General features: G+C 40.3%; 4 protein-coding genes across 4 annotated transcripts in view; 2 read left to right on the forward strand and 2 right to left on the reverse strand.

Annotated features, from left to right (window-relative positions):
* Positions 1-1,756: 1,756 nt before the first annotated feature.
* On the reverse strand, positions 1,757-32,071 carry hoga1 (4-hydroxy-2-oxoglutarate aldolase 1). The gene is made up of 8 exons (XM_080880712.1): positions 32,000-32,071; positions 31,500-31,777; positions 29,056-29,184; positions 27,559-27,686; positions 26,440-26,574; positions 19,497-19,593; positions 10,236-10,369; positions 1,757-2,042 (listed from the first exon to the last, which is right to left on the reverse strand). Exons 2-8 carry the CDS (start codon positions 31,711-31,713, stop codon positions 1,893-1,895), a joined length of 987 nt encoding a protein of 328 aa, XP_080736838.1. The 5' UTR covers positions 31,714-31,777; positions 32,000-32,071; the 3' UTR covers positions 1,757-1,892.
* A 4,186-nt stretch (positions 32,072-36,257) lies between these two features.
* On the forward strand, positions 36,258-58,850 carry LOC308394915 (metal transporter CNNM1-like). The gene is made up of 10 exons (XM_080879527.1): positions 36,258-37,776; positions 46,542-46,685; positions 46,784-46,924; positions 47,075-47,244; positions 47,354-47,444; positions 50,426-50,571; positions 52,329-52,611; positions 54,868-54,960; positions 55,365-55,469; positions 56,961-58,850. Exons 1-10 carry the CDS (start codon positions 36,348-36,350, stop codon positions 57,038-57,040), a joined length of 2,682 nt encoding a protein of 893 aa, XP_080735653.1. The 5' UTR covers positions 36,258-36,347; the 3' UTR covers positions 57,041-58,850.
* Positions 58,851-59,789: 939 nt separating this feature from the next.
* On the reverse strand, positions 59,790-66,829 carry LOC308395100 (aspartate aminotransferase, cytoplasmic-like). Its single transcript, XM_080879772.1, has 9 exons — positions 66,587-66,829; positions 64,070-64,251; positions 63,087-63,210; positions 62,839-62,951; positions 62,598-62,702; positions 62,294-62,444; positions 61,990-62,155; positions 61,544-61,686; positions 59,790-61,229 (listed from the first exon to the last, which is right to left on the reverse strand). The coding sequence occupies exons 1-9, from the start codon at positions 66,693-66,695 to the stop codon at positions 61,090-61,092; spliced, it is 1,233 nt and encodes a 410-aa protein (XP_080735898.1). The 5' UTR covers positions 66,696-66,829; the 3' UTR covers positions 59,790-61,089.
* A 31,757-nt stretch (positions 66,830-98,586) lies between these two features.
* LOC308394843 (homeobox protein Nkx-2.3-like) overlaps positions 98,587-103,919 on the forward strand; it is a 6,873-nt gene continuing 1,540 nt past the window's right edge. Inside the window, exons 1-2 of the mRNA XM_080879415.1 lie at positions 98,587-99,310; positions 100,464-103,919. The exon at positions 100,464-103,919 is cut by the window's right edge and continues 1,540 nt beyond it. Of these exons, the coding sequence (XP_080735541.1) occupies positions 98,881-99,310; positions 100,464-101,110 (1,077 nt within the window). The 5' untranslated portion in view covers positions 98,587-98,880 and the 3' untranslated portion in view covers positions 101,111-103,919. The remainder of the gene's footprint in view (positions 99,311-100,463) is intronic.

Genomic DNA, 103,919 nt, shown 5'->3' on the forward strand with positions numbered 1-103,919 from the left:
ATACATGACTGATTTAAATAAGAGCAAATGATGTGATAGTTTTTCTGTTCCAAATTTTTTATTTTTCAAAGACCTTGGGAGGCTTCAGTGTTATTCAGCCTGAGGTTACAAGTGGCCTGGCTGTACTTTTAGTTTCCATACAATAGCTCTACAGAGGTATTCTGAATAATAAGACATCTCCTGAGGTCAAAGCATGCCAAAGCTGTGCTGTAATTACATGACAATTACCTTTAGGTTACAGGGCATCTTAAACTAATGAGGCTGATGCATACAAATGACTTTCTGCCATTGCAGTAGGTGCAAATGTCCAAAGTATAAAATGCATGCCCTGTGAGACCACCGTATTTCTAATGACAAAACAGACAATACTGTGATTAAATAACTCATATTTACTCCACTGTCAGGTGATTTCCATTTACTGTCTACTGCTGTGAGACTACAAATTCTGTATTTTTACGCATCCACTAACGATTAGACAAAGTAATTGTTTCCTAAGTTACACATGAGTCTTGACTAAAGAGTTCCAGGTCCAAGTCCCACATTTCAAAGCTTAAGTCAAACAGGTCATGATCTGCCAAATGCATTACACGCCAATTATACACAATTATACATCTACTTTTTACACTAGGCTGAAAAGCCACTCCTCGCTATGAACCAATCCAGGTTAGTTATTGGTATCTTGGGAACATTAAGACAATGGCTGACATATTTCCTATTTCAATTTAATACGTAAAGATTTGAAGGGATCCATAAGTTGCATCGAGCGACCCCTGGCAGGATTTTCATGGAAATAATTTTTGTGCAACAACTCTAACAAATGGACAAAAAAACAAATCAGACAGAGTAATCACAAAACCTCCTTGAAAGAAGAAAAATAACAGTTACAGGCTAAAATATGAGGGTATTATTTTTCCCTGTGTAAGGCTGAGGTTTAGTTTGGAATCTCTTATTACGTCCACTTGTCCTCTTGCTTTAGTGGAGCAAAATATGAAAATAAATAACTGATCACATGATAAAAACAACAGGAAAGATCAGCAGCTAATTGCCTGTCACTGGCTTCTTATTCTGGTTTGTGTACATTGTCATACTTGTAGTGTTTTAATGTATAAACACCTTAAAGTGGTGGCTTGCACTGCCAGAGGCACTTTTCTTCCTGAGTCTGCTTGGCTTCTGCTGGCTTGATCCATTACCTGTAATGTCAGCTGCTACATGTTTTATGGTGTAGATTTTATAGACTATATAACATTGTGTACATATATATGTACACAAAGTCTGGTAAAGTAAACCACGGGGGGACCACCACGACAATGTTTGTTACAACAAACCTAAGCAGACACTTAAATCAACCTCAGCCAGTTGAACTTTTTACAGAAGCTAACAAAGCTCAGTATCAGCCAGAAGCTAGCAGCCTCGGTATTAGTAATGGCTCAAAATAGTCAAAATAATTGAAAAATTGTTTTGTTATACAATATATTCTGCACCTGCTATTACGTGGAAAGTTAAAATATATCAGGGACACGCGGGTGTACAGCAACTCGTTTTCAGTTAATCAGTCGCAGTACTGGTCGCAGAGCACTTGGAGAAAAATTGGAATTGGCCAAGAAAATTTCTGTCAGTCCAGGTCAAAGAAAAAGAAGAACAAAAACCAAATAGAACTTTGAAGTTGGATTAATTGATTTATACATTTATTTTAATGTAAGGGAGTTTTTTGCAGGTTTTTGGATTTGGCTCAATAAATATCAACAGTGGACAGAACTGAATATTTATTTATTTATTTATTTATTTTCATGGGCAGCTGTGTTTTCCCTTTATGATATAATTACACCAACAGCTAATAGGTCCACACATAGTGACCTCGCTCACACATGCACTCTCGCTCCGCCTAGGTCCCTTTACAGCCACCCATTGGAGGAGAAGTCCCGCCTCAGTTGCTGACTCTCGGCCTCTGTGAGCGGCTGAAGAGGTGATCGACAGGAGCCACCGTGGAAACCAAACCACTCCATCGCCTGCTTCAGAGCGGGAACTCCCAGCTTCCTAGTCACCTAGCAACACAGAGCTTTAATCAGTCTTCATATACAGTCAGGTCCCTAAATATTGGGACATTGACACAATTCTAACATTTTTGGCTCTATACACCACCACAATGGATTCCAAATGAAACGAACGAGATTTGCTTTAACTGTAGACTGTCAGCTTTTATTTGAGGGTATTTACATCCAAATCAGGTGAACGGTGGACAGTGACAATTACAACAGTTTGCAAATGCGCCTCCCACTTCTTAAGGGACCAAAAGTAATGGGACAATTGGCTTCTCAGCTGTTCCATGGCCAGGTGTGTGTTATTCCCTCATTACCCCAATTACAATGAGCAGAAAAAAGGTCCAGAGTTAATTTCAAGTGTGCTGTTTGCATTTGGAACCTGTTGCCGTCTACTGCTAAGATGAAATCCAAAGAGCTGTCAGTATCAGTGAAGCAAGCCATCATTAGGCTGAGAAAACAAAACAAACCCATCAGAGAGATAGCAAAAACATTAGGCGTGGCCAAAACAACTGTTTGGAACATTTTCAAAAAGAAGGAACGTACCGGTGAGCTCAGCAACACCAAAAGACCCAGAAGACCATGGAAAACAACTGTGGTGGATGAACGAAGAATCCTTTCCCTGGTGAAGAAAACACCCTTCACAATAGTTGGCCAGATCAAGAACACTCTCCAGGAGGTTGGTGTATGTGTGTCAAAGTCAACAATCAAGAGAAGACTCCACCAGTGTGAATACAGAGGGTTCACCACAAGGAAGGCCAGATTAGAGTTTGCCAAACGACATCTAAAAAAGCCGTCACAGTTCTGGAACAACATCCTATGGACAGACGAGACCAAGATCAACGTACCAGAGTGATGGGAAGAGAAGAGTATGGAGAAGGAAAGGAAGTGCTCATGATCCTAAGCATACCACCTCATCAGTGAACCGCCATGACACTTCCAGCGCCATGCTGGAAGTGTCATGGCGTGGGCACGTATGGCTGCCAGTGGAACTGGTTCTCTTGTATTTACTGATGATGTGACTGCTGACAAAAGCAGTACGACGAATTCTGAAGTGTTTCGGGCAATATTATCTGCTCATATTCAGCCAAATGCTTCAAAACTCATTGGACGCCGCTTCACAGTGCAGATGGACAACTACCCAAAGCATACTGCAAAAGCAACCAAAGAGTTTTTGAAGGGAAAGAAGTGGACTGTTTTGCAATGGCCAAGTCAATCACCTGATCTGAATCCGATTGAGCAAGCATTTCACTTGCTGAAGACAAAACTGAAGGGAAAATGCCCCAAGAATAAGAAGGAACCGGAGACAGTTGCAGTAGAGGTCTGGCAGAGTATCACCAGGGATGAAACCCAGCATCTGGTGATGTCTATGTGTTCCAGACTTCAGGCTGTGATTGACTGCAAAGGATTTGCAACCAAGTATTAAAAAATGAAAGTTTGATTTATGGTTCTTATTCTGTCCCATTACTTTTGGTCCCTTAAGAAATGGGAGGCACATATGCAAACTGTTGTAACTCCTACACCGTTCACCTGATTTGGATGTAAATACCCTCAAATAAAAGATGACAGTCTGCAGTTAAAGCACATCTCGTTCGTTTCATTTGGAATCCATTGTGGTGGTGTATGGAGCCAAAAATGTTAGAATTGTGTTGATGTCCCAATATGTATGGACCTGACTGCATATCCCATATGGATGATGTTGTGCTTTGCAAAGCTTTAAACTTAGACATTTTCCCTATTCGTGATTTATATTTGACGGCTGAAATCCACCTGTACCACATGCCACTTCATACTGTAGTGAAGATGATTTTATGATTTAGACTGTAGAGCAGTGACATTTACCACCACATTTACCTTAATGCACACTTACAGAGCCTGAGACATGCTCAACAGCACCTGCCTTCAATTCAGAACAAATCAGAGTGACATACAGTGCAAAACTGACATTTAACCTGATGCTACAAAGATATACAGTGGGGCAAAAAAGTATTTAGTCAGCCACCGATTGTGCAAGTTCCCCCACTTAAAATGATGACAGAGGTCAGTAACTTGCACCAGAGGTACACTTCAACTGTGAGAGACAGAATGTGAAAAAAAAATCCATGAATTCACATGGTAGGATTTGTAAAGAATTTATTCGTAAATTAGGGTGGAAAATAAGTATTTGGTCACCTCAAACAAGGAAAATCTCTGGCTCTCACAGACCTGTAACGTCTTCTGTAAGAAGCTTTTCTGTCCCCCACTCGTTACCTGTATGAATGGCACCTGTTTGAACTCATCATCTGTATAAAAGACCAGAGGTGGGACCAAGTCATTGTTTTGCAAGTCTCAAGTAAGTCTCAAGTCTTTATCCTCAAGTCTCAAGTCAAGTCTCAAGTAATGTCAGGCAAGTCAGAGTCGAGTCTCAAGTCACTGGTGTAAAAGTCCGAGTCAAGTCACAAGTCTGAAACTTTGAATTTCAAGTCCTTTCGAGTCTTTAAAAAAAAAACAACGAAAAAATAATGTTGCAGTTATATGCTAAATGTAAATATTAGACCATGTAATTTTAAAATCTGTGTTTTTCTCAACACATGACAAAATAGTGAACTTGGAAAATATACACAAATTGTGAAATTGCACCTCTTTAAAATGCAGCTCAATTAAACCTAGCTCCAAGAATAATTTTCACCAACGGTTCTGAGATAAGCTGCATGTTATTCTTGGATGCGGTTGTAGGACCAGCTTTAAAATCGCATGACAAAAATATCATACACATTAAAAAAAACTGTATCACCAACGTAGCCTGGACAACATTTGCTAGTTAGATGAAGTCAGCTATCTCATCTTAGCATATTTATATGCATATTTATAATCATACGGTTCTTGGAGTGAGTGCATACACTCATGAAGTTTAGTAACTTCAGGTCACTGCAACAAGCCCAGGTACAGTTTACCGACGGATGGGTACAGGACCTTGAAATGCACCGTGTAGAACGAAAGACCATCGTACGTATCATAAGTTTACCAGTCTCACAAATCGTCATCATAAATACACATTCCTTAACCGTTTATTAATAGGACCTTTGAGCTCAACGGTAATTAATTAGTAGTGGAAATAATTTCTGGTAGCATCACAGAAATGTAGCAGTGACAACAATATTGTATGCTGTAATCGTACTGGGCAATTAGTGATACAAAAAACCTGTTTTATCCTGTGAATAAAAGTATATGTTTTTGTCAATGTACCATAATAACAGAAGCGAAACGCAATATTGTGTCAGGACAATTCACTATTTATGCACAATAAATAAAGGAGCATAGCGCGACAATTTCTGTTCAGCGCCAGACTTGCTTGTAACCTATGTCACTAATTATGTTATGAAAATGACGTATTAACTACTAAAAAACACTGACCTTCGTGTAAATGCTTGGAGCAGACTAACCTGTGAGCTGGAGGGTTCTGGGACGTTATATTTGATCTTTGAATGGCTGCAATCCAGGCCATCCGTCGCATCTTTGTTACTTCGGAAACATGGCTCGAACAATTTCTCTTCAACGACGTAATCCGATAACAACCGATCTCTTTACCCGTCGGCTTCCCGTGGCTGTCATGCGACCGGCTATTGCAGTTAATAATACAACAGCTTCTTGACATTTTTGTGTTTCTTTTTATCGCTGTATAACTGATTTTAATTGAAAGCCTGCGTGCGCTAGTACCGCTTGCCACGAGTTCCCAGAATCCTTTGCGGTTCTACCCGTGAATGACGTCACATTTTCAATCTCTATATAATATGCATGTTAAATTTTATATTTGGGGTAAAATATCAAGTCTTTTCAAGTAAACCGGTTCAAGTCCAATTCAAGTCCCAAGTCATTGGTGTAAAAGTCCAAGTCAAGTCACAAGTCTTAGAACATTTTTTCAAGTCAAGTCTAAAGTCATAAAATTAATGACTCGAGTCTGACTCGAGTCCAAGTCATGTGACTCGAGTCCACACCTCTGTAAAAGACACCTGTCCACAGCCTCAAACAGTCAGACTCCAAACTCCGCCATGGCCAAGACCAAAGAGCTTTCGAAGGACACCAGGAAAAGTATTGTAGACCTGCACCAGACTGGGAAGAGAGCCTCATGCTATGGGGCTGTTTTTCTGCCAAGGGGACAGGACGACTGATCCGTGTTAAGGACAGAATGAATGGGGCCATGTATCGTGAGATTTTGAGCCAAAACCTCCTTCCATCAGTGAGAACTTTGAAGATGAGACGAGGCTGGGTCTTCCAACATGACAATGATCCAAAACACACCACCCGGGCAACAAAGGAGTGGCTCCGTAAGAAGCATTTGAAAGTCCTGGAGAGGCCTAGCCAGTCTCCAGACCTCAACCCCACAGAAAATCTGTGGCGGGAGTTGAAAGTCCGTGTTGCTCGGCGACAGCCCCAAAACATCACTGCTCTCGAGAAGATCTGCATGGAGGAATGGGCCAAAATACCAGCTACTGTGTGTGCAAACCTGGTAAAGACCTATAGTAAACGTTTGACCTCTGTTATTGCCAACAAAGGTTATGTTACAAAGTATTGAGTTGTATTTTTGTTATTGACCAAATACTTATTTTCCACCCTGATTTACGAATAAATTCTTTACAAATCCTACCATGTGGATTCATGGATTTTTTTTTCACATTCTGTCTCTCACAGTTGAAGTGTACCTCTGGTGCAAATTACTGACCTCTGTCATCATTTTAGGTGGGGGAACTTGCACAATCGGTGGCTGACTAAATACTTTTTTGCCCCACTGTATATGTATATAAATATACATGGCGCAAAGCCAAGTTAAAGCTAAACGTACCTGCCTGGAGTCACAGCTAGCAGATTATTACAAAACACGATGGTTAATCATTCCTGTGTTTTGTGGCAATTACATCACTTATTCTTGCACAAAATCATTTGCTACTTTACTGACTGAGATACTTTCATGACTTATGTAAGCCAGCCAGTGTTTCTGTTCAGATATCATTTTTCTGGCAAGAAGAGTAGCAAGCTAAGGTTAGCCAGCTAGTTAAGTTAGCTGTACCATTTGTGTCCCTGGAAAAATCCTCAGCATTTTTTTACTCCATCATGTCCAGTTATAACAGCGATTACAAGAGGTACAAGCTGGCTTTCGCAGAAGCAGTTAATGCACTAAACAGATCTTTACCCTGCGAATGATCATCAAATAAAACCTTGAATTACAAGAGCACAAGGCTGTCTTTACCATTGCTCTTGCTGCTGCATCTGCACGGAAAATGCCACAACAGATTTCCACAAGATTGAAACTGGAATACCACAGGGTTGTGTTTCTCACCTTTTCTATTCCTCTTCACTACTGATTTTGTTATAAGGAGGTGAGTCAACTGTTGGATTGCTTTGTAGAGAAGCTAAACATGTTGTAGACCTCAACCAGATCAGAGGACTACAGACTGGGTAGTGCATATACAGATTCTCATTCATATCAACCAAAGGCAGGTAGAAGAGGTGAACAAGTTCTAGTACTCTGGAATCTATTCACTGCTGATAGTATGGTTGACTGGACTGTCATCGGCTAAGTGGACAAAGCCTTAAGTATACTATAATGACTGGAACTGATCTGTGCATCTGCCTCTCTAAACTCAGCTACAAAAATATGTCTTATCAATTCAGTAGCTGTGCCCACTGTCCTGTATGCATGAGAAACATGGAGAGCAATGGAAAACATTTCCCAAAACCTCAACAAACTGCAACAACACAGCCTGCAAAGGATTTTTAAGATCTCTTACTTGGACTGAGTTACCACACTGACACCATTACTTAGTGATTTCAATTAGAAGGACACATCCTTCACCTACAGTGGCTTGCAAAAGTATTCGCCCCCCTTGAATCTTCCCATATTTTGTCACATTACAGCCACAAACATGAATCAATTTTATTGGAATTCCACGTGAAAGACCAACACAAAGTGGTGTACACGTGAGAAGTGGAACAAAAATCCTACATGATTCCAAACATTTTTTACAACTAAATAACTGCAAAGTGGGGTGTGCATAATTATTCAGCCCCCTTTGGTCTGAGTGCAGTCAGTTGCCCATAGACATTGCCTGATGAGTGCTAATGACTAAATAGAGTGCACTTGTGTGTAATCTAATGTCAGTACAAATACAGCTACTCTGTGACGGCCTCAGAGGTTGTCTAAGAGAATATTGGGAGCAACAACACCATGAAGTCCAAAGAACAAACCAGACAGGTCAGGGAAATTTAAAGTAGGCTTAGGCTACACAAAGATTTCCCAAGCCTTGAACATCCCACGGAGCACTGTTCAAGCGATCATTCAGAAATGGAAGGAGTATGGCACAACTATAAACCTACCAAGACAAGGCCGTCCACCTAAACTCACAGGCCGAACAAGGACAGCGCTGATCGGAAATGCAGCCAAGAGGCCCATGGTGACTCTGGACGAGCTGCAGAGATCTACAGCTCAGGTGGGGGAATCTGTCCATAGGACAACTATTAGTCGTGCACTGCACAACGTTGGCCTTTATGGAAGAGTGGCAAGAAGAAAGCCATTGTTAACAGAAAACCATAAGAAGTGCCGTTTGCAGTTTGCCACAAGCCATGTGGGGGACACAGCAAACATGTGGAAAAAGGTGCTCTGGTCAGATGAGACCAAAATGGAACTTTTTGGCCAAAATGCAAAACGCTATGTGTGGCGGAAAACTAACACTGCACATCACTCTGAACACACCATCCCCACTGTCAAATATGGTGGTGGCAGCATCATGCTCTGGGGGTGCTCCTCTTCAGCAGGGACAGGGAAGCTGGTCAGAGTTGATGGGAAGATGGATGGAGCCAAATACAGGACAATCTTGGAAGAAAACTTCTTGGAGTCTGCAAAAGACTTTAGACTGGAGCAGAGGTTCACCTTCCAGCAGGACAACGACCCTGAACATAAAGCCAGGGCAACAATGGAGTGGTTTAAAACAAAACATATCCATGTGTTAGAATGGCCCAAAGTCCAGATCTAAATCCAATGGAGAATCTGTGGCAAGATCTGAAAACTGCTGTTCACAAACACTCTCCATCTAATCTGACTGAGCTGGAGCTGTTTTGCAAAGAAGAATGGGCAAAGATTTTAGTCTCTAGATGTGCAAAGCTGGTAGAGACAAACCCTAAAAGACTGGCAGCTGTAATTGCAGCAAAAGGTGGTTCTACAAAGTATTGACTCAGGGGGCTGAATAATTACGCACACCCCACTTTGCAGTTATTTATTTGTAAAAAATGTTTGGAATCATGTATGATTTTCGTTCCACTTCTCACGTGTACACCACGTTGTGTTGGTCTTTCACGTGGAATTCCAATAACATTGATTCATGTTTGTAATGGTAAAATGGTAAATGGCCTGTATTTGTATAGCGCTTTACACATCCAGTCTTCCACCCATTCACACACACACATTCACACACTGGTGATGGCAAGCTACACTGTAGCCACACCTGCCCTGGGGCGCACTGACAGAGGCGAGGCTGCCGAACACTGGCGCCACCAGGCCCTCTGACCACCACCAGTAGGCAACGGGTGAAGTGTCTGTAATGTGACAAAATGTGGGAAAGTTCAAGGGGGCCGAATACTTTTCCAAGCCACTGCATCTCCTGAACAATTTGCAAAGACCACCATGACCTGGACTCCATAAATGGGTAGACATAAGAAAGGCCAACCAAAAGCTCATTTGAGGTGGATGTTCACTGACGATCTGAACATTGTTGGCATCAGCTGGCTTTGAATGACCGTATTTGTTGGCGATCATAAGCTGCCCTGTGTGCTAACAGGCGTAAGACGAACCAAAGGTAAGGCTAAGGTTAACTTTAAGCAGCTTATGCCGTCAGTGTCTGTTGTTTATAAAAAAAAACCTAAAAAAACCAAAAGAATCATTTGTGTCTGAGAATGAGCGGGCTTTTTTCTGAGTGCACTGGACTTTGCATGAATAGTTCATAGAGGAAGTAACATTTGTTTTGAGTTTAACATCAGATTATCTATAAATACAGCAGAGAAAAAAAAATCAGGTTTGTCTTCTTGGCCCAGAGTGCAATCAGTAAGAGTATTTCAGGCAGAACAGTTTTACCTTTAAGAAATGTGACTAAACCTCCAGTCTGGCACCATTTGTGGGAGTTCATGTCTGCGGTGGATAAAAGCGTGCAATGAGCAGCAGATGGTACTCACAGCGGCATTGGGCTCGATAAGGCGCTGCTGCAGGACTCTGGCTTCCTCCCAACGCCCGGACACACACAGACGCTCCAACTCACATAGCTCCTGGCCCAGCACATTAGCCAGCGCACACACTCCACCGATAGCACCTAGAGACACAAATCAAAGACCGATGAGAGTTCAAGTTTCACTGGTAAAGGCATAATATATATATATATATATATATATATATATATATATATATATATATATATTAGGGGTGCAACGATATTCGTATCGATATTGAACAGTTCGATACAGTGCTTTCGGTTCGGTACGCATATGTATCGAACAATACAATTTTTTTCAATTTTTTTTTTTTTTTTTTTTGTGTCCCGTTTGGATCTATAGCCATCAGAATTGTTGTCTTGAGGCCAAGAAAGATGCCAAGAGGATTTATTTTAAGTGGATCATCATATTGGTCCATTTGATTGACCTTTATTATAATTATGAATTTATTTTATTTTCAGTTGCAAACGGGACAGACATGACTGTGGGATAGGACAGGGGGAAAGAATGAAAGAAAGAGGGGGAGAGAAAGAAAGAAAACCAAAGGGGAGAAAAAAAAAGAACAATACAAAATTTGTAATTTATTTTATCAACTTTCCTTCTGACGATGCTGTCTGTGTTGAGCGCTCAGTGAATCTGCATTTGACTACTCCGCCTAGGGTCGACAGTGCAGCCTAGGCGGAGTAGTCGAACGCAGATTCACTGAGCGCTCAACACAGACAGCATCGTCAGAAGGAAGAGCGCAGGGCAAGCTAGCGAGACAGAAGTTAAGCTCTCCTTACAACATGGACCTCCCCCACCCTCATTCAGATCTGGCGTTTGGAATTGTTTTGGTTTTCATGTGACGTATGACCCTGAAGGTAAGCGAGTCATGGACTAAAGTAAAACAGTATGTTGGATGTGCCATGCAATGCTCAATTACATGGGTGGGAGCTAGTGTGTTAGCGCAGTTAGCTCGTTAACGTGTTGGCCGTCTAGCCCCTCTGTATAGGGTAGCTCGTTAACGGAGATTTGCCGTGTTGTGGCGTTAAGGTTATTTCAACGAGATTAACCTGAAAGCACTAGTGGGAACACAACGAATATGACTGCACATTTACACCGACATCATCCTAGTGCAAAGACAAAAACAACAAGCATGCTACTAACTTTAGCCGAGTCATTTAGACAGCTGTTAGCACAGGATTCTCCTTATGGAGACCTGATATGTTTAATATGCTGCTGAGAATATAGCCCAGAAGAAGCGGATAGTATAGCTTTTATTTTGGAAAGAGACATTTCTCTGTAATAAACTCTCTTTTCCAAAGATGAGTGATTCCTCAATCAGATACAGGGCTCGCAATATCGCTAGCCCGATGTCCCGGGGCTATCTCTGCCCTGCCTGTCGGGCTATTGTAGGAAGGAAAAATATATGTCAATGCTTTTGCATTCTTTCAGAAATGTAGCTGGGTAATTATGTCATTGGGTGAGCCACTGTCAATGTGTGACATATTGAAATCGCGTTTGAATTTGCGCTTGTTTTTTTGCTTTCACTTTGCAATCATGCGAACTGTGTATAGAGAGCGACAGCACTGATCTGTGAGTGATGATAATTTGTGCACCAATTCCTCTGACATCGTCTTATTAATCGTTAGCTTACTATGCAAACATGACAAGTGAAATCTCCCGCAGCTTAAACATGTGAGAGGTTGATCGCGCAGAGAATCGCTGAGCTTATGTGAGTGCGTGTGTAAAAGCATTTCAGTTCTGCTGAGCCAAATAAGACAGGTCAGGGTGAAGAAGTGACAGCCAAAGAAAAGCTTACCACAAAACGGAGAAGTTATGACAAATCAGACTATAAGGCAAAAAGAAAGTGCAGCTTTATGGTTTCATGGACAAAAGAATTTCTGTGGCTGCGATATGACGAGCTAAATAACCAGGGCTGCACATAAGTGGTCCGCAGGTGCGCATTCGCTGTCAAAATAAAAAACACGCACAAGGGTTAGGGTTAAATTTAAAAACTGTACTTTTGAGTTAAAATATATATATTTATAATTTTAATAAATGACAAATTAAAAATGCATGAACATTTTTTTTGTATCGAAAAAATATCGAACCGTGACACCAAAGTATCAAACCGAACCGTGAATTTTGTGTATCGTTTCACCCCTAATAAATAAATATATATATATATATATATATATATATATATATATATATATATATATATTAGTTTTTCTTCTTCCCTTTTCCATTCATCTCTTTTTTTAGGAACTGTTATGCAAGGAGATATCTTTTTAACCCTCTGAGTTTAAATACTCTTAGTTTGTAAAATCCTCATCTATAAAGAGGGAAGAAACCAGAATAGTTTTTGCCAGATATAACTTCCTGTTTGCAATTATGACAAAAATCAAAGAAAAGCAGATCTGCCAACTTCCACAAGTTTTATCATATCAGACCTTTTTTTTTTTTGCAGTAGTTACAGAGTAAAGTCTGAAGTGTGACAGGATTATTAGAAGGGAGAAAAAATAATCTCCAACACGAAATTGATATTTTTTAGATATTTCTCTCTTTTTCTCTTTGACTACTTGATACTTTCACTGCAACCATTTTTCATTAATAGTCTAGAAGCAACCTTCTTTTTGGGGGGCGCTAGTTCAGACCTCAGAAAACACTAAGGCCATAATGATGTCTTTAGCTGCAAGCATAATCCTTAAAGGTTGTCAACAATAGGCACTTCAGATTTCTGCAAACTAACCTGATGTAGGAGTGAGATGGTATGCTGACAGCTTGTTGTTAAACTATGTTTGACACGTTTTGTGTGTGGAGTCACTCGGTGCAGCGTTTAGTCCGCATATAAAGCAATTTGCTCGTCTCCGTGTTGCTGACGGTTGAAGATTGATGGCTAGTGGACAGTCTGGGCTCTGACTGTGAAGGTAAAGCTCTAATAAATATTTAGCACCCAATCAGTTGTGAGCCAGTGTTCTCCATCACCACATCGCCGCGTGTCTCTTTCTGTTTCCCCTTCAGAGGGTTTTAAATATTAAATATAGCATCTGTGGGTAGAATTTAGTGTTCAAAGAAATGGAAATGAACAAACCCAACATTCAGTATATCAACTTTAATATATCACTGTCCTGATTGTATAGCTGTCCTGATTTTCCATTCCAATTGTATGTCAGTACAAGGCAATGATCACTTTAGAGATGGTTGTCTGACTTTTCTGTTTTCATTAGTTGTTTTTTTTTTTCCACATAGATAACCCAGGCAACAACTGTGTGTCTAGTGTTGCTGTTGGCTGCTGACAGACAGACAAGCAGGCCTGCGAGGGGAAGCTTCTCCACCGAAGGACTGAAGGCTAAACTGATGCAGACTAAGTCACAGTGAAAACGATCCACAATGAAATGTGCGTTTCACACTAATTAAAATTTACTATAATAAAGTCACCATTTCAATTAATGGTGACTTTATTAATGTTCAATTAAAAATTGTAAGTAGTGTTTTTCTTATTCATGCAGATTATCCTTTAATGATTTTTGACCTGTAAATCTAAACTCTTCCACCTTAGTGCTCTCCATTCTTTAGCGCGGCGCTCTATCAAGCTAGAGAGGGTTCAGCAATCAAGGCTAGATGGTGGGAAAAGTGTTTGCTGAAGCTAAAAAAGAAGGTTAAATCTTCACAATTGGAGCTGGATCCTTTCTTTTTATTACTTGTGCTAAGGTAATATTTTTAATGAGGATTCAAACTCAGTTGAACAATGTAATGGTTTCACTTTATGTCTCTATAGCTAAAAGTCAGCAGAATTAGAAACTATGGCCAGCAGAGCATATAATATGTTTGCATGCAACCCATGCATGGAGGATTTAGATGTGAGCAGTCCTGTCTCTTTAAAGTTTAAAACGGACCGACATGCTTCTTTGTTAGGGTTACTGACAGAATTCATTTGGACAAAAAAAATAAATTGTGCGGAGACTTTCTCATATAACTCGTTCTGTGTTGCCTTCATCACTTTCACGCACACGTTTACTCACAAGACAAATTCTGTATATATGACAACATGTCAAGGACCAAAGATCAGAGAACCGTCGGAGAGAGGGAGTGTGTGTGTCTGTGTATTAGTGTGTTTGACGGGGCTGGTGGTGGGAGAACATGACTCATTAGGTTCTTGAGCATCTTGAGCATCATACTGATGTCCATTCCCAGGTGTGTCATCTAATCCGAGTTTACAGTACACTGTACGTGGCCAGCATATGAAAAAGGTAGAAGGTACTTTACTTGATATTGCTGCTGCTTTACAATTTAGTGAAGCTTATGTGCCTCTCCACTGGGTGAGAAAACACCAAATTGATTTATTTTAAATAGTTGTGTCAAAAAACTGATGGGGCAGAGAGTAACTAGTAACGTTGTTGTTGTTTGTAGGTGTTTTGCACACAGCTAAGATATAAATAAGAAGATACCACAGGGCTGGTGTCTTGAATGTTGGATGCAGATAACCCTTTTGTGCTTCCAGGCTCTTTGATCCTGAAGAAATATGGATTTAGGCTCAACAACTTGTGAAAAATATAGACATGATTGCATGGTTCCTTGAGTTTCCTGTGTTTGCTTGCTGTGCTGTCCAGGGTTATTTTTCAGAAACTGGCTTTGAGCAACCTTACACGGAGGGAAAGGTGAGAGTCATGAAAGTCAGATATAAAGTTTAACGTGAAAGCTGAAGCATAAAATAAAAACTCATCTCAATGTGGCTTTACATAGAAACACTGTGTCCCCTACTGGACAGTGTAACAATAGGACATTTTCAATTTCAATTATTTCAGTTTTTAAATATCTGAAATCTTTTCTGCCTTCTGCCTCTGATGATCCAATCAGATTCCAGCTGATTTGTTCCTACTCTTGCTAACAATGGCACAGTTACTCGAGTCCTGATTGGTTGGTTCATGTGAAACGCAGCTTACGAGTCAAATACACAAGCCTGTGCCTTTTACTGTTTTCTAGGGGCAATTTGTCATTTTGTGTTATTAGTGAAACAACTGTAATTTTCACAGCTCTAAAGCATACTGTGGGCTATTAAGCAGAAGGTAGCAAATGCCTCTGGGGCACATTGTCGAATGTTTGTGAAAGTAGATTTGGAACACTTAGAATCTGGACACACAATAAAATGGTGGGCATTTTACTGTGTACGTACTACACACAAAGCAGCTGTTACATCCATCATTTGGTGAGATCGGTTAGAAAAGCAACACTGACAAGCAACATTTCTCACAGTTGTTTTGTGTTTCTGTATGAATTCAGTGTTTTAGTTCATTGCTACCATCTGCTTTAAGCCAAAGTGTTACAATACAATATTATTGATTATATTAACTATCTGTAATTTGCAGCTGGGTTAACTGTTACATATACAGTGGCTTGCAAAAGTATTCAGCCCCCTTGAACTTTCCCACATTTTGTCACATTACAGCCACAAACATTAATCAATTTTATTGGAATTCCACGTTAAAGACCAATAATGTGCAATAATAACAGTGTGCAATACACATACACTTCTTCTTTTTTTATTACTAAGTTAATATACTGTGTTGTGTTGTTTGTGTTGCGTTGTGATGTGTCATATCGTGTCGTGTTGTGTTATATGTAGTGCCGACGTAGGGCAGTTTTTCAATCTCATTGTACTATTGTACTATGTATGACTGTGCAATGACAATAAAGAGTTATCTTATCTTATCTTAATACAAAGTGGTGTACACGTGAGAAGTGGAACAAAAATCCTACATGATTCCAAATATTTTTTTACAAATAAATAACTGCAAAGTGGGGTGTGCATAATTATTCAGCCCCCTTTGGTCTGAGTGCAGTCAGTTGCCCATAGACATTGCCTGATGAGTGCTAATGACTAAATAGAGTGCACTTGTGTGTAATCTAATGTCAGTACAAATACAGCTGCTCTGTGACAGCCTCAAAGGTTGTCTAAGAGAATATTAGGAGCAACAACACCATGAAGGGATAAAGTTATTGAGACATTTAAAGTAGGCTTAGGCTACACAAAGATTTCCCAAGCCTTGAACATCCCACGGAGCACTGTTCAAGCGATCATTCAGAAATGGAAGGAGTATGGCACAACTGTAAACCTACCAAGACAAGGCCGTCCACCTAAACTCACAGGCCGAACAAGGAGAGTGCAGATCAGAAATGCAGCCAAGAGGCCCATGGTGACTCTGGACGAGCTGCAGAGATCTACAGCTCAGGTGGGGGAATCTGTCCATAGGACAACTATTAGTCGTGCACTGCACAAAGTTGGCCTTTATGGAAGAATGGCAAGAAGAAAGCCATTGTTAACAGAAAACCATAAGAAGTCCCGTTTGCAGTTTGCCACAAGCCATGTGGGGGACACAGCAAACATGTGGAAGAAGGTGCTCTGGTCAGATGAGACCAACATGGAACTTTTTGGCTAAAATACAAAACGCTATGTGTGGCGGAAAACTAACACTGCACATCACTCTGAACACACCATCCCCACTGTCAAATATGGTGTATTCTGTATATCTGTATATTTTATATATTTTATTATTATTATTATTATTATTATATATATATATATATATATATATATATATATATATATATATATATATATATATATATATATATATATATATATATATATATATATATATATTTTTTTTTTTTTTTTTTTTTTTTTTTTTTTTACTATTTAATTTGTAAAAATGTGTATACACACACACACACACACACACACACGTAGGAAAATATTTAGTATACACATCCAGAAATGCATACACTATTTTAAATTGTACATATATTTATTAGTTTCAGGTTGGCCATTCTTGTATTTTGCTCGTTTGTGTTGTTGTGTTTGCACATCTCTGTTGCTTGTGGGGCTCGCACACAAGAATTTCACTCGCATGTGCTGTGCCAGTGTGCCTGCACATGTGATGTGACAATAAAAAAAAAAAAAAGTGATTTGAAAGTGATTTGAAAAAGTGGTGGTGGCAGCATCGTGCTCTGGGGGTGCTTCTCTCCAGCAGGACAACGACCCTGAACATAAAGCCAGGGCAACAATGGAGTGGTTTAAAACAAAACATATCCATGTGTTAGAATGGCCCAGTCAAAGTCCAGATCTAAATCCAATCGAGAATCTGTGGCAAGATCTGAAAACTGCTGTTCACAAACGCTGTCCATCTAATCTGACTGAGCTGGAGCTGTTTTGCAAAGAAGAATGGGCAAAGCTGGTAGAGACAGACCCTAAAAGACTGGCAGCTGTAATTGCAGCAAAAGGTGGTTCTACAAAGTATTGACTCAGGGGGCTGAATAATTACGCACACCCCACTTTGCAGTTATTTATTTGTAAAAAATGTTTGGAATCATGTTTGATGTTCGTTCCACTTCTCACATGTGCACCACTTTGTGTTGGTCTTTCACGTGGAATTCCAATAAAATTGATTCATGTTTGTGGCTGTAATGTGACAAAATGTGGGAAAATTCAAGGGGGGCGAATACTTTTGCAAGCCACGTATAATGAATCATGCAGCCTTTCTCCCCTGCCTGTCAGATGTGTTGCATCCAGATGCTCTAAGAGACCTAGCTTCGCCTCTCATTCCTCTCCCTTTCCTTTGTGCGATAGCCTCCTTTTCTCTGTGGGCTTGAATGGTTGTGTATTTGTGTTTGCCCGTCCTCTTTCCAGGTCTGTGGTAGTAAGGAGCTTGTGTGCCTCAGACCTGCTTATCAGGAAGTTGCTCCACATATGGCATCTCATCTTATTTTTGTGATTTTCCGTAATCATTATTGACCACTTATTTATGGTCCTTTACAACAGTTTTAAACGTCTTCCTGTGTTGTAATCGACACAAACTATTCAAATTCTATGTGGCTGTGCAGCTGTATGCTGAGGGAGGGCAGAAAAGTGCAGCTGTACTAGCTGGAAAGTAGAATAAATCAATTAGAAATCAATAACAAGTGTTAAATAAGGACAAATAACAAGGACATCCCATTTTAAGCCATTACTGTGTGATTTAGGAATTTATTGTATGAGCATGTTTAGGACGTATGGCGTCAGCACTGTAATTCCAGGACAATCAGGGAGACAGGGCGAGCTCCCTTTGATCTGTCTTGAATTTGAGCAGCATATTTCTAAAAAGCAGGAATGAGTGGAAGGACCTCTGAGGATCCACACATCAGTCATTAATCTGATGATGCAGTAGACTTCATGCTCTCATCTGTAGCGGGTGAGTGTGCACCTCAAAGACACTTGTACAGCATGCTGCTGATAGCCCTCTCTCCCGCTCACTCTGCAAGGCATCCAGTACTTACCTGCCTCTCTGCACAATATGTTAGACAAGTCCCTGGAGTAATGCACGGTCAAAGGGAAGATGGATGCGAGAGACAAAAGGAAACAGAGCTACTGCTAAATACTGAAGTACTAGCTAAAATATGCACAAGTGATTTTGTATTGTTGCAGCTTCTGTGTATTTTCAGTGTCTGTTTGTGTTGGCTCATTCTTATTAAAAAGGATAGGTTAACTGTTTTGTATTTGTCTCCTGTTGTATTAGCGTGTGGTCTAATTGCTGCACAGTTTCCCTTGTGGGATTAATAAAGTTCTATCTATCGGTGTTTTTGAGGTTACGCCTCTACAAACCTAGAAAACTCTGACTGAGACAGGTTTATATGTCTCTCACAAATATAAATTACTTTCTTCCCTGAAAAACACAATGGGCAAATTTCATCCACAGAAGAGTCACGATGTCGTAGAGAAGATAATTCTGGTTTAAAAAAAAACATGAAATGTGTTAAAAACACAGAAAACGATGAGAAATGTTCTTTTTCGCACATCTCTTCAATCATTTTTAATTCATTTTCTAAAAATCTTTCCTATCACTTTCTTAACACATGCTACCATCCTATGTAACACAATATTATTTCATATGCTGTAACAAAATCTCAGAAATGGATACTTTTACCGACATACCAATAATCTGATATAGCAACAGTCCTAAAAAGAAAAAAACACATATAGAGTAAGTCTAAGTGGCCTGAGATGTAGTCAAATCCTGCCAGAAAGCAGAGATGATCTTTTATCAGAAACAAATATTCATAAATGATTATTATTATTAGTGTTTTTACACTTGTTCTTGTGGAAAAAGGAACCTAAAATCCACTTTTTTCCTATATTTTCACTTTAACAAGTAAATGGTGCCAGTGCATCTCTGTGAGGAACAGCAGTCCTTGTATTAGATTTCTTACCCACACAATAGGCTGCCATTAAAAACCCAGCCGAGCCCGCTAAAACCTGGAAATCCTGCGCCTTGGTTTTATGGACAATCAGGCCGATCCGTGTGATCTGCAGAACAAGTTAAAAAAAAATAAACAGAAGGGGAAGAGGAAGTAAAAATCAGAATGGTTTCATTGTTATCACTCCTCTTTTTGCAGCAGGACTAATATCGGTTATAGTTTCTTAATCCCAGGGGAGGCTGTCACAAGAGACGACAAACCCAACATCTCACAGGGGTAAACAAATCGCTTGAATTGAGAGAAGCACAGTCTCTACACATGGTCGAGGTTTTTAGAGGAGGGGATCGCTGAAGATCCAAAACAGAAGGGGGAGGAGAAGGAGAGAGAGGGAAACAGACAAGTCCCAAGTGAGAATTAAAAAAGAGGAATGAACTTCAAAAGATGGGAAGCAGAAGGAGGCGGAGGATGGGAGAAGCTCATGAATAACTGATGAGCTCCCCATTTTGTTTCGCCTCTTTTAATTCTCTTTTGTCAATCCAGATATGAAGTGCAGAATCCAAATAACCTGAAGTGTTCAAAGGGAGCATTAGACAACTCTGTGGTTGCTCTGTGCATGAAGCTGAACGCTCCACAGGGAAAACCCACACCCTCCATCCGTGTTACCAAGAAGCTTCTATTTTTAACCAGAGACTGCCAATCAGTTTCTCCATATTATTAATTTCAAACAAGAGGACTGCAGTTGATCAGTCAGTCAGGCAGGCTGCAGGAGCCCCTGCTGGCCTCCTGAAGGCTCGGGCACTCTGGCTATTTAGAGGCAGGTCCTCAATGGAAAAGCAAAATTGCTGCAAGGCTGCAGTCTGCCCTAAAACACAGTCATTTTCTTTTCTTTTCTTTTAACCCTTCTTATTATTGTCATTAGCCTATGATCTAACACGAGGGCATGGGGAGATTTAACCCTCTGCAGTATGAGCTGTACAGGTGGCTGATCTGCTGGAGCTTTTGTTAAAGGTTCAGGTCTTACCTTATTAATGTCAGAAATCTCTATGCCTGTCACTTTGTTTGTTTTCCCCTAGCTTAACAACTGCTCATTGTTTATTCAGCTCATTTTGCTGGGGAACTTATTAAATGTGGTGCAGAGCTCAATGTTGTTTGGGTTCATATCCATGAATCTGATTGAAAATAACAGAAAAAAGTCTCTTTAATATAGTCAAAATAGTCATGCTTTTTCTATATTTTATTTGATAGAAATATCAACATGTAGAGATTTTCAGACGTTCTTCTGAGGAAAAAGAAAAAAAAAACTGTGTTCACAAGCTATTAGTCATGCCGACAGCATAGATGGCTTCTTTTAGCTGTTCAAAAGGGCAAATACTTTCACTTGCAAAATGTTTGAGAGTTTTCATGCACACACTGCTTTCTTCAATGTTTCAATCTGCTTTGAATCTGGGCTTCGAATCAGCCATTCCATAACCCTCAATTTACTTGCTTTGAGCCATTCCTTGGTGGTGTTTCTATTGTGCTCAGGATCGTTATGTGGTTGAAAGAGTGACTTCTGGTTCGACTTCAACTTTCACACAGATAACTTCACATTTTAGTAAGCGTCTTTGACAGAATGCATAATATATGCTTAAATCAGTGGCTACAAGCTGGCATGAGTTTCTTCTCATCCTCATAAAATCTGTTCCTGTCGATTAAACAGTTCTATCTTTAACAGTCCATTCAAAGCATATTGCTTGAAAAAGCCTCAGACTAGCAGAGCTTTGCTCTGATGTTCTTTTTGGATAGCAAAGACTTTTTCTGGTATGCTTCACACGCAGGTCAAACTTGTGCAGTCTCTTTCTGATTGCAGATATATGAACTTTGACATCTCTTCCAGTCGTTGCCTGCAGACGCCTTAACACAATTTGAAGGTTTCTGGAGATTTTTTTTTTTTTTTGCATCAAACACTCTACTCTTGGGCTGACTTTGCCGCTAATTTCATCTGAAAATTATGTCAATTGTAGATAATTTTATGCTTTATTTCAGATCATTCAGAAATCTTTTAAACCTGGGTCAGACTAAAAAATATCCATAGCCTTTTATTCTGAAGGCCTTCGAGCTCTCATAAGATCTGAACATGATGACAGAACAGCTTTCAATAACAAAGTCAAGATCATACATGTCAGATCTTTGAATGAAGCAGCTCACCCCATACCCTGTGCCGATTAACACTTGGCTCTTAATCTCGTACCTGTGATTCTCACTGAATGGATTTACAGGTGTTATAAAAGCGCCCTTTTTCTGTTTTTTTATCAACATGGAAATGACTATGAAATATGAGGTCATATATTGTATATCAGCTTTATATGAAGACATTTTTTTAAACACAATCAAATATGTTCTTGGTCAGTTATGTAAAAAAATCAAATAAACTAATGTACTAGGATGTACTTATGTACTTTATGTATAAAAATGTTTTCAATTTATTTTGATATATATATATTGCAAACATTGGACTACTTTACAGCTCATTTTATAGCATTTTTTGATTTAACCTTTTATTATGAAATTAATTATGTTTCTTCTTTATAATGGGTGTAAAAAAAACTATGTATAGATATAGCCTATATATATGTGTAGTTTTAATGTCAGAGACCCTGATTGATATCTTTGATTACCTGGCATGGCAGATGCAAAAAGCCGCTTTATCAGAGGAAAGAGAAAAAGAAAGAAAAGAGAGTAATAGGAGTTAGGACAGATCAAGGGTTAATCTGGTACAAGTACATACTCCAGGGGTGTCAAACTCAAATACACAGTGGGCCAAAATTCAAAACTGGAACAAAGTCGCGGGCTAACGTTAATATTTATTGAAATATATTTATTTCTCTAGATATCAGAATGAATCTTTTCTTATGGACTTAAACATGTTTTGCTGAAAAACTGAATATGGAACAAGCAAAGCTTAATACTAAAAATATATATATATTAGCTGTATAATACCAGTAGGCCAGCTCTAATAGTAATTTGGTATGGCTTCGCGGACCAAATGTAATTAGGCTGCGGGCCAGAGTTTGACACCTATGAAATACTCAGTGAAGAGATCTTTAGGCTTAAAGGGGCTTCATAACAGAAAGCTAGCTTTATGTTTACTCCATCAGTAAGACTTATCTGCTTGTTAACCAACTTAGCATCATCATACAGCCACAGCATACCACAGGAATACATCTCTGAGGTTCTTTCAATTTTGCATTGGCTTATAAAATAGAAATTCAATTCAATTCTATCTTCTTTTTTTTTTTTATACAGCACCAAATCACAACAACAGTCACCTCAAGGCACTTTATATCGTAAGGTAGACCCTACAATAATACATACAGGGAGAAACCCAACAATCAAATGACCCCCTATGAGCAAGCACTTTGGCGACAGTGGGAAGGAAAAACTCCCTTTTAACATGAAGAAACCTCAGGCAGAACCAGGCTCAGGGAGGGGCGGGGCCATCTGCTGGGACCAGTTGGGGTGAGAGAAAATACTGCTAGCATTAGCCATGTTGCTAACTATTGATAGGTACTTGTCAAAGCCTGAAAATAATTTGTGGTCTAACAAACTAAAGAAGAAACAGCCACAATCAAATACTGATGTCTAAATTTTGTTTCCAAAAGAAAAAGAAGAGTATAAAAGTTAAGCACACCAAGTGATGCGCCCATGTGCAGCAAGAAGGATGTAGAACGAATAGAAAATACTGAAAATACTCATGTAAACGGAGAACACAATCATGGATACAGTAGAACCCCGACTTACGAAATTAATTCGTAAGTTGAAAATTTTCGTAAGCTGAAGCACCCATCGTGCCTTTTGAGTGAACGATAGGCTATAGGCTAATTTCTAACTGCAACAACAATACGTCGTTCAAGTGGAACAGCGAAGCGCAAGTACGAAAGCCAAGGGGGTTGTCACATGATTCGGAAGGCATTCTGGGCATTGTAGGCATTCTGGGCTCAGCCAATCAGAGCCAGAGGATTTTGTTACACGGGCATTTTGCCGTAACACGGGCAGAAATATTGCCGTTAAGTCCCTTCGTAACTTGAATTTTTCGTTAAATGGGGTTCCACTGTACTTCTTTCAAACCCCATCTTTGTAAAATAAGGACTGTAAGAACGTAATATGTACAGAAAGATTAAGGCATCGAAAGATTGAATTTTAATAATACCTATAGGTGGTAAACATAGCTGTGTGTTCTGTGTCCATCGTTACAACGTAGATTTGCCACTAAAGCACAATTCATGTCAAGTTGAAGTTATCGCTTATCTGCGTCAGTTATATACATTTAAACAAAGAAGAGCTTTTTTTAAAATTTAAATTTTTACTCTTTTTTTCTTTCTTTAACGGTATCAGATTCATCTCAAGCTAAGAAGCTACTTCCTATCCCGAAGTGCACCCCCTTTGATTTATCAGCAATCACATGGTCACAAGGACTCAAGCAACTTTGATTGAATTTTAATGTAGAAACTTTGTGACTATCATCAGCTTTAAAGTTAAAGCTGTTGACGGTTCTATCTTAAATGTATTAAAAAAAACCATTAAACCCTCATCACATCCAGTTGTTACTTTTCTGACAGTACATAGTTTGAATTTCAGTGACAGCATGGCAAGATTCCATTTCAATCCATTAAACGTTTTTATAACTACAGATGAAAAGATTTGTTACGTCTCATTATGTCTTATTTGAGTGTCCATGGCTTCTTAAGACGTGACTTTAATTGCCTCCAACTCTCTCTTACTGGGATAAATAATAATATTGTTGTTTTAATTACTCCACTTAGAGGAGATAATTGTTTGGACTGCGCAGACAGGTTTGTCGTGCCAAGATAGCAATGACATCATACTGCTCAGTAGATTCACACATTTTGCGTACACAGGAGACACACAGACTCTTAGTAAAACACCCACTGTGTAGGCAGAAGGAATCAGATTAAAGAAGATGAAGTAAGATGAAATGAAACCTTAATAATGCCAGTGAGGGGATATGTGAAAGCAGTCAATAACTTAAGTACATGACAAGAATAACAGAAACTCTTCGAAAGAGTCGAGTGCCTTTTCAAACATTTAAATCAGATTTCAGATTGGCAATCAGGAAAGACTGTGAAATGTCTTAAGCAGGATTGAATTGGGCATCTGTGACTGAACAAACAAGCTACTAAACTACTAGATGTACTGAAACCTCGGGTTTTACCTTCAACATATTGTATTTATTTTCTTCCATCCTTCTCAGATCTGCTGTCAGTCATCAGCATCACTACATCTGCTTGAAAATGCAATTGCTGCAATCAAGCTGCTTCTAAAATAGAACTGAAAGAAAGTAATTAAAGAGCAATGATTTTATTCACTAATGACATCTCCAGGCCAAGTCTAAGAGCGCCTTTGAAGTAATACTTCACTCTAAAGGTTTGTTTGTGTTACGAAACACTTACTGCCAGTATGTTTATGTAGAAATCTTGGATACTTGTGCTTTATTTATTAGTTTACATAGTTTCGAGTTTCTGCTACTTACACTAGCATACACTATTGTTATAACAAATATACAGGACTGCTTTCTTCCATTTGTGCAATATCTCTGAAATTCTGTCTATCCTGTCTCAGAGTGACACTGAAAAACTAGTTCATGCATTTATTACTTCTCAATCCTCATGTGAATGCAGTGTTAAAATCCTGCTTTTTCCAACTGAGGCAACTGTCAAAGGTCAAGTCTCTTCTAGCCAAACTCAACCTTGAAACATTAATACATGAGTTTATAGCTTCTCGTCTCGATTACAATTTTAGACCCATCAGAGATGATTGTGCAGTGACTCAAATTTCCATTATAAATCCCTCCACATCAGTCAAGTGGACACACCTTTTGGGGGGGGGGGGGGGGGGGGGTTGGGAGAAACTGTCCCCTCCCTGTAAACCCTGGTCAAATTCTCTTTGAACACAAAATACAGAGGTTTAATGAGCTGAAACAATCTGTGCCAAATAACAAGAGCTGGCTCATGCATGCTCAGCAAATGTGTTTGTCTCTCAAGTTCTAAAAAATCTTTCTCCAACTTGTCTGCTTCCCTGAATCTGACCCATCACCCCTTGTTTTCTGTGTTTGTCCTCATCACGCCTACAACTGAGCAGGGCTGCTCTGTACTTGAACTACACCCACACTCCAGTCTCCCAGCGAGTGGACAAACATGTTATTTCCCAAATCAGAAATCCATTTGCAACTTCTTGCAAACACTTCCCACACAGACAAAACGGTATTAAGAGCTCGACAAGAGCAAACTGTCCTTTTTTTTCCCAGACGCGTAACCCTGCAATCAACCCTGCGGGATAAAACTACACACGCTTTAGTTTTAGGTTCTTCAGGAGTCTCCACTCTTTTCTCTTCTCTTTGCAGCAGTTAGATTACTGAAAAACAACAGGAACACCGTGCGCTGTCTGATTGCATAGTTGCACAAAATGCAAACTTTTTTCCACTTTGTTTGATTTTTCTGTCCAGATAAAATGCAGAGGATGGAAAAGAAAAACAAAAGTCAGATTAGTGCTGGTGAGGTCACTGGGGTTTAGGTGGTGTGGCTTACATCCTTTTCGACTGGAAATCACGACACTAGTTCTTTTGAAAGAAGCTTTTCTCCTCGCCAGTTTCACTCACTTTCCTGGCCAGGTAAAACGTGGCCTGGCTAAATCAATTTTATTCCCGACTTTTCAGAGTCTCATCTCATGAGATGTTGTCTGGTTCCGTCAGTTTATTATCAAGTATAATCTTGTAAAAGGAATTCAAATCAAATTACATGGAGATCTGTGGCTCTGCTAGATCAAGCAGCGTTGGAGTGGCTGCTTGACATACGCAGAGATACTGTTTCACTTGCATTGCGCTGATCGATTTCTTCATGACTCACAGACTACATTGAGAGAAAAAAAGAAGAAAAGCTTAAGTTTAAGTGTTTCTTACATCTCCCCCACTGTCTTTAACACCTAGGATGTTTGGGTGCTGAGAAAGCTCCACCACAGCGTCCAGTGGCAGCTCCAGCCCCGTGTTTGCCGGCACGCTGTAGAGAACCACCGGCACCGGGCTGCTGTCCGCCAGCTGCAATAGAGAAAAAACAGAGGTGAGACCTCAAATAAAACACCTGTTGAAGGTTCCCAAACTTTCCCTGTCTTTTCTTCATTTACAGTGACTCGGATCAGGCTCAGACTATAAGAAGACAAATCCTGGTGGCCTGGCTGGCTGACATTCAACTATGTGCAACTATTAAAACTGCGATGGGCAAATAATGATCGCGAATCGTGGAAGCAACAGTGAGCAGGTACTGCAGTCAGAACTGCAGACCACCACACATAATCAATTAAACATTGTCTAGAGTGCAGTGTTGATACAGCTTCTGCCATGTTTGCATGCATGGAAAGATTCCTGAAAATGAAAACAGCTGGCTCTAATTATTCTGTGATAATCAGCACAGGTCCGATCACAAGTCTGAGGGTGAAAAACAAAGACACTTTATTCCTTGTTATCAAACTCCGGTTGGACTAGCAGCAAAATGAAAGAACACTCACACTAAAACTTCCTCCCACGTGGTGCTCATTTAATCTTCTTCTTTCATTATCTTCTAAAAACACTTTTTGTACTCGTAAATCTAACTGACGTCGAGCTCAGCAAAGCGTAGATAATATATATATATAATGCAATATTTAAACCCAAAGGGCCGTACTGCTTTGTTGTAATAAACAGACATGCTTTACTTGAGAAGTGGAGAAATATTATTCTAATAGATTTTTTTAAACACAGAAGCTCCTCATAGAGAATTCTTAGAGTAACTCTGAAATCTGCATAATTTTCAGAATTAATAAGCACACACATTTATATAGTTGTTTTGACACACATGATCACATGGAAATATAATGAATTTTTGTTTTTGTATTCATCTCTGTTGCATCTTTTACCCTCCTCTGAGAGTGCTGCGGCACCTCGCTTTGGGAAGCACTGATTGTTCATCCTTTTTTTTTTAAAACACCAAATCAAGGCCTAACCCCAAATTTGCGTGGCACTCTGTTTTCGTGTGTTTGCGCTGACCTTTGTGAAGTGATGGATCAGTGCCCGGCTGTCCATCTTCCCCTTGTAGAAGCAGGGTGTTACCACAAGCACAGCGTCGGCTCCGGCTGCTGCCATCTTCTGCGTGAGCTGGATCGTGGCTCTGGTGGCTGAACAGGAAAAGGAGGAAAGGAAACAACTTCAACACAGACTTTCACTTTTGACTAATTTAATCAAGCAGAATCGCTAGATTCATGAACCTCCTCTGTGCTCTGCAATAGTTACATTTACATTATATTACCCCACCCCTCAGTCCACAGAATAATTGTCTGGCACGAAACTGGTCCATGACACAAAAAGCTCGGGGAGCACTGGAATAACCTGTTTTGTCTTTGCTTGCAGTATTTTATAGAAGCTTGACTGGGACAGTTCACGTAGTAAATGTGCCTGCAGAGTGTAACTGTAACATCTGATGTAAACACTGATTAGCCACAGCTGACAAACCACCTGCCAAATATCGTTTAGTTTACCCCTCTTGGCACCAAACCAGTGAAGGTATGAACGTGAGATCTCTGAGGATGTCCTGAGGCACTTGGATCCTGCGCATGCTTTGGGTCCTGTGGGTTGCAGGGTTCCTTGAGTCACTCCTGAGCAAACTGTCCCAGCCCATCGTACAGTAACCCCAGCTTTAATGTTGTTATGTTTGTATGTTACATTGTTTAATGTTGTGGCTGATCATATGTGAAGTAAGTGATGGAAAAAAGAAACCAGGAAGTTTTTACACAAGGAACGTAGGAAGGCTATGGAAGTAGAAGTTAATGCAGACTCTCGTCTCTCTGAGTGTTTATTATACGTTACAGAATGAACAGCCTATCAAACTCTTACAGACTCCATTTGACTCCAATTATCAGTCCATCAAGACCGGTGACACTGCTGCCTCTATAATAAGCTTCGAATCGCAGTCATTAAAATCCAGAATGGAAAACATAATGAGTCAATTTAAACTTTTAGCACTCGTCGTACAAAACTCTGTATTATTCACAAAATATTTCACTTGTACCGTTTCTTCTCCCTGAACGTGCGCAGATCAGAATGAAATTACACTCGATTAACAAAAAAAAATTTCTACATGTTTTTTTTATCATTTTGTGCCTTTCACAAAGAGCGTTTTCTGCAAAAATAATTAACTCTATTCTCTTAGAAGAGGTCAGAGTTTAACTAGTTTAACAATTTTTTTAATGTTTTCCATTATAAATGCTACAATTTTCCATTTCAGTGGTCGCGATGCATTTGAGGGGCTTTGTTCACTGTATAAGCAAAGTTTGGAGAAGATAACCACACAGTGCGATCATTCTCTGTAATGAGCTTCAGTTCAGTGTCACTAATTGTTTTCTAAAAATGAAACTTCTTTTAACTGAATTGTGAATTATTTTAACAAAACATGAAGCTGGCTAATTATTGTGTTTACTTAATATTGTTTATCACTGAACCCTCCACTGTAAAGTTAAAGCCTGAGCTCAAAGAAGCTGAGAGACTTACATTCACAGCCTGATCCAGCTATCAGCAGCCTTCCCGCCGGCAGTGATTGTTTGACCGTCCTCACCACCTCCACCCGCTCCTCCACCGTCAGATAAGGATACTCACCATTGGAGCCCTGAACCACCAGGCCTGTAACAAGAAAACACATGATTTTTTATACTTGAGGTGTTTTTTGGGGGAAGGGGTTAGCTCTGTAAAGAAGCTTATATGATCTCAAAATGTATCAGCCATTTCTAGATGACCCACAGCTCCCTAAAAAACCCTAAAAATGTCAGACTTTTAACTGTGTTTGTCAGACTTTACACCCTTCTCATTTACAAAGACATTTGAAATCCTGCATACTTCAACAAAGTAAAAAAATAAACTGTTGTTAATATTCCTTTAAATAACAGAAAAGTTCCTCTTTTCTCCTAAGTTCACTAATCCACACAGAACTGTGTCTATAAAACAGTTTCAGAATTATGTTCCCTGATGTAAAACTGGGACAATTTTGAGTACCTCGTCATCTCCAAACATATTATTATAAAAACACTTCGGGAATGTTGAGAAATGTCTGGGACAACACTGAAAATGAATACTCGACCCCGTGATCTCTGGGGCCTCATTAAAAACATTCTGTCATGGAAGTCACTGCACGGGCCCAGGAACACTTCCAGAAATCACGCGTGCACAGTTTGCTGTTCCATCCACAAATGGAGATTAAAGCTCAATCATGCAAAGAAGAACCCACATGTGAGCATGATCCAGAAACACAGCCGTATTCTCTCTGAGTCAGAGCTAATTTAAAAAGGACTGAGGCAAGGTTAAAACAACAAAGTATTCGGTGGTCACACGAATCAAAATTCTTTTTGGAAAACACGGATGCCACATCCTCTGCACTAAAGAAGAGCGGGACCATGAGGCTTATTATCTGTGCTCAGTTCAAAAGCCTGAATCTCTGAAGGTTTGGGAATGCATCAGCGCTTATGGAATTCACAGCTTGCACTTCTGAAAAGACGCCATCCCTGCTGAAAGGCATGTCAGAATCAGAAACTTTATTGTCATTGTCATGAGAACAACGAAATTAAGAATGGTCCCCGATCATTGCATCATCATGTACAGGTTTTAGAGCAACACATGCTCCCATCCACATGAAGAAGGCCTTGCATATTTCAGCAATACAATGCTAAACAGCATACTGCAGCACCACAGCACGGCTGGGTGCTGACGTGCCCTGCCTGCAGTCCACACTTTCCACCGATTGAAAACATTTGGCATGAAATGAAAAATATGACAAAGAAGACCCCAGATTGTGGTTCTGCCAGAATCTTCTATCAGCCAAGAATGTGACAACATTCGCCTGCAAAATTTGAGCAGCTGCTCTCCTCAGCTGGCCGACATCTACAGACGGTAGTTAAAAGCAGAGTGGATGCTACGCAGCGGTAAACAGGGCCACGTGCCCACTTTTTTTTAGATGTTCAAATTCATCAAATTCAAGATGAGTTCATATTTTTCTTAAACTGGTATATTTTCTCAGTTTAAACACTTTGTTTTCTGTGTTGTATGTGAATAAAATATACGTTTATTTATTTTATTAAGAAAATCATCCAGCTATTATTTACATTTTACAAACTAATCCAACTTTTTTCTGGAATTGGGGTTGTATCCTCTCTTTCCTCTGTGCCAACATTAGAGCGAGCAGCCTCTTGTCTTATTGCCCAAGTAATAACTGACATGTAGGGCAGATAGAGAAGCTCTCGGCTTCTGTCTGTCAGACATAATATCAGTATTATATTATATATTATATTATATAAAAAACATAATATCAGTATTATATTATATATTATATATTATAATATATAATATTATATAAAAAACATAATATCAGTATTATATTATATATTATATAATATTATATAAAAAACATAATATCAGTATTATATATATAATATTATATAAAAAACATAATATCAGTATTATGTGTAGGTTTGCTATTTGCCAATTTCATTATAATTAATTATCATTTAATTATTGATAAAATAAATGTTCTGGTCAATGAAGAATAATCATGTAGAACGATCATTTAGTGAACAACAGTAACATGTTGTGGAAGCAGAAGTGCAAATATTTCCTGCTGTGGACGGAAAGTAAAACTCAGGAGCAGGTAACGAGCACCAGGGGGCGACAAATCCAAATCAGGCCCTTTACGTTTTTGCCTCAGTGCTGAACTTTGTCCTGTGTGTCTCGTCCCTAAGCAAATACAGACATTATCCATGGATGTCAGACTGCGGCGCATGCAGCAGTGCAAACAGTATGCAGCTGGTGTTTTACGCTCCAAGCTCAACTATGGCTTCATAATGTTCTGAGCTGTGTAAATAAAATCGACCTTATGCGCATCAATGACCTCTTTGTTATTCACACAACTGTTTTTGATAACTTTGACTTTTGCGTGCCTCGGGCCTGACCTTTAAATGGGATCTTGGCGTATTTCTGCAGGTTTTCCTCCAGTTTCTGATAGTCTACATCCTCCTTGGCGGTGAACGGGGTGGCAATAGGCGGATAAATCCCGCTGAGGTCCAGCCTGGCAGCTGTTGTGTGGCTCTGGGTTCGTTTCCATGCTCTGTGGTGAGCTACCCTGCACAGGTAGTTCAGACTTCTCCAAGCCCGGACGCACTGCATTTGTAATTCGGACACAGAGTGACTGGGGTGCTCGCTGGCGGTGTGCTGGGACTCTGTGCAGCTGCTGCAACCGAGAACAGTTAATCACTAACCTGCTTCTTCAAATATTGACCACAAATAAGTAATTTCTAAATCCCCAATCTCAACCCTAAACACCTCTATCTCACAACAGTGGGACACCTAAATTGCGTAAAACGGTTTTGTGATAATTTTACAACAACGTCCACATGACTGAAACCATTAACTACTTTAGAATCAGTTTTAAAAGAACGGTAACACGATTTACATGGACTCTCGCGGAAGTTCAATACACAGCCACTGATCCACAGCTCAGCCCAGGATCAATAAGGGATCATCAACCACAAGCAAGTTTTGAAATAAACGCAAAAGGGTAATTACGACCGATCATGTTGTGGCCAAGAAAATAAATAAACAAATAAATTAAAGTAAATTTTAAAAAAAAGAAAAAAAATAATAGTCTTTTAAACTTTTATTTCAATATTTCTTGTGGAAGGCTGACAGTTGTGGCCTGTGTAATCCCTTTAGTATGATGCATAAGAGGGGAAACATAAACATGCTTACAGAAAGATGCTTATTTGATACTTTTACCGAAACTGGGATTTAGATGTTTTTGTCAAACATTAACTGGTTAAAACTGACAATCGTTTAATAACCATAAATGAACAAAAAAAAGCACAATAGACTCAAATCCAGTTTCTCCTCTCTCCAAAATCACTGCTTGATGTATTAATTAAGCAATCATAAAAAATAAGCACATCTCAACAGAGGTCATTATAGTTCACTAAAACTAAATTCAAAACTAAAACTGGAAGTGGAAAAAAACACGTTAGTTAATTACAATAAAAAAAATCATTTAAAAAAACTCCTAAAAACAATTGAAAGGAAAACTAACTAAAATAAAATCAAAATACAGTTATATTTGGTTTATTTTAATTAGAACTTGCCTCAATACGCTTTGGTGGACGTGCTTATTGAGTTTCTACGAGACTCTGTGAGTCAGCTGCCTTCAGAAAGTTATTTGTTTTTATTGTAATACCTGTACTGATTTTCACAATTATTGCCACCGATGTATGTAATAAAAAAAACGAACTAAAATGAAAATGAAACACGTGAAAACATAAAGGAAAATCCACTCTGGAAACCAACTGAAACTAAACAGAATTAAAAACAAAAAGTCGAAATGAAATAATAAAGAGAAGCGGAAAATACAAAACTGTAATAAGACTGATCCTGACATTCGCTCTTCTATTGTTGAACATTTCCAGTCAGCAAACGTCACACAACAGACAAATAAAAAGTAACAAGAGGAACCATTGGGGCATTTTTATGGACTGTATATTAATCGCTATAGCAAAGCTTATATGAGATGCCACTCAAAGTGATCTGATTCAGCTTTGAGCGACGCAGATCCGACACGTTACTGTCTGTGCTGGTGGATGTGACGAATACCCCCAGATTCTGATAGCCTTTACACTTCTGCCACCTTGTGGAAAAAACAACTTATTACGTTCAATTTACAAAATTGACCAAATCATAACATTCTCTGCGGTTCTTTCCATTAATTACCTTTGATTTATACCAGATGGTATAAACATGCTGTCTAGATGCTCCCAGTTAACTGAAACTACAGAGTGAATCTTGGAGTGGACAAAAAAGACCCCCTTTAAAATGAAAAAGAAAAAAAAATGAAGCCAAAATGCAGACACAGTGTGAGAAAATCTGTGTCTGCCCTTACTGCTTCCATGGAAAGAAGGACAATAAGTATCAGCCAGGTGCAGAAGGTTCATTCAGCTATGTGTTAACATGATGTCTGGGAGGAAAGACATTAGCAATGATTAGACAACCAGTTGTTGCCGCCATTCAATCTCAGAAGGTCATCCAACCAATTTGAAGTCCATCATTCTAGTGAGAGAGGTTATTCAAACACTAAAAACAGGATGGGATGTGCCTGCAAACTGGCCCCAGTGTCAGACCATGCAGTGGTCAGAGAAATTACAACAACAACAAAATAGCTGCATTATTTACTCTGTATTTCTCAGTTATCATGTTTAATATTAAAGTTCATGACATTACAGGTAAAGAGACTGAATTAGTTTGGCTTGTTTGAAAGAGAGGTCTCGTCTCTCTAAATAGAAAATCACTCAGTTTAGGTTTGAACAAACCACTAGACTAGTGAAAAATCTCTATTTTAGTCTCAGTGGTCCTTTTGGACCACTGAGACTAAAATAGAGATTTTTCATTGTAAGGCACAAACACACAACACATCTACAGTCAAGCACAATGGAGGAAGGTTGATGATTTGGCTTGTTTTGAAGCCACAGGACGTGGGGACCTTGCAGTCACTGAGTTGACTATGAACTTGTGTCAAAGTATTCTAGAGTCATATGTGAGGCCATCTGTCCAACTGACTCAGGGTTTATGTTATGGACTGTTTTTATCAGGTGGGATTATATTCTAAGTTGGGTTATACTCTCTGAGTGGTTTATGTTTGATTTTCTTGTACTTTTGTGTTCTCGTTTGATCATTTAGTTTTCTGTTAGCTTCTTAGTCATTCTTTCATCATGTTTAGTGTGTTTCTGTTTGCCTTCAACCTCACGTGTCCTTTCATCTGTTTCCCTGTCATGTCTCTTGTTTCCTGTTTTATTTTGATAGTCATTTGTCCTGTATTCAGGGTATTCAGTTTTGCATCCTCACTGTCTTGTTATGTCTAATTAGTCCCCGCCTGTTTCCCATCCCCTGCTTGTCCTGCTTGTGTATTTAAGTCTTCAGTCTTCGTCTGTTTGTTCTTTTGTTTGTTTCTTCTTATGTTTGTGTACTTCGTTGTTAGTTTGTTTTTCCAAAAAAAGCTGCTGCTTTCAGTCAAGTTTTTGTCTTGGAGTCCTGTGTTTGGATCCAACCCCTGCCTGCCACACAGCTCAACATGACACCAAAAGCTAAGGCCCAGTCTACAACAGGACAATGATCTCAAGCACAGCAGCAAATCAACAGAACAGGCAAAAAAAGGAACGAATAAAGCTGTTGCAATGGACGAGTCAAAGTCCAAACCTCGAGGGGCCTTAATTCCCCCACAGTAATGTGACAGACTGATAAAGTCTGATTACTTTTGGTATTTTTTGTCATCCATTGTTGTTTTTATTTCCATGTAGAAACTACAATTAATAAAATAATAAGCAATAATAGCAGTGTTTCAAAATCGGCCCACGCTGAAAGCTGTTGAACCAACTTTTGTTAGCACCTTTTAGCCCGTGAGGTCTGTCATCATCACTGCTGATCATTACTCTAACGCTCACCCAAAACAAACAAACTAAAAAGGTTGTTTGTTTTGTAATAGACTAAACACTGAAACTTGGGTGTGTTGTTGTTCTTTTGCTGTGATGTTCTGTTTTGCTGTTTGATCCCATTATTTTCACTGAAAAGCACATAGTGATAGTGCAGACAATGGGCTTGTTTTAAGGCAGCAGTTTAGGGAGTAATCGTTATTATTTCAGGAATCAGGGAACTAGCTAACACAGAGTCAAGGTGCATGATATGGGCTTCTGCTTGCTCAACAGTCCTGAGTATTCTTTATATTTTTCATTTCATTACAGAAGGTTCAATATTGTCTTGCTGAAATATGTAAGGCCTCACCTGCAAATGACATCATCCGGATTGGAGAAAATCTTGCTCTACAACTTGTTTAAGTCTTTTAGCATTCATCTCCAGGTGTGTATGCTGTGAATTCCAGTCATTTCCAGACATGAATGCATTCCCATAGTATCAGAGATGGTCCCTCTCTGCTTGCAGAGTATCCATGTTTTCCAAACAAAAGGAATTTTAAATTTCAATGTGTCAGACCACAGAACAGTTTTACAATTTAGCTCAGTCTTTTTGGAATCACTGGGTTTCTGGCTTCTTGGAGCTTTGGGTGGCATTTGTGAATAGCACAACGAACTGTGTCCACAGAGAGTCATTTCTGGATATTTTCCTGACTTCCATGACAGAACCATGTCCATTTTTAAAGCAGTGCTGTCTTATGACCTGGAGATCACAGCCAATTAATACTGATTTTCAGTCTTTTCCTTTGCACAGAGATCTCTTGAGATTTCTCTGAATCTTCTGGTAATATGAGATATTCAAAGTGTTTGCAGTTTTACACATTTTTACATGAATATTGTTTTTGAATTGTTCCTCGATTTGTTAATGTGTTTTTTCCTTCTTCTTTTTTGTTGTTCTTTTACTTATTGGTGAATCTCGACCCATTTTGACTTCTGAGAAACTCTTCCTGTCTGAGATGCTCGTTTTATACCCAGTGATGTTGCTGAGGATAAAGTCATTATTTAAACCTCGATGAAGGTTGAAAAGGATGCTTGGACTTGCTGAGCGCAACATATGTAATGTAAACTCCACAGTGAAATCAACGAGGCTATTATTAGAAAGTTGCGTCAGGGCAAGGTGGCGAGCCCCCCCCCCCCCCCCCCCCCCCGCCCCTCTGTATGTGTGTGTGTGCTGGCGAACATCATTGTCAGCACCGCAGTCAGCGGAGCGCTGGTGGTCCCTCCTTCTTCCACATGGACCGGAACCGCGCGGCACGTGACCCGGAGACCGTGGACTGAGAGAGCTTCTCACACCGCATCATGGCTGCATCCAATGCGGCCGCGCGATACCGAGCCGTCTCCCTGCTCTGCTACGGGGCTCCGCTCTCCCTGAGCCGGCTGCTTCTGCTCCTCTGCGCCTGCTCGCTGCTGCCAGCCCCGGCGCTCGGGTTGCTCGGCTTTCGACCAGAGGAGACCGGGGCGGAGCTGTCCGTGGAGGACGGGGTGCTGAAAGCCACCGAGGGGACTCGCTTCATACTTCGGGTCTACTATTCCACCTCCTCGCAGAAGCTCAATCGTGCTCGTGCCAACAATGCCGCGCCCTGGATCGCCTTCATCGAAGAGCCAACTCCCGGTAGAGAGGGGCAAGTTCACCCGAAGCGAAACATGTGCATGGACAAGAACGCCAGCACCTCCGACATCGAGGTTTTGGGCTCTTTCAAGTCTGCTTCCAGTCAGAACTCGGTGCTGGTGGAGCTGCTGGCCAAAGACCTGCGGAGAGGGGAGAAGATTAAATATTATTCCATGTGCGCCTTTGACGGATCCAAATGGGAACACTACCGGACTAAAGATTTTTGGGTGGCCGTGAAGGAGCGCTCAGCAGTGCCGGAGCTCTGGCTGCAAGTGCTGGTCTCCGTCCTCCTGCTCGGGCTGTCAGCTCTGTTCAGCGGGCTGAACTTGAGCCTCCTGGCGCTCGATCCAGTGGAGCTACAGGTCCTCCAGAACAGCGGCACCGACACGGAACAGAACTACGCGCGGAAAATCGAGTCTGTGCGTCGGCATGGTAACTACGTCCTGTGCACTCTACTGCTGGGGAACGCGATCATCAACGCCTCGCTCGCCGTGTGGATGTGCCAGATCCTGGGCATGACCTGGCTCTCCACGGTCATTTGCGCCTTCGGGATCTTCTTCATCGGGGAGATTCTTCCACACTCGGTCGCATCGCGCCACGGCCTGGCCATCGCATCCAAAACCATCTGGGTGACACGGCTGCTCATGGTTCTCTCCTTCCCCATCTCATACCCCATCAGCAAGCTGCTGGACCTCATCTTAAACCAGGAGATCTCCAACTTCTACACCAGAGAGAAACTCTTGGAAATGTTGCGAGTCACCGACCCGTACCACGACTTGGTAAAAGAAGAGCTCAACATCATACAGGGAGCACTAGAACTGCGCACCAAAACTGTTGAGGACGTCCTGACTCCGCTGACCGACTGCTACATGCTGGCCTCGGACGCGGTGCTGGACTTCAATACCATGTCCGAGATCATGCAGAGCGGATACACGAGGATTCCGGTATTTGAGAACGAGAGATCCAATATCGTGGACATTCTGTTTGTGAAGGACCTGGCGTTTGTGGACCCGGACGACTGCACCCCCCTGAAGACCATCACCCAGTTCTACAAACACCCGTTGCACTGCGTCTTTAACGACACTAAACTGGACGCCATGCTGGAGGAGTTCAAGAAAGGTGAGAAGGGTGTTAGAAGGGAGTGGGTGTGGCATGTTAGCAGGTTGCTGGTGCTTCAAGTTTATAACTTAAGCTGTAACAGACTCTGTAAGTAACCTGGGTGAGAAAAGCAGGTGAGAGGTGGCAAAAACAAACAAACAAACAAACAAACAAACAAACAAACAAACAAACAAACAAACAAACAAACAAACAAACAAACAAACAAACAAACAAACAACAAAAAAAACCCAACAACCCCGAAACATTCCTGTTGTGTACTTGAACTTGATTTATCTTTGCACTCATGAGTCCTGTTTTTAACAAGAAAGTTTTTTCTGCAGTTCATCATACTTGTGATGCTTTGCAGATGTTTTCCGGCGCTTTGAAGTGCTACAGTTGAGAAAGGGAGCAGGAAGGACTCAATGTCTCACTGCGGCACTTGTGGCATTCACACAGGGAAATCAAACCCTCTAATAAACTGGTATTTAATGTATGAACTTGAGACGGGAACTTGTGTACTGACACATAATTTGTTTTCTGCCACCTTTAAATTCGAGAATGATATGGGCCCTGGAAGTTGCAGCTGAGACAGCTGACCTATCTTTTAGCAGCAGTGCTTAACCCTCTTTCATCTCCAGATGGAATGCAAATATGCACTGTTGCAATCTGAAGCTGAAAAGGAGCTGTTCTTTTCCCCCTTTTTGTGTTTTTGCAGTGTGCACAGCTTCCCCTGCAGATTCGAAGCAGTCTTCCACCCTGCATGCAGGCAGCAGGCTGTTCCATCTTACTCTAGTTTTAAATGGGTGGGGTTCGAATTGGCCAATCACAGACCTTGCTGCTTATCACCGCCTTCCTGCATTCTCAGGGACCCTGCAAAGTCAGCACTTTTTTCTGCTGTGTTTGTGGTGAGGAGAGGAAGATAAATAGAGGACACCTTGGCCCAGGCAGACTCTGTTTGCGGGAGACGTTTGTATTTCTGTCTGTTTTGGCACAAAACAGCGAAAAGCTTTCACTGCCAAATGTCACAGAGGGGTTTCTATTTATTCTGAACATCTTTTTAAGCGTGTTGTAGTGAAATGCTTTTGGAAACATTTTATAAGCTTGGTAATGGTAGAATTTTCCAGAAATGTAAGCTGTTTGACTCTTTAGCTTTAAGCACAAAAAGTTTGTCTTGTCTTACACATCCTGTAACAGACAAGCAAGACCTGTGTGTGGATTTAAAATGAGCTGCATATATTTGGATTATGTAGTAGCTTGTACTGTATGAAGCCAGATGCCATCAGAGCTGCAGGATGAACACAAATATAGTTCTTGTGTCGCTCTGCAACAAAGGGATCTGGATGAGATAATCTACACAGTCAGAGGATTATAAACAAGGTCTGTCCTTGGTGTGTGTGTGTGTGTGTGTGTCTCCCTGTGCCTCCTTGTCTCTGTGTAGGCACTGCAGCAGAAAAACTCAGGCCCTTTTATTCATTTCAGTGAGACTCCTGCAGTAGCTGGTGCTCACAAAGAGAGCTGCAGGAAACACACAGCTGCAGGGTGATCTATGGCACCGTGTAAAAGTCTTAAGGCACCCTTCATTTCTTTAAAACTTTCTAGGAAATGGGAACAAATAATAGTAATAAAAGCAATAGTCAATGATCACCTTTATTCTTTAACACAGCCTGAACTCTCTTAGGCAGATGTTCTTCTCATTTCTTTAAGTAGTCTTCAGGGTCTGCCTTTTGCTCTGTCCTCTGTTAAAATGATCCCAAACTGCTTCAATAATATTGAGGTTTTACTATCCAGGCATGCTTATACTGCATTGGCGGTGTGTTTGGGATCATTTTTGTGCTGAAATACGAAGCTGTTGGGATTCAGACACTTTCCAGATGGTATTTCACAGCGGGTCAAAATCATCATGTGCTTTGTCTTTATTCATAATTCCATCAGTTGTGAATTGCAAACACCACTGGCTGAAAAGCAACTGCAAAACATGTTTTACCGATGGCTGTAGACACGCATTGTTGCACCTCTCTCCTGTCTTCCTTCTTGCATATTGATGATGGTTCACATTTGGATTCATCACTCCAGAAGACCAGATTTCTGCTCATTTTCAGTTCTCGTGTGATTTGTTAGATCTCTCCTGTTAAATCTTTCCAAAAAAAAATTCTTATAGACATGACTCTCATATACTGTTCATCAACTGTCGATAGATTTCTAGGCCTTCTTCTTCTTTTGTAGGTTTCCTCGGATTCTTTAAGGACACACTGCACAATATGTGAGGAGATGAGATATGACGTGTTTGGCTAATAACTCTTTGGGAATCAACTTGTTGATTTAAATATACTATTTTATGCCTGTTAAACTGTGCTATTTTTGGCATTTTTATTGATCCCATTAAAACATGAAAATGATGTGTTTTTGTGGCAGGTTGGTAGTAACAAAGTGTCTAAAGGTACAACTCAAAACTGGTTCTTTATTAATTGATTTGTTCTGTGTAGACACCACCCTGGTTCATCCTTGGAAAAAACAAAAACATCCCTCTGAAAACGGTTAGGTACAAAGACTGAACTGGAAATGAGTGGAAAAAATCCCAAATAAAAACTTTAAAAGATCTTTTAGAAAGCCTGAAGAATTATCGCTTTAAAAATGACAAGAAAGTCTGACTGCTTGGAAGCAAAATACTAAGAAATAAGCAGTGCCTCAAGTCTTTTTGCACAGTACTGTATAATGCATCAGTGGTTGCTCGACATATGCCTGCTGGCTTTGTGGGCTGATTTGAGCCAGAGCTCTTTCAATCATCAAGAAAAAGGAACATAAAACTAAAGAAATGAAATTCTGAGGAATAACTACAAATAAAGGGCTGATTATCTTTTATGCAAACACAGTTTTGCACTTTAGCCTTAAAGCATGATCATACCATATTTATTTGCATAGCATTTAGATGATTAAACAGAGCAGTCTGCAGGCCACAGGCATATTTGTTCAGCAATAAGCACAAAGCAATAAGGACAGTGTTGAAATCTGGTGTAGAAAACCTTTTGTACAATTTTCTTGCTTATGTGCCGCCTTGTCGTCATGCAGATGGTATCATATGTAGAGCAGGATTTCATAAGAGCCAGATTTATGTTGGCTTTTTTGAGTATTATGTATTCTTTTAAAAAAGAAGTAAAAGGCACAGTTTTAGTAGTTTTAGTACCAAAATATACTTAAAGTATCTAATATGCTTGCAGTGACCATTTTCAGAGGTATATACATTATATCATTGGGTAATTCTAATGTTTTAGCAGGAGATGCCATCCCTCGTAAAGCTCTAGATACACACTCACGGTTACTTTTGTGTTTTCAGTTGTGAGGAGTAGTAGAAGTACTGAAGTTACCAAAGATGAATATGAGCGGAGCTAGAGCCTGGTCGCAAAAGATGTTGACATTAAACCTCAGCTCTGGCTGAAAGGTCAGTTTACATCCAACCTTTTCTTTCGAGTGCATTTAAAACATTGTAATTATTGCTAAAATTACACTTCAGACCTAAATTCTGACTATAACAGGGAAAATAGTTAACCAGTGTTTAATGAGAGAGAGCGCATTAGCTGCAGTGCAGAACTGCAGCACATTAGCTGCAGTGCAGAACAGAGTAACAGGAGGGCTGGTTAGCAGAGGTGATAATTGATTGAAAGTAAGTAAAACATTGATGTGACTGCATCTGAAGGCAGGTCAGAGCTGCAGCAGAGAGTCTGCTGGTCTGGTGAGACTGCACAGGGATTCTTTGGCCGGAATGCTAAGCAGTGTGTCTGGCACAAATGAAAGCAGCCAAGTAACACATTTCCTGTTGTGTACAACGGCAGCACCAGTACAGGGGACCTTTAGTTTGCCAGGCATAGGGTTCTTTAAACAGGTGGGAAGCTGAATAAGAGCCCTGCACAGAAAGCTTGATCAAAGTGGGTTTAACAGAGAACTGAAACTAGGAAAGGAGTTTTGTCAGTGAAAGTCAGATTTCATTACTACCACCAAAAACACTACAGTATGAGTTTTCACTGATGGACATGCAGTGAAAAAAAAGAAGAAGTGAATGTTAGTTTAGGTCAGCTTTATCTAATGACAGGCATCAAGTTATGCTGTCCTTCTAGTGTAAATTCTTCATCCCTTTACACTATTTTTTCTTTTTCTGAATCCTCTCCCTTCTCTCAGTTCCCCTCAGTATGCAGTCTCCAAGGAGGGAGAGTATAAAATATTCAGTGTGCTGTATTTCTAGTTTGTCTCTCCGCCATCTGTTCTTTCTCATGTCCACTTCTTACATTTCAGTCCATAATCTGTTTAAGAGACATTTTAGAATGACGCATTTTCAAATAGGAACTATTTTCTTTATATGATTTCTTAGTTTTGCATATTTGTCATACTTGCCTGTTTTCAGATCATCAAACAAATTGTAATATTTTAGTAAATACAAAATGTCATTTTTAAATTATCATTTCATATATCAAGGGAAGAAGTTATTCAAAGCTACCTGGCCCTATGTGAAAAGTAATTGCCAACTGTATCTGGAAAGGGTTACAGAGAAGTTTCTAAAGCTGTGGGACTACAGTGAACTATGCATAAATGGAGAAAATCTGGAACAGTGGCTGGCCTACCAACACTACTCTAAGAGCACATCGAGAACTCAGAGAACTCAAAAGAACACTCGCCTCAGTTAAGATCAGTGCTTACGATTCAACAGTGAGAACGTGAGTGAACAAAAATGGCATCCGTGGGAGAGAAAACCACTGTCGACCAAGAGAAAACAGAGGCTCATCTTAGATTGGCTAAAAAAACATCTTGACGCCCTCCAAGTCTTTTGGGAGAATATTTTATGGACTGACGAGACAAAAGCAGAACTTGGTGAAAGGCTTACATCCTGTTACATCGATTATAAAACTAGTTCAGTGCTTCATAAAAAGAACTTCATACCAAAGGTCAAGCATGGCGGTGGTAGGTAGCCTGGGACTTTGTTGCTGGATGACTTGCTGTAATTGATGGAATCATGAATTCTGCTGTCCTAATGGAAAATGTCCGGACATCAGTTAGTGAGTTGAAGCTCAAGAGGTCTTGAGTTATGTGGCAGGACGATCATGTGAAACACAATAGCAAGGTCCAGCTATATAATTCTTTCCTTTCTCTGCTTTTTGCTTTGTTTTTTTAAAGTAAGCTATATTTAAAAACAGCATAATAAAACTGGACATTTCTTTGGTGATTTGAAAGATTTGATGGTGACAAAGATCCAAAAACAGCTACAAAATCAGGAAGAGGATAAATATTTATTCACAGCGCTGTAATGCTCCAACCATAAACTGTGCAGAGAGACGAGTACATCTTTCTGTGAAGAGAGGCTCATGTTATTGATATGGCTGAACTGTAACATTAGCTAGCAGCACAGGGTTTCTGTTTTGTTTTTTTGGATTGAAAATGTAGTTAAACAGAAAGAAAATAGTGCCTACATAAATCTGTTCAGCCACATCTGTGGATTTAAAAAAAATAACAGAGTAATGGTTTCAGGAAAGCGCCTTAGATGTTTAATAAATGCATATTTTTGGCAATTTGATCCTCTCAAGGGGAGTGCCTTTTTGTTAGGCAGACATCTCTACAGCCAATATCTCCAAACGGGGGAAATCTAACATAAATAACGCTAGGAGCCAGATGTAAAACTTGTAATTTTGACCTTATGTTGAACTTCCCCATAAGTGGCTTGGGAAGAAAGGCAAGTTACATGAGGACATTTCACCTGTCATCCATGAGGCTTCTTCAGATCTGAAGAATTGAACCTTATGAATGCTATGCATCGTTTCTTGTGTCTTGGTTTTGCTGTAGTCAGTCCCTCTTTACAGGAATGAAACCTGTAGGATGAGCTCAGTTCAGACATGTCAGCTGCCATAAGAAGACATAGTTTAAAACAGCTGGTGCAAGGAGACATTGTTTCCAGGAGTTGAAGGTTTAAAGGAATCCTAAACTTTTGATAAGATTAGTTTGTCTAAAAAAAGTTGCAAGGCTATAGACAATAAATAAATAAATAATAAATAAATTAGTAAAGTATGTTTAAAAAATGTTTTGTTTAAAATGTACTTAATTATCACATACACTTCTACCACTACTATTACAACTAAAACCCAACAACTAATAATAATAATAACAATAACAATAATAATAGGAGGAAGAAAAGGAAAGACAAAAGAAGAACACAATAATCGCAGGTCAACTGTGTTTCTGTTCTATTGTCAATAAATTATTGTTTTATCTTTTATGATGCTTTATATGGTATAAAGATGCTTTATATGTCTATATTTTGACTTATGTAGACCAGTTAAAGCTACTTTAGTTTGCCCTGAGACCTTACGGAGGAAGCTAACCCAACGCCATCTCCCCAAGTGAAATGAAGGCAGCCATTTTCTTTCGTTCTTTTTTTTATTCACCAGGATGGCAGTTGAGCTTTGTTTTGAGGCTGGCCTGAAATAACACTTTGCTCGTTTTTAATGATATGATTGATGCCTTTACAATATAGCTGTTAAAAGTCAAGAATAAAAATGTTAAATTCCAAAACACTTGCTTTGAATAAATGAAAGATGTAATTGTGCAAGGAAAGACACTGAGACATAGTTGCCGTCTTTAAAAAACAGAATACTGTGAGAGAACGCACTGCACATGAGCCTCTCTCAGTCCACTTTGGATGTACGCCTGACCTATTTATCTACAAGAAACACTGCCAGAATCCAGAATCGTGTGCATTTGTGTTAGTCTGTGTTTGTGCATCAGTGTGTGCGAGGTAGTATTTGGCAGGCAAAGAGTGTAAGAGCAGAGAGCGAGGAAGTTCATTTGAAGCCAGGCTGCTGAGAATAGGAGGGGCTACAAACAAGGGCTCACTCTTTACTCTGTGAACTCGCTCTTCCATTATGTTTCCTACACATCTCAAACAAAATAAGATCAAAAGACAATCCTGTCAGCCTGACTAAGCACTTCATCATTTTGTTTTGTTTTTCTCCTTTGTAAAATATGCTCCCAAACAAGATTTTCATCCAGCAGTGCATGGATTATTAATTATGCCATTTATCTTTGGGAACGCCACAAGATGCTACCTCCAAAAGCGCACACTCATCAACCTGGAAGTAAACACAGCAGGAGCATGCAGACTTTCATATGATGGATTGTGTTTTTGCATCCAGAGCGCCCTTTGTATTAAATCCCATCTGCTGTTACACCCACTCCATTCAGCTCCCGCTGGCGCTCCACTTACTGAACATCAGACAGCACAGCTCCACTCAGTCATTATGCCTCATACTGTGCAGTGGAAAGGGAAGGAGCATTACTTAAATCTAATCCAGAGGCTAAATATGAAATCTAATCATCTTATTTGACACACCAACACTTTACAGGATAACTGTATTCCAAGTCTCACATCTCAAGAATCAAAAGGTCTACTGTTAGTAAGTCAAGTTAAACAAATTCAATCATCATTTTATAAAATTGTTTCCAGCAATCGATTGCCTCAATTTTAAGGGTCTGTACTAGGGTAGCTTTGCATGACTTATACTTCAAAATAATCCTTGTTTATCTTATACTGAGTCTTTGTGCAGCCCATAATTCCCTTCACTGTGGGTTTTTAGGAGCTTCCTCTCTCCTTCTGACTTTACTTTGTTCTGATTGCCTGTTCCTCGTAAACATTACAGAGTTAATCGGCAGGTGGGCGAGGCTTCTGTGCTTAGAGCCAGAGAAGTGTGAATGAGATGACCATATTACGAAGTTGTGTTTGTTTGTTTGTGACATCATCGTATCGTAATTTTTTAAAAAGACTGACGTCAGCATGTTGCAATAAAAAGAAAATGTAATAAAAACAAAGCAAAGTTGTAAGTTGTTGCCCTTGAGGGGGAAGTGCTCTTTAATGTTCTGTTGGTTCTCTGTTTGTTCATTATTGTGTATTCTTGTTTGTCACATTTGACTTCACTGACTTCTAGTTCTGTGTTTCCCTTTTTTTCTAGTTATTTTCATGAACTTTCTGCCTTAGGTTTATTTTGTTATATTCTATTGTTATTTTCTTTCCCTTGTGCCCTGCTGTGTAAAGTTTATATGTTTGAGTCTGTTGTCAACTGATTGTGTATTTCCTCTTTTACTTTGGTAGTCTTTTGTCACCGGTGCTTTACATTGAGTTCTACTTCCCTTGTCTTGTTGTTCATGATTTGTTTCTGCTGTGTTTCCCACCTGCTTTTTCAAGCCTCAGTACCTTTGGTATTTATTGTCTCAGTCTCCCCTTGCCTTTGTCGAGTTGTCCCACATTGCTGTGTGTACCCCAGTGTAGTAATTCCTCATAACTCTTGGATTTTATTTTTTGTTTTTAGACTGTGCTTTTTTTGACTGCTCCAGCATTAAATGCATATGTTAAATTCCACCTGTGTTCTGCATGTGGGTCCACTAACAATCATCACACTCCACACAGTTTACTGTGACAACCAGTCATGGATCTTACTGGAGAACATCCATATAAAAAATGAAACACTGGGGATAGAAGCTACTATCACTCTGATACTCATCTTCATACAAGGTTGTTAAATAATAGTTCAGTCAAAGGTAATGACTTTGCACGCTGCTGTTGAAATTTCTTTTCCATTAGTGATATTTGTGAAGCTGTGTAAAAGTTAAACAGGACCATATTGCATATTGTTTTAAATATTAAAAAAGGTTATATTTACAGCTGGGTAATCTGAATGGATTTCCTTGTATTTATACATACTGCAAATGGCTTTGAGTGAAAAGTGACACTGATTCGAGACTCACTGTGCATGCAGGGAAGTCCCACCTCGCCATCGTGCAGCGTGTTAACAACGAGGGTGAGGGTGACCCTTTCTACGAGGTGATGGGCATCGTGACCCTGGAGGATGTCATTGAGGAAATCATCAAGTCAGAGATCTTGGATGAGACAGATCTCTACAGTATGTGTGCAAACACACGTGCATAAGCTCAAATGTACGTACGTGGTCAAAATACATGGAAATGTAAGAGTTAATCAGGCTGTTTTTATGTGTCTAAGCTGATAATCGCACAAAGCGTCGTGTTTCTCATCATGAGCGAAAGCAGCAGGACTTCTCCATCTTCAAACTGTCAGAAAATGAGATGAAAGTGAAGATTTCCCCCCAGCTTCTCCTGGCAACACATCGTTTCCTCTCCACAGGTAGCAGCCAATCAAATCGCCTCTCTGTCTGTCAGAGCGCTTACATTTCTGCATAATATGCAACAAGAACATCAGTGTTTTAGCAACTGTAACAAGAATATTTGCAGCGTTTGTCTTCACCCAATCCTGTATCTTTTTGCTTTTTTTCAGAAGTGGAGCCCTTCAAACCAACACACATCTCAGAGAAGATCTTATTGAGGCTCATCAAACACCCCAGTGTGGTTCAAGAACTCAAGTTTGATGAGAAGAACAAACGAGCCTCTCAGCATTTCCTGTTCCAGCGCAACAAACCAGTGGACTATTTCATCCTAGTGCTACAGGTACCTGTAAGAATTTGACCTTCCGCCATGGCAGTAATTAGCTATGGCTATGATATCCTGTGTGCCAGTCAGTCAGATCACGTTATATTTCTCCAATATTATTTTGCAGGGTCGAGTTGAAGTAGAGTTTGGTAAGGAGGCACTGAAGTTCGAGAATGGAGCGTTCTCTTATTTCGGGGTCCCGGCCATCATGCCAGCAGGTACAAAAGACTTTCCCAAACATCATTGAACTTACAAATATATTAGACCACCACCGAATGTAAGGTTTATACCACAGCAGTCTTAGATTAACATTATTGTTAATTTGCAACATCGTTTTTTTATGTTTCTATAATGGTTAATACGCTAGTATGCCCACGCTCTTTAATGCTAAAACATAGTTATTGTCTATTAAACTTACTATTTTAGAAAAAGCAGAAATAAAATAGTAAAGCACTTTTTTATTATCATGCCAAATTGGACTTACTTACCCTCATAATAACATAAAATCGTGGGTATAAAATATGAATTCAGTCAAATCAATTTAATCATTTTTCATTTTTAAGTTTCTAAAACATTTGTCTTGTTTGGTTTGTTTTTTGTATCACAGGTGATTTAATAAACTTGTTAAGCACTGTGTGTGGCCTGATTATTAACCTTTAGTATCTGCTGTCAAAATGATAGAAGCAAAAATCAACACAAATTCACAGAAAAACTAAAAATGAGTTTATAAACCAACGAGCATGAAGCCAGAACTCCACATACTCTGAAACAGCTTCACCATTTATAAATATAAATACTGCAAATTCATCATGACACACCAAAAAAAGAGTATACAGAAGATGTAAAACCTCCACCCTAGACTGTAACGCACTTTCTATCAGATATAAACAAATGAGTCGCCAGATATCAAACCTTTCCTTGATCAGTGAGAGGATTTTAAAATCAAAGCAAATTTGAAAGATTTAGTTCTAGTTGAAACTCTAAAAATCTCGGCATGTTTTTAAGTAGTTTGCTGATGAATGTTTTTTTAAAGCAACAAGAAGACTGATAATAAGAAAATTTGTATTTTATTGTATTTGTCTGCTTTGAAGAGTATAGTGATAATTCACAGTTTATTCATTAAAGATTATGATAGAATGCTTTCAGTTGTGCAGTTATATATGCTTGTTAGGCACATAAAGTTAAAGGCACAGATTTTTGTTTCATTGTAATTGAATAAAAACATACACCGTGTTCCAAATTATTATGCAAATTGTGTCATAAAGATTAAATAAGTTGTTTTTCAATTAAACCCATGGATGGAATTGTGTCTCAGGGCTCTTTGGATGACTGAAATCAGTCTCGGACACCTGTGATCATTAGTTTGCCAGGTGAGCCCAATTAAAGGAAAAACTACTAAAGAAGGATGTTCCACATTATTAAGCAGACCATCATTTTCAAGCAATATAGGAAGGAAAAATGATCTCTCTGCTGCTGAAACGTGTGCAATAGTTGAATGCCTTGGACACGTAATGAAAACCTTTGATATTTCACGAAAACTTAAGTGTGATCACCATAATTTTAAGAGATGTATGGCTGACTCACAGCACACACAGGTTCGTGCAGATAAAGGCACAATGATGAAGGTTTCTGCCAGACAAATACATGAGATTAAGTGAGCAGCTGCTAAAAGGCCAAAGCAAAGCAGCCTCTGGAGCCCTGCGAACATCAAGGTGTAGGATCCTCCAGAGACTCGCAGTTGTGCATAAACTTTCTATTCGGCCACCCCTAACCAATTCTGACAAGCAGAAATGCCTGCAGTGGGCCCAGAACTACAAGAAGACTAATTTTCAAATAGTCATGTTCCCTGATGAGTGCATTGCAACCCTGGATGGTCCAGATGGATGCAGTGGTGGATGGTTGGTGGACAGCCACCATGTCTCAACAAGGCTGCAACGTCAGCAAGAAGGTGGTGGAGTCATGTTTTGAGCCGGAATCACGGGGAGAGAGCTGGTTGGCCTCTTTAGAGTCCTTGAAGGTGTGAAAATGATCCCTGCAAAGTATGTGGAGTTTCTGACTGACCACTTCCTTCCATGGTAAAAAGAGAAGAACTGTGCCTTCTGCAACAAAACCATCTTCATGCAAGACAATGAACCATCTCCTGCAAGGAATACCTCGGCATCATTGGCTGCTATCGGCATAAAAGGAGAGAAACTCATGGTGTGACCTCCATCCTCCCCTGACCTCAATCCTATTGAGAACCTTTGAAGCATCCTCAAGCAAAAAAAAATATGAGGGTGGAAGGCAGTTCAGATCCAAACAGCAGCTCTGCGAGGCTATTCTGACATCCTGCAAAGACAAAGTAGAAACTTTCTGAAAATTCACAAGTTCCATGGATGCAAGAATTGTAAAACTGCTATCAAATAAGGGCTCCAATGTTAATATGTAACTTGACCTGATGTTTTTGATTGAAATAGCTTTTGATTTCAGTAAAATTGATCTACTAATGCTGCAAATTCAACAAATGACCATTTTCACTTCTCTACAACCTATAAAATGTTTTGAAACTCTGTGTGCGTAATAATTTGGAACAGTGCATTTTAACTTTTTTATTTTTGAAAAACATACTGTTTTTATTGGCAGTTTTGTTGAGTAACATTTGAATTATACTCTAATGGTTGATGACTCGAAAATTATGCTGACTGTCACTTGACCAACTATTTAGAAAAATTAGAGAAAGATATAATTTGCATAATAATTTGGAACGCGATGTATTTAAATATTAGGTTAAATGTAAAATGTGAGATCTGCCATTTGCATGTGTCCCTTAGTGACTCCACCATGAAGCAAACACTGTGTAGTGAATGAACACTAGTTCCCTAAACATGCATAATATACTGCTTGAGTGAAATTGTGCAAACACATAGTGTATTTGTGAAAATGCTCTGAAACTCTTCAAAAATCTTCAGTTGTAGCATTTAAATGCTCTGAGTGGCAGCATTTAAATATTTAAATATTATTGTAAGATTTGTGTGGTAAGGAGTCTAACAGTATTAAATATTAGATATAACAGGGCGTAATGTGAACACTTCTGAGTTTTTTAACTGCCATGCAGCTGCAGCGACATCCCTGAGATCTTTCGTGATTTGACTGACACTCCTCTACCATTTTTCTGTCCTTGTTAAAAGATACATGTTTGATATCATATCCTCCTTTGCAGTCCACAGATCGCCCTCTCGTAGCAGCGGTTTGGACCGCTCTGAGTCGATGCTCTATGGGGGAAGTATGAGCCAGCTGAATGGAGGGGGGAATGTCTACCTGCCAGACTACTCTGTAAGGCAGCTCACTCACCTTCAGCTCATCAAGGTAAAACCTGAAACTCACATGGTGTCTGAAAGCGTTCTTTTCATTTGGAAAGACGACATGCTTTACAATGCACATGTACTCTGACTTGAATGGAGAGGGAGACGGTATAACCATGACTGAAAAAAGTTCATTACATTTATTAACTTTTTGCTGAGACTAAATATGAGGCTACATGTTGGAATTTTCTTACTTCATTTAATTTGGGGATTTTGTTGAAGGACCATTATCGGCACCAAACCAGAGACTGAACTTCATAACGGGATTATTTTATAAAATTACAGAATTACTGAAATGTCTGAATGCTTATTGTAGATCTACCATAATACATAAGTAAATAAAAACTGTGCTGCCAGCATCTGTGTTCCATCTCATTCATAATATAACATTAGATTAATACATTCTGGTATGATGGGCTCTTACATCACATTGGTCAAGGAACAAATATTTAGTTTTTTGGTTTGTTCTTAGGCTTATGTGACTGCTCTGAGTTTGCTGAAGAACTGTATTAATGAAGAGCATGTTTGGAGGAAGTCTGACATTCCTAAAATCTTTTGCTCATAGATCCTTGGAAGAAATATTTCCCTGACTGAAATTCGGACTGAAAAAACTCTGGTCACTTAGGCGTCAGCTATCAGAACAAAATGAAATCAGATAAAAGACAGACGGGGGAAAGTGTAACACAAGATTGCCCACAATCTTGTGTTATTATTGTAGGGTCTACCTTACAATATAAAGCGCCTTGAGGCGTCTGTTTTTGTGATTTGGCGCTTTATAAATAAAATTGAATTGAATTGAAAAAAAAAACCCAAAATTAAATCCACCCCCACAGTATACAACAAATGTTACTGGGATAGACTCAGATATATTAAAATCCCTGTTATGGTAAACTACAAACTGAGTTCTGATCAATATGAAGAAACTAAGGAAAAATATTAGGATCAGTCCTTCAGAGGACCATGCAAAGTCACAGTGTAACTAATGACGGGAGAATTCTCTTCATTTCCATCTTTTTGTTCTTTACATATCTCAATCATCACAATCATCCAGTCGCCTTCAACCTTGGCAGTACAGTGCTATTACAGTGTACACACACACTCACAGCCATATTTGTTTGGATATCAAATATCAGATGCAGAACATTCACTGACATTATTGTATAACCAAATCACTTACTCCTAAATTTAACATCACCACTGAGTGCTAAAGCGAGCTTGTCCTTAAAGCTTCAGTTTTTTTAAACAGTAACTTAATGATTGCCTTTCCTGGCAGTGGTTAGAGGGCATCGGTGTCTGAGTGGACGAGGTACTAGTGATGAAATTCAGTTTTCTCAGACGACTTCTCGCAGTGTTGAAAGAAAGCTATACTGTGACAATGGTGCAACACAAAAGGCCTGAGGATCATTAACGATGACACAAATGATCTTGAGACAATGAATATTTAATGAGATCTCTCGAACTAAGCAGCACACGTTACCGTCCTCATTAACATTGTCCTTGATTTCATCTCACTTGTAGCAAAAGACAAAAAGAAAGTTGACCATGACAAGTAAAGACAAGTCTGATATGATGGGCGTTACATCACACTGAATAAGGAAAAAACATTTAGTCAAAAATGGACAAAAATAAGAGATTTTTACACTATTAATTATTAGATATAACAGGGTGTAATAAAATCGAATTACACAAAAACTTTTAGAAAAGAATAGGTTCACGTTCAACTCTTAATAATACCCATAATCCTCTGCTTCTATGTATCAGATCACCCGGAGTCACTACCAGAATGCAGTAACAGCTACCCGGATGGACAGCTCCCCTCAGACCCCTGATGCTGACACCCGTCTGACAGAAAGCAACTCCCCGACCCCCGGGCCTCCAGCACCAGAGCCCACCACCACCACACTGATGCCCCCAGACCACACTACTGCCACCCTTATGCCCCCACCCAGGGAGCCAAGTCGGCCCAGTTCAGCCCGAACCCGGGGACAGCAGTCCAGTGTGCCGCACAGCACCTCCCTGCTGAATGAGAAGAACCGCATTGTCCGTAAGTATCCTCGACTCCAGAGACATGGCGTCATACCGTGACAACAGGGATGACTTGAAGCAGGTTTCATGTCACAGTGATGTCAGTAAGAGATTATTTGAGCCATCAGAGGTAGAAAGCCATGCCACTCCTGCAAATGAGTTTTTTCCTAAATCGATAAGGGTGTAATATTCAGTATGACTGGAATTGAATACCCTGAGCTCCCTAAAACAGCATGTTTAAAAACGAGTGAGTGAGAGATAAAACCACAGAGTGAAATGATAGAGACAATATTAATGACATGAGCTGTGTGGGTTTCTTCGTTTTTTCTACTTGAGAAAAAGTTTAAGTGTAGGGTCGGCCCTGAGAGCTGTGTAAGTATTAATTTCCTTAAGTAATTAATTTCTGGTTTTTGGATTAAAATTAAACATTAGATGGCAAATCAAAGTTTAAAGGATTTCTGGTTAGATGAGGTAAAACATTAAGGTAAACATGTACTGACCACATTTACTATTCCATTTCTAATTTTTAATGTCATTATTATTCAAGTAAACGCTTCTTTTGACTTATTATTTAATGTATGTTGACATGTCGCGACAAATGCTTTTGACACAGAGTCTCTACAGTCTTGGTTGAAGACTGCAGCTCGACCAAAATGAACTTTCTGCCTTTGAAATGGTCAGTTTGAAGGCTGGGACCAGATCTGCAGTCACTCACAGTCAGTTGCCATCTTCAAAGTGATTTTAGTGCATCGAGACAGCAATAAAACAACAATAGGACGTCATCAGTCTGCTATCAGTTTGAGATTGAATGGGTTGACAGTTACATGCAAGCTAGTATAGTGATAGTATAACTGAGATAAATTGGTGAAAAGTACCGATGTGCTGCATTCTTCAATCACAGAAATTCATATTAAACGACTTGAACATTAAACTAACTACTTACGTTCAGAGGCTACCCACCTGGTAGGTCAGCAACAGAAATTCTGTTGCTGCAAGACAACAATTTAACTGCAAAATGACACAGGTGCTCTGCAGCGGTTTACAGGAATATAACCACATCACAACCAACTGAGTTGAGTGTCCTACTGCAAACAGATGCCTTGGTGCATGCTGACTTAGACAGATTGAAGCCTGTTGGAAATCTGTCTGCATTTATAAATTAGCCTACCTTTGCCAAATTGCCTGAGGCCGATTGCTGTCAGTGCAGCTCAGACCACAGCAGTTTGTGGCGTTGCACGCTGAACTTCTGGGCACTGAAGTTGTGACTGCATCTACTTTAAATTTGCTCCAAATGTGAAAACATTCAATGCAAACATCAGCCACTGATTTTTTTCCTCTAGTGTGACTGAGCCATTAAGAAGTCATGTTAAAACCAATATTAGGATAGTTAACATAAGCTTTTTTTAGAATTGGTAATATATAGTGCTTTTCTACTTTACCTGAGCACTCAAAGCACTTTATACATCTTGGCTCGTTCACCCATTCATACACGTGCTTTTTCTCTGCCTTTTCTACATAAGTGCTTTCACATACACTCATAGTCCGATGGATGCATCAGAGACATGGTGTTAGTATCTTGCCCAAGGAGTAGATGGTACCTACCTGTAGTGATAGAGCCGCCAATGGACTCTAGTCAATGGAGTCCATTGGAGGGTCAGGACATTGTTCCACATGTAGGACAAAGTTAACCCACTGCAGACCTACTGTCATTGCTGGAAATATTCAGTTTGGCTGAAGTATTTCCCTGGAAACTACTTCAAATACTTCAAAAAGCTTTAGGATCAGTGAATCCTAAAGTCTGTAGGATTCACTCACTTGCTAACTGGTGACCTTTATCAACTCTACTAGCATATAGCAAACAGGAAATTGGAGAGACTTTGTACCAGGAAACTGAAAGGTTAGAGCCATTGTCACCTACTATCTAATCTAGAGTTTCAGTGAGTGGTTGCTATTTTATTTTCATTCATAATTATTATACTAAACAATTATGTTGTATAGTTTATTGTTCAACATTTGGTATATTAAATTATCTACTCTGTAAAGTTATCCAGTTTTTTAAAAATGCGATTTCCTCAGAGTCTAACATGGGATTCAAACATTTCAAAACCCAAAACCAAGAAAAACATGCTATTTCTGCTAAAAACAGTTTTATTCACTAATCAGTAAAAGATTTCACATCTTTTAAATGTCCAGTAAATCCAGTAAAAAATCCAGTAAAACAAACTACATCATGTGTTTTTTGATGTACATGTTTCTGTGGATGTGTCTGCTGCAGGTAGCAAGTCTGATGGCCAGAAGAGTCCGAGTGATTCGGTGTTTCTGAGGATGGATGAGATCCCCTACATCAGAGAGGACAGATGTGAGCCTGGTTAGTCTAACGGTTTATGTTAAAAAATAAACGCTTCCACACAAAATATAGACACGGGTACAGAGAGGAAGTCACGTCCATGTCTTTAACGGTGACAGCAGACATGAAACCTATACAACACTAAAATATTCCAAAAGAACACACTCGTCACACTACACATCATCACGGAAAATCTTTTTCTGCATTAATGCATGTAAGGCAGGTTTACCACCAGCTTATCCTTGAAAAAAGCTTGAAATCTCCAAACACAAACATAATATAACAGATAGTTTTAGCACATGGCTCTCAAACTTAGCACAGAGTCACACAGGACTTTAGTCTGTCCTCTAGCAGAGACCAAAGCTATTTATCACTGACAGGTCATAATCTCTCTCTCTCTCTTTCTCTCTGTCTCTCCCTCTCAGACATGGCCTCTGTTCCCATAGAAACGGACACATCCCCTTTCATCAGCAGCCTGTCGCTGAGTGGTTCAGAGGACACACTGGGCAAGAAACTGCTGCTCAAACTAAGTCAGTCACACACAAGCCACCTATTCACCAACCCTTTCTATTCATTTCACTCACTTCCTACTTGGATTTGATTCACATGCAAACTCAAACACACACACACACACACACACACACACACACACACACACACACACACACACACACACACACACGCGCGCGCTCACACACACACACACACACACACACACACACACACACACACACACACACACACACACACACACTTAAACATACATTAGTGTTTTGGACTTGCCTGCTCTGTATTCTCGTGCTGTTTCTGGACGATGATTCCAGCGCTTTGTGTCAGATCGATGTGTAGGAGGCTGCTGCTGCTGCTGCTGCTGCTGAATTTGAAAAACAAATCTTCATGAAAGTAAAACTATACACAAACAACGACATATGACATTTGAGTTTTGTTGATTTGGGTATTTCTATGCAAATCGTTTACTTCTCTTCATTTCAAACTGAAATGAAAACCTCAAAGAAATAAAGCTTTGTGCACGCAGGATTAAAAGCGTTGCAGAAATTAGAGACAATAGAAAGTCAAAGATAATCAACAACTTTAGGTGAATATTTAAAGTGAATACAGGTGAAAAATCACTGTTAATGAGAAGTGAATCAGTCCTGAGATAAACCTTTCTCAACTTCAAGGCAACCGATTGAGGCGATTTCCAATGAGATCACAGGATACGGGTAATTGACATGACACAGGGCAGTAAATACATTAGATTGTTACCTAAGTAACTGGAGCCTGGAACTCACCATTCAAAGCAATACACCATGAGCAGATTGCTGCCTGTGTGGATACAGCTTAACAAATGCTTACAGAAGCCTGTAAAGGACGTTTAAAGTGAAACTGAGTGAAACTGAAAGATTGATTGATTGAGTAAAATAGAACTAAATGTAATGCTCCACATATGTATGCTTAATATGAGTGAAAACTACAATCTCCATCTGGTGTATAAAACAAATTTGACTGATTTTTATTCCAGTTTGCAAAGAATTGATGCTTTTGGTTTCCACTGATTGTTTAGATCAAAGTGTTTCCTTCTTTTTGTTGAGAAAATTACTTTTTGGTTCATAGAAACCTGTTACTTTATGATACTTCATCCTCAAGCGCAATGATGTGTTTTTATCTTTTTACGAGAAACTAAAAACAATTTTAAAAACCCAAAAGAAAAGAAAAGAATTTTATTTTAAACAACAACAACAAAAGCCTCAGCCATGTTGATTTATCAGAAAGTCTGGACATAGACAGGCGATTGATAAACAGAAACATTTCAATGTGTTTCTAGTAAAAATTACACATTAAATTAAGATCCAAAGCCTTACAATGCTAGTAACTGGCAATAATATGTGACCTTAGTTAGAAGCCAAAATAAATGCTGTCTATAAATTTAAATCTAACAACAGTATGGTAGTTTCTAGTAGGTGTATGACAGGTACACCGGTCCTTCTGCATTTAACTGTTAATGTGTTTTGTTTCCTCAGGCCACAAGAAGAGGAAAAAATCTCGTGAAGGGGAAAAAACACCAGAGGACATTTCAGAGCAGCCGCTGGTGAAAACCTAGCAGAGTGTGTGTGAAACAGCCCAGAATACACTCCATCATGTGATGGTTCTTTAAGCTGTTTGTAAAGACAAATGTGGCTGCTGAATTACAGCTCTCAGAGTTTTATCTGAAAACACACTCCAAAAGCCCGCACTGTTGGAGACCGTAAAGTGGGCCAGTTTCCAAGAATGCACAGAACCTGTGGGTGGAAGACACCATCCTAACAAAAAGCGGGGGTGCAGCTTTAGCAACATGCACCAAACCCTTCGCTCTTTGATTCACTGTATCAAAGAACACAAGCTTCAGCTCTATGCCATGGCTTCTCATCTCCAGGTTCTTGTGTGGATGCACATGTGTAAAGAAAAGACTGTGAATGTAAAAGATTTATAGAAAAATAGGGGTTTTTTTTACTCACGTAAGACCACTTCTTCAATGGAGCTAAAGACACTGATGTTGCTCGGGAAACAGAGGGAAGACACCAAAGATGTTGCTGTTTTGTACGTACTGCTCCAAATGCACAAGTGAAATTATAGTAAAGGTTCTTTTAGAGGCAGCCTGATTAGCACCCTTTAAATAATAATTAGAGTTTCAGCCTACAGTGCAGAAATACTATCTATTTGCATTCTATTTGTTAACACCTGCATTTTATATACTGCATATGAAATATGCACGCATTTTCCACCAGTTGCTCACAAAATGTGGTCACACTGAGAAATAGTGAAATAGCATACAGCGATTCCTGATGGTATGGAGGCCTAGAAGTGCCAACAGAAAGAAAGAAAGAAAGAAATGAAAACATCAGTGCCCAGCATTGCTGATGCTTGTGTGGTGTAGGCTATTACAGCAGTGAATTCACATCCATAGGGATGAATGCCATGTACGAATATAATGTAAACCTTTCGATGTGCCCACGTGTTTCTACCCATGCGGTGAATCGATTCAGTAGATGAAGACAAATATATGGTTATGATAATATATTTTTCAACTGCATGTGGGTATTACGATTGGAGCTCTAAACCTCCTGTTCATTTTATTCATCACTGAGTCTGAGAATCATTTAAGTGTCTGTAAAACGTGGGCTGGAGACAAATCTCCTGTTGAATGTCGAACACAAAGTCATTCCCTGTCTTGCTGAAAGCGATTAGCTTAGCTTGGCCTAAATCCTGGAGTCTGGCGCAATTTGCTTTAAGCGGCTAAAATCAGCGTTTTGTTGTGGTAACAATAAAACATCCCATGCAGAGGTGTTAGCAAAGGGCTAGTGAGCATTTAGTTGGTAGACACTACGGCCAAAAAATGGCCACCATGATGTCATCTATTTGTTAGAGAAGTCTCATTGTTGGGGGTTATGCGGGTTTCATGGATGCCATGTTTTAAACTCATGGCTCAGAACATCAGGAAAGTGTTATTTTGGAAATAATCCAGCATTGAAATATTGTTCTGCTCTGATATTTGCTACATGTGCTGCAGGCAGTGCTGAGTGTATGAGAAACTGTGGCTGCTGAGCCACAGAGCCAAAGAGGATGTAATGATTATATAACTCTCCTTAAACGTTGTTAGCGGAGGTGGTGGTGCGGTCTTTAAAAGGCTCTGTTTGTTTTTCTTTTTCCTTCATGTATCCACCTACAGTTCATACGACAGCAGTGCTGAAAACTCCCAGTGCCAGTTTGTGGATGACATCATCGCTTGAAATCATGCTCCTTCTCGGTTTTGATTGTTGAGACATGTCGCTTTTTTGATCACTTTTGTGAAGTATAATATCCTGCCACTCTTATTGTGTAGGAAAAAGATTCAGTAATAATGTCTGAAGGCCCAAATCATTCAGGTTTTTGGTGATCTGTGAAGAGCTGCCTCTGAACCTGCGCTTTCTGTTTGTCTGCATGGTACAGCAGGGATGGGATGGGAGGGTGTGGCACTGTCACTGAGGTTCAGGATCAGATTTGTGCCACTGCAGCATAGACCTGGAGCAGGAGGAGGAGGAGCAGAAGGAGGAGGAAGAAATGTGAAAAGAAGGAAAATGCACTTAAAGGCCTAAAATTTGACTCGCCGATACAGTTTTGTTTCCTGACTGAAGCCACTTTGCTGCATTACTTTGTAAAATGTTATCGTGCTGCGTCATCTGCACTTAAAAACTCTACTTGCATAATTGGTTGGAGGGGAGGATTAAAGACCTTGATTTGTTTAAAGTGAATTTTGAAAGACAGTCAACAAATTAGTGAGAAGCATTAGCATCAAACAGCCTCGCCCAGCAGTACAAACACATATTTAGGAACTAGTGGGAGGGGTGCTTTTCAACTCTGCTCATTGGTTAATGTAACAGGAGGCCAGGCAGAGAGAAACATCCCTCCTGAGTACAATACATGAAACCTGCTGAATCATTTTGCTGCATTGGGGCACCAGCCTCAGCCAATCAGCAGTCAAATCCAGACAATAACAGATTCTGCTGCAGGACGTTGTTGATTTGTTAGGTCGGTTCATGCTTCCTGCTGTACATCTATTTGAGCTTCGGAGATCAGGATGCGCTCATAACATGTCTGAGATCAGTTCTGTATATTCACTATTTCTGCTATGAGACAAGGTAATGTCAGCTGATGAGTGCAAATTTGTTTTCAGCTGTTTTCACTGTACTTTCTAACAGAAGGAGCCGAGCTGCAGACATGTACAGACAGCATTTCCTTGGAAATATGAGAGTTTAGTACTTGTAAAATAGAAAAGCAACTATGTGATGTTTTTTGTATCAGAATATACAAAAATACACAGTTCCACAAAATACTGAATTTTAACAGTCTGATGTGTTTATTTTATATTAAAGACAAATCTGGTGATGATATATTATGGTTTATTTTTCTTTCTTTAAACATTTCCCACAAGACCAAACCAACCAACATGATCTTATTGACAAGTGTCGTTGGTGCATTATTATTATTATTATTATTATTATTATTATGAAGCTATATTATTATTACAGTTACAATTACATAATGCAATTATATATTGTATTATGAAATACAATGAAACATTAAGTTTTTGTATCGGTATCAGATCAATATCGTTGACACCACCCTTGGTATCGCACATCACTACCGCCAACATCTCCACACTTTCTACACAATGTACGGTGTTAAACTGCTGATTATATCATATCTGGATGTCTGTTTTTGCCTTTAAATATGAAGATATTTTAAATCCACTGTCTCACAAGATGATAGATATGGGAAAAAACAAAACACATACACAGAGTTCATAATTTAATTTAGTGTGAACGCCATTACAAACACCAGTTAACATGTGATTGCGGCATAGAACAGGTTCTGAGGTGTGATCAGTGGCTTCTTACAGCGGCTTTGTGTAACAACATAAGGGCACTGCAGGGTGGAAACAAAGTAACAGAGAGAGGAAAAAGGTGACTTTTGTTCAATGATGGCACAGAAGGCGATTTTGTTGACTTAGTGGCTAAACAAATTATCTTCTGCCGTATGTCTAAAGCAAGGCAACACAGCATCAGGCATGTGCTTTACCTTTGAGATGATGATGACCGTTGAACTTTAACACAACAAAATAAAATCAAGATTACAGTACCAGCTTTTATATTCTAATGGCTAAAAACAGGAAAGTGATTTGTTGTGGTCTCAGTGCTTATAAATGAAATGGCAGGACTAACAGTAATTACATCTATTTACACGACTTTTCCTGTGCTGCAGTTTGTTCAGTACTACTGTTGTGTAGGAAGCATAATTTCATCGCAAATCTTCCCAGTCCACATTCTGGTGTCCAGTTTGAGTGGAATGATTTGGACTGCACAGAAGCTTGCGGCAACAATTCAAACATATGATGGGGTTGTCACGTCTGCGTGTTCGATCATACCTGGCTCTTCCAAAAACCACTGTACCTCCCATAAAATGACGCTGTCATGTGAGAACAAAAACACATCCTTCCTCCCGTTGGTTCAACTGCAAATTGTGAGGACGCAGTTTGACCAATAGGAGGAGAGGATAAGCAAAGAGAGGGGCACAGACTCGATGAAACGTCCTGTGGCGTACAGGAGGCAGGAAGTGGACGAGCACAAATGGCCTTTACTGGACTTTGGTGACAGCCTCGTGGATGGACTGAGCGACGTAGTCGATATTCTTGCTGGTCAGGCCGCACATGTTGATGCGGCCGCTAGCCATCAGGTACACGTGCTTCTCTTTGATCATGTACTCCACCTGTTTGGCTGTAGCACAAATTGCAACAGAGTGAGTGAACTTCATAAATGATGTGAAGATAAAGTGAGCCAAGACCGCTTGTTTCAAACAGAATATGAACTGAGGGGCTGCACAGAAGCCAAGTATAAGACATATAAAGATACTTTAACTGTGAAGAGCAGAGTCCAAGAACAGAAATATCAAGTTTAATACGTCTCCTTTAAGCATGTGTTGGGTATCTTGCAGGTCCCTCCACCACTGTGACACTTATCTCTGATAATCCCAGTATGTTAAAAGCAGGATGTGCTTCTACATTAGTGCGTGTATGTGTGTTTTCACTCACGAGTTAGGCCGGTGAAGCTGAACATGCCAATCTGCTGAGTGATGTGGTCCCAGGTCCCCGGGGTGCCCAGAGCTTGCAGCTTGGCCTTCAGCTGATCCCTCATCAACAGAACTCTGTCTGCCATGGTCTTCACATTACCCTTCCTAAAGTGGGGAGGCGGGATGGAGACAAGTGGGGATATTTAAAAAAGGACATAAGACAGGAAATGAGAGTAAAAGTCAGCTGACAAAGACTATGAACCTCTAAAAGTAATAGCACATGAGAGAAAGGCCAAGTGTTTCCAAAATTTCAAAACCATGCTAGCATGCACATTTGGTAACAAGCATCCATGTGCATGCACCGACGAGGAAGGTAAGTTATTAATATTAATTGAATAATCAGGTAAAAGATGAAGGGTTAGCAGGAGCTAGTATGCTAATATTAAAGCGCTGACTGATGGAGCGTACCATTCTTCAAACAGCTCAGGGCTGTTGAGGGTCTTGCTGACAATGCGTGCTCCCTGAGAAGGTGGGTTGGACCAGGTCGTCCTGACAATCTTCTCCATCTGGGACAGAACGCGGGTTAGGTTCTCGTTGTCCTTGGAAACCACAGTCAGGTTCCCCACTCTCTCATCTGTAAGTAGAGACAGACAAAATATGGCTTCACATAAAACTAATCGAGGGTAAGTAGAGGTATAAACAGTATAAACTTATTTTTGGCTAAAACACACAAGACTGTATGCATGAATGTACGTGGACCATGAGTACTCACTGTACAGGCCAAAGTTTTTGGAGAAGGACTGAGCTATAAAAAGCTCAAAGCCCTCGGAGACAAAGAAGCGGATGGCCCAGGCGTCTTTTTCCAGAGAGCCTGAGGCGAAGCCCTGGTAGGCGGAGTCAAAGAACACATACAGCTTCCTCCTCTGGAGAAGGAAAAGACGAAATACATACATTAAAATTCAGTTCATTTCTTTTTTTAATTACACATTAAAGCAATTTTACAAAAGAAGAAGATATTCATGGTGAGTTAGACACCACCAAGGCCATCAGATGATGGTAAAATAATGTCTTTGTACCTTCATCACTTCTGCAATCTGCTTCCATTCCTCCTGGGTCGGGTCGGTGCCAGTGGGGTTGTGTGCGCAGGCATGGAGGACAAAGATGGAGTACTCTGGAGCTTTCTGCTCAGAGAAGACAAATAATGAGTAAAAATATTCAAAATAAATGAATAAAAATGCTCCCAAAGAGTCTTCTTGTTTTCATATCACTGTCTGTTGGGTTCTTGTAACTAAACAGGAGTCATCGTTCCATCCTCACCTCTAAATCATCCAGGAACCCAGTGAGGTCCAGGCCCCTCTGGGCAGCATCCCAGTAGTGGTAGGGGCGGATATCTTTGAAGCCAGCATCAGCAAATACACCGTTGTGGTTCTCTGGAAGAAGAAACGTTCAGCAGGTATTTACCACTTAAATCTGCTCTGATACCCACTGAGACGTTCACTTCATTATCGAAAAACAGTCAAACTTTCTCAACTACAATTTCCTGCATCCTAAAACTTTTCACTAACCCCAGGTGGGTGCCGAGACGTAGACGGGCGTGGCTGCGTTGTTGACGCCGTTGTACCACCGCCGCAGGAACTCTGCCCCAATCCTCAGTGCACCTGTCCCACCCAGAGCCTGGACTCCTCCAACCTGTGACAGGAAGCGGGCAGTGGGAAACGCAATCAGAGAAATATACGTATGATATTAAATACATGTTGCTTTTCACAGTTCGGCCAGAGAATTTTGTGATAAGGCTGCGGGTCATGCCTGCTTCTGAACACTGCTGTTAATATGCACCAACTTAATACACCAAGACTTGTTGGTCTTTCAGACCTTGCCTTCACAGGTTTTCCTGCCCTTATTGTCTTGTTTTTCACTTTTTTCCCTGTTCTACCTAAACTGTTGCAGTGGTAAATGCTCATATTTAATATAAATAAAGTTTTAAATAATGAGGTTGCAGGGACGTGTGCGCACAAGAATTCCCTGTGAGTCAAAATCTCAGGCTTCAGATTGCTTGTTCAACTCTTCCTTGACCTCATGTAGATGAGAGGCCATCTCCTTCACACAGCTATGGTCGTAAGCACAACAGCTCCACCCACCTACTGTTCAAACTTTGCAAGGGGCAGCCAATCAGAAGAAATCTGCCTTAAAAGGAGGGGAAATAAAGGTGCTTGGGTGTGAAAGACGATAAACTGAGGGGTTCAGTGTATTCAGAACTAATACACCACCACTACTGGAGTCTGAGAAATAAAAACATGGAGCTTTAAATTAGGGTTTCTAAGGATGTTTAAAAGAGATTAAAGACGCAGGCAAACCTGATCAGCTGATACTCATCCAGTTATGTCCATTAATCAATGGAAAGCTGAGGTACAGATTAAAATTGAAAGAACTTTTAATCAATGTAAAATGTGCTTTTATTTCCTTTTTATTTCACTGCAAAAATAAACAACATTTATTACATTTGCTCCAACTGATCAAAAACCTCCATGTGTCAATGTGCATGTCCCACCCTGTTCTCCTTGATGGCAGGGCTATCGTCTCCCAGGGCGACCTTTGAGGCAGCGGAGCGGAACTCTGGCAGACCGAGGATGGGCAGGTACTCGTGGTTCAGGCTCTCGTCCTCCACGATGAGCCGCTCCACCTTTTTCACCACCGGCAGCACCCAGGGCTGGCAGTCATCAGTACGGTAAGCTGGAGGGGACACAAAGCAAAGCAAATGTTAATCCAGAAGGCACAGGTATTGCTTCTTAGGGACAGGTTGTGTAGACTATTACTCGTGCCTGCACTTCACAAAAAAGCTTTTTTATGCTTAGTATGACGTTGATAGATATTTACAGCTGATATACTACATAACTAAATACAAACACTTTGTTTCTGCTGCTTGTGTCACTGTGTATAGCGCCATATCACCGAGTATTACAAAATTCTAGATAATACTTCAAAGATAAAAATGGTAATAACACAGCACTGCAGTCTGCAAATAGTAAAGTGAATAGAAGAAAATGCGCACAGGAAAGAATAAACTGCCATTTAACTTCATATGATGCCATATAAACTTTGAAGGTCACCGGCAAACGTGTGTAGCACATATCTGACTCCTTAGGAACTTGTGCTCCCTCATACTGGTCTGGAGCATGAGCAGAGCAGGATCACATATCAGGGTTTGGCAGCGGCGGTACACAGTCACTCAGGGTCCAAAGGCGAGCACACTTAAAAGGTCAAACATGCTTATGGTGGCTTTGGGGTATGCAAAATAATTCTGTGTGTGGCCAGTACAAAATCTGAATAGAGCCCAATCTGACATCACTTTACCTGAGACGCAGATCAAGTGGCAAACAGGCCTGGAGAAATCTGGAACCCAGAAAACTCTTCCTGTTGCTTTTGTGGACTCGCTTTCAACATAATTTAACATATTAGGGTTCGATCCTGGTCGTTGTGTCCTTGGGCAAGACACTGTACCCTACCGCCTTCTGGTGTTGGCCAGAGGGGCCGATGGCGCGATATGGCAGCCTCGCTTCTGTCAGTCTGCCCCAGGGCAGCTGTAGCTACAACCGTAGCTTGCCTCCACCAGTGTGTGAATGTGAGAGTGAATGAATAGTGGCATTGTAAAGCGCTTTGGGTGCCTTGAAAAGCGCTATATAAATCCAATCCATTATTATTAACTGATCCATTTTCACACAGAGAGAGACACTAAATTATAGAGTTAATATAAAACTACTGGAATGGTTTCTCCAGGCCAAACTGGTTTTATGCGCTCAGGTTTGTTTTGGCAACGACCGGAAAAAGTGCAACTACTGTCTCAGTCCACGATGAATCATCAGAGAAAGTGAATCTTAATAATCCTGTAGGGACCACTTTGATCGTTAAAGCATATTCTGCCCATTAGCTTTTATTCATATTTTGCATTCTGACTCTTGCCATAAAGTGTACATGCAGGTTGTGCACATGAAAAGGTGACAAACTGCTAGCTCTACATTACATCCTAAAGGCAGAATATGTTAATAGATTTAACAGCAGCTACATCAGAGGTTTGCCTTATTCTGGCTGACCTGAAGTAACTAAGTATTAGTTCACTTTAGCCAGAAGCATTGGGCTAGGAGGAGGATAGACTAGGCTCATACGAGATGACACATCTGGCACATTGGGGTTAATGTTGAAACTGTTGGGATACAAGTGTCAACCTGTTAACCTATTACAGATGACTAAAGATTTCCTGCTGGTTTATTACAGTTTAGCATAAATAGTCAGAATGAGGATAAAATAACATTAAAGAGATATTCTACAGTGCACGTTAAGTAAGGGACACAAACCAAACTAGCACAAAACCTTCCAAATGACACACGGCTTTAGCATTCATTCTAAAAACTGAACACATTTTCTTACAAAACTTTCCTAACCAACCAAGCAAACTAATGACAGTTTCAAGGACTTACCAATTATGTATCACATAATGATTGACAACGTCGCAACAAACACGACTCGTAAGATTACATATTAAAAAACAGTAAACTACTTTGATGGTACTACGTAAGAAAACTTCAGCCTGTAAGTTCCTGCTTTGACAGGATGTCAGTGTGTAAGTGGAGATTGATGAGTTCAAGGACAGATGGACAAGTAAAACAAGTCACAGCCATGCTATGCGTTTTAACATCATGATTTTAAAGTCTTTAAATGAGAAGTGTTTTGTGGTGCGACATGAAGCCCTACTTCCTGGAATTGTCAATTCTTTCAGTGAGAGGTGTAACATTTGCACTAACAATGAAAAAATCCGAGCAATTTACTTGTCAACATGAGAAGAAGCTAATGCTAGCTTTGCCGCTAGCAGCTTGCAGCGAAGGTCATATATCAAACGCTGCTTACGTGTGCGAACATGATATCACCGCCATAGCCCGAATGTACCAAACAATGTAAGCTACAAAAAGACAGGAAACACAGCTGATGCGATGTGTTTATGCTTTACAGTGCCACTACAAGAGAGAGCAAGCCAACCTAGCTTTAGCATTAGCTGACATCTAGCATCTCTTACCTCCGACGCCCAGATTCACCTTCTGTGGATGGGTGTCCTCTCTGAAGTCAGCGGTCAGTTTGAACACGGCTACCGGGGGAGCCTGGGGGACGTCGCTAAACAGGGACATGGCTCGGGATGAAATAGACGATGATCCCGGTGTTGTGCAAGAGGAGCAAATGAGGAATGGGTGTTTCTAGAGACTAACCGGGTTCACAGGTTCACCTTCACTCAAACTGGACCAGGACGCAAGAAATAGGCATCAGATCAGCTACCAATAGGAAGGGGCAGAAAACTGACGCAGCCTGTCAAGTAGCCAATGAGAGCGGAAAAATATCTTGTAGAAAAAACTACAATTATACCATAAGAAAGAAGATAATAAACCTGTGACGAGTGATAATAAGTCTATAGTCTTTGTAGTCTAAATAAGACCATCTCACTGGACATATTCGTGCCACAGGGATTTGTCCCATTTTAAAAGTAATCTATAAATAGATAAATGATGTGACATAATTCATACGCATAGTTACCGACAACTGGACGCTGTGCAGTCTTGCTGCATTAATTCAGACCACCAGAATGAACTTAGCTTATCTTTAGGGTCAATGCTGTGTGCCTTATATGCACATTTTTAGCTGTCGTGAATGACATTATTGAGAATATTATAACTATTCTTCTTCCGTAGTTACATCCAACCTATATAAACTCATGTATGTTTTTCATAAACAATTCGTGATAAGAGTAAGTGCTTCAGATAATCAGACTTTCTTATCAAACCATCTTCGAAATTGAAGTCTGATAGTGCGTTGATGTAGGATCTGCAATCTACCACAAGGGGTCAGTGTTGCTCTGCAGAGAAATATGCAGAGTTAGTGGCGTCTCATTGTTGTTGTAGTTTAAGTTAAACTTGGGCTAAAACATCAGTTTGGACCTGTGATTTCACAGCAGTAAAAACTATACCAACACACAACACTGGAATGGTTTGGCCAAAGCATGTTTCCTTCTTCTTCTTTTTTACCCCTTTTTTGAGTCTGTAGCTTTTTTTGATTATTAAGGGAACCTCCAGTCATTTGTCAAGAGTAAATGAGTACAAATTAAAATGTAAAATCTGTCAAATTACAACAGTTAGGATTTTAATTAATGGTAGCAAATAAAATCCTTTATTGCATTTATTTTTCCACTTTACTTGTCTTACGTCATAGAGCATTAAGTATCTTTTTGGCAGTTTTCTTAAAGTAAATAAATAATTTGTCCATCTCACTTTTAAGGAGTTTGTACTGGACTATTTAGCAGTACAAGTAGTCCTGCAAAAATATACAGAATATTTTTAAGTTTTTGTTACACTCTTATCAATATAGAATAACTTAACTGATAAGTGTTTGAATTTATTTTTCACTCTTTAAATTTGTTTAGATAAATAATTAGAATGATGAATTCATATCCTTTTTAATTAACTGATAACATAATTGTTAGTCTCTTATACAGTGATAGAGATGGTCTAGTGGGAGCAACTTTTACCACCTTTATATACTGTTGTGTAGTTTAATCTATATCACTGTTTCAAATATCATACACTGATGTGTCTTCAGGTATAGGAAGTCTCAAGTTACTTTAGCTGTCATTAAAAAGTGTAACATCTGCTTGTAAATTATAATAAAAAGTATTAGGTTAAAAAAAAATCATGCATTGAAAATGTTCAAGTCTCACTTCAAAATTTTTACTTCCGACTTGCGTAGTAAGTGTCCATCACAACACACTTAAAGCATAGATCATTACACACAGAGACACGGCCTCTCCTCATAAACTTTTTGTAAACATCCAGGTGTGTTTTTCTTTTCTCTTCTTCCTACCTCTTCCCTTCACTCTCTCGTGTTTCTTCTCTCAGTCTCTCCTGTTAGGTCTGAAGTGTCTGATGAATAGCCTCGGTTTCACTCCTGTATAGCCTCCACTTGCAGGCCTCCTGCAGCTAAAGTAGCATGTTTTTGTGTCAGTCAAGTGTGTGACTTGCTGATGAATTTACACACACACACACACACACACACACACACACACACACACACACACACACACACACACACACACACACACACACACACAAATAATGATAAGAATTGAACTCTAATTTAAAGTTTTAGCAAAATCTAAACTAAGAAACAAACTCTCTTTTTCAGGTCAAAAACTTAAAATCGATTTTTCTTTTTTTTTTTCTTTTTCTTTTAGATGGACATCGGGTCACATCACATGTTTGCACACACATGCACACACACACAGACACTGCTGCTCCTCTCTCGTCCTGTCATTACCAGACATGATGAGGCCTCCTCCTCTCCTCCATTTTTTTCTTTTTCTCTCTGCTTCTCCATAAAGCACTCCACTGAACCATCAACGGGGTAAAATTTCAAAGGGCCGAGGGGCTAATGCTCCTGGATGAAGCTGACTGAGTCAATTTGTCGACATGATGGACGTTTTGTGGCCTCAGCTCCTGCTTTCCTGCTTGGCTGCAGGGCCCACAGAGGCTTTTTAGGTAGGTTTAAAAAGGAAGGAAAAAAAGAAAGAGTAAGATGTCTTACTGAGAGGCAGAGGGGACAACCCACTGGATGAAACCTTAATTTGACAAGTCAGAATGTGAAGCAGGTTCACAATAGCTAAATGTACACACACACTTGGTTGTTAGAGTCAATCTAAAACCATTTTGCACATTGATTAACAACCCATAGCTATTTATAATTTACAACTTTGATGTATCTTTCCCTTTCAATCTTCAACAACTGGTCAGCAAAATAAAAATAAAAAATGCTATTTCAGTAAAAGAAAAAGTGCAAAAGTTTAGCATTTTAAATTCCACTGAAATCAAACAGGCTACAGAAACATTAGCAGCATGCTAACACCCTCACAACTCAGCATTTGGTCTTTGTTGTTTGCTTGCAATTTTTATTTATTAGTCATTTTCACCCGATGAGGACCCTGTGTGGAAAGTTGAGCGTCAAGTAATTACTATTGAATCTGATGGGAAGGGGAATGCCAAGCAGTACTAGAGTAGTTTTTTTATGCTTAGTGAATTGTGGTCATGAAAATGAAAACTATATATTTCAGATATGTCATGAAAATAAACAATCAACTCTGAATAAGGGTTGAAATGGCAAAAAAACCCTCTGTAAGATCAGCTTGATCGTCTTTACTGGAACTAAGTCAAACTGCGCGATCCTTCTATCTATCATCAATTAAACAATGAATACAAATTTCTCTAACTATCAAGTACTACTTTTACACGAGAGGAAAGAAACAGTTAGAGGGTGGAGGCCTGGTGTCTCAGAAATGACAAGAAAAATCACTTTTAAATCATTTTAAATCATTGATTTAACATTGAACTGATTTTAATTGTGGGCAGAGCACTCGCATCCATAAACATGCATTAGGAGAACAACATGGCAGCTGCACTGAACATTATCATTATATTTACAAGGACATCCTGGGAAAGACAAAAGAAAAACTCACAAGAACTCACTTATCAAGGTAGCTTGGACACACACACACACACACACACACACACACACACACACACACACACACACACACACACACACACACACACACACACACATTACAGTTTTTTCTGATTGCTTAAGCACATTTTTTGTAACTATTGGCTAATTTTGCAAAACTCTTCACACAAATAAGAAAACCTGTCACCCAATAATCAAAACATTGTAGTTCTCTTGCAAAAGCAAACACAGCTAGATTAACTCTTCACACCTTCGTAAAAATGGTGTTTCCGTATCAAACAGTACACACAAGCCATCATCTACTAAGCACACAATGCGCCAACTGCACACTGATGGTATGAATACAAAACACATCTGGCCTTTGCTTTCTCTGTGCACAAGGTAGGCTATGTCAGTTTGAGCTCATACTTCTGTCATAGATCCATAAGCATAGAGGGATCCAAACTTCAAGTACTGGTGTTTATTCAAACACATCAAAACAAACACAAGTGTTTATTTCCAAGTATAGGATTATTTGCAATCGCCATAATGACTATATGGGTTACTTGGTCTGCAGTGAACATGCTTCCTCTGCCCCCAGCATCTGGTCATCTAGCAATTCTGTAAAGTAACAATTTCAGTATTTTTACATCAATGGTATTGGTGTGTTTCTCATTGGCATATGGCAGTGCTACAAATCTTTGTGCGAAGTGACTGTACTAACCGATTCTCATTTCAAGATGTCCTTATGGTACTTGCTACAGTGTAGCGGCTCGAGTTAGGCTGGACCCGTTGGCCAGCTACCCTCAGGGTCATTCCACGGTTGATTACATGGTCCACTATTGTAGCTCTGATGTCATCAGCAATTCTATTTCTTACTCTTCCTACCCTTCCTCTCCCCCCTCCTCATCTTCCTCTCCCCCCTCCTCGTCTTCCTCTTGCTCCTCCTTGTCCTTGTCGTCCTCTTCATCCTACTTCTTCACCTCCACGTCCTCTTCCTCGGCCTCCTCTACTTCTCACTCTTTCTGCTCCCTCCATTGTACTCCGCACACACAGCTTACCTGTATTATAGTGCTTAGGCTGATTGCAAAGTGAACTAATTATCTAAAGAAGTTTTCACATGTGAAAGTGTGCCAGACAGTTGGCAAATTAGTGTTAATGATAGCCATACATGTGTATGCTTTTGCTAGGAGTGTGTTGGAAATTTGGTAATTGAGTGTTGTGCAGTGAATTGTGCCTACAGTTTTGCAAAGTGTGTGTTACAAAATTGCAAACTGAGTGCAAAGCAGTTTTTGTGCTTTTAGTTTTGCAAACTCAGTGAGTGGTTTTGCTATAAGTCTGAATAGTTTTAGAGATTGTGCTACAGGAATCACAGTTAGGGTTTAAGCATTCAGAAAAAACTGTAATATGATGAGCCCACAGCTTCAGCTTTTCTGGGAAAGCTTTGCACGAGGTTTAGGGTTAGTGTTGGAGCGTTTATGGGAATTTTGGATCACATATGTGAGGTCAGACGCTGGTGGACAGGAAGACCTGGCTCACAGTCTGAATTCTGTCAGGTTGAGGTCTGGACTCTGTGTAGGCTAATCAAATTCTTCCACACCAAACTCATTCATCCATGTCTTTATGGACCTTGCTTGGTGCACCGGTTCCCCACCATGTTGGAACAAAAAGGGGCCATCTCCAAACTGTTCCCAAAAAGCTGAGAGCCTGAAATCATCCAAAATGGTTTTGGTATGTTGAAGCCTTAAACGTTCCTTCCAGTGGATCTGGAGCCCAACTCCTGAGTAACAACCTCACATAATTCCTGCTGCACCAAACTTTACACTTGGCACAGTGCAGTCAGACCAGTACCATTCTCCTGGCAACCACCAAACCCAGACTCATCCATCAGATTGCCAGATATTTGTCAGAGAGCAGGCTTCCTGTGTCCAGTGTGTTCTGGAGTCCAGTTACAGCATGCTTTACATCACTGCATCCGACACTATGTATCGTGCTTGGTGATATAAGGCGTGGATACTGCTTGGCCACCGAAACTCATCCTGTGAATTCTCATTGTACACATGTAAGATTATCTGAAGGCTACATGAAGTTTGGAGCTCTGTAGCTATTGGCTCTGCACACTGCTCTGCATCCGCTGACCCTACACTGTGATTTTCTGTGGCCTACCACTTCACGGTTGAGTTTCTGTCATTCCCAATTGCTTCCACTTTATTATAATACCACTAACAGCTGACTGTGGAATATTTAGTAGCGGGGAAATTTCATGTTTGGAATGGTTGCACAGCTGGCATCACAGTAAGACGCCGGAATTCTCTGATCTCCTGAGTTCAACTAATTCTTTCATAAATGCTTGCTGACCTTGGCGCTTTATTTTATACACCTGTCGCCATGGAAGTGATTGGAACACCTGAATGATTTGGGATGCTGACTGAATACTTTTGGAAATACTGTGTATGTGTGAATAGCAGTTTTTATAGCTACTTTGGTGGGAGCTCGGATATTTGTTACAGTGGATATGTGATGATGATGAATCATGTTTTAAAACTACATTCTAAAACTGCAAACAGCTTAAAACCTAGATCCATACTAACCAGGAAAAGGTAATAATAAAATTCAGCCAAACGAGACCTGTTAGATTATGTGATTTTCCCAGCCAGAAAAGCTGCTACATTTGGATTTTCTCACTCAGTACCTGTTACAGTTTTTTACAGACGCTAGGACACATTTCTCAATACTTAGGTCACGTTTGCAAAACTCTTCACACAGTGAGCACAACAGAAGTCTATGTGGGCTAAACTGAGGACCAGTTATCATTGTTTTGGCACAAAATGCATTCAATGACTACATCTCTCAAATTTCATGAATTATCTTCTCACTCAGACACAACAACTGCCAAAAATCTTTGTACGGACAGGACATTTTGCATGTGCTTACATACTGTTTTCAAAACTGTTAAACTTATGGCCAAAACAATAACACAATGCAAAACTTGAAAAGACAGCAAAATCCAACAGCAATATTTTATTGAAACATATTTCAAATCTAAAAATGCAGTTTAACCAGCCACAGCTTATTCTCATTGTAGATGAACATCTACACAGGTGTTACTCCTCCAATTTTTCAACTCCTTCAATTCTGGCAGCCAGAAGATTCTTTCCTAGGTGTGTTGCCCTAGATGACATAAGATGTGATGTGGATGAGAACCTGTGGCCAAATGGAGAAGACCGAGTAGAATAGCATTACTATTGTATGTGTATCAGTGGATGGTGTGTATACAAATTCTTGTATTTTGGGATTACTTAGTGCAAAAAAATAAAAATACATAAACAAATATTAACAAATTCTGCATGATGTCTGATTCATTCCAGTAACATATATTGAAATTATAAACAGAGATGTGTCCTTGTTTTACACAAGAAAACACTGTGTAATGCTACATGTTGTTAGTGTTTTTTAGGTCATTGTTTTGTGGGTGACAAAGTGTGTTTGTCGGCTGTCAACCTTTGCTAGTGTTCTGGAAGAATGAGGTTATTTGAGACCTGAATGAAGTGTTTTGGTAGTTGTAGTGCATTTTGAATGTGAAATGAACTGCTTTGCCAAGCTGACGGTCAGTTAGGAGGATTGTGTGAAGAGTTTTGCAAAAGTAACCTAAGTATTGGGAAATGTGTCCTAGCGGCTGTAAAAAACTGTAAATCGTATCAAGGCCAACATAACAGCACTGGACTGTGCTGTGTGTGTATTTAACAGCCTGGGCAAAGCACCTGTACAGTCACTGTCAGGCTGTAGCTCTCCAACACACACCATCAGCCTCAGATGTTCTCATTCATGTGTGTTTCATGTGGGGAATGGGGAAAATCCCTCCACTCTCTTTCTCTCTCTCTCTCTCTCTCTCTCTCTCTCTCTCTCTCTCTCTCTGTGTGTGTGTGTGTGTGTGTGTGTGTGTGTGTGTGTGTGTGTGTGTGTGTGTGTGTGTGTGTGTGTGTGTGTGTGTGTGTGTGTGATAATGTTAAAGAGATTTCTAATGTAACCTTTCATGTGTTCAACCACTGTACAACTTTTTTAGAGTTGTTCATCAGGGAGGTCTGGGAGAAGGGAGACAGTGGGTGGGAGGTAGATCATTGTCAGGTTAGTAATTATCAGATTTGCTGAGGCCCCAGCAGAAGCAGGACTTGCACACACACACACCTACACCACCCCCGGGCCAGCCCAGGCGAGGCTGAGAGAGGAGAGCCATCAGTGGGAGAAGCTGATAGGTCGACCCCCCGGGGAAGACGATAGCCAGCGCTTCTCTGACAGCTGCTTAGTGTTAAGTTCTGCCTGCTCATGTTCGGAAACACACACTCAACCCAACTCTGACACAAAGACGCACACACACGCATCACACACACACACACACACACACACACACACACACACACACACACACACACACACACACACAATGCACAGGAAAGCATTTACACATGTGGGTATATGATTAACTAATGAACTTTACGTGAGCAGAATCCATAGGTAACGATGCACAAAGGATTCAGAGCACACTGTGTTTGCTAGCACTCTGTCGTCTTTCCCTCATGTCGTTTGCCAGATTGTGCCGCGGGTACTTGAAGGCCATCAGAAGCAACAGGGAGCAAAGCAAATAGCTGGCCTGGTTTTAAAGACAAAATCCACCCTTTGCTATAGCCCTTGCCTGGAGTTTCCAGGACTTTCCATGCATTGTTAAAGAAATCACTCTGAAGATGAGCCTACTGATATTTACAGTTTTTTACAGACGCTAGGACACATTTCTCAATACTTAGGTCACTTTTGCAAAACTCTTCACACAATCCTCCTAACTGACCGTCAGCTTGGCAAAACAGTTCATTTCACATTCAAAATGCACTACAACTACCAAAACACTTCATTCAGGTCTCAAATAACCTCATTCTTCCAGAACACTAGCAAAGGTTGACAGCTGACAAACACACTTTGTCACCCACAAAACAATGACCTAAAAAACACTAACAACATGTAGCATTACACAGTGTTTTCTTGTGTAAAACAAGGACACATCTCTGTTTATAATTTCAATATATGTTACTGGAATGAATCAGACATCATGCAGAATTCGTTAATATTTGTTTATGTATTTTTATTTTTTTGCACTAAGTAATCCCAAAATACAAGAATTTGTATACACACCATCCACTGATACACATACAATAGTAGGGCTGAACGATTATGGAAAATAATCTAATTGCGATTTTTTTGCCCCAATATTGCGATTGCGATGCGATATGCGATTATTTTTTAAGGTCTTTGTCTTCTGTATTATTAAACAAAGACAAGCAATACATCATATAGTATGGCCAATACTATATTACATTAATTTTAAACTGTTCTTTCCTGGAAGACAGACCTCTGTTATGATGACATGAGGTGATGCATGAATTGATGACTGACATTTTTATTTAACTTCTTCAATCACAACAGTATATTTGAACATACACAATAGTTTATTTTTAGCTTACAAACATCTGAGCATAAAGTGCTGACAAGGAACCCTGGTGTAAACATTAAAATGAAAGTCAGTACAATGTGCAGATTGCAGAAATATACATAAAAAAAAATCAGTGGCTTTACCACACTCAGTTTTTCGACATCTGTGAACTACTAGACAGTCATTCAATTAAAAAATAATATTAAATAAATAAAACTAATAAATAAAAAATACACACATCTTACTGATCTCTGCAGTCAGTAACATTACACATAAAGTGCAAACATAATAGCAATTGTATAAACACACACACAAACACACCTTTAAAGTTTAAAGGCGTGAAATTGGACGGTCTAGCCTTCTGATTAGCTAATCAGAAGGCTAGTTCTGATTAGCGTCACCGCTGTCTCGGTGGAGTTTAATAAACTCGGCCGTCTGCTTCTTGCTATCTAAAATATAACCAGACACTGGTGTAAATTCTCGACTGTCTCATACTTCTGTTTAATAAGTTTTCTGTTTGACGTTTAGTCAGCTGTGTGAAAACCAAGGAGGAACCCACCCGGGGGATTAATAAAGTTTTATTTTATCTAATCTAATAACTTTAATCTCAGCCAAACCGATTTACTCACGAACAAACAAAACACTGAAAAAAGCCCAACAATAACATTTTTAGGTTGTCTAAGTGACTTATATATTACGTTTAACCCGAGCAGCGAAACTCCGCGGTGATCTGAAAATGATGTGCCGGGAGTTGTGCCGTTCTCGGCCGCATCAGTAACCCTCGAGCTCCCGGCTAGCTGTCGAGCTGGTGGGTAGCAGACGCCTCTGAAAACGTCGAAGCACTTTTGCAAATATGGGATATCTTGATAAACCGAGCAGATATTTGATGTTTACACAACTACTTTCTCGCCTGAAAATATGTTAAAAGTTTATTTTGTGACCCAGAAAGATTAGTATGAGTAATTTTAAAACTTAGTAGCGGCCGCCATTGCTGGAAACTGGAGTTTGGCTGGGCCGCGCTATGAATTCTGGGATATGGTAGTAATTTGGACAGCCTTATAATCGCAGTATAATCGCAGCCTTTGCGGTTAGAAAATTGCACTTGATCATGTCGCGATATTATCGCAAATGCGATATATCGTTCAGCCCTATAAAATAGTAATGCTAATCTACTCGGTCTTCTCCATTTGGCCACAGGTTCTCATCCACATCACATCTTATGTCATCTAGGGCAACACACCTAGGAAAGAATCTTCTGGCTGCCAGAATTGAAGGAGTTGAACAATTGGAGGAGTAACACCTGTGTAGATGTTCATCTACAATGAGAATAAGCTGTGGCTGGTTAAACTGCATTTTTAGATTTAAAATATGTTTCAATAAAATATTGCTGTTGGATTTTGCTGTCTTTTCAAGTTTTGCATTGTGTTATTGTTTTGGCCATAAGTTTAACAGTTTTGAAAACAGTATGTAAGCACATGCAAAATGTCCTGTCCGTACAAAGATTTTTGGCAGTTGTTGTGTCTGAGTGAGAAGATAATTCATGAAATTTGAGAGATGTAGTCATTGAATGCATTTTGTGCCAAAACAATGATAACTGGTCCTCAGTTTAGCCCACATAGACTTCTGTTGTGCTCACTGTGTGAGGAGTTTTGCAAACGTGACCTAAGTATTGAGAAATGTGTCCTAGCGTCTGTAAAAAACTGTAACAAGTGAATCTGCAACTGGCATTTTTTTTGTTTTTGTTTATTGCTTTAGTGCAAGAGCTATAAGAACCCTCGGTCCACTTTGTCTGCTTTGCAGAAAAAACATCAATCAAAGTTCAAGCTCATAAGTACTGCGCAGCACTTTTCTGTGACTTATGTTAACAGAGTTTCAAAAAAGTTGCCATAATAAACCTAATAATATGTAAAATATATAAAAATAATATATAAAGCTAATTTAATGTTGTTATAATATTTCTTTATGAGACAAAAACAAATGTTTGCAATCGAGTGCACTGCATTAAATTAAAAGGTAATGATTCACTCGACTTCATATTTGCAGTTAAGTTTACTTTAGTTCAGTTCAGTAAACAGAAATAAACCCATGTGAGCTCACTTTTACCTCAGTTTAACTCAAGTTATAATCAGAAGTTTCACTTTGTCCAGCTGAGACTCTTTATTACACATCCCTTTTCTCTCAGTCTTAATTTCATGCAAGCTTTTTCATTTCTTCACTGCACTAAGAGCACAAACCAGAAGCATCAGCAACGTGTCGAAAATTCTACAACAAGTCCTGCTGAAGGTGCACAACAAACAGCACCTTTCTGACACGTGTAGGAAACATTGCCGCTCCTGTTTCTGAGGATACCCTGTCAGCCTCTCCGGGGGCCTCGTGTGTTGCTGGAAGCGTCTTTGGTCGTCACCTCCTGTACTGTTTCTGTGTGTCTGTGGTTTGCCATTGACTGTTAATGGAGTGTGGTTTGTCGGTGAACTATAGGTCTCATTTCCTCCTCTGTCAAACTTGTGCGCACAACAACTTGTCAACACAGTAATTTACACTGTGTGTGTGTGTGTGTGTGTGTGTGTGTACTGTATGTCTGAGTACAAGAACACCAAGGCCAGTACTCACTCCCTGCTTTCGTGTCTGTGTTGAGTCTGGCTGATCTCTGACAGGAAGTGATCCGTGTCTGTGTACACATCAACAAACAGGACCTGGGTCTGCAAGGAGAAGAAGGAGGAGAAGGTGGTGTTGGAGGTGGTGGACAAAGTCAGGGGTCAAAGTGGGAGGAGACTGTTGACTGACGGCCTTTACTTGGAGCATGTCTGCTGTTTGTTTGACTAGAGGCCGGTCCTGTCATCAGGCTTCAGGCTGATAGTGAAGAGGAGACAAGACAGAGATGGGTTTTTGGGTGGATGGAGGAGGGGGTGATCCTGCTTAAGTTTTTTTTTTAAAGGGGGTGGGGGGTCTTGTTCAGTGATTGGCTGACAGCTTGAAACTTCAGTCAGGCAAGGACACTTTGGTCAGAGAAATGTCTTCTTTGTAGGTTTTTCCTTTCTTTTTAGTTTTTATCAGAGAGGAACCTTCTCCTATTCTCATTTCCTAAAATGATGACCTGCTGCTTTTTCCCTGAGTCTCTCTCTACGTCTCCATTTTTCTAGCACTGCAACTTTAAAGTTACAAACAAATGGAAAAATACAGTAATTTAACAAGAAGTGCTCCAAACCTCTGTCAAGGCAGTGCACTCCCACTTTATTAATTTTAACGCAATAGCGTTGTATTTTTTCCTCTGTAGTCATTTTGTTTTCTTATTTTTAAACATACTTTAATCAATTTGTAGTGCAGTTAAACTAAGTGCAAAGGCCACATGTGTAGTATCCAGTAAAAAAACAATCTGTTTAAATGTTTTGTAAGAAATATGAAGGTTTTTGGATCATTTGTTCAAATTGTTTTGTATTTAAACATTTAGAACCTGTTTCTGTAATGCATGTAACAAAGTCATACTACAATTATGTGATATTTAGAATCATTGCCTTTATCCCTATATAATGTCAGTACAAAGAATAGCAATAAGAAACACAGTTTCAATATCTCTGTATACCATTATTATCACTTTGACCTTTAGATCAGTCTGTTGATGTTGAAGGAGAGGTCAGAGGTCAGATGTGACCTCTGACATAATTTAACATTTATATTCTGCATTTTTATACAGTACTTTTATATGTTGATAATATACACACCACACTTGTAAGTACCGCAGTTTTTAAGTTATAAAACTTTTTGTCCGTTTCTGACCAATAAATCATGAAGCTGACCTTGGATGTCAGCCAGATTTTAATGGATAATTACTCCAATGACTGCACTCTACACCCCTACAAAGTTTTATCAGGAAAAAAAAAATCCAGCTATCATGTTTACAGACTCAAACATCACCGAATGGAACAAATGAGGAAAAAGACATTGCGAGTTTAACAGCTTCACCACATCAGTTCCTCATTTGGCTTCATGGTTAAGACTCCTCTTACTCAGACTTTTTCTGGCAGCAGGTTTCAGTGGTTTTAGCTTTACATCAACAGCAAAGTGCTGACGGTTCAGTCATCTTATCTGTGTGTGTGCGACCAAACAAAATGCCAGTTGTTCGCTGAACATAAAGTCCTGGTATGCAGATGCAGGCGCGTATCCCTGAACTGTCCGGCGGTCGGTGTCGGGCCTCGGCTGACTGACGGCCTCATTGTTGCTTTGCCGGCCGGCTGCTGTCAAGGTTACTGAGCTGCAAGATGGCTGAAGTCTGGGAACAGTCAGCTCCTATTTTGGGGTCTTCAGGGCCACTTTCTTAGAGGCAAGGCCTTGCATAGCAGCTGATGGGAAATGGATAAAGTGTGTGTGTGTGTGTGTGTGTGTGTGTGTGTGTGTGTGTGTGTGTGTGTGTGTGTGTGTGTGTGTGTGTGTGCTTTTAAACTTCAGTAAAAGCACCAGTCATCTCCACCTCTTTGTAGTGCAGCAGGATTCTGCAGCAAAAAAAGTATGAAAATGAGGATGTTTATAGACATGAACTATTACATTATTTCCACTAGTCGTTATCTTTATTAGCACAGCTTAGGAAAACCATCTTACTTCTCATGTTAGTGTTATAGGTCCTCTTCTCCTCCACTCCAACACTTCAAAAATACAATTCAACAAGTCTTTAGAAATAAAAATATATTATTATACTTTCTAATGGGAAAAGAAAGAAACAACAAAAATAAAATGTGATGAAATTTAGCCACTAAATAAATTACAAAAAGCACCAAGATTAAAAAACAAAATGCAAATGTGTCAAATCGAGTTTTGTGTCTTTTCTTTCAGGTCTTGTTTCAAGATCTTCAGTCTCCTTTTTTGCATGAGCTGATTCTTTGGATGACATATCACATTTTGGTCATTTTGAATGTGAATTTGTCACAGTGCAAGCTTTTTTGTTTCTGTGTTTTTCTGGTTTTAAAATTTAGTGGCAAGTTTTTGGATTGGTTGTATTTTTAGTCTACTTTAACATAACTTGTCCAGTTCTTTTTGCTTTTTTTTTTCATTTTAAAAGGATCAAATGTGATTGAATATTTGAGAATATAAAAGTGTATGAACACCGTGAATGTGAATATGAATGACGTGCTGTAAGAAACTGAAGAACCGTGTATGATCTGTGATGCTGTTAGACTTGGTGAGATCAACGGAAATCTTCAAACTTGAAAAACAAGTTGTGAGGATGAAAGAGGAAGACTGCACTGATATCTAGTATTTTCTTGAAAATGCCCTGCTGGTGTCAGCTTACCACAGGAATCGTGAATATCCTCTGTGCAGCGCTCGCTGATATGTCCGCTATGTTTGTGTTTTTGTGTTTATGGCCCAGAATTCCTTTACGCATTTTAATGCGTAGCTCAGTGTTCCTAAACAATATTGGGAAAAGCATTTCTTTACCAAAACCCCGGCGCTCAGGTCCAAAAGCTTGACTCTGGAAACATTTTATTTACAGCGTTGGCGTGTGATGGAGGAGCCACGCCGTCTATCCCAATAACAGATTGTCATTTTGATGGCGACGCCACACGGACAGAACGCAACAGCCTGAATTCATCCCACTGAAATACTGTTTACTTCCTGGAAGGTCACAAGGCCACATCAGAGCGTTAGGACATGTGCACACTTATGAAGACGGTCATGGGAAATCGTTACATTTTCTATATGAATATTCATCACAGTGTTTGAGTCAAATGCTCATTTATCTCTTTAAATAATAAAGAGCCAAAGCTCCTAATGTTATTAAGCAGGTTTGTAAAATAGCCTGAAAAGGAAATGTCAGTTATCTATCATCACTGGGTGTCTCAGCTCATTATTCTGTGTATTTCAGCGTTCAGCAGTGAGGATACATGGAACTTTTTAAAGTGCCACTGCAGGATGATGAATCATAAACCTCGTGGGGTCTAAAGATAGATTTGTGTAAACGTGCAGTCATTAGAACATGCAGATGTACACTTATACACAACAAGACAACTTCCTCTCACATGAATTATAGTCACTCCACAATAGCTCCAATAATAGTTTCCCATCTCTGCACTGGTGACAACGGTGACCCCTCACTGACCTTTCAGTTCTGGTTGGGGGGCGGCGGCGGGGGGATGCACCACAAACTTCTGGTTTCATTCATACCATTGAGGCAGTGAATAGACAGCTCTAAGAAGGTTTAAAACCGGAGCAGACGGTGTTTGTCCAGGGCTGATGTTGCAGGGCGCCACCTGTTTGAGAAGCTGAGGAGAGAGAGTGATTTATGTCTGACCAATCCGGAGAAACATGTTAACACTGGAAAGATGCTGGTGCAATGGATATACAAGTACGGCCTTATACTGACATGATATAATTCTTTTCTCTTTTTTGTTTTTTCAATGTGCGCAAAAAAGTTTCCACGTAGACAGAGTCCGACACGGGAGGGAAACACGTGTTTAACACATTATTATTAACACCAATAACTGGTTTTATACTCTGAAGATACTGGTCACAGAAGGAGCTTACGGCTCTGTAAATCAACACCAGAAGAATTCTTTTGTTCTAAAATGGTCCACTCATGCCTCGTTTGCAGCGATGTGATTCAATTCAATTCAGTTTTATTTATACAGCGCCAAATCACAACAACAGTCGCCTCAAGGCGCTCTCTATTGTAAGGTAGACCCTACAACAATACATACAGAGAAAAGCCCAACAATCAGATGACCCCCTATGAGCAAGCACTTGGTGACAGTGGGAAGGAAAAACTCCCTTTTAACAGGAACAACCAGGCTCAGGGAGGGGCGGGGCCATCTGCTGTGACCAGTTGGAGTGAGAGAAGGAAGACAGGATAAAGACATGCTGTGGAAGAGAGACAGAGATTAATAACAGGTATGATTCAATGCAGAGAGGTCTGTTAATACACAGTGAGTGAGAAAGGTGACTGAAAAGGAAAAACTGGGAGTCTTTTCCCTTTCCTGGGAATCCCCCAGCAGCCTATGCCTATTGAAGCATAACTAAGGGAGGATTCAGGGTCACCTGGTCCAGCCCTAACTATATGCTTTAGCAAAAAGGAAAGTTTTAAGACTAATCTTAAAAGTAGAGATAATGTCTGTCTCCCAAATCCAAACTGGAAACTGGTTCCACCGAAGAGGGGCCTGAAAACTCTAGTCTCTCTAATGAAGACACTAAAGCAGAACTGGCTCCACACCAGTAACACTGGCAGCACAGCTTAAAAAAGAGTACTATGCAAATCATTTGGTGCCACCATAAGCCATTCCTTGCTTTCTGATTTGTGTGTTTTTATTGTTAAAAGTATTAAAAGGTTGTTGCCACTGATAAGTTGTACCAAATTTAGCTCAAAGCCATTTCTTGTGTTAAATAAACACGCTCCATATATGCTCAGAGGCATATTATTTCATGCGCCCAATTCATATTAATGGGTGAATGCAATAAAGTCCAAGTTACCGCAAACTACATCCTCCAAAAATCAGACAGTTTGACCTTTGTGATGGCTGGGATCGTTGCATGAATGCTGTGTTAGGCTGTGTTAGCTTTAGATAGTGTTACCTCATAATCAAATGAATGTCTAAATACTTTCATACTGTCAGCACATTGTAGGCTTACATTCATCACGATGAGAAAAGGAAGCACGCACATAGCTCAATTATGAAATCATACATGAGTGTCAAGCTAAATGGCTCCAGGACACCAAATAATAACAGACATTCTGGAGCATGCCACAAATCACTGGTGTTTATGGTTTCATGTCCCAAAACAGCCGAGAGAAGGCCCAGATTTTGTAGCTGCTTTGCTGCTTATGAGAATAAGTCGGTAAGTAGAATGTGGAGCTCGGTTTGTTTCTGTATATCTAATGTGGATTCTCCATTCAAATCTCCTCTGACAGAAGAGGGTGAATCCGGGATTAAAGACTAAAGTAACACAGATAAATGCCTGTGTGGAATAATTAGTATATCCAAAGCTTGGTACAACTTGGGAAGGGAAGCTGGATTCACCACAAACAGCCTAATCTGAAACCACAAGTGGAAATCACCCCGTCTGCACTTTAATTATATCAGTGAATCTCCTTCATCCAGGGTTCTCCTCTTCTTCCCCTGCTTCAGTACGGCTCGCATGACTTGTGTGTGCATAAACAAATTCATCATTTCAAATTCATAATGTGCACAAAATACACTCTGAGTCACCTTTCTATGACACATACTGTAATTAACCCTAATTTGCCACTATCACTATGAAATTAAACCATTTGTGCATCTCGTAGCAAAAGGCTATAATCATATATGCTGTTATATTTTGAGCCTTTTCAAACAGGTTAATTAGCCGCATGTTTACTCAACAAATAATGATGCTCATGGGGAGTATTCAAATAACATCAATCCCTTAATTAGGTTGTATTTGTCGGAGAGCCAACGTGAAGTCTGAATAATTCATGCATTTATTGCATATTTGCCTAGTGTACTCTTTAGCTGTGATGCCTCATATTAGAAGGCATTATTGTTGTTTAATTAAATCATTGTTAGTCAGATTTCATTCACAGTGAGTGTAATCGTGAGGAAGAGAGCCAATGACAGGTCTTAATTTTTCAGAAGCTTTGGAAAAGGATCAGAGGAAGAAGAAAAATGAGCACTTTTGTAAAATTATTTTAAGAGGTAAGCCCCTGTTCTTTATGATATTAATCATTACCATTCATATACTAAATGGTAGTCAAAACCCTAAAACATAGCAAACATGATTCTTTTAAATGCTGGCTCCAAGGCTACAGTCTTGTCAAAGGAGTTAAAACAGCTTCACATGACAGACCGATTTTTTTTTTAACCAAAATGCAATATGCTTTATGTATAATTCTGTACAAAGACAATAACCTTTTTTAATTAAAATTTCTGGGGAAAAAAAGAAAAGTTACCTATTTCCATCACTGTTACCCACAACAAAGGTACAGAAACTGGTGCAAGGCCACATTAAGATACAACAAACTGGCAAAAATTCCAAATGCAGCTTAAACATATCAGAATTATGAATGATCATATTATTTATACACGTCTTAATAATAACGAAACTCATACTGCAGCATGAACGTTGAATAAAAATAAAACATTTATTAAAGCTATTAATACTTTGATGCCTTTGTAAAATTTCTCAATGAAAATTGAACAAAAGCAAATTGAAAAAAATGAAGAAAACATGTGCTGCTTGCAGTTTTGATGGTCGTGACCTTGCACCTCATAAAGTGTGTGAAACTCAACGTGGAGGAAGAAATAAAATTCCGTTCTTGATCTCAAGAGCAGCAGAGCAAACATAGCGACTACCATCAACACTACAGCCTTCCTGCTTCAAAACACCTGCTGGCTGTGGGTGTCTGGTTGGTCCTGTGGGAGACTTGCGGTTTCCCACATCCTGCGACAGCTGAGCTCTCAGGTACTTAAGCTCTGTCCAGGAGAGCACTTAAGTGTCGCTGTGTTTTTCTCAGTGATTTCTTTTTTTTTTTCTGCAGACTCAGTAAAGAAATGATCAGAAGGAATCCCCGAGAGTGTCTGACTCATTTCATTTTGCGCTGTAGGATTCCCTGATAGAGGTGAGTTCATATATAATGTTGTTTGGTATTTACTCGCTCAGAGAGTCGGCAGCAGCAGGGTGTAGGAACTGTGAGGGGTTCGGTATTTTGGTCAAGGACACTACAGCAGGGTGGAGGCCTCAAGCAGCTGAAGGACAGTCTCCGGCTGCGCAGTGTCAGACAGGAAGCTGGGGATTCTGACTTATAGGTGGATGGTTTTCCTTTAATTAATTAATTAAATACACACAAAAAAAGTTGTTTCAGCAATTTTGCTGTAATTGCTGTGCTTTGCATTGCATCTGCCGTGAATGCATGATTGCAGGCAGTCTAAGCAGACAAACAATGCATGGGGGGAAATATACACAGCCTCACTGAAAAGATGCACAGAACCAAAAACATCCTCATTCACTGGAAGCAAGATATTATCCCGATACAATGGGTCCATTGTTTCTTAAAAGTTTCTGCAGGAATGACTAAATATTTCTTGGCTTGCTTTAAAATTATTTGAATTTAAGGTGTTTTTTTCTAAAATTTCTTACAATATACCTTAAAAAAAAACATTGATGTTTTATATGTCTTCACAGAAACGTTTAAATTTGCTGTTTACCTGCAAACAGTTTGGACCAGCTGAGGCAACAGAACAAGTTAAAAGGCAGTAAATCCTGTGGAGGAGGTCGGGGTGGATGGATAGGCACACAAATGCTCTTACACCCTAATGATTGGTGTTGGGTTCTTTTTTAAAGGTGATAAGGATGATCTAACCCCGATTGTTTAATTTCCCGAATTACAAAAGAAAAGGAAGCTGCACTGACATTGTGTCTCTATGCAATACGGTCCATTCAGGAAACTACAGTACAGCCAGGTGTGTGTGTCTGTGTAATACACCCATACAAATAAAACAAGCAAATAACACAAGGCTTAAAAAGAGTAAATCATGACAAATGGTTGATGTCATGGCGACCATGCAAGTCCATAATTACTTTTGGAAATGCCAATAAAATATAATTAATGGGTAAGTGACTGATTCTTTTGAGCAGTCAAAATGTTACTTGAGTAGACTTGGTGCACAGACTCAGTACTCACTAATTCAGTTGCTATGCTGACCGAAGGCTTTTCTGCACATAAACAAATGTTTGACATTTGTGCAATTTTAAGTAATTAAACTAGTTTTGTTGTTATTGCTGCAAGGTCAGCAGGGAATCCTCTCTGTGCCAGCAGTGTAGTTTAAAAAGACATCAGAAAGTGCTTCAGCCGATCTCAAGCAGGGATATCAGTCTGTTACATATTTGACTGCTTTCACACTGCAGGTCTATGACACAGACCAGGACTGCTGCTGTTGTGCATGGTGAAGTGGCAGAGAGAAAGAAATGTAACTCCGGGCACTACATACCGTCAGATCAGAGCATCTGAACATGGCCGACACTTCCTGACATTCCTGCCGCAGCTCAGATGCAGCGAGAAAGAACCCTGTCATGTTTCTAGCGTCTGTTGTCCAACACACACGAGCAGAGAGGACAGGTCTGTACATGATGCAAGCACCGCTGCATTGCTGAGGTGTGTGTGAGTGTGTCATTCTTTCTCTGTCTGGCCAAGGACTATTTCAGGGTGTGGACAAAGAACTTGAATTGGAAAATGGGTTCTTGTATTTCACACATTGTGCGATGTAGGTGTTCACACAGTGACATTATGGGGACCGCCTTCCTTTTGGGCGGCAAAAAGCAGGTTTTCCTCATGTAGATCACTCAGTACAGATATATGACAAAGACCTGACTTGAGCTAATTTCAGGAAATTAATGTAAATCAGTGTGATAACCTCAGAAGTGATAAAAACACAACTTCAACACAACACGACCTGAAGGGCCTCACAAAGGCAGAAACACGGGAAGTGTGTGTACAGTAGCAGACACTTTATCTCTGCTATGATTAGACCTGCACAATCATTCCACAGATATATTAGCCGCTTAATCCAGCGCAGGTCAACGAGGTCAGACACAACCCGGTGCTAGATGAAGGCGTGTGCACACATATACAACACAGTGTGTAAATACTTGCACACACGAAGCACAGCATAGAGATGTGAGACGAAGTAAAAAACATGATGAGGTGTTGTATTAAGATGCTGGGGAAGCCATGTGCAACCAGGATGCTCCAGTGCTCCTTGGCAAAAACTCTCTGAGCACTAACACAGGATTGAACACCACTTTTTCCTCATTTGGTGGTCTGATCGTGGTGATGGAGGACTGCTGTTGGGCTAAAATCACCTGTAAGAGCTCAACTTGGTTCAGATCTGGTGGCTGTGAATGTAAATAAACATGAAATACATTTGAGTTGTTTGTAGCATAACTGGAATTCATGTGGGTAGATCAGATATTATAGTTATATTTGAACAGCTAAACATCACCATTTGAAATTTTATTTAATAAAATTATCTCTAAATCTATATGCAAACTGTACTTTCAGGTGTAATATAATCACTTAACAATAACAGTCAATAAATATGCAAATTTAAACTTGATCTATGTTGTGCTAAGTGTTATTATATTAAAAATAATACCACTATCAGTACCATGCTACGAATCAGTGTGTAACGAAGCTTCTATATTACATACTGAACCAATGTTCAAAATATTTATTACGGCTCTTTATGTGCACAGAATGTCATGCGTGCCAATTTGGGGATCTGTATGTGTGTATTTGTATGCAGTGCAATGGAGTCCTCTGTCTTTAACACATAAATAAAAGAAGATATGTGAGTAACCCTTTATAATAATTAATATTAATAAACTGTAAATTCATAGTTATCTTATCATTAACAAGCAATTCCATAATAGGTCAAGATGTCATTGTTATTAATGTTATAATTTATTACTTTATTCTGACTTCCTTTGTAAATGATATACGCCCATGACTATGTGGACAATTACACTTTTTTGCCATTTTAAATTTGTACACCAACACTGGATTTTAAATGTGATCATGGTGTGACTGAAGTTTTCAGCTTTGATTCAGGGGGTTTAACAAGTATTACAATAAGCATTTAGGAATTACAGTCATTTGTATCCTCAGTATCTCATTTTCAGAGGCTCAAAAGTGGAATATTATCATAATTTTAATTCTAATGATTGTATGTGGAGTTAATGCTATTCCATTATCTTATATTATGTTATTGTTAAGAGTTATTGCATGAATGAGCTACATGGAAAGTCTTTAAGTGGAGGCTGAACTGTAACCTTTAACTCGCTTAAGAATACTTAGGTGACACGTAACCGATAATTGGACCCAGTTGTTTAAAAGAAACTATAGTGTTAATCGCTCACAGTCAACCTGAAACACACACACACACACACACACACACACACACACACACACACACACACACACACACACACACACACACACACACACACTGATGAAGTGTCACATGAATGACATCATTACACATCTATACAGCTAATGACATGTCCAGCAAACTCATTAGCTGATTCACTGGACTGGGTTACAGCATCAAGTTCACTTCAGGCGAAACACAAGCCCACAACATCTGATACACACACAAGTGACACACATGCAGTTTGAATGCAGATATAATACACACACACACACACATACACGCACACGCATAACTTTCATCGTGAGAGATGCAGGAAAGATGCAGAGTGAAGAGTTCTGGCTGAACCTGTTCATTCACTTCCTATCACCATGGTTACAGGTGTTTTAAGGGGAAAAGAGCTCATTTTCGTTCTTGTTTGATTATTTAGACATGTTCGGATATTTTCCAAAGGTTCTGACATGCACTCATAATCTCAGTATAACTGCGCTGAACGACAGCTGTTTCTGTTTTAGACAATATGGGAAAATTTGCAGCGGCAAACCTGAGGATGAAGGAAGCCACAGATCAAAAAACAAAAACGGAAGTGAAACTGGGAAAATTGACCACAGCAGAGAAACCCAATGAGAATATCGGGATCAAATATTGCACTCCTTCAAAATATTAACTCACTTTCTGGTGAATTATTTTTTAATAATTCTTTGTTCTTAATTCATTGTTTAGTAAGGTTAAACAAGTATCCTTAAACCTTGCGCTGAGCTTAATCAGCAGCACATTTTCAAATATATTTTAAAAATTCAGCTTTATATATGAAACATCACTCTTGATCAATCAATTCCTTTTTAAGACGGTATGTTTCATCATTTTTAGCGGGCCTTTATTTTCTATTTTTTGTGACTTACAGGAGTTTTGTTTGCTAGAAGAGTTGCTGTATATGTGTGTAGATGAATGTAAATAAAGACCCTGCTGATGTTTCTGCAGTCCTGTGGAAGTGAAAGTGAAAGTCAGGCAGGAAGCTTCGCTGGGAAACAGCGGTAAACATCCTCCTCCCCTCCACCCTGCTGTCATGCTGGGGGAGTAAGGATGACAAACTTCCTAGCAGTAGCGGTACAGGAGGCCCTTGACCCCCCCTATTTGGTTCGGACCCTTCCCAGCTGTTCGCCTGGCCCCGGAGCCCACGGTGATCGAAGTGATCTATTGCCGGTGTCCGTCCGGCCAGAAGCGGGTAGTCCTGTCGGAGTGCAACGCTCCGGAGGCCCGTGTTTAGCCTGGTCCAGGAAACAGGCCCTTCCTCCGCCTAAACAGGGAGGGACGCTTGGGGACCATCAACGGGACGCTGTGGGGAACGAGGCTCCCCGTCTTCCAGCGGAGGTGGGGTAACTGGCAGGTCAACGAGGACGCGCGAGACATGCGCACGCTCTGCTCTGCCCTGAGCGCGCGTAATCCAAACCCGTGCGTAAAAACGAAATAATTTTTTTAAATCAGACTCATGACAGATGTTATTTGTATTCTAGATATTTAACAAAAAGGGTCAAAGAACAATGATTTTTTTTAACACTTTTACTTTAGACTTCATGTCACAAAGACAACATTTGAGAACCGGGTCTCATGTTTATCTTAAATGTACAAATCAAACGTCCTCCACAGACGCTTCACTTCAGCCTAGTTGAGAAGTTGCAGGGAATCTTTCTGTCTTCGTTCAGAGTTAATTCATCAGGGATGACAGAGGTCGTGTGAGTGGGAACTTTCTCTGCGTGGTCGGAAGAAGTGAGTCCCTGCAGGGCAGCCGAGCAGTTTTGGAGGGGCCCTGAAACCGGTGCAGGCCCCCTCTCAATACCACAGAAAACACTCCTTCTACTTCTTTTGGATGGCAAATCGTCGGCATAATATTAAAAGCTTGAGCAGGGAGAAGACTCCTGTCCATGTCTTTAAAGCTGGAAAAGGGGAAAGCAGAACAGCTGATGCCACTTTGATAAGTTTAAAGGGTTTCGTTCCAGTGCGTCACAGTTAAGCTTCAGCAGCACGTGTTTAGATTTTTTTTTTTTACAGGAGAAACAAAGAAAGAACCTTTTAGTGTCTAACATCCCCGTTGGACTTTTAAAAACAAAATCTCTTCTCTTGAGACGAGCTCATGTTTCATAAAAATGCTCCCAGATAAAATTATGCTGATTCAAACATTTTCAGAAAACATAGTAAGTCTCGGTCAAAACAAGAAAAAAAAAATCATGTTTCAAAGGAGCTTCAATTCACTGAATGCGGCCAATTTGGTGAATCGGGAAATACTTGAAACACTTAATTTGTTTGTGCTTAAAAAGTGACATTTTAAAAGTATCCTTTGCCTCCTTCTTTATGTTTTGCCTATTTGAAATTTACTTCTGTTTTATTTCGCTAAAAAGAATGCAAATACCGATTTTTACATCCAGAAAAAAGCCATATAAGTCTCAATGTTTCGGTTTCTGGTGTCCATAGAAGCATCACTCTGACACTTGGATACAGGGGCTCGGATCGGCCTGACAGAGCTCAGCCGGGCGGTGATTGATGGCCGAGACCCTCGGCAGGTTGTAAAGCAGCCAGGTTGGATGCTGTTTAGGAGATAGAGAGCAGATAAAGAAGACGCTCAGCGAGAGAAAAAGGGTGAAGGGCTCTAATGGGGGAATCCGGACTGTCTGCGCCGTGATGGAGTGGTCTGTCTCTCTCCTGGAGGCACTAATGCCCTCCAGTTTATACACAGACACACAGACTTCTCACGGGAGACGGGAAGACTCATCACATTGCCCGCGTTTATCTGGACAAATTATTCATCATAAAAATGCTTCTCTCCTCGAAAGCTCAGACAAAATGAATCCCCGCTGTGTGATAACACTAAAGAGGCTCTAAACGCTCGTTCGTTCTTCGGCAGGCGTACCTCTGCGTGGTTTTCTCATTAAATTAGACCAACAAGCCCCGCTGGAAATTTCTACTTAAGCAACGAAACAACACGGCAATAAATCAGAGCACCGTGGCTGTAACGACTTGTTTCCTCTGCAGTAATAACAATGGAAGTGGAGGCTTAGGAGTCGATATACTGGGCGGCGGGTCTCCCTCCCTGCATCCAGCTCAAGTTTATTCCTCCTCCATCGCGCCACAATATGAGAAACAAAATAACAAAACATACATCTATCACTATGGAAGACATCGCCTCCTCTCTGCTGTCGCGTTTATATACAAATCCCCCGCTATTAATGTTTGCAGGGTGGAGATAATTTACTTTATTTGCATGGTTAAAGACGAGAGAAAAAACGCTTTGCTGTTGTTTCATTTCCCACATAAATCAGGAATTCCTCTGCCGGTAAAAGTCGGTCGTTTGTCAGCCGGGTCTGGCGTGCTGGGTGACAGAAAACGAGAAACAGAAGTCCCATTAGGTAAACCATTCAACGCCGCAATTTATACAGCAGGCCGGGCGGGTTCATAAACACAGCCGGTTGCGTCATGCTGCGTGTTTGCGGTTGTGTATGAGAGATATAGAGGTCTGTCCCGCACTTTTAACGACTCCGAATCAGGGCCAAACACATCAGCAGAGAGGAGGCCTGACATCTGAAGATACAATCATGTGAGGAAAAAAGTGTGCGCTTTTCTTTATCATTACTTCTGTTTATTATTATTATTTGTTTTTGTTTTATGGGTTACCCGCAAACGTCGGACAGCCCTCAGGAGAAAAAGTCCTGAAAAGCCCGAACTTTTAAGCCGCCATGTTTCTACGTCTTTCTGCTAAATCCCGGCGTTGTTTTGGAAATCAAATTGTGTGTGTGTGTGTGTGTGTGTGTGTGTGTGTGTGTGTGTGTGTGTGTGTGTGTGTGTGTGTGTGTGTGTGTGTGTGTGTGTGTGTGTGTGTGTGTGTGTGTGTGGCCGCTGGTCCTGTCCTGAAGGGCGGAGGTAGACGTTACGGATCACTGAGATAGCGTCTTCCAACTCTGCCTAATGGAGCTATTACTGGCTGCAGGCCTCTGTTATCTAAACACACGCACGCACACGCGAGCACGCGCATGCACTCTCAGCTTTTAAGCTACAGGCTCCAAGACGCGCGAACTTTTACGCACGACGTCCAGTCTGCAAAGATTTACACTTGTTTCTGTCTGTTTACTTTTGATTACTTTTGTACGAGCTTATAACAAAATGAAGATCCTGTTCCTGTTGTTTTAGCCCTTAATCGAGCTGTCTGGATAGGACATCCCCAAAAGTTTAATGACGTTTACAGAGTGATCTTATAATGTAAGAAACAATGTAAAGGTGACATTTTAACAGGTGAGGACAATCGAGATTTATTAAGATCTAATATTCAAATTTCTGTAAGACCATAAAGCATTAAAAAGTATCACAATTATGATTTTTCTGTTTTTACACATATTTCATTAAGTTTCGTCATTTTCGCTGATTTTGTTGATCCACCCAAATAAAGGACGACTTTTCTTCACGCTGCCAAACTGAACAAAACATGTGATGCGGACGAGAAATGCATTTTTTTAGCTGAATGTATTCTTACTGCGTCATTTCACGAAAAGAAAGAAAACAAAGAAAAAACGGTTTTAAACCAAGACCCATTTCCGAAACTGGAAACGAATAAAACACAGCAAAGCCAAAAGATTCGCTGGTAAATATCTTGTAAACAAAAAAATAACAATAAAATTTTTAAGAACATGTTTATTATTACTCGGTTCGTTTGTCAAGTTATTATTTATTTGAACTGATTGTGCAATTGTGATTTTCGGTTTAAATCTTTTTGCACTTGAAAATTGTAGAAATTTGTACTCTGTTCTATTCAGTTCTATTTCATCTCTGTAAATTTCTACACACTCTCAGTCTGAGGCGCACGTTACCTCCAAAACAAAGGTAACGAGGCTGCCATATCGCGCCCCTCTGGCCAACACCGGTAGGCGGCAGGTGAAGTGTCTTTCCCAAGGACTCAACGACCGAGACTGTCCGAACCGGCAACCTTCCGGTTACAAGACGAGCTGCCAACTCTTTGAGCCACGATCTAGTCCGCATAACACTGAATCGAAGAAATGATACGACTTCAGAGTCGTGTTTATAGTATACAGCTGTCCGTGTGTGTGTGTGTGTGTGTGTGTGTGTGTGTGTGTGTGTGTGTGTGTGTGTGTGTGTGTGTGTGTGTGTGTGTGTGTGTGTGTGTGTGTGTGTGTGTGTCAGTTATTGCCCTTTAACTGCCTAATAAAGTTTGTTTCTGGAGCTGACTGACCCTCCTTCATCATCACATTTAACCTTCTGACAACTATCTGAGCTGTCCTTTACATCCAAACACACACATTGCACGCACACACGCGCTCGCTCTCTATCACGCACATACACACAGCACACAAATGCATGGCAATGAAGCGGTGATTATCTCCCTCACTTCTCTCTCTCTCCATCCAACCATCCAGAGCCGCCTGGCGCCTCTGCAGGGCCGCAAACAGACAGAAGACAAGAGGTGTAGCATTTCCTATTGTTACATTCATAATACAGAGGGGTGGGGGTGGGGGGGGGGGGGTGGGGGAAGAAATTTCACTAAATTCACTAACGTCCCAGTTGTAAAGTTATGGCTTCAAACAAAAAAGGAAAGAAAAAAAAACAAACAAACCCAAATTCCCTGAAGTGACTATGAGTTCTGTAACAATATTAAATAAAATAGGCTTATGACTGAAAAATATAAGTTAAACTTTGACCTTGGTGCTAGAATGATAAAAACAATTTAAAAAAAATCATGATCATCATCAGATTTTGTGGATATTCTGCTGTTTGTTTTCCAAAATGTCACCCTGAAAATGTTCAAATTTAAGTATTTAGTTTCTAGTATCTAATCATACTTAGAACATAATTGCAGGAGAACAGGGACGTAACAAGTTACAATTTTCAAGGAAACGCAAAGCAAAATATGTTGTTAGTAGCTTTGTAAGTGGTGGTAGCTGACAGGGTATTTTAAAAGAAAGGAGACACAAATTGCCTTATAAGTATAATTTGTACAAGTAGCGTAAAAGACTGTGACCAAGTGCATGAGCTCTTGGAGCAGAGATCGAGAAGGATCTAGTAACAAAATGACCAAGTAGTCCATCAGTATCTTCAAAGAAAACATGATTTTGTTTTTTTCAGTAAACGGAGGCAAAGTGATACATTCGAGTAATTTAACCCATCAAACTTCTGATAAGCTTCACTCACCCACATTCTAACTGACTTATCTCTGTTTGTGTGAAAGATAAAAGTCCAATCAGAAGCTCCCGGAAAGGTCACAGTCTCCCTTCCACGTCTGTCAGCACCACAAACACAACAGCCTCCTCCCTCCAGATGGACATGATACAGTAAAATGAGTTGCTGCTGTTTGTAGAGCTGAACTCGCGGCGTTCCTCCAGCTTTACTGCAAAACCTCAGAGGACATGTAGGATCCCTAAAATTCACACACACCCACACGCACAGTGAAGAATTCCCAACACTTGCACAGCTTCTGACAAGAACGTTTAACGTGTTTAAGTGGGCAGATGGTGTGCAGCAGCTAGTATCCTAAAAACAGCTACTTGGCAAAACAACAAGCTCAAAGAGTCGAAAAAGCTCATGCCTCTCTGTGATCTCCACGGTGCAGATGTAGATTCATTTGAATAAGAGCAACATTTCAATCAGACTGTTTTTATGCTCAGGGGCATGAAATTGTTTTTAAAAAGTAAAGGATATTCATTTTATGTTGGGTGGGAACTGGTAACAGCCATGAAACTGTGGCACTATACACTGAATGTGATGGATATTTGGATTATGAGCGATTGAATATGTAGCCTGTTTGCTTCATTAGATTCTTCTTTCTTTAGTGTGGTTCCACAGAGTCAGCTTCAAGTTTTAAATCTAAAATGAGATCATGCATAGTTCACGGTTAAAGAATTCCTCACTCTGAAGACCCTTTGAGAACACCAAGAGCACCACATTCTCAAAATGCTTGCCCTCCCAACCAAAACCAAATGTCCCGAGTCGCTTAACTTGAACAAGTTTTATTTTCTTTCCAATAGCTACTTTAGAGCTCTGGCTACACTGAAACCGAGTGCTCAGCCTGGCGTCTTTGGATTTAATGCTTATTTAAAGTAAATGGAGGCGGCCGCGTGCCAGTCTAAACACCATCCTGCTTTGTTTGGCCCTTTTTTATGAGGACGCGCTCGATGATGACATAGAGTGAAATAGAGAAAGTTGCCGATGTGTCTACACGGACATTCACACATACATCTGTCTGTTTCTAGCTCCATAGATAGAGCTGCACCGCAGGATATTTACTATCTGCTGGGTTACACACAGGCAGCACAGGTCTGTGTGTGGCCATAAACAAGATCATTGTTAGTTTAGTTTAGTTTGGTGTTACATTTACCTTATTCACCTTATGAAATTATGACAATGTGCACAGCAGCAGGTATATTTCACATAATAAAATAAACTGCAATACAGCAACGTTTTTCTTTTTTTTACATCTCAGACAAATTTGCAAATTTTGATCCTAATACTTAAATAAATAAATACTTACATTGCTGTAAGAGAGAAATAGTGAAAACATATGTTTGGGGCCCCCGCGGGGACCATAAGGCTCATCGATGGAGTCCTCTCAGATCTTGATTGTGCAGTTTTTGATATGTTACACTTTGTTCTGTAAAGACTCATAGAAAGCTTAATAAAAGTCTACAAATGCATTCTGAATTGTTGTAAAGTACATATGAAAAACAGGATTGTGTTATTCAGTGTCTTTGCAGAAGGAAGACAACAGAAACTGAAGGGAAACTTTGCTCCTGGGACATTTGTTTATGTCCCTTTCTCTCAGTGTGTTTTGCCCACACGGGATAATAAAAAACTGAGAGATAAATGTTAGAGTTTAGAAAAAAGCTTTTCTAATAAATTTGCTCTTGATTGCAACACTTATCGGAAATATCGGAGTGGTTGTGTTGGCATGTGCAACTTCTTTTCATATAGTTTACCAAATTTAAATCCCATTTCACATATAAAGCAAGTTAATACATAGACAAAAATTACTGTATGTCTACAGGAGTGAACCATTCATTTTCCCCAAGAGGGCCACACTAGAGGTAAGGTCAAAAATAAAAGTGAGTTCAACCCTCTGCAGCAGTCCCAGTCACTCATGTGGCCCTTTGGGAAAATTAATTGCCCACTTTTTGTGTACATGGATGATCAGAAGTGTCCACACAACACAAACACACAGACATGTGAGCCCGAAATTATTTTTTTTTATTTTTTTTATTTTTGTGTTTAGTCATCAATTTGTGATGTCTGAGTTTAGACTTTGTCCTTATGATGTATCGTAATAGTCCAGTAAAAGGACATATATTATTGTCTTCACCAAATTAATTTTATTTCCCAGACTGTAAGAACCAACAGTGAAAGCTCCACTTCACCAGGACACAGTGTTCAACTGTGTGATTACATTTTGGACCGACAGATTGTCCCAGGCGTACTCCAAACTTCCACGTTACTGATTCCAAAGAAGAATAAGCTTTCCCATTAGAATGAACTACAAACAACCTTTTTCTGTGGTATTCACTGTGAATACCACAGTGAATACCACTGTGTGTGTGCATGAAACAACACATGCAGCTGAAAACTGTCTTAAAAAGTTACTTGAATAAAATGAGTCACGTAGATATTTTGAATCCTTTGAAACTATAATTTTTGATGCTGCACGTTGGCAGGTTCAATAAAGAAGCATTGCCACTGATTTAGTAATTCTAATATCGCAGCTGTTTGTGAAGAGTCCAGCTACCAGGCGCCGTCCACCTGCCATGTGTCCAGAGAGGAAAAACTCGCAGGAGGACCAGAGGGAGAGGGGTGAATGAGGCGAGGGGTCCCACTGCAAAACGGAAAGGGGAGCTGATAGGAGCAGATTAGGCCGGGCTAAAAACGTCAGTCAGTTTTCTTGGAGGAATTTTAATTGCCCCGGGGAGGCTGCTTATCGGCCCAGAGCGGTTATTAATACAACAGCAGCGATAAAGAGGACAGAGGGACACCGAGCAGAGCTGCTGGAAGACGAGGCTGCAGAGGCGCAGAGAGACCGGGCATCACAACAGTCTGCTGAGAGTTCTGAGAGTGAACAGAAATTATAGCAGCTCCGTGTTGTGCAGTAAACAGCGGGGATCTGCGCCTCAGTGGAGCTGCAGTGAGTGGCAGGTTTAAAGCGCCATCAGACACTTTTATTGCTCTGCTGTTACATGAAACGGGGAAGTTTTCTGGAGTATTTTACGCACGTCCCTGATGTGCAGTCCAGCTTCTCTAAAAAAAACAGAGTAAAGGTTTGAAAATCTGGAGCTTTGTGAGACGGAAGCGAGCGGCCTTTACTGAACGCAGTCAATGTCTCAAAGAATAAAAACAGTACACGTTTGTACATATTGACCATTATGTGTTCCATCATATATATATTTTATTTCTGGCTGCTGTTTTTGACCACTTTTAAGCCAAAAAAAAAGCCAATTTTAAAGCCACCTTTGTTCCACATTTTGGCTGTGAAAATGTCTCCTGGCGCTAAAAATTGTCGTTTATTATTTTGGGTAATGATTTTCAGAGAAACTTCTACTATTAGTCAACTCAGTTACACTTCATCTACAAGGCAGGAACTCTTAACCTGACCTTGACGTATCACCGCCGACACGAACTGTTAGCCTCTGAAAAGAGCACACGGATTGGCACAAAAACCAAGGGCCACACAAAACTACAAGGACCCCGGGGGTATAACCAGTGTAAAATAACAATAATAATTTAAAAATAACTCTGTACATTAGATTCAAATATAATAATAAACGTATAGGGCCAGCTATTTGCAGGGCTGTTTCTGTGCTTCTTGGAGCTAAATGAGTGCGTAAAAAGTGGGGAAACTAATTTAAGTACAATCTAAGGAGCTTGGAAAAACAAAGCGTCTGGACTTCTTTAAGTTTCTTGACTACGTTTCATCTCTCATCCGAGAAGCCTCTTCAGCTCTATAGAGCAATTGGTGGAAAGTACCAGATTTTAAGTCCTGTTGGGACTGTCCCCAAGATGTACAGAAACATGAAGGAACCGGGCAGTGGACGAGTATTGTCAGTACAATTCTTAGTTCACCGCGTTCAAAATACATAACCAGTCCGTGCAAACGCGTCACCTATGCCCCTCCCTCCTCTCTCTCTAATTCCCAAACGTTTCTCTTCCAGCCTTCACGGACTTTCCATTTCACACACACCCCTCCCCCTGATACCAGAAGAGGCAGAGGTGCTCCTTCCCCTCCCCGGTCCAAACTTCACTCACAAAGCCCGATATTATATCTGTCAGGCAAGACATTTGCATGGACAAACCCCGGACTAATACCCGTGTTTTCGTGCGATTTATGGCGATGAGGGATTTCAGAGGCTTAACGCACCTCCGATTGCCAAACAAGGGGCTTTTACGCTCAATTATTTGCTAGAGAAAAAAGTGGGAAAAGGCGAAGGGGAGTGCATGTTACTCGGAGGGCTTCATTTCCTCGATGCTGCAGAGCAGGAGCTGGATGACATGATGCTGCAGAGCCCGCTCACCTCCACGCCGTTTTCTGTCAAGGATATCCTGAAGCTGGAGCAGCAGCAACAACAACAGCAACAGCAGCAGTCCGGAACCCTGGAGCTCACGCACCGAATCCATACCCAGCAGCACTTGTCCCGCTCTCCTCCCCAGCAGCAGCAGCATTTCCAAACCGCGCCGTCCTGCATGCTCGCCGGAGCCCGGGACAGCCCTTCCTTCTCGGACGGAGAAGACAACCTGGCTTACCTCAGCGCGCTTGCAGTGCGGGAGGAAGAACGGGGGGACACCAGCCTATCTCCGGACATGTACGTGCATCCCGGCTTGCAGGGAGCCAAGTTGGAGGCCGCCGAGCTGGAGGAGCAGGAAAGCAGTGAGTACAAACTCGAGCTGCTGTTGTAAAAACTGCACGAAAAGGCAAAAGACGCGCGTAAAAGTATTTTAAAAAATTTCAACAGGCCTTTAAAAAAAAAAAAGAAATATTCACAGTATAAAGGACGAAAGAGCAAAGCGGATTAAACCTTTAATATGTCAAATTTTCAGTGCCCGCAGAATGCTTTACATGTTTACCACAAACTCAGTGACCTGTAACCCAACCAAACAGCAAATAGTAAAAATGCCTCTAATGTTAACATCAACTTTCACACAGCACTTTCTTTGTAACTGATCTGGTCACAGTTGTATGGCTCATTATCAAATTTAATACCAAGAGACTTTAAATTTAGTGTGAGCCACGTGAGAAAACATAACATAGTTTGTGAAATGTTCTAAATAATATACGCGTGACCTTAAAGATGACACCCGGTGGAAAAATCAAAAGATAATACGTGCAAAAAATACTTAATAAAATACGTGGAACATAATTTGGGTTAGGGGCCTCTTGTCTCTGCCCGGCTCTTCCGTCTGCACACACGCCGGGCATTATTCCAATAAAGAGCTTCCAAATGGTGGAAGTCAGAAGCCCTGAGACGAATCCAGTAAAGTCTGGAGATGTCAAACACTTTCTAGTGGTTCAGTCGCTTGCCTGTTATTTGGAGTCTGTTATGCTGTCTGGACCATAAACCGACAATTAGTTTAAAGAGGCTTGTAAAAGAAGTGACACCGACAAGTAGCGCTAATAAACACAGGCGGACACGGCGACTTCGGCTCCTCTCTACAGAGTTCACACAATTATTCATCAGACATAAACTGTTGACAGAATTAGCAGGTAGGTGACTTGCATCCTTCTAAGTTCAGAAGTGTTAAAAATAAATGAATAAATAAACCAACTATAATTAGTCCATTCCGGCGTTGCGTGTTTTATCTTTGAATTGTGCGCCCTGGCTAAAAGCTTGAGCTGCAGTGGAGTGTTGTCTCTGCGGTGACAGGTTCTCGTGAAGCTGACAGGTACTGACGGGCCTGTGGCTTCAGTTCAATACTTTATTGAGTGAGGATTAAAACAAATGCCACAATTGGGAGACATGATTACCGTGTTTTCTTAAAGAGATATTAACTTCATACTTCTGTGAATTTCCCAACCTGCCCAGAAAACTGCGGGCTGGTGTCCCGGGAGGAAGCAGCCGAGGGCGGGCAGGGCGACACGGAGAGGCCGGTGCAGAAGCAGAGGAGCCGGCGGAGACCCAGAGTGCTTTTCTCCCAGGCGCAGGTCTTCGAGCTGGAGAGGCGCTTCAAGCAGCAGCGCTACCTGTCCGCCCCGGAGCGAGAGCACCTGGCGACCACCCTCAAACTCACTTCTAACCAGGTGAAGATCTGGTTTCAGAACCGCCGCTACAAGTGCAAACGGCAGCGGCAAGACAAGTCTCTGGAAGCGACGGGGCAGCATCATCCTCCGCCGCCGAGGCGCGTGGCCGTGCCGGTGCTGGTTCGGGATGGGAAGCCATGTCTGGGAGGAGCGCAGAGCTATGCCGCCGCGGCTACTGCTCCGTACGGATCCAATCCGTACGGCTATAACGGATACCCGGCCTACACGTACAACAGCCCGGCGTATAACACCAACTACAGCTGCACCTACACCAGTATCCCCGCCCTTCCTCCCTCCGGCACCCCCAACGCCTTCATGAACATGAACTTGGGAAACGTGAGCGGCCTCGGCAGCTCCCCACAGGCTCAAACACACCAAGGGACAGCGGTCACATCTTGTCAGGGCTCGCTGCAGGGGATCAGGGCCTGGTAGCCTCACCATAACAGAACCAGTATCTTTTTTTAAAACGGAGTTTTTCAACCCACATTCTTTCCTTTAGAAGTGTGTATTAACCTGGTCAAAATACAGCCAGAATACAGTATTGCTTATAACGGATGCGCGTTTGGATTCACTTTTCCGGATATTTGGAGAATTATAGAGAAAATTAGTTTCCGTAATTTGCTGGTTGTCGAATTTCTGAACAGAACTGGCTTGGGTGAATTTTTTTTCTGTGGTCCAATATTTGTTGGTGCTCTAGTTCGGCACTGAAGCACAGAGGGGAAGTTACGCACAAGTTTGCGCATTTCTCCTTAATTGAACTGAAAAAGACTGTTTTTTAACGATTGTTTTTGTCGTTTATATTTTTAGGTTATGGAGAGACTGAACTGCTTTAAAATGTTTTTTTTTGTTCAACAGAGAATTGTTTTAGTCTATTTCACATCTATACAAATAAACCCAAGAGATTAAAGAAAGTGCGTTTTGATTCTGTATCCGCACAGAAGCATAATAATCTTATTGTATGTGCTAAATTTGAGAAAGAACGATTATTATAATACCAAAATACATCACAGAGAAGAAAATGAAATCCTATCTTCCCCTAAATTTGCAAAGAAATATTGTTGATTGTATATATTTGCCTCCATACGGTGTAACAGTGAATCAGATGGTGAATATTAGTGAATCTGATTCGTGGTGGCAGATTTTGCTCATAAACACAGGTCCTGGTAGAAGCTAGGACACAGGAACTCTTTGTCCCGGTGCAAGGCGACGTGAAAGGAGGAAGTTATTCTCCATTTGAGGTCCTTAAAAGGACGCGATTAAGCACCTAAAATACCCGAAGAGCGAGCTGCAGCCGGGCTAGGGAGCGAGAATAATGGCTCTTATTGGATTGTCGGACAAAAGGTGTGTGGTAGGCAGAGCTTGGCACTCAGCAAAGACAAAAGCGCACAGGGGCCGTGAGATTGACGTCCTAATATTCCCATTTGAGCGACAGGCAGCGGGTTATTCTGCGCGGAGAAGGGGACATGGAGGAAAAATGTGGTCACTTTTGTTCCCCTTCAGGAGGCTTTTTTTGTTCGCGGAGAAAGGCTCTCCGAGATCCCCAGCCGTGAGGCTTCGGGGGCAGCCGGGCTCGAGGTGATGGCAGCGGGGAGGCGTTTGTGTGAAAGAAGAGGGTATTATTGCTACAAGTTTCACCATTTATCCCGAGGAGGAAAATGGACTGGAGAATTTTAAGGGGGTGAGCCCGGTGAGGCTGCAGTGCAGCCTATTATTTCAGTATGAGGGTGTTATTTCAGCTCATTCTCACAGGTAACAGTCCAAACTCAGAAAGAAAAATCTTCTGAATACATATATTTATGGATCTATTAACACAAGTAATTATACAATATCACAGAAAGAAATCACATTCAATAGATTTCAGAAGACCTTTGCGCATTAGTGAAAGAAAAGTTGACACATGGATATTTTAATATTTTTCGCGCAGGCCAAGGATCCAAGGTTCTTATTTCGAAGGGTACAAAATCAGAATATTTCCCTGGAATGGTCCGTTGTTGATTCAACTATGAAATAAAGCTACAAAAGTATTTTTTATTTTATTTTATTGTTTTATTGTTTTATTTTCGATTGGTCAGAGTTTAGTCCAGTGTCAAAAAAGGTTACTGACTTAAAATGAATGGACAGCAGTTTGGGAATATTTTCCAACCCAAATTTCTCATATTTGATAATCAGTTGTTTCTTCCTACGTAGTAAATGTAAAAATTCTAAAACACAATACAAATAAAGCGGAAAATACTCAAATAGCGAAGATGCCCCCTAAGATTCCGAAAAGTTTTGTAGATTCATTTCAGTTCACCAATTTCTGATATTTTATAAGAACAACTATAAGCTGATATTCAGAGGTGTACCAAAATAACAACATTGACAGTTTGGCTGGTTGGTGATTTGGTGAGAAGAATTCCTTTTCGCTGGCTCTTAATCGAGCGTTACGCACAAGTGAGGACCAAAAACAGGCACTGGGCATAATTTGAGGACCAAGCTCGTCTCAAACCTGTGTTTTGTCGTTTATGGGACGAAAAATCTGTCCAGCTATTTGCTAAAATAATTCTTAAGAAGATAAATGATGAGGGAAGTTATGAGAAAATTAGGGAGGGAAAGCATCAATTGCTGTTTTTCCCCTGCGAGTAATTGTTCCTCCGGCCTGAGAACAATTGTTTCCCAAACCCATTCTTGTGTAATTACACCCACACACTCGTGTCCTAATGGGAGACCGTAGCCAACATTGAGAGCAAACACCGGGAGCTACGTTTACTAGAGCGTCTCACACCGAAACCTCACTTGTGCGTTACTGTGTGAAATAATAATAATAATAATAATAATGGATTGGATTTATATAGCGCTTTTCAAGGCACCCAAAGCGCTTTACAATACCACTATTCATTCACTCTCACATTCATACACTGGTGGAGGCAAGCTACAGTTGTAGCCACAGCTGCCCTGGGGCACGGGTTCAGTGAGTCAGTAATATCTAAATTTCGAAATAAGTTGAGCGTACTTTATGTCCGCGCGCGCGCGCGCGCACACACACACACACACACACACACACACACACACACACACACACACACACTGCGTCACTGAATTTAATTAAAATCTGTATAACTGTCCTAAAGTAACTGCTGCGTTAATAAGAACAGACACAGCCAATATCAGTATAATTATCGTTGTTGGTGATCGGTGCGTCTCTCACGCTTCTTCCCTGCTAGACTGTCCGGCTTTGTGCTCAGATTGAGATCTGTCCGTC

This window comes from Rhamphochromis sp. 'chilingali' (assembly GCF_963969265.1).
Source record: "Rhamphochromis sp. 'chilingali' genome assembly, chromosome: 4".
In the NCBI taxonomy this organism is placed as follows: Eukaryota; Metazoa; Chordata; class Actinopteri; order Cichliformes; family Cichlidae; genus Rhamphochromis; species Rhamphochromis sp. 'chilingali'.

Bases quoted from the DNA above. Each gene is read 5' to 3' on its own strand.
- LOC308395100 (XM_080879772.1), bottom strand. From the start codon at position 66,695: ATGTCCCTGTTTAGCGACGTCCCCCAGGCTCCCCCGGTAGCCGTGTTC. The intron at 64,252-66,586 runs GTAAGAGATGCT...TGTCCCCTCCAG, and splicing joins GGTGAATCTGGGCGTCGGAG to CTTACCGTACTGATGACTGC. The intron at 61,687-61,989 runs GTACGCTCCATC...TCCCCACTTTAG, and splicing joins CCTGAGCTGTTTGAAGAATG to GAAGGGTAATGTGAAGACCA.
- LOC308394915 (XM_080879527.1), top strand. From the start codon at position 36,348: ATGGCTGCATCCAATGCGGCCGCGCGATACCGAGCCGTCTCCCTGCTC. The intron at 46,925-47,074 runs GTAGCAGCCAAT...GCTTTTTTTCAG, and splicing joins ACATCGTTTCCTCTCCACAG to AAGTGGAGCCCTTCAAACCA. The intron at 50,572-52,328 runs GTAAAACCTGAA...TCTATGTATCAG, and splicing joins CTCACCTTCAGCTCATCAAG to ATCACCCGGAGTCACTACCA.
- hoga1 (XM_080880712.1), bottom strand. From the start codon at position 31,713: ATGCAGTGCGTCCGGGCTTGGAGAAGTCTGAACTACCTGTGCAGGGTA. The intron at 29,185-31,499 runs GTCAGGCCCGAG...TTCTTGTTACAG, and splicing joins CGCCAAGATCCCATTTAAAG to GCCTGGTGGTTCAGGGCTCC. The intron at 2,043-10,235 runs GTGAGTACCATC...CTGTGTTGCTAG, and splicing joins TTATCGAGCCCAATGCCGCT to GTGACTAGGAAGCTGGGAGT.